Source organism: Cyclopterus lumpus, chromosome 4, assembly GCF_009769545.1.
Source record: "Cyclopterus lumpus isolate fCycLum1 chromosome 4, fCycLum1.pri, whole genome shotgun sequence".
In the NCBI taxonomy this organism is placed as follows: domain Eukaryota; kingdom Metazoa; phylum Chordata; class Actinopteri; order Perciformes; family Cyclopteridae; genus Cyclopterus; species Cyclopterus lumpus.
The window spans coordinates 13,640,754-13,782,463 of record NC_046969.1 but is presented as its reverse complement, the minus strand read 5'-3'; the positions used below and the strand labels follow the sequence as shown (position 1 = coordinate 13,782,463).

Genomic DNA, 141,710 nt, shown 5'->3' with positions numbered 1-141,710 from the left:
AAATAAATACAGTGTTAAGATAATGTCACATCTGCTTAGGTGTAAATTTGAATCTAACTAAATGATGGCCTTTTTCTACACCCTTGAGCTTTATTTTTTTTGGGACTCTTTTCTTTAAAATTATAAAACTGAAAATGTTTTGCATTATACTGAGTAGATATATGGGACTATCATCTGATTACTCTCTATTCAAATGTAAATCATGCCTACGTTCTGGTACTAGGGAATTTCTTGGCTCAACACCTGCAGACAAAGTGCTCATTATCCAAACAGACTATGACGAAGATTCCCAAAGGAGGAATATTCTTTCCTCAGCCAAGTGAGTCTGAAGATCAGCACATATTACTTTCTTTAAAAAGAAAATCTAACATTATCACTAAAGCTCACATACTTGTGCCTAATGCATTGATTTGTTTCAGGTATTCATGCATCAATGAAATAAACAAGTGGGGCACTACTAGCAACACAAAGACATTTGTGTACTTTGTCACCAAACTTCCTCGAATCGCGGGTGGGACCTCCTATGTTGGGTTTCAAGGCGGTTAGTCCTGCAGTTACACACGCACACACAACATGAGTAGCAAATTGGTCTATTTTATGTCAGCAACTCTGTCACAATATGCTTGATTATCACAACAGCAACAACAAAAGTAATGGTATTAATATTCATTTATATAGCACCTGATACACAGAAATGTAGTGAAAAGTGTCACACTTTAAGAGTAACAACAAGAAACAAATCAAACGATAGAGCAGATTATTTAAATATCACTTAAAATGTACATATTCTGTTGTTTTTTTATTAATGAAAAACATTGCAGGTCCTTGGAGGTCTGTTCACATTGATGATCTCAGAAGATCAAAAGAGTTTGTGTCTGATGTTCATTCCCTGAAAAATCGCAGCATAAGTGAACTTTTTGAAGATCATCAGGGTAATTCATAAAAAAATCGTATTCCTCTTTAAGAATTGTATATATTTTAGGTAAATTAGTAAATTCACCTACAATTGTCCTTCTTTCCAAGCCATGGAGACAGAAGACCACACAGGTGTGCCACAGAAAAATGACTCCACTGTAAGTGTAATTTACCACCCATTTTCACAAACTTGGAAGAAGATCCTACTTAAGCAAATACAATGTACAGTACTTAACTCTGATGCATGGTTAAGTACAAACCGTTGTTATCTGATTGGGCATTATTTCTAATTGGTGAGGCATGACATACTGTAGCCAGCATGACAAGTAATTCAACAAACCTAGGTCTGAATCAAACCAAGGACCAATGGCTGATGTAGAAGATAATATACAGTTCAGGGAATGTATCAGTAGTGTAACCAATCCAGGAAGGGATCTGAATGTTGTTAAAAGGTTTTCAAATATTCAGAATTCTGGACGTCATTGGGCCTCATGCAAGAACCACTCGCACGAACAGATGTGTTCTTGAGGGCCTTCATCAAGTCATTTGTATTCCTGTGACAGTGCGACCCTCAGGTGACACAACATTAACAGCACTCATTATCTCCCATTCCATGGCTTAACCAGGTCCCTTAATTCCTCTGATGAAGTAAAGATTTTCCTTTATGGTTCTCTGAAAGCAGACTAAGATCTCAGAACTTCAGAATTGTGACTTTGCCATGATTTCATGAATCAGTTACTTGAGGCCTCTGAACTGAGTTGGAGGATTCATTTGTCGGACATTTTGCCTTTTTCAGATGTTGGGCTGCAGTTGTTCATTGATTTATTTGTTATGTTTTTTTGAGGTTTTGGGAGATTTGTTTGATATATCAGAACTGATAAGGAGCTGTGTGCAGAGTGCAGTGAGCATGCTCAGAGATGCAGCAGACGGTGGAGAACTCATCACTAAGAGAGTTGAGAGCCTGCTCACACTTCTGGATGAAAGTCAGACACAAGGTTAGTAAATTAGTTATTCTGGCAAATATTTTTATGTCAGGCCACATATCTACTCTGTTTGCAGTGGAAATGCATCTTACTGAGTTTTATTTTCAAGGTGTGTTTGCAAACATTGTGAGGAAGCGTCTCCACTCGCTGTTAGAGGACTATGAGGCTAACATCCCCAATCCAAGAAGCTGGGTTCTAACAGAAGCATTAAATGTCAATGCTCTACAAGAGGGGGGGACGTTCCTGTAGGTCTCTCTTTTACATCCCTCTCCATAGCAGTCTGTGATCTTTTTCTTTGCTATATTTGCATAGTCATTTATTCATAACTTATTGAAATCTATTAATGGTGTACAATGTCAAATGCACTACTGCAAATGTTAGCTTAACAAGTTATTTAGCTGTGTATCACTCTCACAACTTCAATGTTTAATACAATGCAGATGTCCAGTTGATTTTAAGAAAATCATGTAAATATTTTCTCACAGACACACACTGTGGAGGAAAATCCAAGCAGTTGTCACTCCACTTCTAGCTAACTTGGTCTCAGTCATTGACCGAGATTGCAATGTGGACCTTCTGCGGTATGAGTGTAATGACATCGGGAACCTTTGGCTTAAGATATTTGAGAGCAAAGAGATGCTCCATGTACCTTATGTAAAGATGGAAAGCGAGTGAGTATCTCTTGGCTGTATGATCCAAATATCTTTTCAGCACAAATACTTACTTTGAGATGGTACATTCAAGTGAATAATAACACCAGTTAAATGCTATTCTGTCTAGAACATCAATAATGTGATTCCTCTGTCAAAATCACATTCATAACATTTGCCTGTGGCCTCTTCAACAGCTCCAGTGTCTTAATGATACAAAGCCATATCACAGGTGGCAACACAATGCATTGCCACATGCCCTTCAGCTGGTGGATCAAAGACTTCCTGGATGGGCTCATGATGCACACATCCAGACATGAAAGTAAATATCATACCATATAGGTGACATATCCAAATGCCTTTTGTCCTCAAGTCGCAGTACATTGAAAGCACTACCTTACCCTAACTTAAACGGTGGCATTCTCAACTTTTTCTTTTTTGCAGCACTTTCACCTCGTCATTTCCAAGAATTGTTCTTGAATACACCACTTGGCAGTTACATGGATAAAAATGTGGATACAAAAATGAGGAAAGAATTTTTCGAAAGGTACCTACAGGATTTTGTTTCCATGACAATGAAAGTGGCATCAAATGAAGAATTGCAGGTAAGGGTACATAAAGTTATGTGTCCACAGTGACCATGTCCAATAGCTGCTATACCATTAATCTCCCTTCCACAAAACTATTTAAACAATCCAATCCAGTGCGGGCAATATTACAATCCAATTTAAGATTTCAGTTCCTCAAAATTTAAATAGATTAAATAAATCCCTTTTTTACAAAGAGTCAGCTAAAACCAAACATTATACAAACTAGAACGATTTTCAAGTTCTTTTATTGCATTACATTCCACAGGGATTTGTATGTTTCAGATCCTTTTCTACAGTAGCTACCCATTGATCAAATATGTAGTAAATAACACTTGTCACTCCGAATGACCAGTGTGGCAAGTATAATCCACAACATTTAACAGGAATAAACAGGAACTCCTTACAGTAACAGGAGCATTATAGACTGCTCAAATGTGTGGTAGCTGTCTGCGTATATTCAGCTTCTGAGTTACTAAGCCAGCAGCTCATTACACTGTCAGCCCCTGGACCTTAATGTCTGAAGAATAGAAATGAAAGTTAAGTTGCAGCCTACAATAGTTTCCCAGTGTATTTATTGTATTACTTTCCACGATTAGTCCAGGAGATGAGGGGAGTAACAATAAAATGAAACAGGGGAAAAACAATTAAGGAAACTTGTGTATATACATTAACAGGGAATGTATTGAGAACCTTTAAACAAACAACTGAACATTGAATTAAAAATACAAAGTCAAACAATAAACTCACAAAGACATTCTCCGTCAAAGAGGGAGTAAGTTTGCAGAAATTAGCATCATGCTAGTAACACTCAGGCCAAAGTGTGCCACTGGCTCTCTCCAGCTCGTTTATACCAGAACCTGGTGAGTGATTGATTGAAATCAGCTGCATACAATCGCTCACTGACGCAAGGCAGAGGAGGCATCCGGAGAGAGAGCAGATATAAAACACAACACAAGTCAGCATGCAAGTCAACAGATGATTAAATTAAAATTCAAGTCTGATGAATACAAACCAAAAATACCCATCCACTATTTGTTTGCATTACAACAATTTGATATTTACGGTCATTAATAATAGTCTAATTGCTGCATTTTTTTTAATCAAGGCTGTTAACTTACCTTAATGTGATTCCTCATTGGCATTGTTGTAGTGAAAAACAAACATTGTATTATTAATTAATTAATCAACTTGTGCATTTACTCCTTAGCTCTTGTGTCACTCCCTGGCCAGCTGTGTTGATGAAGTACAAAAACGAAAAAGAGATGAAGCTGAGCTTTCTCTTCCTCACATCCACATCGCCTACCATTTCTATCAAAGTCGTCTTCAGAACCTCTCACGGATGATGTCTCTTCAGCCTAATGTTGTTTCTCTTTTGGGAAGAAACAAGCACATTAGACATGGTGCAGAGATGGTAAATGCATTTCTGAATTTCAGTCTTCTTAGACTGCACATGGATACCCATCCTACAAACTTGAGGCCTGTAATGCGCATATTTCATTTTAATTTCAAAGCACATTCTGACCATCAACGTTGTCTACCCCTAAACCAAAGTCAATCATGCAAAGTGTTATGATGTCACAGAGATGCTTAGAGATTCAAAATACAAATGTCAATGATTCTCTGATATGGTGTTATGATGCAAAGTCAAATTCCAATATAGATGGTTTCCATATTAGGCTCTTTTCACCGATTTTTTATTTTTTTTTCAAAATTACTGAATCACTTCCAAACTATTTTTCTGTCCTGTAGGTTTTGGATGTCAATGCAGCCAAGGCATGTGTTGAATGCCTGGAGTCTGCTAATTTGGATACTGATTCTTTATGCCAGACCTGGCTAAAGCAGGTGAAGAGGCTGCAAGCCTCTTTGGAGTTGATTTGCTCTCAACATAACACCAAACTCTATGGAGAACGATGCAAAGAAAGACTCAACGATGTCAGGTAAGATGCTCATGCACTGAAATGGGAGTGAAATACTAAATGGCTTGTGTCTGCATGGATTTTGTCTCGATGCTCTGGTTTCCTCTCACATTCACAAGCAGGTTAGAGGACTTGGGAACTCCAGATTGCTCATAAGTGTAAAAAATGTTTTTGGCTCCCATGTTTCTCCTGACAGACTGGTGCTGATCCCCAGGCCTGTCAAGCAGTGTATGCTAGAATAAGCTCTACTCTCTCATCACTAACCCCATGAGCTATTTAGAAACTGGATGGATGCATGTTTTACAGAGTAATAAAATCTAAAATTCAAACAGGTAGAATGTGTGATTTTTATATTGAGGGCAACCCACCATGCCAGAAATAAAGAGTGCTCATGCTCAAGTCGTAAACAATTACAAAAGTTGTATTAAATACATTATTAATCCTATTAAGCTTCAGTGATATTGGGGAGTGGTACTGTTTCACTTTGCAAAGGCAATGTATTTAATGAGTGTAAAATACTGTTATGGAGGATGGTGAATATGTATATCAACACATTAACTGTGGTCTGTAATACTTTAAAGTAATGGCTGGAATCGCATCTACATCCTCTCATTGTTTGTGGAACACATGCTGTTGGATTTCCATAAGGACGAGAATCAGCTCACAACACTGGTCCTGAACCACATTCAAACCTTAAGCAAGGTGAGCAGATTTGTATTGACTAATGTATTGTAAAAGAAAACTTAAGCAGTGTAGCCTGAATTCAATGTGATGGGGGCTCTTTTTTCTAGGTACATTTTTGGTCAATTTTAAAACACCTTCAGCCAACTGAAAAATCCCCATTATGTCTATTGTCTTGTTTTTCACCTATTTCTAAGGTTCTAGAGGAAAATGCTGATGTGAAATCATTGAAGCCTTTTCAAGCTGTGATTAAAGTACTAAAGTCCTGTAAGCAGGGGGCAAGTGACCAGATGTTCAGGTAAGTGCTTGTTCATTTGACAGAAAAGTTATTTGTAATAAAATAGTGAAGAATATTTTTTTCGCTACACACCTGTGAATCTGAGTACTATTGATTTCATTTTCATAAAGGTTTGGACTTCAGTGTGCAGTGTGCATGAGGGAGGCCCAGGACCCTGTGGGGCTCCCATGCCATCACATCTACTGCTTAACATGCATCAGGGCCTGCCTTGATGCAGGACAGGCCTTCTGCCCACATTGCAGACAACAGTTACCAAATGGTTTTCAGCCACATGTCTCTGAAGATATCATGTGAGTTTTTTTTTTAATGTCATGTACCATTTAGCATCCCAAAAAAATCCAAAGGTGACACTGTCTTCTCATGATCCAGAATCAGTTAGAAAATAGCCATTGCAGACCTCGAAGGGTTGGACTGTGAACTTGACGTAAGCTCTTGTGAACTTGATTCTTGGCTTTGACTTACTGCACCTACAAACAGGATAACTGGGAAATGGCCGGCGACAGGGTGTCCTCTAAGAATCTCACCAGAGATGTCTGACTTAACTATCCAGTAATGTTTATTGAGATACCAGATGAATGACAAGTTTAATATGAAGTTGTAGTGGTTCTTAAATACAAGCAAAGAATAATTTTGTATAAATAGATTACAGTATAATTAGACAATTACACAGGCCATTGTATATCTATGTACATTATTAAGTGTACAGGATTTGTTTTTTAACTGTACAGTGCTTACCAGCTCTCTTTAATGAGCCGTTTGGCATAAAATAAGTATGTGCACTCTCAGACACATCAGCTTTTTCTATCGTGAATACACTTTTCTATCGTGAATACACTTCTCCTGTATGGTAGATGAACACAGGAATACCAACTGAGGCGGGAAAGTGACCTGGTAGAGTAATATTTGGGGAAGAGAGTTGGCTAAACTGAGCCACATTTAACATGTTTCTAATAAACAACTGATAGCAATGTATTGATTTTATGTTGCATTGGATTTTTGTCAATCTGCAGGATTTCTATTCAGAAAAATGACGAATTAAGGCGGCGTTGCAATGGTTTCTTCATTGATCTGCTCTCAACTGTGTGCTTCAAGGACAACACGCCACCAGAAACTCATGTCATCATCCACCTGTTGTCCTACCTGATGGTTGAGACAGGTACCACAACATCGACAAATGATCAGTTTCCTCTTTGTTTTCTTCAACTTCTTTTCTAATGAACCTGTATTTGTTTGACTCTGTATGTGACCGCTTCAACCATTTTTTACATAATCCAATATTATTGGGGACCATTAAAGCTAGGGCAAACAATTTATATTAGAAGAGTTTTTGTTATATTTTTGGAAATCTTTATTAGCTCACTAGAAATATCACAGGTTCGAGCAAGTGGGTCAAAAAGTACTAACAATAGCTATGTTCTTTGTTTGCGTTCGTTATGATATTGTTAGGTCATGTTTTCTTTCATGTGAATGAGCCATGGCGTAGTTTACTACAGTTACAGCGATGTATATTAGACAATAATAATTTATCTTTTTAATTTTTAATTTTTTTCTTTTTTCATATGCTGTTACTAATATTTACTCTAAATCAGGTTTCACCCCAGAACATAAACAGATTCACACCAAAGATCTGTCGCCTTTTGACGAGTCTCCCGATAGGAACCCGGTTGTGCGATCTGTGATCCTCAAACTGCTTCTGAAGTTCAGGTAGGTAAACTAATTATGTCACTGTAATGTTAAACTTCAACATCTACATTTAAATGATGAGCTATCTAGCAGATATAAATACCAGCTCTGTCAGCTACACTGCAGAAGGGTTTGACAGCATTGCTGCTCTAACCATATGTAAGGATTTAGTTGAAAATGTCTGAATAGATTTCCTCTGCTTCACTGTGCAAAGCTTTTCCGCATTGTACCAAATCTATGATGAACTCAACTGTGTTTCAGTTTTCATGAAGTCCAGGCATATTTGCAGCAGCATTTGTCATCTATTGAAGAAAGCAGATTTGTGAATGAAGGGGATAAAGCAGAGCTGTATGCCTTGTACATAAACTGCTTGGAGGTAAAACATATTTTAAACAAATATATAACTGTACTGCGTTATTATGTTAAATAGAGTATAAATATACCAATGAAAGATGCAAAGAAGATTTTACTGAAGATCTTATTATTATATATAATGAGATATTTATGAAGCAAAAGGTTTTGCTAGCATGTTTTGCTAGCAGCTAAAAAGCTGCTAGAAAAAGTGTAGTGTAAAGTGTAATGTGTATGTACTTAAAAATCATGCAAAAGATACGGTGTAAGCTATGAAAGTGAAAGATTCTGCTCTCTCAGGGGGGCATATACTTTATCTAGAGTGCTGGATCTAGACCATGGTGCGCTATTTGCCTACCACTACCCTACAATATCTGAATAGGACAGAAAGGGTGATGGAGGAGTTTGGATGGCAGCTGTACCACAAACCTTTGATGTAATTGTTCTGTTCATCGCTGATACATCTCAATTGGAGTGACAGTAAGCTTCAACATCCTTTCTTTGCAGGACTCCATGTGGGAGAAAATACCTCAGGAAGGCAGCCCAGCTGAAGAGCTAAAGCCATTTTACAATGATGAAACACAATTCCTGCACAACCTTTTGGCTGATGTCCCTTCTGTTCCAGCAAAAGTATCTATTCAACATCTGCAGCACATCGCTCGATTGCGTCTGTCCCTCACCATGGCTGCCCAGCTTATAAATGACAATATGTCTGGTAAGAGATCATTTGACTCCTGCTGACAGTTTGCATTGGTTAGCTATTCTTAAAAAATGTAATCTATTGAAATATGTTGCTGTAGCAGACAACAATGTCCCAGATGGAGCAGAAGATTTCCTGAACATGGTGATTAAGTTCTGTGAGGACAGTGGGAATGACTGGTACCGCGTTTACCTGATCCGCAAGCTCAGCGAATTGCAGGGTGTTGAGTCCGTCCAGACGATGGTGAAACAACCAAAGTTCAGCTGGCTTTTCCCAACGGAGATTCATCAGCAGGTACACCACCATTCATTAGCATATCTACTGTTAAAAATGTATGTCAATCAGTGAGGCCAATCAGCAGCAGCACACTGTCATTCGATATCAGCATTTGCAGGTCTGCATTTACTTAAACAATAACACAAACCATGGAGTCACATTTATTCCAATTATTGGACTATCTCTGAACCAGGAAGCCACCTGGACATCTAAAATCCATCTAATATCCATATATTTTGATACATTGCATTATTATTGTTTTTGCTCCTTTCTAACTCCTTTCATGATGTGACCAGAATGAAGATGGAGGCCAAATGGACCAGTATCTTGTGTGTGGAGAAGAATACAAGGCGGTGAGAGATGCAGTTGCCAGGGCAGTTGTGGGCGGTGATGTCGAGCAAATAGAAAACGTCTGTGAGGTATTTACATTTAATTTTACTAAGCTCTTTTATTTTTAACCTGCCATCTATAGGGGTAGTTTATTTTATTGCATGGCATGATTTTGGATTGTTTAGCCTTTTTACAAAAAAATCTAATGTACTTTACATCAAAGGTAATCATCCATCAATGAAGAGAATTTTAATTCCAGTTTGCTCTTAAAATGCATTACCATGCAATTGAGTGACTTGATGTTCACTGTGATAGACTGAAGAAATGTTCACAGTGTATGGTAAAGATTGGAAATCAATGGTTGCTTGTAATGGAGCAAATATATATTTAAAAGTCTAAAACAAAATAGTTTCTATAGTTGTTACTGGGACCAAATGCCCATTCAGTCTGAATAGAAGCTGCTCACTATTCAATCTCAAGGATCAAACAAATACAATATGTACACACCTCCAGGCAGCCGCGCTTCTACCTTAGCAGAACTATAGTTTTGTTAAAGTGTGGGGAACCCGTGACGGATTGTGCCCCGCGGCTGCACGAAGGTCTTCCACTTGTCAATGTGGCTGTTTTTGTGGGGGGAAGCGAGATTAATGGACAAAACGTGAACCTGCAAATCAGGGGAATTTGTCACCCAAAAATGTGACGCAGTTAGAAAGATTTATTTTGTGTTACACAATTATAAAACAGAAAAAAGGTATACCAATGAGCATCAGCATTATTTTGGCCAGACATTTTAAACTCCAGAGACACTTCAGACAAACAACTGTTTTCACAGCCTGAGAAGTACTCGTCGATTTTAATGTATGAAATCAGTAGACTTCCCCTCTAACAAAAAACTATCAAGATGTCACGAACATTTTAATAATATACAAATCTGGAAGTGAAGTAATGACATAACTGTTCACTGGAAACATGTGGTCCATGATGCAGAAAAGTGCATTGTTTGTTTTTCATTGATCTAGAAATGCACCGCGCCACCAAGGAAACAAACAATGTTTATCATCCTGGCGCTTTTCCGAGAGGTTACTACTCTGTACAGATCAGCAAATACAGGTCTTCATCCGACTCCTGAGGTATGACGAGTTATAAGATGCACATGATGTAGAAACTGAATAATACATTACACATCTTAGACCATTGGACACAGCCAAGAGTTGAACCGGGGCGGTTCTCATTCAGGAAAACACGGCCCAGACTTTGATTGTTTACAGGATTAGATTGTTTTGACCAATTTTTTCTTTCTTGGAAATTTGGCAAGTAGTGCTATTCATCAGCAACTGTCAGCTGATATTTTGTTATAAAATGTATTATAATGCTGGTATAAAAGTCTTGCTTATTAACTAATATTATTCTAATATCTCCATGTTAGCGATGCAAAGCATTTGAAGTGCTCATCCAGGGCTCAAGGTATCTACATCAAAGAGAAGTAAGGGATTTTGCCTCAGCCTTGGTTCACAACAGGTTGGGATCCCTGACCATGAGCCCTGATAATACTATCGTGGATTACAATATCATTGGGCTGGCCATCCATCTGGCAGCTGTGTTGCTCACTGGAACTCACCACCTGGTGATGCCGCTCAAGCAACTTGGTCTGTTTCCTGAACATATGCAGGTAAACGTATGTCTGCATTTCTAGATCCTTGCAACAACTCTTCTTAAAGTCAAATGACCGAAGGCTGTCGATTGTACAACTTTATTCCAAGAACAATTGTTCTACCAGAACATTTCTAAGGAAACACCCTTTAAATAATGACTTATAGTTTCAATAATAACTGATTATTACTTTCATGTTATTTCATGTCATTTATTTTATCTGACAGGTGGCATTTATACCCACAATGCCTGATGACATGTTAGCTGTTGCCCAGGCAGCCATACAACAAGACTATGGGAAGCTCACTTGGTATGGTAAGTACTAATCATTCATACATAAACCACAATTTTAATCACATTTTTGCAGCTTAGTGCAAATAATTTCTTTCAGAAGAAATGTCTATAATAGATGTCGGAAAGTCTTCGTATAATCTGTCTTGCTCTGGGTTTGCATCATCATTTTGAAGGCCAAAGGAGTCCCATCAACCCACATACTATTTCCATTGTAGTTTATCTTCTGTCTCAATAATCCAAGTAATTTAAGTGTGTTTTAATTGGTTGATTGTTTTTCACAGTGTGTCTAAATAATCATCCATGCCTTGTTGATGAGGTAAGTTATTTTAATGCAGTTCCAATTAATTAAATTGTATCGTGATTACAAACATGAAGTGATACAATCGTACTGTAAATGATCTGATCTGCTATGTTCTACTGCAGTGTGGCCTGCCCATGCAGAGAGGCCGATGTCTGGAGTGTGGCCAGGAGGTTGGAGGAGACAATCATTCAGCCATATCTGGATTCACACAAATTCAGCTGCAGCAGTGAGTGTCAACAGGATTTTTGAGTGGGACATGATATGGAGGGCCATCATTCAAAGTATTGTTGTGTGCAAAAAAAGCATTGTATAGTTGTTAAGGTAGTGGCAAAGTACATGCAAATCCTAAATTGTAATGTTTTTTTTAAATTCAAATGGAATCTTTTGGGCGAACGCAAGATAAATGAGCACCCCACAAAAATATCTATCAGTATTTTGATATTTATGTTTTTTAAGTAGAAACATATCTAGAATTTGACCAGCTGCCAACCTTTCCTTTATTTAACCTTTTTCGATTTGTGATACCAAATGTCATGTCCAGTTACATTGAAACAACTCCCTGGGACTACTGTCTGACTGATGTTTTATTCTGTTGTTTTAGGGATTGCACAAAGCCTGGCCACATTCTAGGAGACCCTGCGCAGAGAAACAACCTAGACACCAAAAACATGTCTCTCTGTCCCTTCACTCTGGTCAGGCTGGTTACACATTTGGCCATGTTCCTGGGAGCCTCCAAGAAGTCCCAGGTGAGCAGGAAATGTACATCAGCAGTCACTGTGCAGGAGCGCTTTCTGAGCTTTAGCTAACTCTGTTGGGTTGTAAGTGCCAACAGTATTGACATTGTGTGTATCTGAGATAATGATCTCTCTGCAAAATAGATATACAAACTTTGCCCAAGCTTTTTAAATCTGACTAAGACGTTGTGCCACACTTTCTGTTCCTTCAGGTTGTCCAGCAAATCATCCAGCCGCCTGTGGAGGATGTTTGTTTGTTTCTCACTCAGCACATAATAAATGATCTGGATCAGCTGTCACAGGCACTGGGAAGAGGAACTGACGACACCATTACCACTGTGCACTTGGTGCTCAGATCCCTGCCAGAGCTAGTGCAGGCCAGTCTCTGTAAGCCCACCACAGGTCACTGTTTGTCAGCTTTTATTACCACATCTCGTGTCTAAATTATGGAAAGATTAGTCCCACCCAACACTGTGTGCTTGTTGTTGTAGGATGAAGACACACAGTTATTTAATGTTCCTATCTGTTTCAACAAGCTCTATAAACTCTCATTGATAAAGAAATAGTGCTGTTTTCACATTATGTCGATCATATAATAAGCTTCTTATTCATCCTACCAATTCACCATCTGAGGCATTCTTGCTTGTTCGGTAATTGATACTGTCTCCTAAACAACTAGCTGGAATTGATCCTTACCTAACAACCAAAGCATCCAGAAACACCTGGGAGACGACTGTGGCTGCAGATATTATGACGCCTCAGTTGAGGGTATGACTTTTTTATCATTTTATATTGTCATTTTCCTCATATGAGTGACATTGAAGATTTTATATTTAAAAAATGGGCAGTTTGACTCATACATATAACGTATGGCCATGTATCTGCTCTGACATCAATGTCAATATGAGAATAATCGTATTATTAGTTCATTATATTATAATTATCCCATTATGCTTCTCTCATTTAATGATATTGTCATGGGTTTCTTTTGCCCAATACACATTTCTCATTGCTGCATTAAACTCTCCTTCCACTCCTACCAATATGTTGTGTCTAGGATCTTGATCAACTCCTGCAAGAAGCAAAGGGCAGCATCAGGACTGACTCCCGTGTGTCCTCCAACTTCATCATGAGGACAACCTTCGGTGATGATTGTACCTTCCTGACGTCGCTGCCGCAGGGTTCTCAGGTCCACAGCTCAGCGGTGTGGAGCTGCAGGGAGAGGTTATCATTGCTCAGCCTCACACACCTCGTAGAGCAGCAGGACCAAAAGGAGGAGCTGCCGCTTCTCTGGAGGTTCCTGCAGAAGGTGAACGTCGTAAAGCTTTGTGACAAAATTGTATTAAATTGAAAATGGTTTTGAATTCACCTGCATCCAACAGTTTGGTCCAGTGCAAGAAATCTTCAACTACTAGCCAGATTGTTATGAAATTTGTTATAGTACTAATTCCCTAAAGATTCGTAACACCAGTAAAAGTTTCCCCTTTAAAATCATCTTCAGATGATTAATTTTTATGGTAGCTTTAGACCAAATGTCAACCATGCCCACAATATATTTTATCATCTAGAAGTAATAATTTGCCAAAAAACATTTAATAATTCTAAAATTACAGCTAGTAATTGATAAATAAAATAACAAATTAAAAAGAACCAGAGATTTATTATGGTCAAATATCTTAAAAGCTCTATATATGCAGCATTTGGCTATCATCTGTTTCATTTGTGTTTGTATTCTTCAGGAGAGAGACTTTCGTCAGATTAAGCTCCTCCCAGACATCCTAATCCTGCTGAAACACTTGGTGAGAAAGTTCCAGAACGCAACCAACCAGAAAATGGGCTCCATCGGAGAGTTCATTGACGAGCAAACAGGTAGAGCTTCAATATCTCTTAGAAATGACTACACTTAAGCTTTTGCCTTACACTTGGTTCTCAAAATGTTAACATTCAATTGATTGAAATCTAACAGACTCTTAAGGCATGGGTTACGGGACAGAAAACACATGACATTTTACACATTTATTTGATTTTTAGTTATACAAACTATATAAATATTTTAAACATTTCTAATTTCAGAAATGAGGATGTGGTATGAGAAACACATTGACATCTTCTTGAAAACATGGAATCTGCTCAGAGTGTCTGTAACCAGCAGTAAGTAAAGCACTTATCCTCTTTGTCTCCTTAAATGTACAGATGGGGAAGTATACATCTTTCCTTGCACTTTCTATTATTTTCTTATATTTTCATGTTTCACAGGTCAAGTAAACATTTAAGCAGAGTTGTGTTGTTTACATTCACTGTAATTACTGTAACTCCATTGTTAGAGCTTTGATACTCATGAATAACTTAAATTCCTCTAGTCAATAGTTGGCTAACATTCAGTGTTGTGATTTTGCCCATACACCATAAACTTTACTGGTTTCAAAGTGATATCTTTGGAAAAGAGCCGTAATAGTTGTGTAGAAATGGTTTCTTTGGTGTAACAATAACTGAACCAAGAAATTTAAAGAAATACATACTTGCTGTTGTATTGGTCATAAGGAATCATGTATGTGTCCTTTACAACTTACAGGTGAGTTGAAGATCCCAGATGAATTTTGCCGTGAGGATTTGAACTTAAACAGTGACCTGCAGTACCTCCTGCCCCGGCGGCACGGTCCAGGCCTGTGTGCCACAGGGCTGGTCAGCTACTTGGTGGCGCTGCACAATGAGCTGGTGAACACTGTGGAAAGCCACACCGGAGACAACAGCAGGTACAAAACGGCTAGAAAAGAGAAGTTTGTTGTCCTACGAAGGGAAGAAGATAATGTTTCAGTTCGATGCAAAAATACTGTTTAAACAATGCTGTAATCATTACAGCAAGCAAAACCTCTTTCAGTGCTATGAACATCGAGGTTTTGCTTGCTGCAACTATTTCTTCCGTTCATATTCGCCATTTAAAAACTCCCTTTTTATTGCACTTTCAATGCAAGTGATGAAGGCCAAGATCCACAATCCCGGGCCTATCTTTGCAAAGCCTGTCTTTGAAAAGACCTAGAATGTGAATTTGATAAAAGCCCTACAAAGTCAACACCAAGAATGCACATGCAGACTTTTCAAATGAGTGCAGCGAACAAACTCAACATGCACATCATAATGATCCTCAAACTTTGTTGACTGATAAATGGATGCTTTTTATAGTAGCACCAAGAAATATATATTACGGATAACCAATTTAAACATGTTTGCTGAAAACAAAACTTGTTCGCTGCTTCCAGAAGTCTGGAACAACTTCTAAACTTGTTTGGAAAAAGAAATGTCACTCCAGAACTAAAAAGTTTATATTTACATTGTGACGTCTGCATCAGTTACAAGGTGACTGTGGCAGAGCTAACGGAGCAGCACGTCATACACTATGAGCTGGAGAAAGACCTGCTTCCTCTGGTTTTATCCAACTGCCAGTACAGTTTGGAATGTGGCCATGAGACGATATCACAATATGACTTACCCAGGATTCAGCAGCAGATCCTCACCCGCTTCCTGCAGGGAAAACCACTCATCACCCGCACAGTGAGTCCACACAGTCTGGATTGGTTCAAGCAAATGACAACATCATAAATGGACACAAACAAGCTTTACCAGCCATTTACAGTGTTTTGTTGCATGGATTGTGCACCACTGTGGCGAGGAACAGACTCCATCATGCCTTGTGCTACACAGAGTGATACATAAACTCCTGGAATAGTGGTATTATGTCAGGCTACAGCAAATCAAAACAAGAGAGAACAGACACATGTTTGTTTGACTTGGTTTGTTGTGGGCTGTCATGTTTTTCTTCATGTAAGCAAACCTAGATGCTTTTTCTTGTGTTGCTATTTTATCAATCAAGACATTTTCACCAAGCAAATTGTAACTGTATTGTCTATGTTGCATTACTTATTTTAATGTATAACCTTTCTGCTTTACTATTCTCACTTTATTTTATTTTTATTTTAGGGAATTCCTACATTGGTCAAAACACAAGAGTCATATGAAACCATTTTCAAAGCTGTTAAAGGAAAAGTGCATCAGGTAAATTATTGGAATATTACATTATTCAATGAGATTTTTCTGAAATGTACTTCATCTACCTAGTCAAACACACAAATATATAATACATGCATTTAAGAAAATACATCTACTCAGGCTGAAATGTAGGTTATTTTCATTAACATTGAAGCTATTTGGTTATTTATAGTCAATAAAGCATCAGTTACAATCAGGGTCAATCAAGGGGCTTCTGATCAATAATTGGGGGAATTCTGTTTTGAGGGGGGAACCCAGAGGAAGCAGAAGCATTGCTCTCCACACACTATAGAAACAAAACTGTTTGATTTCTTATTCAATGTTGCTATTACATTACATGTCATTTAGCTGACGCTTTTATCCAAAGCGACTTACAACCATATTACATTCATACACTGTAGACACAGCTACAGGGAACAACTCAGGGTGAAGTGTCTTGCTCAAGGACACATCAACTAGGGCGGGGATTGAACCGCAAACCCCCTGATTGAAAGACGGACCTACTAACCACTGACCCACAGTCACCCCCTATGTGTAGGGGCTCACACATGTTCAACATCTGCTGAGATTTGAGAAATGAGGGATCAGCCTTTAAACAAACAGAACAGAGCGGTCAAGAATGACAAACTACCACTGTGGTAGATATACTGTGGAGTTGAAGTGTTGATGGGAGGCGGCTGTGCAGACTGGACAGGTGAGGGCAATGAGCTGTAACCAGGAGGAAGCCGCAAGAGTGCCAGGAAGAAAGCAACGGACACATACACAACCGAAAGAGGGAGACACGGGTACACGCAAGGGAAACGGCAGTGTTCCTGAAATCTCACGTCCAAAACCCACAGATATTCAATTTACAATGGTAGAACCTTTAAGGGCAGGAAATCCTCTCATGTGACAAGCTGAAACCAGAGAATTGTTGTATCTGTATAAGGCTACAGTCTAACATGCCGGATGTTTATTTTTGACATCCATCCATCCATCCATGGATGGATGGATGGATGGATGGATGGTTATAATGAAATAATAGAAAAAACACTTGAATGCTATTATTTTATTCCATAGAAGGTAGTTCATAGATAGTTAAACATTCAGGTATTTTTTGCTATGAAACTTGACAGTGGTGATGTACATATTGTGGCTTGAGGCTTCATTCACACTTTGTTGTTCCTTCAGGACTTTCTGTCCTCCCTGACCCGGAACGCCTTGTCTAGAGAGCTGGACTGCTACAACGAGGTGTGCGAAGCCCTCAAGATCACGGAGCTGCTCCTGGGTTTCCTCTCAATGACTGGCGGTGATCCCATGATGTCGTTGGTCACTTACCTCCAGGACAACATGAGGATGGCCAATCACATCGATCGGGACATATTGCAGGTCAATGCATTTCTGACATCTTTGTCAGGAGTGATTGTTATGGTTTCCTAAAGCTGAAGGACAGTTATTTTATGTCAGTGTAAACTGGCCCCATCACTGACACTGTAAGCACATAAGGAAGGGATCTCTCATTGGCCAATATAAACAGGAGGACTGTTTAACCCGACTATTGTTTTAAGACAGAGATAAAACACTGTTTTTTGATCCGTCATAACTACGTTTGGGTCGTGAGTAAAATAATGAATAACCACCACTTCAGTTGCACACAACTGTTCTAAAAACAAAAGTTAATACATCACTTCACTCTTATACTTGCAGTGTATCACTCCATTAACCTAAACAATGACAACTACAGGCAATGTGCACCATGTTATGTGGTTCCTCATCTACACAAAAATAAGGACATTTTAAACTATAAAGAATGTATTAATTGCCATTATTAGGTTATATCAATCTTCCAAATATACATAAGTAAAATAAGTGTACCCTATAAAGCTTCACAAAAATTAATCTCATCATAATTATATCCTCAAAACTCAAAAAATAAAAATAATTAACTATAGGTGTAAATTAATTATAGTTTTTTGTAATCCCCATTGTTGCTGCTTTCAGTCTGCATGTAACAGACAATTTATTGTCGGTGTTGTCTCCTCAGGCTCTGGGCAGATGCAACCTCAGACACTGTGTTTCTCTGTGGCAACTCCTCTCCTCCCTCAAATCTGAAAACATGCTGCGTCTCAAGATGGTAGGTGTTGCTTTTGCAGAATTCTTGTGGCTGGTTAAATGTAAAACATGAGCGCTGAATCGAAAATCACTCAAAACAACTTTTCTAAGAAATATTTTCAGTTATTTATTAATTCATTCATTCTTTTGGTTCATTTCACTGTAAACTTCAAAACAACATTTCAACACTTCACTTACATTTTAACATACATATAAAATATCTCACTCCATTTTTCTATAAAAAGGAGCCCTTTGCTGGTTATCCCGCTGAGTACCTGATACCGCTGACAGAGGAGGAAAAGATTGAGCTGAAAGGCTTCGTGTCCCGGGGAAACGTGGACCAATGGCTGCTTGAGACGCACGAGTTCGTCCTGTTGAGTCTGGGTCGCCTCAGGCCCACCGACGACTACAACCCCTCCTGGAGGTAAACCTGTTAAAGAAAGTGTTTTCTTGTTGATGTAATTGTTTCCCCCAATAGTCCTAAAAAGAGATGTAGATTTATAAGTGTGGCTCTTTAAGTGTGCACACTTTGTGAAACGTCCATCCACCCATGGCACATTGCTAGGGATAACATCCTGTGAAATATGCATTAATACATTAAAAAAATAAGCCCCTCAAATGTGGTCATCACTTACTCATTAAAGTCAGATAAAGAATTAATGAAGATATTAGGCACTTATAGACTTCTAATAATCGTTTTAACTCGGAAAGGTGTTTTAATGATTCACATTATGTTTGTTTAGTTAATGTCAATAGACTTGGACTACATGGCTATAAACCTTTGAATTTGTTTGTAATATGTTTTATGTGGGTGGCTCCTGTCAATCACAACCAGTCAACAGTAAATGTACAGAAATGAAAAACATAAAAGAATGCAAGTACATTTTAAAACTACTATTGCACTGAGTGAATGCTCGACTGGATGGTCTGAAGGGGCGGATGGTTAAGGCGAGGGTGGCCGATTGGTCAAGGGATCCCTCCGGGCCATCTCCTCTAGCATCAGCCACGGTGCTGAACTTGAAAGTTGATATGTAATTGCTTTAATTTTCAGGTTTTAGCTTTCCTGAATGCATACATGGTTCTTATCATCCACACTTGTTTTTCTTAGTGTGAAAGAGACGGTGTGTGCCTACATGGACCGTAAAGAAGTGGAAGTGCCTTCTTGTGTGGAAGACAAGTTTCCTGAAAACCTTCTACTGTCCCAGATTGTGGAGACCTGGAAATGTGCTGTCACAGCAAAACAGGACTGGATGATGGAGGGATGAACTCGACCACTTCAGAGAGATTTTATTCAATCAGGTTAATTGCTGATAATACATTCTCATTTGAAGGATTACTGTCTGAGTCTTATTTGAAAAGAATGTCAGGGCCTACTCAGGAAAATGTTGTAAGACAAGCATATACTGTGCAACTGTTTTATATTATCAGTTTCAGAATTAAACAAACATCTCCGAGCTCTTTGACATTAAAATGTTTTTCGTGAAACAACTCATTTGCTTTCTTTTTAAATGTCAAATTTGTGTGTTACAAGGTTACCACAATCTGCTTACATAATGGCCAACAGCAAACACCCAGAGGTATCTAATTGTGTGTAAAACTGTGAAAAGCAAATAACCTTTCAAAATTGTAAATCTGAAAGTAGTAAATGTTTATTTTTCAATTGATTCTTACATTTGAAAATGATTACATTGTGTTATCAATCATTACATCAATATATATGTATAGGCTGAGACTAAAAGTATCTTTTGTTTTGAGAGTAAACATGTTTTTTTTGGGTCATATATTAAGGTCACAGAATTAAATGAATGCAACTTTTAATTCTAATGTAATATCTTAGTGTTTTTCAAAATTTTAAAGACAATGATGATAGCAAAATATATATATTAGCTTGGTCTTGGTCCCATTCAAGATATGAACTATTTTATGTGACAAACTGCAAATGTGGCAACATTTTGAACTTTTCCATGAGATTTTGAACTTTAGTCTATATTATACAGCCCATTGACAATGTAAACCAGTACTCATTTCAGTTCTATGGTCTTACTTAAAACCCCATAATTAGCTAATCCTGGCTTTAAATCAAGAATTTTAATCGTGATTTAAAAGCACTTATTAAAGGAAAGTGACGCAGAATCCAGATTGTTTTGACTAACAGAATAAACAGCAGACAAGAGCACGTCTAAATAAATACGACGACTTTAACAAAAGTTATTTTATTCTCATGTTCATAAATTACACCATCTTTTGTTGCAAAAATAAAATGAAACCCAACCAACAAAACCCATTGAACTTTTTCCTTTCAGATTTAAGAATGTGAGAATATTTTTTTCTGGAAATCCTAATGATCATAATGTGTCATCTTAGAAATGCTTTAACAAAAGTGTTCATTTTCAGGGACTGAAATCTCATCCCCATTAACTGCCAGTCTACTGGTCCACCTGTCATGATCAAACCATCCGGCACAGCAGACCAACTACAGAACGTCGCAAACACCACACAAATAAAGAGCTAAAGTTAAAAAAAATATTGATGCAAGATTTGGGGCTGGGCAAATGTCTTTACCTTGAAATATACACCAGAGGAGACAAGTTGACAAAAAAAATAAAAAATAAAAACCTCATTCCAGTGTACCAACTGTTTTTGGATAGTACAATGGGATTTATGACACAAAATGTTCTTGCAAAGTTGTAATAACACATTATCAAAGTATACTAAAGACGGAGTCTGTCAGATGTGGCTGATACACTGGCATGGGGCCATGCTAAAAAAAACCAAAAAAAATGTTAATACCAACTTACTGACGCTAAAAAACAAAATTTGGTGCAAAAGCACAGCTTCTCTTAACGTCTCCCGTTGTGATTTCTGCGATGGTCAGTCCAGACAATCACAGCGGAAGGAGAGTTAATTTTTATCTTTTAAGGAGAAATCGCTCTGAATAACAGGATGTATTCTTCAAGGTGTAATGTTGTCCGTCAGTGCTGGTTTTTCATTCCCTGCGGTTTGCCCGTTTTCTTATCCTGCGGCTGCAGCTGCAGCTGCTGCTGCTGGCCCCGACTGGGACCAGACATTCCTCTGCCACGGCCGCCAAACAGACCTACAGACAGAAATAGGAGAAACGTCAGTTAATTTTGCTGCGTGAGAATTATAGTTCCACCAATTCAGTAAATAAGAAAGTGGCTCTCCAAAAACAAACAATTATTCTTGAGCTCTCTTACAACTGTTTTGAACAAAACTCTTGATGCTCCTGAGAGTGTGGACTTTATAATAGCAGAGAAATTGGGAAACAACCAAAAACAGTCATGCCAATACTTATATTAAGACAGTAGGCACAATCAAACGCATCTGCAGCAGCCTGTCTGATGAGCAGGGAGTGTTTTCATTCACCTCGGCCAGCTCCTCCTCCTCCCTGTCCTCCCTGTCCTCCTCCTCTTCCTTTTCCCTGCTGTTTGTTCTGCTGGGGGCCTCCACGTCCCCGTCCCTTAGACACCACCTCCTCCTTCACCATGTCAATGATTTCATCGGGGATTCGCAGGTACTTGATGGTGCTTCCTCTGATGTAGCACTCGGGCATCCTCCAGAACTTATCTCCATCCTGTTAAGGTGGAGTACAATCATAATGTTATATATTTTTCTATCTTAGACCACAGAGATGTCTACTTTTCCTTCCCTACAGAAAGAAGCACTGTGCGTAGTTTCAGTTACAGCACAGACATGAGTCTAGAGCGCAGCTTTACCCTTGAGGTGCAAATGACTTCTCTCAGGTTGATGTTCATCCAGTTGTCACAGCTAACCAGGTGACCATTGTACGTCTCTCCGTTCTTCAGCTCCACCAGCTGAGGAGAAAGGACACAAAGAAACAGCCGGCTGCTTTAGAGTCTTCACGACACAATACAGGACGGATGGTAGGAACTAAAAAACAAGACTTCAATTATGGGCTACACAGATTGCAACGACAAGCAAAAAACAAACACATTGCACTTCAGCCCATTACATTTGAAAGACTGATTTATGTAGTGGACCTACACAAAATACAAAAGTTCAATAACTGAAAAGTTGTGCATTTGTTTCACCTTCTTTGCTAAAAATACCATAAATAATATCAGGTGCAACCAATTACTTTAGAAGTGCAGGGACAACATTCAGGGTGGGGTTATACATTTAAAAGAAATGTAAATGTTTTTTAAATCAGTGCACGAATAAATCCATTGTTACAAAATGGAAATAATATGGCACCACGACACACCTGCCAAGAGAGGACCAATACTAAGACCAAACATAACCCCGAAGGAGCTGGAAAGCTCCACAGCAGAGAGAAGTAAACATGTCCAGCTGCTGCTCCATCAACAGTGAGCATCAGCTCAGCGTCTCCTCACCATAGGATGGTTTTGGGCCGTTTTCAGCAGAGATAGTGGAAGCTGCAAAATGACAGAAAAAAAACAGGTCAACCGTATGAACTTACCTGCCATGAACAGTCTGTAGTTACCCGAGTAAACGTGACTTTCCTCTTCATACATAACTACTCTCAGTTACAACACATCGTTCACCCCGCTGTGCTTTTAGAGAAAGAGCAGCTGTTATGTGCAGCTTCTAATGGTATGTTTTGAAATGTAGTCAAATCCAGGACGCGTTTATCCTGCAGTTTGTAACGTTATTCACAGCGTCAAGCTAACGTGAGATAACGTTAGCTTCTTTAAATTTAGCCAGCACACCGAGCATTAAGCTAACGTTACCTCGCCTCGCGCCAAGGTGCTGTTAACGCGATTAGATGGCACGTGCTGCTAGAAAAATAACAGCTATCGTCGTTTCATCTGAACACCGCAGTTAAATACTTACCATTGTCAAAGTAACTATTTCGGTGTGTCTCGCGTGCTGTCTTGGCCCCTCACTGACACGATTTAGGATTTTAGCTGGTACTCTTCTTCGTCTTCTGCTCATGAGCTTCCGGCTGCGCGATGAGTAATCACGGCTGTGATATGAGATGCTGCCCTCCACAGGCAGGAAGCAGGCACTGCGAAATATTGGCTTATATTCAGACTTTCCGTTTATTGTTATTATTATTATTATCCTGAAATCACTTAATTGTGTGTTCTAGAAATCAGCACTGGTTCCCCCCAAGGCTGCGTTCTTTCCCCTCTGCTCTTCTCCCTGTACAGATCGACCATCTGGTGACCTGCTGCAGCCAACACAACCTGGAGTTCAACGCTCTAAAGACAGTGGAGATGGTTGTGGGTTTCCAGAAGAACGCAGCCCCACCGCCCCCATCACCCTTTGTGACTCCCCCTTCAACACTGTGGAGTCCTTCTGCTTCCTGGACTCCACCCTAACCCAGGACCTCAAGTGGGAGCCGAACATCAGCTCCATCACCAAGAAGGCTCAGGATGTTCTTCCTGAGGCAGCTGAAGAAGTTAAACCTGCCAAAGACTATGATGGTGCACTTCTACTCTGCCATGGTTGAGTCCATCCTCTGCTCCTCCATCAGCGTCTGGTATGCTGCAGCCACTGGCGAGAACCAGGGCAGACTGCAGCCAATCATCTGCTTTGCTGAGAGGATGATTGGCTGCAATCTGCCTTCCCTCCATGACTTGTTCACTTCAAGGACCCTGAAGCAGGCAAGTAAGATTGTAGCCGTCAGCTCTCACCCTGGACACAAACAGTTAGAGTCCCTTCCCTCTGCAGGAGGCTGCGGTCCATCAGGACCAAGACCTCACCCCACAGGAACAGTTTCTTTCCAGCTGCAGTCGGTTCATCAACGAAGCCTAGGACCACCATTGAGTCTGACTCTCAAATCCCAGGACAACTTCAAACATCCTTGCACATCTTTTCTTCTCTTATTGAAGTACACTTGCCACTTTTATTTTATAACATACTCTTGTTCTTGCTATTATCTGTTTATTTGCCTTATTTATCTATTATTGCATGTTTATTGTTTTTATTATATTTTTATTCTGTCTATTGTTATGCACCTTTCATGTTCAACGTACGATTCTGATTCGGGATATTATTACCCAATACTAATTTTGAGTAGGACTTGTATGAAGTGATTCAGGAAAATATTTGAAAATGTTCTGACAAATTAAAAAAACATAGGTAAAGCCTGGAAAAGTGTTACAACGTATGTTGTGAAGCTAAATCTGAATTGTCAATATGTCTGTTGTTGTGTTTCTGTCATTTTCTTTTTTTTAATGTATTAAATGTATTTCCGTGGCATCTGCAGAAGGCCAGCTGACATTGACAAGTGGTTATGCCTAAATGTTAGCTTAGAAAAAAAATACAAGTCGGATAATATCTCCACTTGTCCTCGTCTTATATGTGTGTCAGTATAGGTGCCACCATGCTGCCAGTGCCAATAGTTGTCATAGGAGTGCCACTAGGTGTCAGATGATTGCCACTAGTCAGAGGAGTGTGCCCCCTGGGCCCCCTCCTTCACCTTTCTTCAGTAATTGAAATCACAACTTTCACTGACATTTTATCAAACCATTTGTTTTTATTGATGTGACTGTGGTTAAAAAAATATCTTCTTAATTTCTTGGGTTTCATTCTGCACTCCTGTGACAACTATTGACAATGACAGCTCGTTGCACCTTCTGATGCCTACATATAAGGAGAGCACAAGTGGAGATATTATTCGACTTGTATTTAAAAACGTTTTGATAAATAGTTTTAAATTATGATAAAAAGGATGATTTATTTTCATTATTTTAGCCGATTGTTGTAAATTACTATAAAAGTAATTATTTTTAAAGAGAATATTTTGTTTCAAAACCAGCGAAATAATACATAAATAAAATGAATGAGAAACAAAACAGTACAACGAGGTTGCTCGAACGATGTATATAGAAAACGGGGGCTCAGTTGACTCAACTAAAATCATAAATATGATTTACGGCAGCTGACCTGTCGTAAATCAACAACAATGGGTGTTCCCAGGAAATGTGGCTCCTCCCACTCAGCGCGGCATCTTCTTGTTGTTTTAATTATTTATACAACAAATGTACAATTTCATAAAGTGCCAATAAGAAACGGTCAAATACATTTATATATATTTAATCTAACTTGCCAGGGGTGCCGAACGAGTTTCGTATCGCTGTCCTGACTCCTGCCACAGACTCGCACTTTAATCGCACTCGCTCTTCTCTCCACGTTAGCGTGCCTTTGCTAACGTGATTACGTCACGTCTCACGCAACCTGCAGCAAGCGGGTCTGGTGGTTGTGTTTGTGTCTGGCAAACGGAGCCTTCAGCGGTGGAGGGTACTGGTTCCCCTTACGGTGCTGGCTCAAAAATAAAGACCGGAAAAGGGCGACGGATCCTGCGCAACCGGACGGGAGATGGACAACAGTAAACGGACTGTGGTCGTTACAGGTTTGTCTGCTCTTTCCAGCCGTTGTTGTCGTCTCTGTCGGCAAACTGAACATTTGGGCGAAGTGGAGGAAAAGTTGTGCTGCTAATGTTAATGGCGCCAGGCTCCGACTGCTTCACTCCGATGAATTTGCACACAGTTGAAACGTGTTGCTCACAGTTGTAATAATAACGTAATATCAGTGGTATTTTTCTATATTCGTATTTGAAGCGCTGCTGACAACCTCGGAGAAATTGTTTTATTGTTGTTTACGGTTTTTCTTCAAAGGCCACAACAAACAAAATAAGCCAGACATGTTCCGCTAAGCATGAATAAATATACAACAACATCATTCAGTCGACATTTACATGTTGGTAGAATCTCCACAGATCTTACAACCGTGTTACTTGTGAAACACGTTAATAATATAAATGTGTCCGCCATTCATAGAGACGATAGTAAAAGCAAAGTTCTCTCAAACAATAGTTTATGGTTAATACCATCACGATATCAGTTACAACTATCACGTTGATATTTGTTCCATACATAATCATCGACAGAAAGCAACCATCAATGAGCATCTTAGAGTATCTTAGGGAGGTGTTTTTTTGTGATAGTGTTTTCCATTTTCAGCGTTTCTGACAAAGAAAGAGGGTCTATGTGTTCCTCCTGCATGGCTTTGTGTTATGAGTTTCACAACAGTTGGACTTTTCCTCAACATCAGGCCTCGCCCCAGACATGATGCCATTGCATAGCTGGACAAAGTAGTTCAAAGTAAATTACATAATAACCAATGATTCTAATCGCACACACTACAGTCTTGAACACTGAATCTGTGCACGATAACAGAAGCGGTGACTTTTCAGACACAAAGGGGTGCAGAAGCTTGCAGTGCGAGCTGATAGGAGATGTGTAGATTGCCTGGGAACAGCGCCTTCACAATGGCAGGCCGGCTGGCAGCTGCCGGCCCCTCACTCTGCTCCTTTTCAGCAGCCTGTCAGACAGACTGATCCCCCTCCACCCAACCCCCAGGGACCCACTGACCCTGGGAAGAGTGGTGGTAGGGGATCAGGTATAGATCCCTACATAAACAAGCCTGAGTGAATATCCGTGGGCTGCTGCTGCTGTGATTTTATAGGTTATATAGAGTGACGCATGGAGGGACTTTTAGTGATAGTGGTTGATTTTAATTTGGCAATTCAAGGAAAGCAGGATGCTGCAATACTGTAGACATTTAAATTTGTTTGTTTTCTGAAAATCTAATATTTTGGAATGTCCATGTCTGTTATCTGTTTCCCCAGAATTAAATATATTTACATTTTTTTACTCGTAGATGTGTCTAAAGGATCCCACCAAAAATATAAATGCACTGTTCATGTAGAAAGAACAAACTCATTCATTTCTGTTTGTGAAAATGCATATTTATGTCATCATGTGTAAAAGCCAAACCGACTCCATAGTCGTTCACATAATGTAAATGCAGTGAAATGCAATCAAAATAATGCATGTGTTTGCAGGTTTTGGGCCATTTGGTGAGCACAGAGTCAACGCCAGCTGGGTAGCAGTACAGGTGGGTTTTACCCCTCTATTGCTATAGGATCTTCAATTTAAACCAGACTGTTTACAACTTACAGGTTGTATGCAAGTGTGACTTTTTTTCTAATTTAATTTCTCATGTTGAGCCTGTTTTTGTAGCTTTTACGTGATGCTCTTATAGTTAGTTGGACACTCTCTGTGTCCTGCTAAGGAAACGGCCTGTGGGGGATGACGCTGGTTGTCAGGGTGTCTAGACAGACTTGATAAGGATATTAAAAGGCAAACAAAAGGCCGCTTTGTGCCGGGGTCACAGACGTGGTCAAATAAGCCTCTTTTCAAATCAAGTGGGGGTCAGTGTCCGGGGGCCACTTGTCCTGCAGGGAACTGGGGGAGGAGTCTGTCCACTGCCTGTGAATTTGACAATTGATCTTACTAATAATATGTACAATTGCATCTTTTATGTCTTGCTTTTCTCATACAGTTTATGAAGACGGTTGAGTTTTGGATTTAAATATTTTTGGTTTTCTTACTAATATTTTTAAAGTGTCAAATAATGTTATTTGGAAAGGACAACCAAAACCGACACCTGTCCTCTAAGAAAAAGCACAAAAAAAGGACTGACATCTACATGCTTAAAGTTTCACAGAAACATTTGGCCATGGATCATTAGCATTGGTTCTGAATAGTTTTTATTTTTTCTACTTTTGTGCATAGCAAAAAACATTACTGCATAACCCAATAACTATTTATCTAAAATAGAAATGTGTAATGAAAATAATATGTGAAATATATATTTTTTAAATGAAATTACAGTATAAAAACAAAGAAAATCCAATGTTTTGCATCAATATAACGGGTTAAGTTTAAAGTGGAGACTTGACGTTAATGCAACATGTCCAAGAGGCTGGATAAGAGTCCGTGTCTGTGAGGGCCTTGTTGAAAAGGCCAGCAGCAGTCGGGGGGAAAAATGCGTACATTCTCAAAGTGTGATTTGAAAGTATTGATTTAAACTGAAGATAATACATATTTTGCTATCGACTCTTAAGCTGACAACAGGCAAATCTTTGGACATATTTTCTGTGAGCAGTGATGAAGGAATAGGCAAAGAGCAATGAGTAGTGTTAAATGATTACACAGTTGGAGAAGTGAAAAAGGATTAATAAATAAAAGGATAACATTTTGTTCATCAAGTTTCTCTACTTCACTTTGATAACTTGTGTGTTCTCTACACTTAAAGGTCCACCTTCTAGCGTGACTTAATGTCACCTTCACCACTGTAACATTTTTGGGATGCAAAAAAGTATTCATAATAATAATAATGTATAATTTATTGATCCCCATGAGTAAATTATTCTCTGCATTTGACCCATCAGTTATTTAGGAGCAGTGGGCTGCAGTGAAGCGCCCGGGGAGCAACTGGGGGTTCAGTGTCTTGCTCAAGGACACTTCGAAATCTTTGGGGAGAGTGTTGGTCGAACCGGGTACCTTGTGGTTACGGGACGACCACTCTCCCCATAAGCTACAGCCACCCTTAATTTTATGTTTTTGTTTGTCTTGACAGGAACTGAAGAAGCTTGGACTGGGTGGTGAGGTGGACTTGCATGTATCCGAGGTTCCTGTGGAGTACCAGACAGTCCAGAGTTTGGTTCCTACATTATTGAAGAAGTATCATCCATTGGTAAGAAGAAAACGTGGTGTGACCTCTCTTTATTCCACATTTACAGGTATAATACAGGAACTCTTGTCTGCCTCAGTTCCAGGTTCGGTCTGATTTTATTATCTAGTGTAAAGGGAAATTTATAATTGTATTAAAAGTTATAATTTAATCTGCTAGGCCTTCACAACAATAAGATGATAACAAATGTTTTCAACACATGCTGCGTTAACTTAAATCACAAACAATTTTCTAGTTATGCGTGTGGCTTTGACGCTAGCTTGTTAAAAATGTGAACATTGATATTTAAAGCTGTGTTTTGTGTCAAATAAAAGAGTTTTTCTGCTCTTTTTTTAGACACTTGAGGTTCGAGTCAGAGAGAGCTGCCACAGATGTGTTTTGGGACAGTAATAATTATATTAATTCTGACCTGTGTTTTTATTGTTTCCTTTGTTTTCCAGTTGGTAGTTCATGTTGGAGTCTCAGGTATGGCCACCACCGTCACATTGGAGAAGTGTGGCAGAAACCATGGCTACAAGGGCCTCGACAACAGCAGCTTCTGTCCTGATTCACAGTGTTGCATTGTGGGAGGCCCGGACTGTATCAACTCAGTTATTGACATGGAATCAGTCTGTAAGAGAGTGACCGCCTCGGGACTGGGAGTAGCTGTGTCCGTGTCCAAAGATGCTGGAAGGTCATTATTAACTTACTTTTTTTTTTTTTTTCTTTTAACTTATGCTGCCTTCAAGAGAACTCGGAACTCAGAGATTTCAACCTAGTAAAAAAAAAAAGGACAGTGAAACGCCACTCAAAGTCAAAGTTTCCACTTGTAACCTCAGGTCAAAAACATCTTCAGAAAGAAGTAGTAGTATGACGTCACACAACAATGGAAGTGCACATTGTAAATAGTAAACCATCAACCAAAAGGCAACGTAGCGTAATTAAAGTAATGCATTTAGTAAACCTACTCTGCTTGTAAACTGATGTAAAAATAGTATGCCACTTTGCTAGCTGGTTACGGTAAAAAATCTCTAAAAAGTTATCTTCTCTGCACAAAAGTTATTCGGGAAAACATAAAAACGCCCCAAAGGTGGAGGCTGCAGCTGAGAGTTAAATTGTATTTACACTTTCAAAGACACATCAGTTTGTGATGGTCAGCCATGTTTTTATTTATTTGAGTTTGGCGTTGTGCACCTTGAACGCTTGGAGGTTTCTAGTTCATCACTGATTTACTGACGTATCTGGATACTGATATATGGCCTTAGCGTGCGTTCATGTGTACAACTAATCTATGTTGTAGGTATGCAACATTGCACTCCTTTGATGATGTGCTTTCCTCCCTAACAGGTATTTATGTGATTTCACCTACTACACGTCTCTGTACCTGAGCCGTGGTCGCTCTGCCTTTGTTCATGTGCCTCCTCTTGGAAAGCCTTATAGTGGGGAAGACCTGGGCCGTGCGCTGCAGGCCATCATCCAAAAGATGCTGGAGCTTCTGGACCAGGCTGAAGAGAAAATCCACTGCCAGCAGCACTTCCACTAAGTGACCTCCGGACGCCAACCAGCCTCTCCAGCCCTCAACACACAAGAGAAATTGCACTTAACCACAAGTAGCTAAACTTTCTTTCTTATTTTATTGTTGTCCACACTTAGACAACAATAAAATGAAAACTACAACATGAAAACTTCATCGTATCACATGTTTCAAGCGTTTGTTTCTCTTTTTATTTTAGGTTTTTGCTTCGTGTTTTTCTATTCCTGACTCAGTTATGTTTTAAAGTCTCCCGATGGCGAGAAGATAAAATGGGAGTCTCAAGCCTAACTGTGCTGTTTCACACTTGATGTTGAATTGTTTCTTTTTCTTTATAAGAAGTTGTAATGTTGCCTTCTTTTACAAAGGTTATTTAAATCTGGGAACGGGTTGGTTCCAGCTCATATTTCCCCCCAATTTTGTTGGCCCAATTCTGACAACAACAAACTCCACGCACTGAGATCTGGCCCCAAGGCTGTGCAATGTTATTTTACAGGTTTATCAGAATTGTATTATGTATGGCTGCACAGTTATTTGAGAAGATACACTTTCTGTTGTTCCCTTCATTAAATCAGATATATCTGCTTAATTTTACCTGAGGATTTGATTTGGTGAAGTTGGACAGTCAGAGTTGGGCCTGAAATTTTATTTCTGTAGCGCTTTCTTCATTTTGTTTTAAAATGTTTACTTAATCTGGAATATAGGCAGCAGTTGCAGCCACATGAAGGCTTGCATTCAGTATTTTAATTGTATTCTTTAGTCGCTTTAACTTGTAGCTTTTCAGACACACCCATACATACATACATACACCCATTTGTATCTTTTTTGCCCCACAAAAATGATAATAATACATGTGAGGTATCCTTCTTTGTGGGTGAGTTTTGGTTTGTTCTGACCTCTTAAACGAACTGCAGCAGATTCAAACATTGTGTTTGTGATGGTTCTTCTCCCAGGTGTAAATGTTCTGTTTTAAGGCGTTTTTATTGGACGGTCCTTGGTTTCACTGTTGGTCCAGTGTTCCCCCGGCTGCTGAGTCGTCACGACAGCCCATGTCCTCCAACACAGCTTCAGCATCCCGTGTTTCCCCAGAAAAACTAGTTGTCTGTTGTAAACTGTCTTAGCTAGTTTTAGGTAACTAACACTGGTCTCATAGCCTTTCTTTAAATTTGTATTCAAATGTTTCATCAGTTATGCAAGTTGCCAGTTAGTTTAAGCAAATTTGTATTATTTTTAGCAGTATGTGTCATTTGAATTGCTATTCAGTACCATGGTGTGTACCACAAAGTAGCACCATGCAGCACTGACCTGAACAAAACTGAACTGCTTCTCAGACCTACATTTTCTATCTTTTGTGATTCAACTTAAATCTGAGTTGAGTGTTTTAGACCTGTTGAAATGTCCGGCAGGTTTTAGTTCTGAGTTTGCAGGTGCTGATATCTTACCGTGTGGCTTTGTGAGTGCAGAGAAATGAAAGGGATGCAGAGGAGCTGCCCCTAAAATATCTACTCACAAAAGTGAAAGCCTCAACTTTACGTATGAGGTGTCCTCTGACCCTGTGCCTTGATGTTTATGTGTTTATGAAAAGGCCTTAAAAATACTCAGCGGGTCAGTTCAAAGATATATTACTGATGCGGTCCAGTCAGATGTGTGGCTACCTCAAAAATACTTTTTTCTTTTTATCTCTGTTTGTGCTCTGTTGTACAATAATGCTATGGCTCTGTGATTTATTGTGAGTTTCTCTGTTTAGGGAGAATCCTCGAAAGGTGTCTTTTTCTGCTTCTGACATTTACAAAGTAGTTACAATAAGTACCCTTGGCTTTTAAAAGGAAATGCTTTGTAATAAAAAGAATTAAAGGATTACAAATAACATGTTTGTGTTTATTATAACTTGTTGTTCCACTCCTAAGTTAAACTTATTTAAAAAAATTAAGTTAGTAGAGTTGGCACAAAAGGCCTTTCAATTGATCACAGATGTTTTTTTGAGGCACCATTGTGTCAATAATTGTCCGGCCATATGCAGTCGTAGATGTAACGTATTGCCTATTTATCAATACTGTGCTGTTTTAGCACTTAGTCTGCAAAAATGAACATACCGTAAGTTAACTGTTCCGGTGTGAGATAAATTAATAAAGGTTATATGTAGCACATCACAGGGGCTATAACAAACGCTTGTTTACACAGTATTCAATGCTTTCTTTCCATTTCCAACCAGAAGTTAGATATTTTGGTATCAATGCCATTGTAAATTAATGTTTACATACTTTGACAGAGGTCCAGTGTAATAATTGTTTGATTCAGCCTTGTGGTGAATACATACAGAACACATGTTTAAATTCCGACACATATGGGCCTAGCAAAAGCAATAGGGTTTTTCCCAGTGATTGCTGTAGAAACACATTTCTAAAAAGCCAATAAAAATACACAATAAACATGGTTGATCTAAAAGGCTATATATCTTGTTTTGTGTGGGGTTTAAAATATGTTGAAGCTGTGGTTTTGTATAAATAAATATCTATTTTCAAGGAGGGGGATACTTTCAGTGGTGCAAATCGTACTCAGATCTGTTACTTAAGTACGAGTGGCAATACAAGAGCATAGAATTTCAAATTACAGAACATAAGTATTATTATTATCTGAGGACAGAGGGTGTTGTATATGCTGTACAGAATGTAAAGCTCCCAGATTTTGTGATTTGTAGTATTGGGCTATATAAATAAAATTGACTTGACATTTAGAATCAAAATATACTAATTACAATAGTAAAAGTAGTCTATAATAGAATACATATTTATGCACTTTAATGTTGCAGCTGGTAAACGTGGGGTTCATTTGACAGATGTATAAACTGCCTGGTTACTTAATCTATAATAATACATCGTCATTTATATGTTGAATTATATTTTGTGTTAATAATCTGAACCTGCAAAGTAACAACAATTTCCAGATCAATGTAGTGGCATGAAGAGTAAAACACATTTGCCTCCAAAATGTAGTGGAGTAGAATTATATAGTAGCATAACAGAGAAATACCTCAAATGTCTACTATGGTTAAGTAGTTGAGTAAATGGTACTTTGTTCCCTTACACTGCTGGGATTTCCCAAATAGTGTATATAAAGTATATCCATATTTGCCCTACAGAGGTTCACGATTGTGTTTTGGTAGCCAGGAAAAAGATCAGAGTGAGTCCTCTTCACCTATCGATGATCGGCCTCACTGGTCCAGCCCATGGCAGCCTAGCCTACAGAGGACGTCACACGTTGAGCGGCGCAGAGAAGTTCGTCACCGTTGCTGTTGGACCTGCTGAAGCTTTCGAGGTTCTGATCGGTTCCATTTTTGTTTTGGTTCATATCCCTCCTCCGAGCGTCGGCCTCTAAACCAGCATTTCGATACACAAACACCGCGGAGGATATTGTTCATCTTCAGCCGAACACCGGAAACCGCTCCGTGAAGCGAAAGTTGAGACTCGAGATGAGTGTGGAGGCGTACGGGCCGAGCTCCCAGACCCTCACCTTCCTAGACACCGAGGAAACGGAGTTGCTCGGAGCGGACACCCAGGGCTCCGAGTACGACTTCACCGATTTCACCCTTCCCAGCCAGACGCAGACCCAAGGCCAGACCCAGAGCCAGCTGGACAGCCAGGTCTGAGGCGTTCACTTGTTCAGGAAGGCACATTAAAGCGCGGTTTACCGACGCTAGCTGGGTTAGCTGTATGCTAGCCCGCTACCATTGGATCTAGCGGGTCCATGCTAGCTCAATGCTAGCTAGCTGGAGCCGCTAACGCGCTGCTAGCTAGCAAGCCCGCTTCTTAAACATCCCAAAGTAATGTGAGGTGTCGGAGAGCGTTTCTTTTTAACTGCTCGGTGCAAACCAGACACACAGGCTTGACTTTAAAGCCCAGAGATGAGAGTTAAGAGCAATGACAGTCTGTCAACTTGTAATTAGTTAACTGCCTTTTTCGCGCTGCGTCTCCTAGCCGCTAGCTGCTAATCGTTGCTGTTCAGTTTGTTTGGTAAAGCTTCTGTTGTGCTACAGGTAAACGGTCCTGATGAGGGTCTTCTCAACGGGGGAGTCGAGGACTCAGTGGCCAAAGCCAGCCAGCTGTTGGCCGAGCTCAACTTTGAGGAAGATGAAGAAGACACGTACTACACCAAAGACCTGCCTCTGCACGCATGCAGGTACACAGACAGGAACCGCACCGTGCCTTGGTGTCGGTAGATCATAGAGGAAGTTATTAAAGTATATTAGTGTCGGGTTTGTCTTGATGATTAGCTAATCACTACTGTATACACGGTGCTTAATTTTAGTGTAGTCCCTGATCTTGCACACCACATGCAGGGCATACAGAACACAACATTCATTATTCTCACTAACAGGTACGACCTTTCTGATACGCACAGTATACTGGCACACTTTACAAGTGGTACTCATTTAAGACTTGCACATATCACTAATGAAACACCAGTTAACTACAGTTACGGTTTTCATATCGTTATTGTAATCGCAATGCAGATGCCAATTCTATTTAACTTTACAGCCGATTATATACAGCTTCCATCATTTACGTTTCTGTAAGCGTTCAAGAATTGTATACAATTATATGCATACATGTGGGAAATGGTGTTAGATATGAAGAAAGGTAATATTATATTACTTTAGTTATAATTTGATTGCATTAAGATGGCATGTTCTGTGTTCCTTAACAGATCTGCTTTATGAGTGGAAAGTTAGAATTTCCAGACACAATTAATTTGTTGATGACAAAAAGTGGCAATCCTTAGATTTAATTCCTGGTTGATGTAGAATTTCTATTTGAGAGAAAATAATTAAATTGTTTCTATAGTTCCTTTTTGTGTGTGTACCATGGAAATTAACATTTCAAGATTACCATTTTTAACTGGGAGTTTTTAAGAGTCCTGTATGTCTAGAGCATGAGCTTTCATGTGAAAACGTAAATTAAATTTAAAAAAATTAACATATTGCATGTTAGATACTATATAGTAACTCCTCTGACACTTACTATCATGTGTGTATTTAAATAATTAATCATTTTGTCTATTAGCATGGCCTTGCTTTTGGCTAGGCAAGATGTGTACTCATGCCCTTTTGACTAAACACTACTGTAATTCAGATGCGGTTTTGATACATTGTTGTTTTTGCAGCTACTGCGGTATTCATGATCCAGCATGTGTGGTGTACTGCAATACCAGCAAAAAGTGGTTCTGTAATGGACGTGGCAACACATCTGGCAGGTGTGTAGTCTCCTCATTTTCACCTGATTACCTCAAATATAGCACCAGAACATGACGTTACTGAACACCCCACATAAACTTGATATAATACAAATAACTAAGTGCAATAAAAGTGAGTTATTCTACTATTAACACAATCTCATAATCTGTATAATGTAGTGACTATTCTGTCAGCTCTTGACATGAGCAAGCAATGCAATAAGGAACATAACATTGTTTGTTTGAAACTGAAGTGGTCTATTATGTCTGTCTGGTTTTTGTGGTCAATATGTGAAATGTCAGAGATCCAAGTGTTCCTGATTATTTTCTCAATCATTTAACCCCTACTCTCTGAATTCCAGTCACATTGTTAACCACTTGGTGAGAGCCAAATGCAAAGAAGTGACGCTGCATAAAGATGGGCCACTGGGGGAGACAGTGCTGGAGTGTTACAACTGTGGCTGTCGCAACGTCTTCCTTCTGGGTTTCATCCCGGCCAAGGCAGATTCTGTGGTGGTACTACTCTGCAGGTAAGTGCGTTCTGGGCAGCGGGCTTGTACATAGACATGCGGTCCTGTAAGCAGTGTTCATACTGAACAAATCTGGTATGATCCGTCAAGAGTGTCCTTCAGGATAGCATTGACAGTCATTATATGCTACTCTGCAGCGCAAGCTAGCTAAATATGCAAATCCTTTCTTTGAAACTGGAAGTTTGTTCAGGTTTCAGCCCTTGTGTCGCATGAGTTGTCATCGGCTTGTCAGGCCACCTGATGCCCAGGAAACAGATGCAATCTTCATGAAATGGCTGAATAGTCAGTCAGATAAGAAAAATAACAAAATTATAAGTTTATGGAAAAAACATAATTCCCATATCTCAAATCTCTCAATTAAGTTTAAACTAATAATAATTCAAAAACACTTCTTTTATGTACTCATCTGTAAATACTATGTAATGGTGACACTGTTTCAACCTCAAACATATCTTTGGTTTGCACTGATTATTTTCAAAAATGTTCAACAATCTGTCTCGTGGTCATTCAGATAGAACTACTTTGAGAAATCAACTTAAGGCAGGAAGACAAAATATATATTTTTCGTTCTCTGCAGTAGTTAAATCACTGTCTAATTCCACACATAAGCTACATTTCTGTCTGTATGAACCTTATATCTCCATGCAGGCAGCCCTGTGCCAGCCAGAGTAGCCTGAAGGACATCAACTGGGATAGTTCACAGTGGCAACCACTTATCCAGGACCGCTGCTTTCTGTCCTGGCTGGTGAAGATCCCATCTGAGCAGGAGCAGCTTCGGGCCCGTCAGATTACCGCCCAGCAGATCAACAAGTTGGAGGAGCTCTGGAAGGTATACAGCTGACAGACTGGAAGGCTTTTTCTCCAGGGATATGTTCAGTGCAATGCTAACCGGATGGTTGTAAACTTTGAGTTCTTTAGCACAGGGTAAAGGTTTGTAAGTGACAGCTGCTTAACACATTGGTATCCACCTGTGGCAGAACAGTTTTAAATCTGCCACCATACAGTGGTATTTGTGTGTGTGTAATAAGACTTTGTGATAGGATGTTGGATGTACTTTGGATTGATGGTTGCCTTGACTTTGTTTCCCCTCAGGACAACCCCACTGCCACCTTGGAAGACCTGGAGAAACCTGGAGTGGATGAGGAACCCCAGCATGTGCTGCTGCGCTATGAGGATGCCTACCAGTACCAAAACATCTTTGGCCCTTTGGTCAAACTGGAGGCTGACTACGACAAGAAGCTTAAGGAGTCCCAGGTACCCGATCTCCACTTCTGATTAGGAAACTTTGTAACTCAGTGACTGGTGTTTTTTGTCCTTGAATGTCCTTTGTTGATGTGTCTCAGTTCAGGGCACAAAAACACGTGCTCAGAATCCCAGTCAGTTAGTTTAAAACTGGTTTTATAATTTTTCTGCGATCACACTGGACGCCTAAATATGAAGCACAACTTGATGTAACCGTTCACCTGTTGTTGATTTTATATTTGTATTTTTCATTCTGCAGACCCAAGACAATATAACAGTCAGGTGGGACCTGGGGCTGAATAAAAAGCGGATTGCCTATTTCACACTGCCCAAGACGGATTCAGGTGGTAATTCTCAGAGCTTGACTTCCTCCCAGTGGTTCTGTGGTACAGATAGAGCCCCTGCCCATTTCCCTTCAGTCCTGAGATTTGCACGCAACCTGCCCAAACCCTGCATCTTTTGGTGGCATTTGTGCTTAGTTTGGTTTTGCCTCTGTTTTTGTAATGGGTTTTTGTGCGTGCACGGTACTGTATCATTTGGTTTATGAAGATAACCCAGCCTTCTTAGTTTATTTGTGGGTTATTTTGAGCATAGAACTGTGTTTAATTTGTGTCTTTATATCAATTCCCAGATATGCGGCTGATGCAAGGGGATGAGATCTGCTTGCGGTACAAGGGAGATCTAGCCCCTCTGTGGAAAGGCATAGGTCATGTCATCAAAGTCCCTGACAGTATCCTTTACACTGTGAGCAGTTGCATAAGTATCATCCATTCGTCATTTTATTGTCAAAGATACAGATACAAAGATTCAATTTCGCATCACATCTCCACCCTTTCTGTGAGCCCCACTTGTCATGCCTCTTAGTGACATACTTTGAGAACTACTGGGTTACGGGGTCTTTAAGTCCATTTCATTATACAGGCACCCATTCATATTTGGCAATGTATACATTTAAAGGGATAGTTCTTGTTTTTTTAAGTGGGGTTGTATCAGGTACTTATCCATAGTCAGTGTATTACTGAAACTGTAAGTGAAACTTCAGTGCACTGTTGAAAAATTAAATTAAATTAAAAAATGTAGCGCACACTTTTACTGATGCAGAATCTTTTTCAACTACACATGAATAATCCCGTTTAACTATAAAACTAGACTGGTATAGATAACATACTGTTTACTTCCTTAACAGCCTGTCTTTAAAGACTATGGGGACGAAATTGCCATCGAGTTGCGTAGCAGTGTTGGAGCACCTGTGGAAATCCCCCACAACTTCCAGGTTGACTTTGTGTGGAAGTCCACGTCCTTTGACAGGTAAGCTCAAATTTGTAGCTCTTCATAGCTCATACTACTTTAATGTAAATATGCCATGTCTATCATTTGTAAAGTAAAGATGTCAGACTAAATTCACCCTCTTGGTCAGGTCAACGGTTCGAAGATAAAGAAGTGACAATGACTCACATTTGTGTTGATGCAGGATGCAGAGCGCCCTGAAGACCTTTGCGGTGGATGAGACCTCTGTGTCTGGTTATATTTACCATAAACTGCTGGGCCACGAGGTAGAGGATGTCACCATCAAGTGCCAGCTGCCAAAGCGCTTTACTGCCCAGGGCCTGCCCGACCTTAATCACTCACAGGTCAGACCTCACAAAACAGAGTCCCTGTGATTAATCTCATGATTTTGTCATTAATTTTCTTCTGAATTTGACAATGGGGAAAAAAGACAGTTAAGTTGTCTTGTTTACTGTGATTTATAATGTACATTTGTGTATCGATGTAGCTAATCTATTTTTAATAGGTTTGAAAAACAACAAAAGCATTTGACTTAGTGGGACAAGCATTATTTTAAGCAAGCAAAAAGCATACTGTTTTGTTACTTGTTTAGGTGTACGCTGTGAAGACAGTGCTGCAGAGGCCTCTCAGCCTGATCCAAGGTCCCCCTGGTACTGGGAAGACTGTCACCTCTGCCACTATTGTCTACCACTTGTCCCGTCAAGGCAATGGGTAAAAACATTTTTGTTTTATAAATACTTACAGAAATCTGATGTGTTATATTTGTTGTTATTCCATCAATGTTGTGTTACACAGTTGTTACTGTTTTAAACTCTCTCTATTGTGTATGTGTGTCGGTTTGCAGACCAGTTCTGGTGTGCGCTCCCAGTAACATTGCCGTGGATCAGTTGACGGAGAAGATTGACAAGACTGGATTGAAGGTCGTCAGGCTTTGTGCTAAGAGCCGGGAGGCCATCGAATCACCAGTATCCTTCCTAGCTCTGCACAACCAGATCAGCAACATGGACAGGTCAGTGGCACGTAGATCGGGACTCAAAAGTTATTAATACCTGAATTCTGCTTTGTACAAACATTAATCACACCAGAGGCTTGTCACTCCATAGCATTTCTTTTTAACATGTCTATATTCATCCTGTTCTGTCACTTTTACGTCAAATTTCAACAAATTCGCTTACTCATACTCACTCTAGTCGAAATACCTTTCGTTGTGTATTGTCTAATTCACTGCCAAATGAAGGAAGGACAGCTGGTAATATATTACCTACTTTATGAATGCATAAATAAACAGTTCTCCCTGGGAGAGACTTTTGTATAATTACATGTGTGTAGACATTAATGTGTGTGCTTGGCTGTATCCTAATGAAGTGTGCGTGTATAACTTTATTTTAGCTGCTAAAATATTGTTACACACTGTAAGAATTATAGTCGGATCTATCGTGCTCTAGATGAGACTGATGCTATAAATCTGTTCATTTACACAGTCAATGGTACATTGCCAGGTGTATCATTAGTCTGAATTATAACTGAACACACAGACATAAATACACGTTCATATTCAGTAAGACTGCCGCTTTGAGAGGGTATGAAATCCATAAAGTTTTCTTCAGTATCGTAGTAATCCAATAGTAATCCTGCGATAAATGCATCTAAATTTATTGACAAGACTGGATTGAATAATAAACTGACTCCATGTCAACATTATTTGTTCCGGGTACATTGAGGACAGGTTTTTTTAACTTTTAAGACTTGTGCCCTTGATCACAGATTAGTTTATTAGTGTACAACTCTACTGTGTTTCTGGAGTAACCCTGATGCGTCTTTGTCTTTCTAGCATGCCGGAGCTTCAGAAACTGCAGCAGCTGAAGGATGAGACCGGTGAGCTGTCATCTGCTGATGAGAAGCGCTACAGGGCTTTGAAACGAACAGCTGAGAGGGAGCTGCTCATGGTGAGGAGCTTCAAAGCGTAACTCAAAATAACTCAAAGTTGAAACTCTGCTTACAAAAAGGGCCGCTACAGCTGTTGAGTCACTGCTAATGCAACAAGTAGTTTTTGCATTGCATTTTCAAACTGATTCTGACTGTTCTTATTATTCCGTATTTACCATATTCTGTGTAGTTGCTGTCCACTGCGCCTCACTAAGATTGGTGAAATGCAAATGCTAAATTTCACTGTGTGCGGCGGTATTTACAATGTGTGACAGTAAAAGTAGATTTACCTTTGTGCCGAATGGTAATAGTAATCGCCATATAGAAACCATTCCATCTGACGGGAGGACAATTTGTCCTCTAAAGACAGTGAAGGACCCTCTTGTCTTTCACCACTCTATCCTGGCTCTCTTCTGTTTAATGGTTGTAAATTGTCATCTTTGTTGTCCAGAATGCTGATGTTATCTGTTGTACCTGCGTCGGGGCTGGAGATCCTCGTCTGGCCAAGATGCAGTTCCGCTCGATCCTGATTGATGAGAGCACCCAGGCCACCGAACCAGAGTGTATGGTGCCTGTGGTGCTTGGTGCCAAGCAGGTAAAAATACACACACAGCTTAATAACAACTAATCTCTGCCTACTACAGCAGGATAACTGTTGAAGGAAGTCAGACCAATGTAACCCTGCAATTAAGTCTTTGCTAAGTCCCGCTCCTTGAATGCAGACCGGCCGAGTCTCTGCTTAGTCAGTTTGACATCTTGGATATATCCTTCAAACGCATATTGTAGAGTCTTCTGCCTGCTGTTTTTAGAAATCACTATTTGTTTAATCATAAAATAATCTTTCTTCAGAGAATGCAGTTGGAGACAGTGTGGGCTTCATCGTAGCTCTGACAGTTTGAGAGACTGGTCTTAGCAAAGGGTCAATTGCCCATGATTTATAATTAAACTTCAACTGTGAATGGAAAACATGTTACTTTAATGTTAACGTACTTAAAGTTCCAACTTTAATGTTTTCTGTTGAAAATCGGGGCATTCAAGCAGCAAGATACAGTTAGATAATGAATAGTATAGTAATTGAAAATAGAGACTGGTGTCATAGGAACATGTGCAACTACCACTGTCAGCATTTACTATAGTTTTTAATCAATATGTCAATTAAATGATATCGCTAACAATATTATTTAAATCTTGTCGAGTTAGAGAAAAATAATTTGCCGTGGACATCCAGGAACAAAAACTTCCTAGTTTATGCTGTTATATTAACCCAACTGCGTGACTCTTTTTCCTCCTCCCAGCTAATTCTGGTGGGTGATCACTGCCAGTTGGGTCCTGTGGTGATGTGTAAGAAAGCAGCCAAGGCAGGTCTGTCCCAGTCCCTGTTTGAACGCTTGGTGGTTCTGGGGATCCGGCCAATCCGCCTGCAGGTCCAGTACCGCATGCACCCGGCTCTCAGTGCCTTCCCCTCCAACATCTTCTATGAGGGCTCCCTGCAGAACGGTGTCACTGCAGGTTTGTAACGATTACGCAGTTCACTGTCTGGTTTGATAGTCGAGCAAATTCATTTAAATTCACACTTTGGCTGGTACATTAGCGGGTAACAAGATCTGCAAAAAATGTTACAGCTAAAAATGTAATGTCATTTGTATTTTCTCCTCAGCTGACCGCATTAAGAAAGGCTTTGACTTCCAGTGGCCGCAACCAGACAAGCCCATGTTCTTCTACGTGACTCAGGGTCAAGAGGAGATTGCCAGCTCTGGAACCTCCTACCTTAACAGGTAACGTCACACATTGTCTTTGGTTACTTTGCCTAATTTACCTCAACGCTCTAAATAATTCATAATAGACGAAGTGCATTGACGACATTGCCTGGGAAAGGGTTAGCTGAAGCCAAAGACTAGGGGGTGCTCTCATACAGCCATCGCATTACAAACAGGCTTAAATGGTTGCAATACCTTAATTGTGGAGAAAGCCCTCCACTTGTCAATCATGATCAACAGGAATGATGAGCTGAACCCCCACAGAACACTGAAAGAGGATTTCCTTTAATCTGGATCACATTTTATTCAAAAATAATCCTTGGATATTCTGAAATGAACCTAGTCGAAGGGAGGCTGTAATTCAAGAGAAGCCAGATTAAACTGGTGCAGTTATGTGTTTTGTTTTTTTGCCTCCCTCTGTAGTATTATATTCAATATAAATAGTGCCATGAAAGTTGCATCAATCTCAACCAAACAAATTGAAGGAAAAATAAGTGGAAAGTTGAGGCGCCATGTAAATGAGCTGCCATCAGTCAACTCTAAATGACTTTCAGAAGGTTGAGCAGTGCCGTATTTATGTGACGCTGATGTTTTTAAGGACGGAGGCTGCAAACGTAGAGAAGATCACCACCAGGCTGCTGAAGGCGGGAGCCAAACCTGATCAGATCGGCATCATCACCCCATACGAGGGTCAGCGCTCCTACCTGGTCCAGTACATGCAGTTCAGCGGCTCCCTGCACACCAAACTCTATCAGGTAGCACACATAGCTGAGACACACTCCTGAATTGAGGTGTATCAAGTTCAAATTGATTGTACACTTTAATTATCTATAGTGAGTTTTCTCTGTGGTGTTGAAGACTATCTTTTCCTGTGTTTTTCTTTACCATCCCCCTCATCCTGCTCTTGTCCTTCTCCCATTATAGCAAGTGGAAATTGCCAGCGTGGACGCCTTTCAGGGCAGAGAGAAGGACTTTATCATCCTGTCTTGTGTTCGTGCCAATGAACACCAGGGAATCGGCTTCCTGAATGACCCACGCCGTCTCAATGTGGCGCTGACCAGAGCCAAGTAAAAACCTTCTTGATGAAAGTTATAGTACAGCACACAGCCAGCACATTAGTTTATTATAAGCTATTTATTTTCCAAGTAGAAGCTAATTAGGAATCATTCAATTCAGATATTTTAGACTGCTTTAGATTGTATTTTACATTGTTGCAATGTGAATACACATAGTATCCACCCTGTAACAATATTGACCATTAGACTTGCCTACTATTAATTGTATGGTTTTCATAATTTCTATGAGCATTGTGCAATACAAAGGTTCTGCCCCCGTCCCTGAGCAGCAGTCTTGTGTGTGTGTGTGATATGAACGAAGGTACGGCGTGATCATCGTGGGAAACCCCAAGGCGCTCTCCAAGCAGCCGCTGTGGAATAACCTGCTGAACAACTACAAGGAGCAGAAGGTCCTCGTGGAGGGTCCCCTGAACAACCTGAGGGAGAGCCTCATGCAGTTCAGCAAGCCCCGCAAACTGGTCAACACCATCAACCCCGTGAGTAGAACAAACTGTTGTATGTGCACCATCATGCTCTGGGGCAAACATAATCACAAGATAAAATAAGCTGTTTAAAGATATTTACTTGAGCACTTTTGTTCTTTATATAATTGTTAGTTAAAGTCCTAAATCTGTGAATTATGCAACTGTACGAAATGTGAACTATCTGTTTCTTTTCCAGGGTGGACGCTTTATGAGCACTGCGATGTACGATGCCCGTGAGGCCCTCATCCCTGGCTCTGCTTACGACCGCAGCAATGCTGGTAATCATTTAATATCTATTCATAGTATCTTATGGTTTGACTCAAAATTACAAATGACAACAGACAAAAAATCAACAGGCTGCAATACAGTCCATCATAATAAGGAACTGACATTGAGTCTTGTTATGCATGCTCTCTTTCAGCCGGACGTCCGTCCAACATGTACTTTCAAACTCACGACCAGATTGGGATGATTGGGGCAGGCCCCGGTCATATGTCCGCTATGAATATTCCCATTCCCTTCAACCTGGTGATGCCACCAATGCCTCCGCCCAGCTACCTGGGTCAGACCAACGGCCCTGCTGCAGGTACAAAACAGCACAGCACTGAGATGGTCCACCAAGCCGTTACATAAACTGACAATAAGAAAACTTAGGTCCAGTTTGTTAGAGTGAAAAAATAATCAAATCTCAGAAGAATACCTCATTACGCCAGGTTTATCAGAGTGTGAAGAGAAATGGTGACATTGTAATAACATATTATGACCTAAATGTTTATGTTTTTAAAAAAAAATGTTTTACTCCAGTGCTGATCTCCTTTTTTCCCATCAAGGTCGTGGAGCTATGAAGGGTAAGCCTGGCCGTGGCGGGCGGCAGAGGGTCCGAGGATCGGCACACCAGGGTGCCAGCCAAGGTAACGGACCAAACAGCCAGGCCAGCCAGGACGGGGCCTCCCAGCCCTTCTCCCAGGGGCCGCTGACACAGGGCTACATCTCCATGAGCCAGCCCTCCCAGATGAGCCAGCCTGGCCTCTCCCAGCCGGAGCTGTCCCAGGTATCATATCACTGTTGGAGGGAAAGAAGATTTATCAAAATATGTTATTTTTATTGCACTATTCTGTGTTTGGATTCTCATTTTGTTTCCTGGGCTTCCTTTTCTTTTTAATACATATTTAATAAGAATTGTTGGTGGGAGCCTGATTTTTAAATACCAACGACTGCTGCATAAGATTAATTAAAGAATTTACACTTAAAAATGGGTCTGCAATGATGTTTCTGTCCTCCTGTTCTACAGGACAGCTACCTGGGCGATGAGTTCAAGTCCCAAATCGATGTGGCTTTGTCCCAGGACTCAACTTACCAGGGTGAACGTGCATACCAGCATGGTGGGGTGACTGGACTGTCACAGTACTAAAGTGTAAGTACATAAAACATAGTAACTGTGTAGTTGCAACATAGCACATCTAAGGTTTAGAAAGTAGTGCAGTTATTGTGTTTCATTACTAAGAGGGATGTGTCCAGTTTTATGGTGGTTTAGTCAAAATGTATTATGCAAATTACATTTTATTGTATTTATTACCTAAACGTCTAACTGAGAGCGTAACTTTATAACTAAAAGGAACTGTATGGCGGTTCCATTGAGTTACACTATGGTGCGTTCAAGCTCCACTCAACTAAAGTAAATTATAACTTCTGTGATAGAAAATTTTGTTTTTGGTGAGAAACTCAAGACATTTTTATGTCTCTGCTGAAGCCAGTATTACGTGTTTCTATTGAACCAAATATAAAGTTCTATTTTGAAATCATGTTGTAGACCAGAGGTTATGAACCTGTTTGTGTTTTGCAGGTCACTTGATGAAGGGAGCTAGGCTTGAACTGAGCTTAGTTCATCAGCTTTTTAATCTGGGAAATAATAAAAACATAAAATGGATACCTGTTTTCCTCTGCTACAACCGAAGCACCACCGAGTGAAAGCGACGGGATAGCGAAACCAAACCAATGACCAGCGAGAGAAATAAGATGGTAGAAGACGGGGAGGGCACGAGCAGACGGGCATGGCGATGGCAAGAGAGGCCGAGTGAACAAGCAAGAGGCAGGGACCGATGCCCGTGCAAAGTGAAGGAAGTCGAGAAGATGGCGGCGTGTGGTCGAGCTGCTGAGGGAAACGGAGGGGAGATCTCAAAGGTCTCTTGTGGGAGTCCTAATGAGGCTCAACTCCCAACAAAATAATTCAGCCAACCCCTTCAACCCACAGCCTCCAGGAAAGGAAGGAAAGCTACCGTATCTTCAGATGGAGGTCAAGGCTTTCTAGCTGAATTTGAAGAACTTGTTCTCCAAAGTTGCAGGGGCATAATGACAGAAAGCCATCGAACAGGAAACACAAAATCCTCATGCTAAAAGTCGGTTGGTTTCTTAACCTGTATCTCTTGAATTTGGTTTATCATGGGAGGAGGCAACAACAATCTTCTCGATGGCTCAAAAACCTCGGCAGCCTCTGAAGGAAGCAGCCGTCGGCACGCCTTCTCGGAGAGGAAATAAAAACACGGTCTCTGTGCTTGAGTCTGAGATTAAAGAGCCTTGAATTGAACCTTTCATTTGCCTTGAGAACCACTGGCTCATTCACGAGGTCTTTAAACGGGGTGGTTTCGACCACACGTCAGTGGTGGAGGGGCACAGGGATTTTGGACTGTTTTTCAAGGCACGATGCGCAAATCCCACCGATAGTGAGATCATCATGGGACAGTTTTTTTTCTTCTCTGAAGTACCTTTCTTAACACGGAGCACAAAATTGCAAATAAGTCATTGAAACTATCAAACACAACCAGCATTGAATATTCAACTCAATGTCATTTGATGTTTCAGCGAAGGCTTATCTTTATTTGAATCTTTAGGAAGCAGACGTCATTGATGTCCTGCTGTGCTTCATGACCAGATGTCTTTTTGAAAACACTCTGTGTGTACGCTTCGATTGGCGAACGCTTGAATGCTTTGCATTGATTGATTACTCAGGGGATTGTGGACGGTCCACACTCATCACACAAATCCCTGCTTGAGGTGAAAGAAACCAAACAAGATGGGAAAAGAAGGATAATGGTAGTCGAGGCTTACAGGCGGTCGTGGCAATCAATCCACCAGAGGTGAGGAGTAGAAAAAGGAAGGTGGCTGAGGAAGAGAAGGACATGAGTGTCCTCTTCTGGAAAAGGACTTCAGTTAAATGTCGGGGTTCAAAATGTTGAGGGAAACGTGGCTTTAGGACTGAAGTCCCAATACGCCAGCACACATTAGATGTTAACCCAGTGTCATTTCACAGAGCATTTTGATTTTGTGAATAATGGTCACATGACGCGCCGCATATTGTCCGGCCACACAACTCTTAAGATACTCAGGGTTGAAGAATTAAGAAAATTGTTGAATCTCAACACAACCAATGTAATCTAAAAGATCTTTGGTTCCTGTGTGGATGAAATATTTAGAAACTACTAAACCCCAGTTTCACACAGGATATACCATCAGTACTGATTAAATGATGGCCAGCAGATACATAAAAGTGAATGAGAAACCTGAATCAGTGCCTATAACCAATCACCTTGAGATAAACAGCTGTAACACAAGCATGAATGTAGTTAAAAATCAAACTACCAGCATAAACAAACCTTCCAGACATCAGAGGGCTCAAGAAATCCACAGAAAAGGACTTGATGTATTTTTATTTTTTTTAAATTATTAAAATCAGGCCAGGTAGAGATAAGGTCAGTGAGTTTGCAGCTGGGTTGTTCCTTATGGGCGGAAGAAGAAGAAAGAGAGAAAAAAAGCCACCTTCCTTCCTTCTATGTGGAGTAAAACATACCGAAAGCTGGTAGAATTATTTTTTTCCTTTTGTGGACTTATCTGATTTGTGAAAAGCTGTTCTGCCTGCATTATGTATTCCTTGTAGAGTTCTTCTCGATGTGTGGATCCTAAACCTTTTTCCTGAACTGTGTGATCCTTGAGTTGATCCAAACTTTGCTTTTGTTGGGGGATTCACTGCTTTGTGTCACATTTTGTTCAGATGGGTGTTATTTAGCCATTTTGTGTAGTTTTATTAAAGATCTGTTATTGTAGCAACTTGCTGACAACAGGAAGGGGGGGGGGGGGCTTCCTGTCTTCATGAGTTTTGTATCTTCTCCTCAAACTCTCCGAGGGATTGTAGTTTTTTAAACTCTTCTAGGAAAGATGCTTTGTGAACAGTAAGAATGTTCTCACCTGCTTCTCATTTCAGCAGACATGTGACAATCATGTTCGAAGTAGACGTTTCCATGTTTAATTGACTTAGAACTAGCGCTATTTTGTTGACATTGTGCAAATCACTCTTTAGTGCAATGAATTAGTTTCACATATAAACCCTAACATGTTATAGCTTTATGAACCTGCTGCCGTAATATTGCTTTGGTGTTTTCCCACTGTGAGCCCCAATGAATCATCTGCAGTGATCATTGAAGTGATTCAGTTGTAAAACATTTGCATCCAAACCTTCATTCTCTCAATGTGCAGAGGTTGAGAGCTCAGCGTGATGTAAATACATATTTGAAACATCTTTGCAGTGAAGTTTCATCATGACATGGTGGATCCTTGTTAAACTGAATCAATAAAGGCTGTCAATTTGAAAAGTTTGGATGGTATGAAATTCAGATTCAAATGTATTTCAAATTTATTTGCAGATGCTCAAATATAACAGGTATTGTACAGTGATAACACTTAATATATATATATATATACACATACACACACACACATGGGTTCCAGCATATTTCAGGCTGTTTTCTGTGCTGCCTTTTTATTTTTCATCTGTTTTCTCTTGGTCAGTTTCTTTTTCAGCTGCACGCGTTGCTGTTGCTGAATGGTCTCCTGGATTCTCTGTTTAAACTTCTTCTTCTGACTCTGGATCTTCTCCAGCTCGGCCTTCCTCTTTGCCTCCAGGTCTGGATCCTGAGACGGCACAATGATCACAAATCAACAGGAAGCTTCAACTCATTGGCTACAAATCAGATCCATATACTTTGTTTGAATGGGTCCGTCTCAAAAGTGAAGAATTAAATCCTGCGTTACAACAAAAAGTTGTAGTGTAGTACATTAACTAACCACTGGCACATACTTTCCAAAAAACCTTAACATTTTTAATTGCATATAAGTTTCTCTTGCAGAAATCACAGTACTAAAATAAACTGATAGCTTCATCTTGGTAGTGTTCATACATCAAACTGGTCTGACAAACAAAAGCAGATGTTTGGCTTTTGAAAGACAAACTTACCTTTCCCTCCAAGATCAGCTGTTTCCTCTTGTTGATCTCCTTTTTCTCATCAAAATCTGTTGACTCGAGTTTCTACGATGCAAAAAAACAACATTATGATGGGCAGGTCCAGTACAAATAGTGTCCAGCCTGAAAACAGTGACAGGACTTTTATGTTAGTAAACATTAAGTTAAAGGAAAATGTGCCATCACGAATTTAGGCCCAAAATCTAGACGGCTTCGGCAAACTGGTGGACTGAATAAGAACAAAAGGGTGTCCTACTATTTCACACTGCCGTCTGGTCACATTGACCTGGGTGAGGATCTTCAGGACTTCTTTCTCCACCACAGGATATTCCTTCAGCTTTGTCTCTGTGGCAAGAAAGGAGGCCATTGGGACCACACAAACACATACTGGAAGCTCACAACACACACACAGGGATCTGGTATTTCCAGCTTCATGGGGTCCTGGTTGCTGGGTAAGGCCAAGGAGCTGTGTTCTTATCAGGACCTTGACACACTGCCTACAGGCATTTTCAGTTGTGTAATAAAAGGCCAACTCTAAAGAATTAAACATTTACGTATGAGGAGCTACTAGCCATATTAATGCCTTGGAAGTGAACGTGTTATCATTGGTGTTGAAAATAACTGATAAATAAAGGAAGAAATAAAGAAAAAGTCACCAAACTGAAGTGCTGGTGATCTATTCTGTGGGACTGAACACGGGGTCTTCTATAAGCTTCATTTCCAGTAGAAATTATGTTCACACTGCAGCCAACAGTAAACAACGAGTTTAGTCGAGTTTTGAAATCGCTCGCAGAAGGAAAGTCTTTCCTGTTTTAATTCAGTCTTTACAACCAGGCAACTTACGAATCAGTTCTTCGATGGACTGGACCAGGTGGATGTCGTACTGCGTCACCAGAGTGATGGACACGCCATGCCTCCCTGCAGAGGAAGAAAACATGAGCTGCGTGTGCTCCAGAGCAAGTACTTGGATGACGTTGGCCTTTCTGATCTCATCACTTGAACGGGACAGTGAAGATTTACGAGGAAGTTGATGGAAGGTTACCGGCTCTTGCTGTTCGCCCAACTCTGTGGATGTAGATCTTGGGAAGGCCGGGCGTGTTGTGGTTGATGACGACCTGGACAGTTGGAATATCCAAACCCCTGTGAGTCAGAAAGAACAGGAGGGGTGTCAAAGCAAGTTGACTGTCGACAGCTGAATCTCAGTCTGAAACGGTGACAGTTTGAGGAATTACAAGGTGTAAAAATGAGACTGCCATCATCCCGAAGACGAGGCTCAGCAGAGCTTCTTACCTGGCAGCCACATCTGTCGCAATCAGGATTTTGAAGACGCTGGCCTTGAACTTGGCGAGGTTTGCAAATCGTTGTTTCTAGTGAAGATAAAGCGCAAACGTTCATTCTGCATACCTGCTTTAGTCTCTATATTATGACAAAGGCTTTGTGCATGGTACATGTTTCTATCTGTCCCTTTAATGAGACAACAGTGATTTCTACATCCAACAAGTTTGTCGAGGAGCTCTGAGGACGGGCAATAAACACATCACCAGGAAATCTCTGCTCACATCATTCTGTCGCAAAGTCAAATTAATTTATTTTTGCATATTCTGATACACTCTCCGATACAGGGTCAATACAAGTCGATTAAAAACGCCCTTCAATAGAACTCCCATTACTCAAATTCACTCATTCTCTGCGTGGTCAGGCAGCTGACCGTTTCACAGTGATGGATTAATAAAGTTAGTAAGTTGTACTAGTCTCACCTGTTTCATCATGGAGTGCAGGGAGATGGTTTGAAAGTTAAATTCCCGCAGCATCATGGTGAGGATTTGGCAGTTCCTGTGCAAGAGACAACTAATTATTTCATGTAATGAACATGGTTTTCATGTGAACCACACCAATTCAACAACAACATTTACATGCACAGAGCCCCCTGGCTACGGATCGCATTCAGTGTCACGTTTTAAAGACATAGAAAAATAAAATATATATATTTTCACTGTGTAAGCTGAATTTCTATCCCCCTGTATGCTACAGGTAACGTATTTTGTTCCACTTTTCCACAACAAATCACAATCAAAAACTGCAGCCTCAACAATCATCATGGAGTTGAATCAACATCATTCTACATTACAAGCTTCATAAAAGCTACCAGGTTTCCTTTATAAACCATGCATCTCATTAGGATAAGACTGTCTTGGCATGTACTAATAGGGATTTAATACATCTGGGCTCCTTACTTGCATGTGTTGGTGAAGATCATGATGGACCAGTCATCATGCTCGTCAGTAAACTTCTGAATCAGGTGGACCAGATAGGCGTCCTTCACCTTCTCTGGAGTGAGGACGTACCTCTGGTCCAGCTCCTCCACTGTTCGTGTCCTGTTAACAACAATATTTCAATGTTCCCGATAGATGGATAGAGGACACGGTACATAACAGAAACCCTATTGATTAAAGTAACGTTTCAGAAGATGCTCGTGCGAGAGGATTTAGCGTAACTTGTTAAAGTGTAATGATCAAATCAGAATGCCTTCATATTCAGCAGCAGGGAACAAGTGGAAATCTTCTCGACTACACACTCAAAAGCCTGTGTGCTGCTGACATGTTAAGCCAGAAGAAACATTAGATGCACCTGTCATTTCTCTTCCCACAAAAAGGTGAGAGCAATAAAATCAAGCATTGATGTTGTTTTGTTCTGCACCCCCTTTAAGTCAGCTGTCACAGTTATTACATTATCTGTTCAAACTGAATACAACTGCATGAGTTTGTAGCCGCTTTCTGCACGTCTGAACCCTCAAATGAGTATTCTGAGTATTCGTGAACCCAGAATTGCCATTATTTGCACAACTCTGCCTTACATTCAAAGGCATTTGTGGGAGAGACACGCTTCAGTGATTAGTTGAACCTCAGATCAGATGGCAGGCCAACTTTCCAGGCCGGTGCTCCCGTTTTATAAATATCACGCAAGATTTCTCACAAAAACTGTAATAAGTAGTATCTCTGCAAACAAAGATTAGAACATAGGCCAAAATGAGACCTGTGATTTTGCTAAATATTTAAAATAACCGCTGTTAAATGGCAGCCGGTTGGTTACTCACTCTGATGTGCTCTCCCAGAAGAAAGGTCTGTTCATGGCGATGTTCTTCAGCTCGTGCAGGGTGTCAGTGAGCGTGGCGCTGAACAGTAGCGTCTGCCGTTTAGCCGGTAAAGTCCCCAGGATCGTCTCCAGGTCTTTGGTGAAGTCAGTACAACCCTGCTCCAACAGACGATCCGCCTCATCCAAAATCTAACAAACACACAACAACGATGTGACAAACTGTATGAAAAAGGATATACAAATTAATCTTTTTTTAAAGAATTTTAAGTACTGACTTGATTGTTTTTTTGTGTTTTAAACTTAAAAATAGCTGCCAACTGAGCAATATTATGTTCATTAGCTGTTTAAAAGACAGCAATTAAAGATATTTATGATAATCTGATCTCTTTTTTTTTTTTTTTAAAGCTCAGTGTTTTATGGCTCATTATCTTGCACACAGACTTCTCTTTTGCGTAATAATGTATTTATATTGTGGTATTCCTAACATAGCCTAACAGATCTTAAGTATATGAGAGCTGTAGCAGAGACAAGACGTTGAAGACGGTGCTCATCCTGAACTCACCAGAAACTGGATCTTGCGCATGCTGAAGGTGTTGGAGCTGCGGATGTGATCAGCCAGCCGTCCAGGCGTCGATACAACCACATGTGGTTGGTTGGACAGCTCTATGGCCTGGCTCACCATGTCTGTCAGAAACACAACGGCAACAACCGCAGCCCAGAGGAGAGGGTCAGATATAATCCAACAGTAACGAGCAGCAGTTTTAAAACTCAAGCAGACTCATAATAAATGATTACCCATTCCACCAACGACGATGCAGTCTCTCAGACCCAGCGGCTTCCCCAGCACTCGGAACTGCTCTGCAATCTGATAGGCGAGCTCCCTGCATGACATCACATATACAACATCAATGCTATTCATCTTAACTTAAGACTTGTTTCAGCCTGACATGCCAAGGACTTGATCATTAATATGGTTCAGTTTAGAGCCATTGTGCATTTATTTTGAAGCTAATCTGTCCTTTACCACTCGTATTTTAGATCACAAAAACATTTAATCTTAATCAACATCTGGAAATGACACAACCTGAAATGACCAGAAGTGAAAAGGAAGAACCATTAAATAAACAATCACATGGAAGATGGAGCTTTCCCAGAACAAGTCAGCAGGGTACTCGACAGGCTTGTTCTCGACAGCACTGACCTGGTAGGAGTGAGCACCAGGCAGAAGATGCCGTATGGGTCCTCGGACAGTTTCTGCACCACTGGAAGCACAAAGGCTGCTGTCTTCCCACTTCCGGTCTTAGCACAGCCCATACAGTCCCGACCTGGTAGGAGAAGCACCGTCACTCATCCGCTCTGAATTCTGGTTTACTGATGTACCTTGTGGTACCTTCATGTGTTGTTGCTTTGCTGATCTACAAACTCACACCAGAGATTGTTCTGATCAATTTAAAAATAAAATGTATAGTTTTAGTTGACTACTGATTATGTTTATTTTGAGGGAGAGTCATTGGAAAACAGTAAATAAACAATAATAATAATTTAAATAAAGCTGACTGTCACATTTCTGATAATTGCAGAACACTATTGTGCTAATTTGGACTATTTATCTTCCTCTAGGTGTCTGCCTTGCCTAACAAAAACGTGACCATTTAAGTAATTTATATATTTTTCAATGGAGATCTGCATTACTTCCAAAAGTAGTCTATAATATATTGAATTGCAGGTAGATGCTGGGGATATGTTTACCGTGATCATTGAACGGAGGCCGTCTTACCTTCGAGGATCGCCGGGATGCAGTTTTCCTGGACAGGAGTGGGTTTGTTGACTCCCAGCTGTTTACACTGTTTAACCAGCCAGTCTGAGAGACCCAGCGACGAGAAGTCCGCCATTTCTAATTAACCACGTTCTCTGGGCCTCGAGGAATAGTTCCGTGTACTTTATTTAACTCAATGTTAGCCGGAATACTCTAATTTAACGTGGATCAAAACATCCTCGTGTGTTACACGGCGCTAAACCGATCGTCGCAATTTGATGACGTAACGGTAGGAGGTTCGTGTTTGTCTTCTTCTCCGAGTTGGATGCAGCGCATGCGCGGTAATGCCCTCTGTCGGATGAAACGAGTATTTTGTTGGCCCTGCAGACATTTTGAACGTGATGTTACTAAACCCAAGTTTGACGTGAATTGCATATTTTGATAGGCTGACCTTACCTTAATTGATAAATCAACTTTAACTTTTAACTGTATTAGGTTAGTAAGGTCACATATTAGTATGTTGGTAAAGGGGACAGGCCTTAGTTTGTCCAGGCCTACATTATTTTACATAAGTAAAAGTAGCAATACCGCAGTGTAGAAATACAGAAAATATATAACATATGGGAGGAAAAGCAATTGACACTTTCTTCAATTCTGTTACACCCGTGTGTATTAGCCTACTAAACTGTTGGTCTTAGTCATTTGATAGCTTGATGATGAAGTAAGCCAGAGTTTCAGATCAAATAAAACCCTCTACTTTCTCCATGAGACAGAGGAATCAGGTGTCACATCATTTATTTCACTGTGTATTTCCCCACGAATAAATAAACCCTGATGATAAGCAGCCCACGGACTGAAGCTACCCTGCCCGGACAAGGGAAACCGGGGCACCCTCCCGGAGCCAGACCCAGGAGGGGAGCTCGTCGGCGAGCGTCTGGTGGCCGGGCTTTCGCCCATGGGGCCCGGTCGGGCTCAGCCCGAAAAAACACCATGGAGCAACAGTCACCCTGTGGACCCACCACCCGCAGGGAGAATTATCGGGGTCGGGTGCTATGTAGACCGGGCGGCGGGCCAGGCGGGAGACCTGGGCGGGCCGATCTGAACCCGAATGGTGTTTTGTTGTTGGACTTCTGTGCTAGCCACAGTTTGTCCATAACGAACACCATGTTCGAACATAAGGTGGCTCATAAGTGTACCTGGTACCAGAACACCTTAGGCCGGAGATCAATGATCGACTTTGTAATCGTATCATCTGATCTGCGGCTGTATGTCTTGGACACTCGGGTGAAGAGAGGAGCAGAGCTGTCAACTGATCACCACCTGGTGGTGAGTTGGATCAGATGGCGGGGGACTCGGCTAGAGAGACCTGGCAAGCCCAAACGTGTAGTGAGGGTGAACTGGGAACGTCTGGCAGAGGATCCTGTCCGGGAGGTCTTCAACTCCCACCTCCGGAAGAACTTCTCACAAATCCCGAGGGAGGCTGGGGACATGGAATCCGAGTGGACCTTGTTCAAAGCCTCTATTGTGGACGCGGCTGCTCGGGGCGGTGGCCGGAAGGTCATCGGTGCCTGTCGTGGCGGCAACCCTAGAACCCGGTCGTGGACACCGGGGGTGAGGGAAGCCGTCAAACTGAAGAAGGAGGCCTTTCGGGCCTGGCTGGCCCAGGGGTCTCCTGAAGCAGCTGACGGGTACCGGCGGGCCAGAAGGGCTGGAGCGGCGATGGTCGCGGAGGCTAAAACTCGGGCATGGGAGGAGTTCGGGGAGGCCATGGAGAAGGACTTTCGGTTGGCCTCAAGGAAGTTCTGGCAAACCATCCGACGGCTCAGGAAGGGAAAGCAGGGTCTACCCCAGGCTGTTCTCAGCAGGGGGGGGGAACTGCTGACCCGGACTGGGGACATCGTCGGGCGGTGGAAAGAGCACTTTGAGGAACTCCTAAACCCGGCCAACATGTCCCCCGGAGAGGGGGCAGCGCCGGAAGACTTTGGGGTGGTTTCACCCATATCCCTGGCAGAGGTCGCTAAGGTAGTCAAAAAGCTCCTTGGTGGCAAGGCGCCAGGGGTGGATGAGATCCGCCCTGAGATGCTGAAAGCGCTGGACATTGTTGGGCTGTCTTGGTTGACACGCCTTTTCAGTGTCGCATGGGGGTCGGGAACAGTGCCCATGGACTGGCAGACCGGGGTGGTGGTTCCCATCTTCAAGAAGGAGTACCGGAGAGTGTGCTCGAACTATCGTGGTATCACACTGCTCAGCCTCCCGGAAAAAGCTTATGCCAGGGTGCTGGGCCATCTGGTCTCTGTACGCCTGCAGTAGGAGCTGTGTTCGTCTCCTCGGTAGTAAGTCAGACACGTTCCCGGTGGGTGTTGGCCTCCGCCAGGGCTGCCCTTTATCACCGGTCCTGTTCGTGACCTTCATGGACAGGATATCTAGGCAGGCAGGGGGCGGAGAGGATCCGGTTTGGGAGTCTCGGGATCGCCTCTCTGCAGTTTGCGGATGATGTGGTCCTGTTTGCCTCCTCGGACCGTGACCTCCAGCATTCACTGGGGCGTTTTGCAGCCGAGTGCGAAGCGGCAGGGATGAGAGTTAGCACCTCCAAATCTGAGGCCATGGTGCTCTGCCGGAAACCGGCGGATTGCTCCCTCCAGGTGGGGGCAAACTGCCTACCCCAAGCGAAGGAGTTCAAGTATCTCGGGGTCTTGTTCACGAGTGAGGGTAAGGTGGAGCGTGACCGAAAGAACGAGATCTCGGATACAAGCGGCCGAAATGAGCTTCCTCCGTAGGGTGGCTGGGCTCAGCCTTAGAGATAGGGTAAGGAGCTCGGACATCAGGGGGGAGCTTGGAGTCGAGTCGCTGCTCCTTCGTGTCGAAAGGAGTCAGCTGAGGTGGTTCGGGCATCTAGTCAGGATGCCTCCTGGACGCCTCCCATTAGAGGTTTTCCGGGCACGTCCAACTGGTAGGAGGCCCCGGGGAAGACCGAGGACACGCTGGAGGGATTATATCTCCCGGCTGGCCTTGGAACGCCTCGTTATCCCCCAGAATGAGCTGGAAAGTGTTGCGGGTGAGAGGGAAGCCTGGGTCGGCCTGCTGAACCTGCTGCCACCGCGACCCGACCCCGGATAAGCGGCTGATAATGGATGGATGGATGGATGGATTTCCCCACGAGAACCACTGATACAGAAAATAACTAGGAAGTCATATGTATTTCTTACCGTTATATCTTATTCATTTCATGCGATGGCCTTTAATTTTACCTTGTAAAATCCCCAAAATGTCAGTGATCTTTATTCAGCAATTATCAGGAGGTAGCCAATGTGTGTTATAGGTTTAAACACTGAACTATCACCATAATTCGTTTTTACAGACCGTCTCTTCTTTCCTGCTGATATCACTGATTTGTCCCTCTGACTGAAATAATAAGGCTTCAAGCCCCTTCTAATTTCCATGAAGCTGATTTGAACACATTGGTCTGACATTCAGGAATTACTATAGGAGGATTACAGTCACAGGCTTTTTTTCCCGGACTAATTGCAAAGCAGTGTCCTTAACTTGTTTTTAACCATTTAAGATTTGATTCTCTGTCCAGACAATATTTCCAGTGCAGACAACGCCATGTTTGCCACTTCATGTAGGTCCTACCCTGCAACTGTGAGCGTTGCGAAGACACTGTGAGTTTGATTCAGCCGCTGCTTGACTTGGAAAAACAGAGAAAAAGATTTCCAACAAGACCAATCTGTGTGTGCACACTGGGGCTGTCGGAGGTGATTATACCCTTTGTGTTAAAGGCAGAGGCCTGGTGGTTCAGCTCTGTCCTGCCCAGACTGTCCGGCTGTGCTGCAAACTGCCTCGGACCGGCTGAGAAGTGTCTCTTTAAATGAGCATGAGGGTTGTTTGCATGTAAGGCAGAGGTCTGGTGTTCCTTCCCTGCAGCAGTCAGCTGCATCGCTGTCACAGGCCACTGAACAGCACCATCAGTGCACAGGAGCTGCCCCCACCGCTCTTCCACTACATTTGATGCTACGCTCTGTCATGTCCGCCCCGCATACATGCAATAAGTAGTTCATTTTAAATCAGGGATGACTTCAAACCAAGGCCTGTATGAATTAATGAGGTGAAGTGCAGCTCTTTCTAAGCGAGATGCTGCAGTGATTTTCAACAGTTTTTAGGGAAAGTTGTGGAGCTTGAACAAGAAGGGGGACATGTTCTCCAGATTTCTCGTCAGTTTTTGCCTATTAGCAGCCTAATCGGAGTTTTACATTCCCAAAATTGCACTTTACTATAACTTGAAGCATAACTGTTATTATACTTTATGGCATTATCATATATTTATTCCACATTTGATGTATTTGGTGTAAATTAATATATTCCATAGGATATATAAAATGTACAGGATTTTGTTTTATATGTGCATGTTTGTCCCTCGATGGACTGGCGGCCTGTCCAGGGTGTCCCCTGCCTTCGACCTATGTCAGCTGGGATAGGCTCCAGCGCCCCCGTGACCCTAATGAGGATAAGCGGTATTGAAAATGGATGGATGGATGGATGGATATGTGCATGTTTGTGTGTTAATGCTTATTTATGTTTCTGATCAACATGTCAGATCGAATCATATTTGTTCAAACTCATTAAAAAAAAAGGGGGAATTAGATTTTGGGAATCTTCAACTGAGAAAAGACAATTTAAGACCTGATTGTGTTTCTGATCCATTATTTTGCAAATCATTTATAAACTATATATACTGCAACAATCAAATTGTCAATGTGCCGTTCTTTGGTTGTGAGTGTATTTTTTTCAAACTTTTTTATTTGGTTTGATGTTCTGTGTGATATTGTAAGGATCATATTTGTGAAGTAATCCGTTTTTCTACAGTTTTGTTTAAATAATTAAATCTGCTATACTTAATATTATGGGATTTTCAGAAAGATGAACACATGACTGCAGTCATTTGGTGACATAATTATTGTCATGAAATATGCTCCCCTGTTCAATGAATACAAGCATTAGACTAATGCATACTATTCCCATAGGGACTTAATGTAAATGTCGCACAGCGAGTTTAATGAGCTTTGTGGTATTTCACAAGCAAATTTCCAGTCATATATATTTTCTCATCCTATCAACAGCAAGATATGTATTTTGCTGTTGATTTATTAGATTATATCCATCATAGTATGTGATAGGATTACAATATAGCTCATGAGATCAACAGTCAGTAAGTGCAGGATTGTCCATCTGACTGATTATTTGCTGAGGCTTTTATTGTAAACAACCATTTGACATGCGTCAAGTTTTTACTACGCTGCATCTCAGAATAATATGCACTGATTGGGGCTTTTAGGACATCCGCAGGCCATTTGCACATGTACTATTTCACATTTAAGTGGGGCTATGGGGGAGGGGGGAGTCGGGTGTGTAGTTCGCTTGTGGCCATCAGATGGCGCTGAAGAGGCTCCACGGGCCCATCCAGAGAGTTGAATGGGATACCAGTGTGATCTGGCACGGAGGCGGGAAGGGAGCACAGCACAAGTCCTAGACGAGGTTTGAGTCTTAAGCTCTCTGCTGCCCGACTTTGGTCGACATTCCTCCGTCAGTCCGGCCCGCAGGACTGAGCCAAACGAGTCACTGTGCGTAATTACGCATCGGGACGACACATCCGCGGCGTTTTTCGGCGTGGAAATCCGCGGACAAAGGGAGGAAGGAAGGCAGGCAGGCTGGAGTACAACTGACTTGAGAAGAGAGGAGTACTGTTGGAGGGGAAACTGGGGAGTCTGGAGTCGGAAGTGATTTGTCTTTTTTTTTCGGAAATGTAAGTTGCGTCCAAGATTTCGGGGAAGAAGCGAATCCGTTTAGAAACCGAGGAGAAAAGGACAAAAAGTGGAGTGCTGGTGAGTGGAATTAGTCCTCAAACAGCATCCAGATCCTCGGAGCATGGGGTAAGTTAGATGTTTGTGTCTGAAATGTTCAGATCGCGCCCCGCTGCTGTCTGGAAGCGATTTGTTCAAATGACGAACTGCTTTTAAAAAGTGAACTTTATGGTGACTTCATCTTTTTATTGTGACGCTTTGGTCTGGTTATTGTCTCTCCTCTAAGTCAATGGATCATAATATTACCATCAGTTCACTTGTGAAAGTACGTTTTATTTATTGGTGTACACCCTGAAAGCCCTTGCGGTTATTTGTGAACCTGTGTGAAGTCTGAGGTTTGTTTATACAAGAATGACATGTGTTACCAGGTGAAATTCATAAGCTGAAAGATCGTAGTTGCATTACATTTAAAACTCAGACACAGACAATTAGTTCCATATGTAATCAATCAGTTTATAGTCATATGATAAAACACACAACCAGTTTACTCATGCATCCTGCAGCTAACAGCATTACTGTGATTTCCTGTTCTCTATTCTTCTATTTGTATCTCTGACACACACACACACACACACACACACACACACACACACACACACACACACACAACACACACTTCCACTGGACCACTTCCAGGTCCATTGTAGTGCAGGGGATCCCGGGTGAGTTTGCTTTGGGTGTCAAAAGTGTGTGTGTGTGTGTGTGTGTGTGTGTTGAATTATACATGCAGGCCTTCAGTTTGGTTCAGACACACCTGAACCCTCCTCACATTACTATCCATGCTGTCGGCCTCCCCCTCTAGTGAACTTTAATTGAGATGCTACTCAAATGAAGGAATGTGAATAATATAAAAATATCCTCAGTGCAAATTTCAAGGCCTACATTACATGTAAAATGTGATATTTTATACTCTTATGGTTTATTTACTAACATGGTGGTGTTGACAAATGTAAGTAGAGTCCATTGGGATTTACAAATTCTTCAGACTATTGAAACTGCACTGATGCAGCATACTGTTGCTACAATTCAGTTCCTCAATTCAGACTGAAGTACTTACATATCAACTGTGTGTTGACAACACAATGCTCATTCACATTTGTGCATTAAAAAAAAAGCTGCATTTCTTTATCCCATTTCAGGAGCCTCTGGAATGAGACCGCCTTGTCAACCCATTATTTCTATAAGAGCTATTTGAATAGTTTGTCAATGAAAGACTGATTCAGGTTTTCTTCTCTTAATGGATTATTTACTATTTATTTACCTACCTTGAATTATATTTTCCAACCCCAGTCTAGTTGAGTTATGAGGTGTAGCTGCAGTTAAAACATTTTTTTATTGGATTAGCACTTGATATCAAAAGCCTCAGGAATTTAATATATATAACTTGGTTCCTCTTTCCCACATTGTGCTGCAGAGGAGTTGTCTGAGCTGTAAAATGTTCCCGGTCCATCGAGAAAGGTAAAACGTGCACGTCGTCTCTGTGTTGTGGCTCTGCATGACGGGGATGGGCGGTAAACTCCAAGTTTAGTTTTTGATCTCCTCCCAAATGATACTGGGCATCAGATGACTGTTATTGATGCCTTCCATCAGCAAAAGCTGCTGAAATGCCAACCCAGAGTATTTATTTATAATGTATGACTTTGTGTTAATATAGACATTATTTGGCAAAAAAAAATGGGCATTTGAAATGCAGTACAATGTCAGTATAAGGTAGCTTTTAATGGAAAAGCCAACATTAAATCATGAAATCTGAGTATAAGCCTCCACAAAAGGCTCTTTAGCTCTGTTTTATATTTTAGCATACAACATCAGTGCTTGTACTGTTAATACTTTGGGGTTCAATCCGCCCATCTCTTCTTCATCAAACATTTTCTTTTGCCACTGAGCAAAAGCCACCCTCATCGCATCCCTAATGTTTCTGGATACTGTGAACTGTAATATCTGACTGGCAGTGGAGGTTTCATGCCTGTCATGATGTGCAGATGTTTTCAGCACGCTCTCCTCTTGCTGTCTGTCTGTTTCATCATATCGTCCTGTCAGCTGCTCCATTACTGCTCCACTGTTGGATTCTGGAAACCCTTTAACAGTGCATTGTTTTTTATAAGGTGTTATGTTTTGCATGTAATTCTATGATTTTCTAAATAAGTACGCTAGTTAAGAGACAATGAGAGGCCAAGGGCTCATGATAATATAATCATAATCGGTTGATCTTCAGCAATAACTCCATAAAAGCTGTTCAGTGTCTGCGCCCTCCCACTAGCCAGGAAGAAACCAGCTGCTCTGTGGGGATAAGAACTTCTTAATTGCCGTTTGGCGACGTCTGCAATTGCTGAATAATCATCTCGGCAAACTCTTTTTCTGTTCACTTCATTTCACCTTGTTTTATTGGCATGAAAGTAATAACAGTGGCTGCGTGATCGAGATGAAAGATCATCTTGTTTTTTCTGTCTCTCCCTGACCTTCATATCTTGAATACAGAAAACACTTCAGCTATGTGTCACCTTCTCAGTGTGAGACCACAATAAGTTATCAGTCAGATGAGTTGACCTTCAGATAATGGAAGTGCTGTGCTGTCTTAAAACACTACCAGAGTTCACATTTATGGCATTTTTCCAAGTGTTTGCCAGGCTCAGGCTGGTGATTGTGCAACGTCAACATAGCTTGGGATGGTGGTCGACGTCTTCTGAAAAACCGACGACCATATTCCTTGTTTTACTTTTTACAAAGCTAACTAGTGTGAAAGCTTTGGCAGCGTATATGTTGTGCTACAGATATGGTTGATACTTGTTGGACAGCTTCAGTTTGAGTTGACGTTTACCCTCGCTGTGCTATTTTGGTGTGTAGTTGTATGTAGCGTGTCATGTTGCCAGACTGGACCAGACACTTTCACTGGCTCAGGAATGTGGACACAAGGGTTTACTCTGAGAGGTCAGAGGAAGCAGACCCATGAAGGAGAAATGCTTTGAAAGGTAACAAAGAGAAACTCCCTCAAAAGAAAGAAGAAAAAGAAATCTCTTTTTTGTCAGTGCAGTCCCCAGAGGATGTAAAACCACAGCAGAGTTCCAGTTGTGTGTCGTCTTAATGCACAGATGGTGAAAAATGATGCTCTGCTGAAGCACTCAGCTGACGCTCTCATTTAGACTGAATTCAATTTTTTCTTTTCAAGGCTTACGGGTCAACACGTGTGTTATTCAACCTGACAGTCTGAATATTTAATATTTCTGTTTTCACCCTCTCATCTATATATTTTCCTCTTCTCACGGAGACAGATACTTGACCCTGAGTGGGACCTTTTTTGTGTGGATAAAACGGTTATGAGATAACTGAAACAAGAAATTAAATCAAATAATGTTACATTACATAAGACCATTTGCAGTCTTCACAATGTTACATGCCCAGTGTAACAGCAATATTGCAAAGCTGGCAGCTCAGGGTCATATTGTAGCCCCTGGCCAGGTCCAGGCCAGGGGCTACAATATGGATGCAGGAAGCAGGGGCAAGAAGTCAGGACCCAGGACCAGCTTCAGACACAGCCAGGTCTAATGGACCCTGTGAGGCAAGAAGGCACAAAGACTCCAGGGAGGAAGTAGAGTTAGTAATGTGCAATGAAGACACGTAAATTCGCCCATAAGGAGAGAGAGAGAAGAGGAGAGAGGAGCTCAGTGTATCCTAAAACGTCCCCCAGCACCCTATAGGCCTATGGCAGCATATCTAAGGGCTGGACCAGAGCAAACCTGATTCAGCCCTAACTATAAGTACTATTAAAGAGGAAAGTCTTAAGTCTATTCTTAAATGAGGTGACTGTCTGCCTCCTGGACTGAAAGTGGAAGCTGGTTCCATAAAAGAGGAGCTTGATAACTGAAGGCTTTGGTTCCCATCCTAATTTTTAGGACTAGGAACCACGAGTAGCCCCGCATTTAGTGAGCGCAGGTCTCTAGTGGGGCAATATGGTACTACAAGCTCCTTAAGATATGATGGTGCATCACCAATCAAGGCTTTGTAGGTGAGGAGAAGAATTTTAAATGTGATTGTGTTGATGTTGATTTTGCAGGGATATGTAATGTGATTTGATGCACACAAATCAGTGCCCACAGCATGAAAGATATCCAGATTTCAAACTTTTTGCTTCTATAATTAATTGATTATCAATTGTTGTTCAATTTTATTGTTAAATTGTCATTTGACTAATTTATGGACAACATATTTAATATCTACATTACTTTCAGGGTTGGTAAAGCAGCAACACTGAACAGTCAGTTATGTTTTCTGTGGTAGTGATTGATACTTTTATTACCACTTCTATGGCATAGGAAATAATATTTATTTTTGTTTCCTCTTTCACTAAACATGCTCTTGGGTATAAACCAAGCCACGAGAAGAGCACCAGGCTTTGAAGCAAATTTTACACAGTGACCAAACAGTGGAATTATAATTTCTGAGTCACATGATGCCAAGAGGCCCAGAAAGACTTCTTTCTAACGACTTGCATTGTGAAAAAGACATCTGTAACTTAGTATAGGTAAATGAATTACCAGTGCGAAAACAAGAATAGCCCTTATTTAAATCCTTGGGCACTAAAAGTGGTACAATGCTCTGATAGCCGAATCAGCATTATTTTCCTTCATATATGTTCATGTGAATGGGCCCAATAATGAGAGATTGAAGGCAGGGTTAAAGGAAAAGCATGTGCACTTTCTCAATGGATGCTGAAAATCACTAGTTGATCCGGGTACTTTCATCTGCATTTTTATACTCTGAAGTCTGACCTTTTTTGTGCTTCATGGGCCACTGAGCAACTTTCATAGGAATGTACAAGGCCTGGCAACAATATCAACTTGCGTATTGCGTAACCCTACAACACAATTATCATCACTAATAATTTCCATGAAAGTAATAACTGTGCTTGCTTTGACCCTGACTTATCTTATGGCCATCTCCCCCTCATCAGATCTCCTGCAGGCTTTCTGATTTGCTGTTTCAAGTGTGAACATTCAGCTTTTATGTACAACCAGTAGGATTTTTGGCAAGCACATTTTGCAGCTACGCCCTCCCCCCAGGCTATTGACAGCTTGCAGAGCTTACAGAGCTCCATTATTGGCAGTTTGAGCAGTATTCTTCAACTACATGAGCGATTGGTTGGGTCTGACTGCAGAGCCAGACAGGAGGGTGCAGCCTCTGTTTCACAGATGAGAGATTCAGGGCGGTGTATGGATGCTGAATTTAAGAGGAGTAATGAGGGCGAGCAGTGACGGAGGATTATAAAGCGAAAATGTTCTTAATTTATGTAAGTTTATCAAAAACCGAGATATCAGTTAAAGTATGAGAGTATTTAAACTTTACATTTTATCTATAAAAAAATTAATGGCTAATGATACTCATAAAGGTTTATTTACATTTGCATCGGCCGAACAGCACTCCTTAGCTGTGATATATTCATAATATACCACAGCTAAGATGTGATATTCATAATATACCACAGCCTGAAGGGAGCTACTGCTTTTATAAAACGGTCAACGTACGCCACCAACTAGCTTATTTATTTATATTTTTAATCACAGGTTAGCTTCATATTGATTACATTATTTGGCTCTTCATTTAGATTATTTGTATCTCACCGTTTATTGTGTAACCACTAAACACATTGATAACCGCTTGCTCTCGGCTTGCCTGTTTATGTTAGGTGGTGTGTCGCGTGTCGATGTGTCTTCACGTTTCCACACTGATGGTCAATATCGGCCAATAGAGATTGTTGTTATTTTTTACCGTTCCCCAGAAGTCTTTTTTGGGCTGAAGATAAAATCAAGAATCTGACAAAGAAGCTTCAGCAGAGAGACAACACAATCCTTGATCTCAAGGAAGAGAAGGACCATCTCTCTGAGAAACTTGAGTCTCAAAGGCAGCTGTTAAGCCAGAGCAACAATGACTGGCAGGACAAGTATGACGCTCTTGAGCAGAAGAGCGTCCTGAACGAAGAAAGCTCTGAGTCCAGCATAAAGGCTTTGCTCTCAGACCGCAAAGCTCTGGAGGAAAAGATCCACAGTCTCTCTGAGAAACTCGAGTCCCAAAGCCAGGTGTTCAGCCAGAGCAACAAGGAGTGGCAGCACAAGTATGAGGCTCTTGAGCAGAAGATCGTCCTTAAAAAAAAGAGCTGGGAGTCCTGCACGAAGGATCAGCTCTCAGAACGCAGAGCTGTGAAGAAAGAGTTGAAGGAGCAGCTCGCCAAGACCAGACGGTTGGAAATGCAGATGGAGATCATGGTTCAGTTACAAAAGAGCCACGTGGCAGAGATCAATCAGGTTAAAGACCAAAGCCTGATCCTGAAGGACGTCTGTCTCCGTCTGAAGAAGAAGACTCTAGTCATCTTTGGGAGAAGGATGCAGGACAGATTCACCGAGGTGGAGCAAATGAAGTGAAGGAGGAGACCCCATCACGGTGTGAATGACGGCGTGAAACAAGCGCTGTTCATTTACTATTCATCCATGTTGTTTTTTTTATCCTGGTGCTCAGGATTTTCCCAAAACTAAAACTAAAATTGAAATAAAAAATCAAATCAATATGCTGTTTGGTTAAATATATTTAGTATTAAAAACAATTGTATGACATGACGGTGACCATACCAAAGAAGTACTGGTACTTGTATTTAAGTTGTGATTTTAACAATAAAATATGTTTATAAATGGTATTTTAGGTTAATAACAGATTATTCTGTAATAAATAATGATATTCTACAATTTAAAAAAAAATGTGATCTTCATCACTGACGGGTTTATGGATATATTTAATATGACCATTATTTACTAGTAATATAACTGTTATGTGTTGAATACCTGAAGCTCACTGCACAGAGGTTGACCAACAGACAGAGTTAATAATATATTCATAATGCTAATATACTATTAATCATTATTATTGAAATATTAGTAGGTGGAGCTTAGGGGTCTGAGGCTTTTTTGTAGAGGACATTCAGGGTGAGGGGCCGCTATATCAGATGGCTATTTCACCAAGCCTGACAAGCTTGCCACATTTGGTGAGTTTTGGAATATGGAAAGTACCCCAAATATGCGCCCAATGTTCCCCTAAGAAAAACTATGTCAGTCGCTTGGACCCTAAAAATATGACAATATAATAGTTGCAGCCCTGATGACGACCTGCAGTACATATCATTTAAATGCTAAAGTTTCATTTAATTTGTTTCTCAATTCGTGTGAATTCCACTCAATGTCTTGACTTGAAGGCACCATAAATTATAACAAACCTTTCTATTGAACAGAAAAGATAATTTCAATAAACACGGTCACCCTTTACATAGCTAGATTCAAACTAATTGTCTTGATTTAGTCTAATTCAGCTGGTGTCTTTACGGATTGTCCAATAATATCTGAGATGTGATTATTATTCTAGAGGAGGTAATAAACTGTTATCGGAGATAACAGTTCATAACAGTCCGCGCATAACAGTCCGCGAAGTAATTTGAAACTGAGCATGCAATGAACGCAGCCTCGTAGCTCAGGAAGTGTATTAGCCTCCTTGTTCTCTGATGGCTGCCTGAAGGTTCAACCATCGTACTGTCTGTTTATCATAGAAGTCCCTCTGTTTATGGTCTGAAATACAGTTGTCATTCTTCCCTGAGAGAAATAATTTCCTCTGTATGGATGTGAAGCTGAGAATGAGCTTGCATGCTCGGCAGACTCGCCAGTATTGCCATTTGTTTAGTTCAGTCCGACATTTCATATCTTCTTTTATGTAACCTCGAAATACCTTTTGAATGCTTCATGCCAATTAATTTATCATGAGGGTGGAGCTGACGGCCCCAGGGCTGTCATCTCCTCTATCTGGTGTCATTGCTGTGTGCTTTAAGGGGATGGATGGTGGATTAAAGCAACTTCAGCCATCAACTCAGACTCAGCTGCTTCACTCAACTTTTGTTCATATTCTGCCAAAGTCTCAGAAGTTTTGAGGTAAATTGTTGTTTTAAATCTTGTCAGCTGGCACCATGGTTGTTCAGGGACTTTGCTATAACCACAGTTATATAACGTTACGCTTTTATAACCCCAAGGATTGTAGAAGCAATACGATATCTATGATGTACTGATTCGTGCATTGTTGCTCAATGAAAACCAGTCTCACCAGACACATTTCTGTGCTTGCGATGTGAAATCTCCACTTGTGCAAGTCAGGTGACTTGTGTGTTTGGTTTTGTGTGTGTGTATAAATCGTGCTACTCACCTGAAGCATTGAGAAGAAGATCAGAGGGAACCGACATTCCAGTCTTGTATTCATAAAAAAAGTACCTTAAATTGTCAGTGTGGGAGCATTTTGGATATAGAAAATGTCCAGGGTATCATGTGAACCACAGATTAATTACCCAGATTAACCATCAGTCATTATCGGCCTAGATTCAGTAAAGCTTTGACATCTGCATTAATGCCTTCTAGTCGGCAATCCATAAACTACATTGTGAACAACACATCCATGTTTAAGTCGGCATGAGAGTATGTAGTTAAAGTTGGCAGTTTATTATGCATAATTAAAATAGTAGAGAATACAATCTTTTATTTCCATGTTAATTGTCTGTTTTTATGCAAATAACCACTATGGATGACTTTTGCAAAGTACAGTAAATATTTTATTTGGCTATATAATTAGCTATATAAATATATATATATATATATATATATATATATATATATATATATATATATATATATATATATATATATATATATATATAGGCCTATTTTAGGGCTGAAGGGATCTGTATCTGCCAATATGGAGCTTCAATGATCAGCAATTAGTTGATGGTTTACACTGACTTCAGAGCGGTTGAAATAATTTATTTTGGACGTGGCAAACAATTAATAATTTGATACCTTGCAGACCAGCTGTATAATCTAACAACAAAGGGATCTGGATCTGCCAATATGGAGCTTCAATGATCAGCAATTAGTATCGGCGGCCAAAAACGAGATCAGGGCTCTCTAAAAGTTATATTTGCCTCCTTTTTTTCCCTTTTGGGCCAATCCGAACCGTGAGTTTTATAATATGTTTCACCACGAGGGGATTCCAGGCAAGGTGCCACAATCCATCAGGACTTGTGAGGCATTCACAGATATTCAAGCACCGATGGCACAGCCCTCGGGAGCAATTTAGGGTCAAGTGCCTTGCCCAAGGACACATCAAACAGCGATTCTCTGATTGAAGTAAGACCCGCTATACCTCCTGAGCCACAGTCACCCATTTGGCATCGCATCTAAAACATCTGATTGCTGCAGACTTGTGAGGCGCATGAATACGATGACGTCCAGAAGTGAAGAGAAATTTCCCACAGAAGCGCTAAAAATGTTTTTGCACATTGAGGTTTGAGCCACACTTGAGGATTCAGGCCCGATTCCCCTCCGGTCTGCCTGCCTGGGCTCAGATCCCAGCAGAGCTTCTCTCCCGTGTGCCCCAGGTATTACCGGCCTGTCTCTCCTGTCTCCTCCACTCTGACCCTGAATATGAATAAAACTAATCCCAAGGAGAACTCTCCTGAGATGGAAAACCACATTGGTTTTAGCACATTATTAGTTTTGGCAGTATTACCGCTAAAATAAAGACAATTATTGTTGTTTTGTCATATGAGCCGGTATTCACACTATAGAGAACGTAGAAATTGGAGAGAAAATTATTTTGAAAGTAAACTAATCATTTGAAAGGATTTATTGCTTTTCTTCTGTTGAGTGTGATATCAACTGAATATCTTTAAGGAAATTGTGAGATTATCAATAGATATTTTGAAGATATTTGACATATAAATAAATATTATTATTCAGCTCTAATTCCAATGTACAATGGTGTACACTGAAAGAGCAAAGAGGAGTCTGTTTGCATAATGTTGATGGGATGGACGGGTCAAACTTTGACCTTTTTTAGTTGTGGGTGTGTTTTTATGACGATGAAATACCTCTCACTTCCCTCGATAAACTGAAAGAAACATTTGTATTAAGTCCTTTCAAACCTTTGAAGAGATTAAGTTAATATGGTGTCCCTGTCTTCATGCTCTTGTTATTGTACACTGCTCAGATATTTCCATTTGGTGTGAAATGCATCAAAGTACAGAAGCTAAAGATGCTGTTTCGTGGGCACTTTAACTTAACATGCTGTTAGCCTCCCCTTAGGACCCCACCATCCACAAGACAAAGACATTTTAAAGGCCCTGGCAGGATTCAACAATAAGGCTTTTGAGTTGCTTTAAGTGGCATTAGAGAGGATGTGGGCCAAACTCTGACTATGTATTGAGCAGTTTGACACAAGTCTGAGAGCATGGCCGATAAAAGATAACGATTAACTTTTAGTTGTTGTTATTTAAATACCCACAAATAAATAAAGCAGTTTGTAAAAAGTAACTCGACAAAGGCAGGTATATTTCTGACCCACGTTCCCGCCTCACCAGGCAAGTTTAAGTAATACTAGTAGATTGTTTTCTATTTTTTGTTGACAATTATGAAAAGGCAATGTGATTTATCCCCTGAAACTGTCTAAACCGTAAACATGTTGTGATGTTTTTGACCTCTTTAATTACTGAGCTGTAATTTGATCTTCCGCCACTCACGCATGGATGTGTAGCAAAGAGTGTGTACAGTATGACGGAGGGGAAGGGGGGGTGGGCCGATGTATATTTGACCTGGAATAGATTGACAATAATTGATCTCCCCTCACTGGTTTTAGGCCTCAGGCTCACAGCAGGAGGTGGGTACCCTCTGACTGATGTATGAAGATGTACTGTAGCCGACATTGACGAGCACTACACTTGAGTACAATTTAGAGATACTCCCACTAGTTTATATATTTATTATTATTATTTTTATATTTACTTTCACTCCATATCAGAGTATTGTAGCAGTTTCTGCTTTGCCACATTTAGTGCTGAAGTAACATGTTACTTTGCAGATTAAGATTTTACAAACAAAAAATATGAAGTAGATATGATGCATTATTTTCTATTAAACCGCCAAACAGCTTACTGTACATTGTGATGTTAAATAATGAGGTCTGAGTAAGATCTTACGGATAGAAACATAGCCTTTTTTATATAGAGGGAAATTGAGCATATTTTCTTGGTGGTATTGCTATTGCACATCTTGCTCTTTTATCATAAACATAAATCTGGTATCTTGTCCTATGGGGTTATGTTGGGCTGCTTCTAGTTTTATTTACTTTAGCTTAACATTTGTCTGACCGCTTCAATGAAAAGCTATCCAGGTTGTCGGATATGAGTAGCTGTCTCCTGCTAGTCATGCAGGGTTTTACTCTCCCCACATCTGATTTGATTAAGGACCACACAGTTTCATGATAATTGGATCAGGTGTGTGTAAAGCACCACATCTGACTACACGCCTCCTGTGGCTGTGAAGCTGCTGGGCAGTGTTTGCTCACCTCAGGAGGAATTTAATCCAGTTTTAATCTGCTCATATCATCAAACCTCGACGTGATGCATCCTGTCTGAGCTGATTACGGTAACGGGCTTTTCACAGAGCAGCGTGAAGACGGGCCAAATGAATGATGGTACATTAATTTCTGTGTGATCCGCTGTGATTGCTGGGAGCTGATGAGTCATTGTTTCCTATTAAAGCTGGAGTGCGGGACTTTTATATATAAACAAACGTCCGTTACATTCAAGCCCTTTGCCAAACGAATTCACTCAGTCAATCATGCTCAGGAACACTAATCATGTACTCAAGTACTACTATCAAGTACTTTCATGGTACTGTTGATTTGCTTGATTTGTGTCTGATGTTTTGTGAGATAAATGTGGAGGTTTGCCACAAACCTCCTCTTTGAAAAGCTTGGTTACAATATCCTTTTCACATGTTTCTCTTTCTTAATCTGAAGAGAACTGTCTGGTTCTATCGCAGTCTACTAGCATATTTTCACGTGACAAATTGCTGCTAAAAAGGACACACTCAAGGACAGTTGCACAGTGGCAGTTAAAGGTGCCAGAGATAATTGACTCTGTACACTGACATGCTCAAGCTGATCAATTTGATGCAGTGTTTGAATGTGTGGAAGCAACAGCCATGTTGCCTCACTAATGCACTGTCTGCATCCTCACAAGTGATGAGTTAAACACCAAAGGGAACCAAATAAAATCTGTTTTTTTTGGACCAATTGATTGACTTCATAACTTCATTGTAACATAAAACTACGCAAACTGCAATTGTGAAGCATGCATTGCGAATTAAACATGCAGTAAAATATCACGTGTAATGTCCTCAAACAGGAAACCTAACTGTATTCTATCTATAATAGCAACAACTGTATCGCAACAGCAGAACTGTCATTAAATTGCAGTAGGGTTGAAACAATTTATCAAGCTTGACCGTTAACATTTAAAATAACCGTTTGGTAAGAGACCGCACTAAACAACCTTCTGTTGATTGTAGTTGCTCTTTTTAAAATGTTATTGGCAGACATTGTGGCTTGTTACACAGGGAAAAGCACAGGCTTCATTCCATTGAATTGTCCTAGTTAGACAGAGAGCCAGTATACCCAGTAGGGTATACACTGGAACTGGAATTTAGCCATTAGTTATGTTATTGATTGCACCTTTCCTGCTAAATATATCAAATATATGCTGTGAAAAATGTAGAACCAGGCTAAATGCAGTCAGAGACATAATGAGTCAAGCTAGTTAGCTCCTAGCTGCTAGCTTTCTAGTCTTTCAAGACTAATAACTCAACAGACAATGAATATATGAAAAATCATTAATACAATAATAAAACCTGTCTTTCATATTTACCCGAGTTTGTTCACTTTCACTTTTTAGATGATATGCACCAAAAATCTTCATTTGTTTGAATATTTTTATTATTGAAGAAATGTTTGTGTGCTCGGATTGAACCCAAAATACCAAAAAACCCACACATTTTGTGAGTCCTTGACTAACTATCATAGACATACTATTGACATGTTACACACTGTGAGGGTAGGTATCAGAATATACAAACTAGAGACTTGCGGTCGTAGTTTGCTCACCATGTCTGTGACCGTTGTTCAGTCCGTTTTTTGTGACATCAATCGGTCATATTTATTGTATCTCTGGCCTCTGTTATCCTGGACCTGACACCAGAATCTGCTTCCTTGGCTTCTGCTGCTATTGTTTATTGTCAATTGTAGCTCCAGTAATGTGTGTGGAAACAATAACGATTGTTTGTATGCAAATGTTCAGTAATTCCAACCAAACCCAGTGGGAACAATGCTTCCTATAGACATTGATGACCTATATAAATGGTTATTTCTCATGCTTACACAAAGAACAGAGCCCCCCCCACCCCACCCCCCCACCCCCACACACACACACACATTATCCTCATTAATGTCAGTATATAATTGACTTGCAATGGGAACAGCCCATTGCATACATTGACATTGTGCAAACTCTATTAGCTGTGTAATGTTGCATGAATTCACCAAAGTGCCCGCGTAGTCCCTCCTCATCCCGTGATCTCTATCCACGGTTAGTCATCACGGCGAGTTTATGGTTCTTTAAAGAGAGCAGATTTGGACCGCTAGCGGTTAGCAAATCTTCAGCTTCATTACACCAGGAGAACATCCATGACCTCAAGGTTCCTGACAATAATATTAGGGAATTGAGGGTATTTTTGTACCTATTTATAGCTTCATCCATCATCATTGTACACTCAGTGGAAGAGTGGGGTCCTCAAAGTGTCAAACAAATCATTGGGTCACACTCAAACAGATGATAATGATTAGATGGGTATCTGTAGGATTTTATCGATACTAGTACTTTTATCGATGCTGCTTATTGGTTCTCTGGTTCTTTTTGATTATATTGTGATTTAAAAAAGACAATTAATTAACAATCAACATTTCAAAAGCTGTTCTCTAGATGAATGGAAGTTTTGGTTCTGAAGCATTGGAAAAAACATTTCAACAATTGTCTGGGAATAGTTTGTAGTTCTTTAATCTTATACCTAAAATACAAAGTAAGGATGCATCAAATTCACTATTTCAGTCCTGATACTATACCTGGGTTTGGCTATCAGCCAATACTGACTAATTTCTTTATGACTGCAAACCACTTTTAAATAAAATGGAAAATTATAGATAAAAAAAAGCACATGACTCAAACCTCATCCTACCTGCCTGGATGTATTCACAAGCCTTTTGTAAATTAATGTGACAATAAATCACCTGAAACACTAAGTTAATACATTCTGTTGAGTTTTTAAATTTTTTTTTTTAAAGGGAGCAGCCCATCTTCAGCGCCAGAGCTCATGTCTTCCAAATCGACCCGGCCACAAAACGGAACTGGCTGCCAGCCAGTAAACATGCGGTCACAGTTTCCTTTTTCTACGATGCCAGCCGCAGCGTCTACCGCATCATCAGTGTTGGTGGGACGAAGGTGGGAGCCCGCACAGATACACATGTATAAATGCTGCTTCATAGGTTCACATCACACGTGTTCTTATTTGGTTTTAGGCCAAGACACAAAAAACAAGTTATTCTGCATATAGATTCTTGAAAGAGAAGAAACGTTAAAAACTAAAATCATTCTTTAAATGACATTTTCCAAAAGTAATTTACAACATTGATTGATTTTAAACAAACTTGATTGCCTTATTAATTATAACATGTAGTGTTGTGGAACTGCTTGAAAAATCAGATCCAGGTTTTGCTGGGCCCGTTACTTCTGCAGTAACGTACGGCAGCTTTTTACTAACAGTGAGTTAACAGTGTTTTACTCCTGTGGTATTCATATTACATTGGTGGAGGGATTCTTCATTTGTGGGGTGTCAAATCCTACTGACTTGCATTTTATTTCGCCCCGCCTCCTAGCCTTTGCTTCTTCAAATATAGGAACATACATCTGTTTTCCATTAGCTTTTGGCTGTTATGGGTGGGGATGCATTAGTCGAAGTTGCACATTGTCAACGGAATATTTATAACACACCCACATCTGTAATAACGTGTCCATAAGAACAGTAAAACACACGGGGCTCTTGTTGGCACCTAAATAAAAACTCTTTATTGTTATCACTCAGTTGTGCCAATGTAGCACCCTGACACTTCAGTATTTTTGAGAGGAGACCAAAGAAATCTACATTTGGTAACAAATCCCCCGAGAATATTTCTGGAACGATAAACGCACACCACAAAAAGCTTTTTAACGAGCTATTTTTCTGGCCTGGCTGTTTGGTATCTTCATGCATGCACAGTCCTCGGGTAGACCGTCACAATGTTTTTTTTAATCTGTAAATTACGCAAAGGCTCCAGATTTAGATGACTACACAATCTAAATGTGACTAGTGGTATTAATGTAGCAGTCTTATTTATTGTTGCTTATGATCTAAAGAAAAACAGAATTCAAACAGCAGCCCGTTTACTGCAATGAGCTGCTCCACAGTGAAATGTTGGCCTCTTGATTATCAGATACAAATCTGCATATGTTCTGGTGAAAAATATTACAATGAGCTGTGATGAATTTGGCATTTAAAGACAACATAAATTATTTATTCTTGATATTGTGAATTCTCTGTCCTTGAAAATGACCTTTTTTGTAAAACAAGCTTTTTAAGCACATAAGCTTGATAATTGCATACAAGCACATGCATGAGCAGAATTATAGTCGATGCACCTTCATCACAACTTCTGTAGTTGTGGATTCATCTAAAAGCTCAAATCCTAAAGAAATTTGTGAAATAAAAACTTGGTTGGAAATAGTGTTTTAAGGAAATATACTATTTGATTTTAAAATACAAACAAACATATTTATATTAAAAGGAAAATGCTAAATATGAATAATAAATGTGCTCCAGTGAACAAATTAGTTAGTTTTTATAGCAAACAAAAATATTCAAATATTTTTCTCTTTTATCTATATCTCATATATATTTTAGGGTTGACCCCCCCCCTCTATATATTTTGTCTGAACCCACTCTAGTGTGCATATTTGATGTTTAATATCCCTCTCGGTTCTTGCTCTACTTCCTACGGGATCATTTACCTACTTTTATGTTATTTATTACTTATTTTATTCTCTGTGGTGTCAGGCCATCATCAACAGCACCATCACTCCCAACATGACCTTCACCAAAACCTCCCAGAAGTTTGGCCAGTGGGCAGACAGCCGGGCCAACACCGTCTACGGCCTGGGCTTCTCCACAGAGCAGCAGCTGCAGCAGGTAAACTGCTGTCACACACACCTCGCCAACATTGAAATAAAAATCCGTAAAGAGTTTTTCATTTATTCAATATTTCCCAGAGAGGGCGAGGGTGGAAAAAGAGTGACTATGGAGAGTACAGTGATGTGATGATGGAGGCCCAATTTCCCCCGTTTCTAATTCATATTAACGCGTCTTGTGTTCTGTCGGTGTTTGATGCAGCTGGATTATTACACAGACACAAAACACCTCCAATATCTTTTCCTCACCATAATGCAGGTTCTCACATACTTCCTCCCATGACATTTATTGGTATTTTTTATTATTATATACAAGTACCAGCTGAAGATTTAAAACAGTGATTTAAGTATGATGTAGACATGGTGCGTTTGCGTTTTGAGGCATACCCTGTGTAACTTCTGTCTTCTGTGTCCACCTGTAGTTTGCAGAGCAGTTTAAGGAGGTGAAGGAGGCGGCCCGTCTGGCCAGAGAGAAATCTCAGGAGAGGTTTGAACTGGCCAACCCTGCGCTTAACATTGCAGCTCCAGAGGTAAAGCACTGCTCGACTTTCTTAAATGTGTTCATAGTTTGGCTCATTATAGCGTTCCCTTGGTAGTAAATGGAAGCTCCGTCTTCTTAAATATACTGGGGGAAAAATCAAAGCTATAAATCATCGTGACAGATCTGACAAAAGACCTAATCAGCCAAAATAAGTGAATAATACGGGAACATTAACATATTAATTAATGTATTTTGCTATATACACAGTATGTGTGTGTGTCTATCTATATATATATATATATATATATATATATATATATATATATATATATATATATATATATATATATTGAGTATTTAGATGCTTTGACAACAACAAATATGGTTATATTGGTGTGGTGGAAGAATTCTGAAATGGCAGAGATATAAAACCAACACTATCTGCATCAAGGATAGTTTAGTTTTTTACAGAATTAGACATGAGTAGTAATCAGCAATAGGATTTAAAATAATAAAAACATGTATTGGTGTAACCATCACAAGAAGCACAAATTGGAACTGGCACTGCTAGTAAGGGTTGAATAACCACTGGTTTTATTATATGAGCAAAGTCTGAAAAGTGTTTGTTGTTCAGACTTTAGAGGAAATACATTTTTAAACATGTTCAGGATCTTGCCCGTGACTCCCAGGCCGATACGACAGAACGGAGCAGTAATATGCCAAAAGATTTAGTGGCTTTGTTTCTATTTTAAACATATACCGAATCACGAGATTACAAACATGTAACTTCATCTGACTGCTCAATTATTCTCCCGTTGGTTAACTCCATAAAAATATTTAATGCATGACAAATGGAGATGAGCGGCAGAAAGAGACGCCGGGCTCAAGGTGTTTGAAGGGGCAGTAATGTCTGGGACTGAAGGAAAGAAGGATGAGGGATCAGGAAAATGGAGTTGGAGGAAGTGAGAAAAGCCAAATCGTTTATAATTGAAGGGAATCTGGCTGCTGCTGAAAGGACAATGGCCAGTTTGTATACTGCCAGCGTCTGTGATTTCTTAGTGGACTTGATAACTCTGAGGTTCAGTTTGACAAGAGAAAGTTTGCCTGCAGTGGAAACTCTTCATCCTTCACTTATTTCTCGCTCACAAAACAAGACGGCTTGTAGCGACAGTACAAGTAGATCAGAAGACAGAGTTATTCTTTTCTTTCAACACCAAAACACACTCAATTTCAGAGGCAGTTATTTAATTGTACAAACATGGCTTCACAGCTGCTATGCTAGGAGTGGTGTGAGTGGTGTGAGTGGTGTGAGTGGCGTGAGTGGTGTGAGTGAGTGTGTGTGTGTGTGTGTGTGTGTGTGTGTCCTAGCAAAGAGCCACTCAGCAGGTCTCAGAGACTGCAGTCACGCTGCCAACCGCGACCTCAGCTCTGACACTCGGATGTGAGCTGATTCAAAAGTCCTTTTGTTGCCTGCAAATTTGCTTCTAATCTGTCATATTCAGTTTAATATTAACCTTTTATATCAGATTAAGGCTCAGTTTACTATTCCCTCAGTGTATTTGACATTGATCAGTTACTTTCTTTTTGATCACTCTAATATCTTATCTTTAATTTCTTAGACTCGGAGTCAATGACAAAAGCTTAGTTTGAGATCTCTTTGTAAATTAGGGAAAAGTAAAAAAGGGGGACTTGGACATGGAAAGCGTCTTTACCACCAGAAAGCTTCTCTAAACACGTTATGTTACAATTCTTTTAATTAACATTGTTACAAATGGTAATGTAACAGAATAAAAGCAAAGTGGAGAACACATCAAACTGCACACATATAGATCAAGGTCAGCAAGCAGAGGGGTTACATACTGTTACCGTGACAACCAAGTAACACTCACAGAGCACAGTGACACATGTTCATCCACACAGACAAACACACACACACACACACACACACACACACACGGACGGACGGACAATAACAGCACCTGGATAAAGCTGCAAGGTCAGACGCAAGCAGACGAGTAGCCTGATTTCTAAAAAACAGCAGTCATTGATTTTTGTGTTGGGCAGTAAACGCAGAGGTGTCGTTGTCCTTATTATCAAACCCTCCGACTCACCGCTGCACATTGTAAAACGTTGCTGACTCTCTGAACCTGTGTAATATGGATATAATAGCCAGTCAAAGTTGTTATGAAGTGTAAGTACATGAGGTTATTTTATGTATGAGCTCCATTTAGGATGATATGGCTTTCATTTACCAACATTATAAATAGTTTTAAAGCTCTCCACCAACACAGAACTATTTTGTGTAGATCGAGGTCAAAGTTTACCAAAGGAAGTGCTTGAGTTAGATGTGAGTGAATGTCTCTTGCTACGAAATGTTAATCAAAACATCAGCAGGTAGAGGAAGAAAATGTAATAATACACAGCTAAATATTCAAACCGTACATCATAATAAACTACAACATAATGTGTACATGCTGGAAAGGAGCTGCAGTATTTTGTCTCATTTTATTTTCCTCTGCTGTATCTGTATGTTTTGCATCCCATTTAGCTGGTCAGTAACAGTCCTTGTCAGTAGCCATCTACCGTATTGCGGAGGTGTGTTTGTGCAGCCTCGAGCGGTACAGAGCACATTTCTGCCTCTGATATGCGGATGGCAGCAGGGAATCTCATGCAGTAGAGCTTCAGCTTTCAGGCTTGTTTGCAGAGCTCAAAACTGAGATGGAGGAGGAGATGGCGAAGTTTAGTGAGATAAAGAAGAAGAATACAAAATCAATATAAAGCCCATTATAGAACTGACGGGTAACTTGTTTATGCTATGAAATAACATTTAGGGAATATACTTATTATTTATTAGATTCTTCATTTAAGTGTTGTAGTATTGGCCGTTGACATTGCCCTGTTTATATTTGTGGTGGTCAGTATAAAATAGCTTAAATAAGAATGTGCAAGAGTAAAGATCAAGCTAGTCATATGCAAACGGTTTATTGAAATATAAGATAAGCTGGTCTTATTATTATGGGATAGGAATCACCAGAAGTCCCATGATATGATATGATCATGATACGATATTATTGCGTCCTCTAGCAGTGAGGAGGCACAACGTGCCAAATGTGGAGGAGAACTATGGTAGTCGACTCAAAAACATGAAAACGGAAAGATGTAGAGCCAGAGGTCGGTGCTCCGGATGTAGATTAAAACGGCTCATTCTCAGGTAACGGAAACATTTCAGGTGATTGTACACAAAAGAAAACCTACTTAAAGAAGCAAAAAAGTGTGAGTGTGACATCTGGTTAGCTCACGGCTGCCGCTTTGCTCTGATCTCATGTCAAAAAGAGTGCAGAAGAGATGACATCTCTGCCCATAAATCCTCTGAACAGCAGTGTAAACACAGCAGGACACAGAAGCTGTTTCAGGTAACAGCTGTCATTTGTTTGTGCCTGCTGAATGGAGCTTTTTAGCTCGGCTTTCTCCATCCGTACATGGTATCCATGCAGAAATGCCAGTTATCAATATTTTAAACCACAGACTTGGTCTTAAAACCAGCTAAAAGTGTGTGTGTGTGTGTGTGTGTGTGTGTGTGTGTGTGTGTGTGTGTGTGTGTGTGTGTGTGTGTGTGTGTGTGTGTGTGTGTGTGTGTGTGTGTGTGTGTGTGTGTGTGTGTGTGTGTGTGTGTGTGTGTGTGTGTGTGTGTGTGTGTGTGTGTGTGTGTGTGTGTGTGTGTGTGTGTGTGTGTGTGTGTGTGTGTGTGTGTGTGTGTGTGTGTGTGTGTGTGTGTGTGTGTGTGTGTGTGTGTGTGTGTGCGTGCGTGCGTGTGTGTGTGCGCACACGGACACATGAATAAATAAATTAGGTTTGTGTCTCAGTAAAACGGGAAAAAGAGGCTTTATAAAGCTATGGGAGCAAACGCGCTGATGCTCGGATAAATAAGTAAACGCCATAGATGTACTTAGGATGAACAGTGGCGCAGAGACATCAGCTTTCAGCCTTTGAATATTAAATTATCTGGGTATCCATCGATTTCAAAGCAAGCCTCTCGAAACTCCAAAAAGTAGACCTGTTTTTTTAATCCGATATTTATTTGTATTCCACTTTGTTGATTAAATAAAAAAACGGTAAAACTAAATATTATTTGATCGGCATCTCGTTTCGATGATACTGAGCTCACTTACTGTGCTCCTCCCAGAGATCGCGTGTCACTCAAACAACATGGGCGGTACCAGGATCCCTTTTTTTAGCCTTCAGTTGCAGTCGCTGCTCCTCCTCATGACTCTTCTTCTTTAATTCTCTCCAAACAAACTATAAATAAAAATTAATCGATACCTGTGCAGAAACAAAGATCAAACAAACTAAGTTGAAAACTTGGTGAATGGTAAAGCTTTCATGAACTAGACATCACTGTATGTATGGTCAAAATAATGGCATGGGTTTATTTATCTATGATCTGCTTTTTTTCCTTATTTCTCCTCATCTGACACTTCCCTCTGCCTTCCACGGATGCATCATGGGACATATGCAAAACCCTCAGCTCTCCCAGGTGCGTAAAAACACACACCCCACAATCCAAAGACAACCATCTTCTTTTATCTAAGGGACTGCGGTGTTCGTAGTCATGCGTCTCAGTGTTGCATAGACTATCATGCTCAATAATTCATCTGGAGTCTGATCAAAGTTGACTTCAGAGCAAATTTAGCTTCAGAGCACAGCTGGTGTTTGCTACAAAAGAGTAAAAAGTTAACGACTGCAACAACGGCACAACATGTAATTTAGTCTGTACAATCTATTGAAAATGTACACAATATGGCAACAAATTCATGTGAATTTACTTCATCAAAATTGAGAAGATCCAGAAGGCAGACTTCAATGATAGCCTGGAATATTCCCTGAGAACAGACGGCACACAGAATTGTCCTTTTTTTAAAAGTTGAAATTCCTTTGAACTTTTGCTAATTGGTTGTTGGTCACAGACTTGTGCTCTTGTGTGTCTGCCTGGTTTCCACTCAGCCTGTTAGCAAACATCATACGGAAAAACTGCTGTAAATTTGTAATCCTATTTATGACTTAAACATGATCCACAGAATGAATTATTCAGAGATACGCACAGCCGATCCTTTGGCTTTGGGGCCGGACTGGAGTTGTCTTGACTTTGATTTTTCCCGTTCTTGGGTTCCTTCCTCTGGACACTTTGCTTGGCTGTGTGTTTTATTTCCATATTCATCCATGAGGTCAGACAGAGAGCTGCTCAGCTATAGATGATATACTATCGTCCTCAGAGAAATACACTCAGGCTTGCTCCAATTATTAATACAATCTTTTTCTATAACTAGTGAGGGGTTGTAATGCTTCAGTGAGGCACTCGGTGGTCGACAAGTTCAGGTTTAGGTTACCACTCGGAAAGAAGAACGACGCTGGGTAAAGAAATGTGCTCAAGTTAATTCATCTGCATGCTTTAAAAAAAAGGAGACTTTCTTTCTCAAACTGAGGAAAATGGTTCACAAAACTGTGAAAGGAAGCATGATCCCATTTCTGGGCAGCAGAGAAGGAAAATATCAAAGCAGATTGGTTAAACTTGAATGTGCCAGGCTGGAGTTAAGCCACCCGCATGTATATGTCATGTTCAAAGTCTCTTTGACATGAGAGGAACCTAAATGACTCTTCTTGTACCGTATCACCATTCAGTTTATTTAACTTTCATGTTCTACATGTATATTAGGCTACTCCTAATGAAGTAACAAAAAGGAAAAGCAAACACTGCTGTCAGATGTATTACGGTTTACTTGATTTATAAATCTCCCAGGGACCAAATATGTTCCCAAATAACTTGATGTCCAAATGTAACAACCAGGCTGCAAACAAGGAATGAGTTGAACCTTCTTAATGTTTCATGGCTGCAGATCCAGTCAGTGTCGGACTAAAGGTCACAGGTGCCATATGTGATATGTTACTCTGAGGCGCCAACTTTCTTAATCTCCTCTCCAAAACTAGCTTTCAAGTTAACTGCATGAGTTAATATTAACTGGTAAGTACTAGTCACTACTTATCGTATCATTATTGGTGATATTATTAAGGGTTTAGTTCATTCTAGAGGTATCTAAAGAACAACTACAAAACAACGGTCAGATGAAACACTATTCAATTATTTTGTTCCCAGCAAAATGAATTTCCATTCTTATCTATGTAAATGATTGGATTATTATTAAAATTATTAATGCTGTCTTTTTTTTATTTGCACAGGAGCAAACTAAAGCTACAGTTTCTGGGTGCTTATCTCATGGTCTTGGTAAATATTTCATACAAAGCACAACTTGGAGAAGAAAACCTCATTTTAAAATCAAAAAGGGGTGAATTAAAATGTATCTGATTTGTTCCTCGCAACGAAAGAGGAAGTTCACAAAACGTCACTATGAAGGGTGACATACATCTACAATCTACAACGGATGAAGCGCGACAAAGTCCTTAAAGTGGTCAGATAAAAATAAAAATGTGAACAACTCGATTCTTCGTCTGCTGAAGAAGATCATGTGATTTGAATAAAAGCTGCAATCAAGCCTCTGAATGGACCTTTAGCTGAGATTGTTAAGATATTATTTTTGATGATGATCTTAATTATCTTTCTTTTTTTTCTTCTTGTTTATAAATTGAGTAAAGATGACTAAAATCGAACTAAAACTAATACGTTTCAAAGGATAAAGACTCAAAATGTAAAGTGAGATGCACAAATCAAGATTTAACGGGCACTTTCTCTGAACGGACTCTGCAGTTTTACTTTTGGGAGGCCAGAGGAGTCGATGAGGATTTAATCCCAAACATAATGAAACATAATCTTTTCCTTAATGTTTAACACTGATAACACAAAATGTTCTCGTACAGAATGAAACTTAATGACGTATGAACGGAGCTGCTGCTGCTCTAACTTTGAACTCGACAGCAGAGCTCACGTCCTGATTGTTTTGTGTCCCTGTTGGTCCAGGACTTGTCCGAGGAGCGCCATTCTCCCCCGCTGCTCACAGTCAACGGGCCCGGCGAGGAAAAGCTGTTCCGCAGCAAGAGTGCTGAAGTGGAGCTGACGGCAGAGAAGGAGAGGGTCAAAAAGATGTTGTCTGAAGGGTAATAACAATGTTTTTAGTGTGTTTCACTTCAGCAGATGAATGTAAAGACCAGACCAGTCTTACAATGTTCAGTTTAGTCTTGAGTTTGGGTTTGTTAGTCTTTTGTATTTTTATTAACCCAGTATGTTGTTGTTTTTAGCAGTGGTGTAAGAAGTAATCAAATCCTTTACTTAAGTAAAAGTACATTTATTATAGTAAGAAAATACATCAAGTAAATATCCTGAATTTGAAAACAGGTTATATTAGATTGTATCTGTCGAACATTCTACACAGGCAGAAAGACAAGAACAAGAGAAACAGAAAAGAGGGGCATCATTTAGCTGGACCTTCTGATGTTTATGGAAGAATATTTAGGCTTTCAGCAAAACATACAGCATAGTAATATTAACAAAAGAACAAACAAAAGACAGAGACATAACAAAAACCAGGGCAGCAGATGTGAGTGAGTGGGAGTACTGGAATGGAAATGTATCTGTTGGAGTTTAGAAAGTTTAATGCTAAGGTTGTGATCCTGTGAGCAGCCCAGAACACTTTGTAGCTCTGTACGGTAAATGAAATGTACCCCGACTGCTAAAAGCCTGTCCTCAACAATTACAAGGCATTAAACTGTAAAGCATTTAAAGAGTGCACATTTAGATCATATTTAAACAAAATGTTAATCTGCCTCATTTCTTTTTCAGAAGTGATTTTAGTAGTTGAGAAAACAAAAACTTTTTTTCTCTGCCCCATGGCTCAACTGTTCACCAAAATTTGGTGAAAGCTGTTGACAAGTTTCTGTGATATCCTTTTTATGAACAAAGACATGGCCTCATTGGCAAAGGGAACACGTTTTGTAGAGACGGCACTTTCTTCTACATCAAAACATACTATTATCCACACGGAGAGACAAGCTTGCACCCACACGACAACGGAGGGCTTTCTGTCTGACATGAGAGCTGCTATTTGAAAACAAGTGACAGAAAATGAAAAGTATTTTGTAAACTGGAAATATTTGTTTCTCAGGTAATGGGAATGTGATGCTCCTCGCTGCAACTAACTGAGACTGTAGTTTCTGTGCAATACAGCGGTTATGATTGTTGTTTTTATAGTAGCAATGTAAAAATAACTATGTGAAAATGCTACGATGAACCTACAGAGAATTAACACCTGAATCTGCAGCTCCCCTCGGCTTAACATAGCTTTATACCAAATTGAACTTAAAGCTGCCCAGCCACAACCTTTGGTTCACTCTCGTCGCTCTCATAGCGGCGCTATCATAGAAACGCCATCACAGCGATGCCATCACAGCGATGCCATCACAGCGACTCTCTCATAGCGACGCCCTCATAGCGATGCTCTCATATCGATGCCATCATAGCGATGCCATCATAGCGACGCTCTCATATCGATGCCATCATAGCGATGCCATCATAGCGACGCTCTCATAGCGATGCCATCATAGCGACGCCATCATAGCGACGCTCTCATAGCGATGCCATCATAGCGACGCCATCATAGCGACGCTCTCATAGCGATGCCATCATAGCGACGCTCTCATAGCGATGCCATCATAGCGACGCCATCATAGCGATGCCATCATAGCGACGCTCTCATAGCGATGCCATCATAGCGACGCTCTCATAGCGATGCCATCATAGCGATGCCATCATAGCGACGCTCTCATAGCGATGCCATCATAGCGACGCCATCATAGCGACGCTCTCATAGCGATGCCATCATAGCGACGCTCTCATAGCGATGCCATCATAGCGACGCCATCATAGCGATGCCATCATAGCGACGCTCTTATAGCGATGCCATCATAGCGATGCCATCATAGCAATGCCATCATAGCGACGCTCTCATAGCGATGCCATCATAGCGACGCTCTTATAGCGATGCCATCATAGCAATGCCATCATAGCGACGCTCTCATAGCGATGCCATCATAGCGACGCTCTCATAGCGATGCCATCATAGCGACGTTTTCATAGCGATGCCATCATAGCGATGTCATCATAGCGATGCCATCATAGTGATGCCATCATAGCGACGCTCTCATAGCGATGCTCTCATTGCGGCACCACACTCACTGTACTCAACCTGCTCGTCACCAAAAAGCAGACAGACACAGTTGAGCTACAACAGGTAGCAGCTAAAGTGACTGAGACCAAAAACAGAGCTAGATATTGGACTTGCATTCATCAGGTGATGCAACCATATCATTTTACAATGTGCTGCTATGTCAATGTTGTGTTCATAACTTGTTTCTGCTGCCCCCAAGTGGCTAAATAAAATCACCTATTGCAGGCTGAAAGGGTACCCGCAGCAGTCTGGTAGCGCACCTCGACAGATAAGGAAGGACTAAGATAAATTAAAAGTGCTCTACTCACTCAAATTACGCCCCTTTTTCCTCAGTTTTTCTTTCATAGCATCACAGCCCGGTGTGTAAGGACAGCTCACTTTAAGCTCTGGAGAAAAATAACAGCGTTGATAAACTAGAAGATCAGCAGTGAGTCGATCTGAAAACGCTTTTCCAGCAAAGCAAAAAGTGTCTTCTGCCTGGTTCTGCATTAGTGTTGGTGTGTAATTGTGTGTCCATGTCTTAAGACCAGCCAGGTCTAACTAGCACAGAATTTCGCTGATTCTTATTATCGTCATCATGGAGCTCATTATTGATTACTCAACCTTCCATCTGAGACCAGGAAGCAAAACATTCCTACCCAGCTGCTTTACAACCTCTTATCCCAACGGTTTTATTTGAGGATTGTCATAAGCCTACGCAGGATTTTTTTCTCCTGTTGCTATGGTGAGTAGATTTATGGATGCCAAGCTGTTAGTTTGGTCGTCATGGTGTGAAATCTCTCTGGTTTATTGAATACTGAATCCTGACCTTTACTGGCACACAGGACCCGATCCGTCTGTCCAACATGTTGATAATGGATAACACGTCACTTGAGTTGGTTTATTTCTTCTGTATCCCAGTTAGCCTTGTGCAGGGTTGCTCTCAAAGACATGAATGACAAGGAGAAATATCTGAGTAATAATATTCAAATTAATTTTTCATTTTATGTTTGTAATTTTGTAAAATGTTAAATATTATATAGGTGGAGGCTTCAAATAAGCCCAGTTGGCTTTTTGTCTCTTCCTGCACTGTGATATTCATTTATCTCTGTTGTGCAAATAAATAAAAAAGACAGAGAGACTTCTCTGAACACATTAAAATACTTGACTTAATGGTTCCTTAAAATATAATAATTCCTCCAAACAGCTGGTGCAGCATGATATCATAACCTCATTATCTTCTGCATCTTCCTCACCAGCAGTGCTTCTCTCTCAGTCAACCAGCAACATGTCTTTAAAGCTGCACTAATCAATAGTTTATATTTTAACAACAATTCAAATGACTGTGAAATGCTAATGGGGTGTTTTCAGATAAGAAGCTCTGATAAACCAACCGCAGCACCACATGGAAATGAATAATGGCGACATTAAGTTAAGTCGGTGTGTTTTCATGACTTCCCCTCAGGTCCATGTGTGAGATAAACCTGGAGGCTGAGCTTTTCACCCTGCAGGACAGTAACTCCAAGTTGGTGGAAGCACTGCAAGAAGCCAACGGCAGCGTGGAGCAGTGGAAGAAGCAGTTGGCTGAATACCAGGAGGAGACCGATCGCCTCAGAGAGCAGGTGACGAATTCATTGGTCAGGAAGGACAGTGTTGAGGTGCTGCTGATCCACTCAGTGGGCCTTTCTGAGGCTATGTTGTGCCTATTCTATAGCATTTATTCTTGCACCATCCCATCATTTGTGGTTGCAACTGACACACCACTAGCAGCTCAGTTTGCAATAAGCCATCTAAATTATAATGCTGTCCCAGTTATGAGGAGACTTGTTTTTTTAATTGGGGACACTTCAAAGTGTAGCATCAAACCTAGTCAAAGGCCATAATTCAATTGTTTATAATCAGTTTGACCCATTTAAACTTACTTTCACCAGAGAGAATAGCATTGAGCATCAGTGTTGTGGCTGAACCTGCAGTTCAAAATAAACTACATTAATAATGAGGTCACCTTTTTTCCTTTCATGGCTTTTTTAATTTTTGCAATTGGAATCGAAGATCCACATTTATGTTGGTATTTGTAGATATTTATAGCCTTCTTTTTTTTTACTATTATTCATGTAAATGGACTTGAGTAGCGTATTAATCAATATTTGACTAGAACTGGAACTATGGTTTTACCTGAAAATGAATCAGAAACGAGTATTTTCTGTTGTATTGTTTTGACTGTGTAGCAGGAGGTGGTCCAACAGTCAGCGCTTTAGTTTCCAAAGCATCATAAGGTAATTCACTGAAATACAAAGATGGCAACTTGCATAAAACAGGATAAACCTGCATAGACTTCTTATTTCATTTCACTGTGCTGAGTTGAGCGTTCTCATATCAGCGCTGCGTTATGTGATGCTCTGCTTTCTATCAATCCACTTCACATCCAACGGATAAAATATAAGGCCAAACTCTCCAAAACAAGTCGCACTGTAAACTTATTTGTCACATTCCCATCTTGTATTGAGGGCATTTACAGCCACTGCACCAGTGATGTGCGGTGACTTTGTGACTTCTGAGGCACTGACTCTTCCAGTCATATTTACAAATATATGAACCCAATGGAGGAGCTTAAATCACCATTCAATTGGCAGCTTGCACAATGACTACTGGTTGTTTTTCATATTTCATATCAGCATTCTTTATACACACACACACACACACACACACACACAGGTAAGGAATACCAATGTATAGTGACTCAGAGAAAAGTAAGAGCGTATTTCCTCTGCACCCTCTGTCTGCTATTAATTTGCCATCGCAATTCCACAATTCATACTAATTTTAATAAAAAAAATAAAATAGGCCATATAGCCTACTGCAGGGTATGCATGGTCTTACTTTTACTTGTAAATTAAGTCCATTTGTCTATCCTTCTGGACAAAGTCCTCCTTATCTTTTAGTTATAAAAGTGTAGGAGAAGAGCAACGGCAGAACAAGCCTAAAGCCGAGGCTCTGCCTCACCTGACCGCACGTCCCTGCACTCAATGTAGTTTGGATATTATAAACCTGATATATAGTATATAAGTAAACTGGTAATTATCATTTACAGTATGCATTACTGAGGGAATTATAAACTAGATATGCAGTAGATGGCAGTAAATTCACTTTAATTTGTATTGCCGTTTATTAAACATTGCGTATTATCAGGGTAAATATTTTGACCAAACTATCACACCTGAATGTGTATGCATATGGTTTACAATGACATATGGTGTCTATTAAAATCAAAGCAGAAATACTGCATATGTTTTTGTTCTACGAAACATTTTCTCACTACGTGACCACTCTGATAGAAACTAGATAGATATTATGCAGATTCTTTTATTCAGACATCTATAACTATCGCACTGAAATCCCCACACAGACTTGGTCTCTTCCAAACTGCAGATGCATTTTTCATCCAGCCCCCTTCTTAGGATATTTCTGTTGACGGGCTCCCGTGATAATCGCAGGGCCAGAACGCATGCATTTCATCTTTAATTTAGAGGGACAAAATCATGCCCTTGGTCAAGCTTAACAAGCCGCCTTCAACGCGACAGAATTAAGTGCCGCCGCAACCGGTCTGCAATGAAACTATAACCGCCAGTGACAGAAAACTGGCCCTTTTTTATTTTTAGCCAACGTTGTGGTTTCATCTATCTCTACGAGTCCAGGTGAAGGTTACCCCCCCAAACACACACTCACTCTGCAGCAAAGTCAACCAGGTGGCAGGAAGTAGAGCAGGCCCCCAGGGTTTGGCAACAGTGTGATGAGGGGAACAGGGATGTTTTTTTCTTTTCAGAGGAGGGGGAGGGGGAGCGTTACAGGACACCATATACTGCCCGCCCTCTTTTTGCCCCATTTAGAGAAAGAAAATAAATGTATGTGTGTGGCACACGTCATAGGGTGTTCTCTGGATTTATAAAATGACACCATACATTAGGTTAATACACGCCTTTCATTAGATAACTGCTATAATGAGATGCTAGTACATCATTCTCCTCATTATAATGGATTTCTGTTGACCCTTTTTCTTTGTACCCGCAACAAGCACTTTCTCATTTTTCTCCTGTTCGTCCATTAGCAAATGAGTGAAATCCTGATTACATATTCTCATGAAATCTGGACAGACCAGCTTCAGACTAAAATAATTATTAAGATAATTCTAATAGATTTTCTAACTCCAGAAGTGATTTTTGTATCATTTTTTTTAGGATCAGAATTAATTTTAAACTAATGTAATGTGAAAGAACCTCTGTGCTTCACTATAACAGCAAGATGAACAGTTTTTTAACATCTTGTTTAACAATTCATGCTTTGGATACGTCCAGTCTACTGCTGACTGTCATTAATCAGGAGAACTATGTTGTTTACAAAGAATACTTTATTTTATATCAATTTTGTTATATTTAATATGACCTGTGTACTTGTTCAAATGCACCTCATCCACAGACCATAATTCCCCAGTTCTCCATGACTTCTGAGGGCTGAATATTGTACTCTTACCAACTCCCAGGCCCTTAATAATGTAGCTCGCCCTGCCTCCATGATCTCTTTCTCCAGTCCACCCTCCCTTGTGGTTGATAGTTGTGGTTTTGAGGACAATGTTTTAATAACTATTTGATGGATTGAAGTGCAGCCTCACAGCGCTGCTAGCATGACTGTCAACTCTTGTTATCTTGTAAAATGTGTTTTTGTTATGTTAATAAGTATATATTAATGGTGTGTTTGTGTGTTCCAGGTGGCAGAGCTAGAGGCCCAGCTGGGGCCTCCTGCTGCTGGTCAGGCGGTTGGAGAGGAGCTGAGTCGATCAATGGAGGAGCTGGAAGCCCTGCTGAGTGCCAAAGATCAGGCAAGACACCAGTTCAGTCCACCCATTACACACTGTCCAAATCCATCTAGCATCCTAAAGGTGTGCACATGCAGCCGACTCATACACCAGCTCACATGATATATTGCCAGTATTTAACTGGATTATGATTGTTTTTTCGGTTTGTGAATATAGAGCCTCAATCTCCATCTGATGTTCATTTATACTAGGAAAAAAGAAGAAGAAAAAAATTCAGTAAAACTGTTAGTGAATGTATTAAGCCAGGTCAGCTGGAAAAGTGCCAATGCTAGTTGGAGTATTTATTCTCTAATTCATCTTTAAAGGGCCAGTGAGTAGGATCTGGTGGCATCTAGCGGTGAGGTTGCTGATTGCAGCAAACAGAAACTTCTCCAGTGTGCCAACGTGTTGGCAGACCGCGACGCAAATGGCTCTTTCTAGAGCCGGGGGTTTACAAATCCTGCTATGGGGAAGGCAGGATCCGCCCGACTCTGCCTCTGATTGACTTACTCTAACCATTCTCACTCATGCCTAACCTAATCAATCAAACCAATTAAGGCAAGAAGTACTAGCCAATCAGAGGCAGAGTGGAGCGGGTCATGTCTTCGCCACAGCAGGATCGGTAATTTAGCCGCCTGTTCGAGGCTACTGTAGAAACATGGCGATGCAACATAGCGGACCCAATCTAAGGTAACAAAAAACACAACAATTCGTATTTTCAGGTGACTATATATGAAAGAAAACACACTTTTTTAATATGATATTCCATTTCAGCCAATAGATCCCCCTTAATGCTACACACCGGCCCTTTAAGGCTTTGAATTAGATCTTTCTGGTTCAGTAATCTTGTTTTTATCTCCACCAAGAGGCAAATACTCAGCAGAATGTTGAGAAGAGAATGTGCTTTTTTGTGTGTTACTTATACCCTTCTAGTGTTTATTGTTATTAAATCCTTAATTTATCTTCACAGCGCTGTAATAGTTTTTGTGGATCATTTAGTTTGGTCAGACAAAGAGAGCTTTTATAAAATACCACAGCATCACAGGATTAATACGAGATAAGAAAAGATGCGGATGTCCAGAGCTGCCAACTACATGTTAAGTGAAATCAGGATTCTGACTCGTCTTCATAACTGATTCCAAGCTGGGCTTTAATATGATGCCAAGAGTATCATCTTGTGAATATTTTGTCTCCGTTTGAGCTAAATCAAATGCATGCTGGGCACGCTCAGCCAAAGCCCATTTTCTCTGGATAAATGAAACGCATATCAAAGTCGCTGCGGTCTTCCAGCCTTATTAACATAATCAAACAAGTTCAAGTTCTGGCAACAGGATTCGTGCAAGGTCACAGTGGTTTTCACAGTGGCTGAATCCCCCCTCCCTGGAAACATCAGGGTGTCACACAGCTTATCACCAGCCTGATAAAGGCCTCTTTTAGAACCACATGAAGTATTTGGGTGACAAATGTCCCGTGATCTGATAAACGAGGATGGTGTATGTGTGGTAAAGCGGCGTGAACGTGTTGTTGTGATAGTTTGGAATTACTGTTTTTTTTTTTTATAGGAAATTTGCAATCTACAGAGCAAAAAAACAGATGTGGGTGAGCTGGAGAAAGAGAGAGAGGAGGCCATGCAGAGACTTCAGGTAAGATGACAACTGTGTTGTTGCCTTCCGTCCAACATCATGTTGCAGTCAACCTGTTACTGGGAATTGGCACATACTTTATTAGAAAATTAGCTAATTAGTTTCTTTATATCATCTTTGAGAAGAAACTTAGCTGCTGTATGTCAAGGTCTTAAGAAGTCCTCACACTTGAAAGAGGAAGGTAGATAAAAGCATTTCATCTTCACTTTGAGCGGAGACATTCTTTTTTATTTTGCCATTGATGCTTGAATTATTTTTATTATATTTTGAGATGATTTTTTTTCCCTCTACTAGTACAATCTGTTTTCTACTCCGCAGATATTCATAGCAGAAATATTCACGGTGTATTTTGTCTTCGCCATGTTACTTTTTTTTTTTTACATTTCCCCATCATGTTGAGGTCTCAGTCCGTTTGATATCTGTTGTCTTGAAGCTTCCTTCTAGTAAGAAACACAGAAATACTGCAGAGTGCTGACCGGCTTACAAACGGTTTCTGATGTTCTCCAATCAGAGACCGCTCAGTTCAAGAGAACTGAGAAAACACCGTATTGGGCCGACATGCTAATGCAGGAGATTGTACTTGATGCATATTGCATAGCCTTAATTAGGTCCTTTATTATTTTAAGAAGTGGTGTCAGTTTTGAATTATGTATATTCATATTTGACCTGTTCTGTCCTTGTGTTCATTTCATAATATATTCATGGGTGCATTTGGCATACATAATGGTCTCATAAAGCACACAATTGCACATTTAAACTTGTGGTATAAACAATTTTAAAGCAAATAAGCCTGTTATAACACTCTCATTTAACTTTATTTTAAAAAAGGCATGTGCCTGGCTATGAAACAAAGAAAGGTGGAGCTTGGATTACAATACATATTTAAATTTAAATTAACAGAAATACACAAATACTGTACAGACAGAGTAAAGGCATGCACTTGGATACATCTTACTCATTATTTTTGCAGATATAAACATTTGTGTAAAATGTCCTGATTTCAAAGTACTTTTTGTCCATCTTGTTTGCCCAACTTTAGACAGAGAAATGTTAAGCAAATCTGTATTATTGTTAGCCCTCTGTCCCACTTAATAATCAGGGAATATTTATGGACAGATGTAGCAAAAAGAACAGAAGGAAACAGTCAACTTAAGGCGTAGTGAATAACAGTACTACTCGGCAAGGTGTATTCCACAAACAAATGTATTATAAACATTTAGGAGCAAAGGTTGCTCATGCTAATGTCACAAAAGGAGAAAGGATACAATTTGGCCAACAGTATTTACAGTTAATGTGTCTGTAGGATCTGGAGAGACAAAACAGCGACTTGGAGGAACGGGTCCAGAGTGCTGAAAAGACGCTGGCGTCTAACCGGGAGGAGCAGAACCAGGCGGAGGTCGAGGTCCGACGCGTCATCGACGTCCTTGACGTCAAAATCTGCGACCTGAACGACTTGAGACAGAGCTTGGCAAAACTCATCGACAAATAGCCACAGCAGCAGTTGGGCTGCATCTCCACAGTCGGCTCTGGTTCCACCCGTGTGGCCTTGATTTGTGTTTTACTGGTTTATCGGCAGAGCAACAATCAAAGCAATGTGTAAGAAAATATACCGGTGTTTACCTTCATGGATCTGTGTTTTTAAGATCAGTGCAGGTAAACGACAGCTATCACAAACCTCTTTTCGGTGTTATGTGCAAAATAAAAAGTCACATTAACACTGCGATCTTGGTATGCTTATCATAAACAGTTGACCGTGTGATCTAACTGGCCACGACTTGTTTTCCCATAGCCGAGTTCCCAGCAGCTGCATGTCCTTCAGCCCCTGAAGAGGATGATATGATATTTACAACAGGTTTTTACTTCGTTCACCATCACCAATTAACACTCTGAAAGCTTTTGATGAATCTGCTCTGGAAGAACAACGTCCTCTTCCTCTTTTTGAGACCATAGCAATCCAGTGTTTTTACCAGGTGGTTTACGATGTAAAATGCTGAGTAGTGTCTGCTAGAAGCTGACGGTCTTTTCAGTGATGGACTCAATTATTTATGATCGTATTACTGATGTTTCAAAAGGATTGAATGATTTATTGGTAGCAAATCATACTCAAATTACCATTTTAAAGATTTAAACTAGCTATTTCGTCATTTTCAACAAGTATCAAAGAAATTTCTATTTTGTGTAAAGTATCTTTTTTTTGTTTTCATACAAAGTGGGCACTCCCCTTGTATTATGTTTTTGTTCCTGAATTAAGAGGCAAGAGTAGCTGTAAAACAAGGAAGTAATCAAAAGAAAATGGCCTGGCGGTGTTTAATATAAGCTCAAGTTCTGTTTTCCTGCAGAGCACAGCAGGACACACCTCAGGACTCGAGATGGTTGTAAAATAACGTTTTATGGACACTTACTTTTTTACTCCTATATTAAACATAAATATTTGACCATAATTCTGGACATATGGTTCATAGAAAAAACAAAGTGACAGTTTTGTTCACTGCAAGTTTGGCAGAAGACTTTTGACACATTACACAGCCGGAGGCCCACACATAATAATAGTCCTGTGTGAATACACCTTTTAGATATGTATTTTCTCATTCTGCGAGAAAGACAACTGGGAACAATCGAGACTCGCTATACGTGCAAAATGTCTGCTTTTACACAATAACACCCTTCCTTTAACACTGTGGAGATGCACCCAGTAGGAGTCTGGTCGGACACACTGAGGCAAAGACCCTGAATAAAGGCAGCTCCAGTTCACCATCAGCAGCCGGGGCCCGTCTAGCCAGAACATCAGCAACCTGCTCCCATTCTTCCTCTTCAGCGTACCACGGTTTTTTTTCTATGAGGACTGCTCTTTTCTCACCACTTTATTCTATTATTCATGTACATTGATGCGTTACTCTGTCAGGATGGGAAATCAGAGATGGCTACCAGCAGAATTTCTGCTATATTCAAGCCGCGTGTGGTAGGTTTGGCCACTTTGACAAGAAGATCAGTGTTTGAAGATCCCGATGCGTCACTGGTCTGTGGACAGTCGCTGCTTTCTCACCCGGCAGAGTTGAACCTGAGATTGCACTCGATTATGTTTGTGCCAAGTTTTGAGTTTGTTTACATGTGTCAGTGTTCACAAAATGATCCAGTCCTGCTTCATGTAATGTTTCTGTGTTGCTCAACACTATCATTTACCAGAATAGTAAATAATAACCCTAGAGAGGCACAACTCATGAGCTCTGCGGAAGCCCTGCTGAGGAAGGTGGAGCTGTGTGCATGCACAATATTATGCAGGGAGACTGCAAGAGTTCAAAAGCACAACTGCAGTAGTTTAGTAAATAGGTACTTAATTCACTTGGCTGTGAGCTTTATATGTAACCTTCTGATGCACAGTATCTTGGTCTTTGCTTCTCGCCCCCTGATGAGTTGATTTCTTCAGTAATATAGGTTAAAATAAGGTGCAATCTTTAGCCGATGATGCAGTATACTGCAAAATCTAAAAGGCTCAAAATGTAATTTAAATCTGTTGTGAAACTACCAGATAATGTACACCAAAACCGTTTACCTGCAGTTATTACTTTGAATGGTATTGTACCATTTTCAACTGATGGTGTATTTCTAACTACAATTTATATTATAGCTTAAGAACATTTTAAAAATATCAAATGGTCAAAAACCTCTACAGTCCAACAAGTCTAATACAGTAATGGCTTAGTGCATGATGTTGCTATTGATCACATTAAGAGTTTATATTGTACCTCCAGTAAATTAAGATTGATGTTTCATCATTTTGACAAGTTACTACACTAACAGTTCTGACCAGCTGCTACAAGCAAGCGTCACTGAATTAGCAATAGATGAGTAGTTTGGAGGTAATGAGAGCTCTGCAAACAAAGCCTGTTCCCATCCATTTCAACAGAGGGGTTTTCTTACCTTTTTTTTTTGTTCGGCTTTACACACTACCAGCCTTTTATCAAGCATGAAGGAAATGGAGGCCATCGGCTCCTCAGCATGAGCTCCTCACAGTTGATGTCAAACACTTTGTCACAACAGCCTTATTCCAGTGTATCATTAATGCCCCAAACCACTTAATACAGAGTGGTGCCCGTATACACAAGAGACCAACTGTTCAACCCAAGAAATTAAGTATTAAACCTCTCTGGATCAATTAAGTCTCGAGTTATTGTACTTAAGGGTGTAATACCAGATCCAAGTGTTTAAAGTACACAATACAATCAGTTGTGTAGACATTTCAATGTTAGTTTTTATCAATATTGTGCATTTACAGATTTGAGGAGATCTCCACCGTATCTTTGAGACTATTTAGGAACCTGTTGGCGATGTACGTATTCTGTGAATTGCTGTGAATTAAAACCGAATAGTTACATCAGCAACAGGTCCCTAACTAGTCTCAGATACAGAGGATTCCTCCTTAAATACACTGGAATAAGGCTTTTTGAAAAAGTTATGGGAGAATGCAGTACCAAAGATGCATCAGTCAGGCAAAAGCCACAACTGGAATAAACAACCTTTGCATGATGCAGAAGTTCATCTCGATTAAGATTTTTTTTTAATTTGTTTCGTCTAACAACCTTTCAATCAAGACTCAATACCTCATTTAGTAGTGGATAGTTTCATTGAAGTATTGGGTCATTGGACTGTAAAACTGGTGTTGTCATTTTACAAGAACTGAATTTGAGGACGTTTGTATGGTATTTGACAGTGAGAAGTTCCTTATATTTGTATAGAACTGTTCAACATTAAAACTGAGGGAGGGCAAGAATCTCACGATTGTGTAATCTTATTCAGTCTTCTCACAGTTTACATCTTACACACACCCTTAAATTATATATTTCAGTTGCCAGGTGGCTCAATCAGCTGATAAAGGGCAGGTGTTGGCACAGACAATCCCGTTCTCATTTGGATTTGACTACTACCAGCTATTTGAAGTGTTGGGCTGTATCGTTAATGCAGTTCAGACGGGCAATATTTTGTAGTCACCAATTTAGGCTGAAACCAGAGAGAGTGAAACAATGTACTAGCCGTTTTTTGAAGAGCACAGACTGTCAACCAGCACAAGTCTTAGGAAGCAGGTTTTTACTGAATTACCCAGATAACTCTGTAAACAGGCTTCAGATGAATAACTTGCCAAATTCTTCTCATTCTAATCTTTTATCTTTGGCAAAACAGTAACTTGAGTTTATTTGGTCTGGTTACTTTTCCCTAGCACTTAAAATTGCCTGCATATCCTCAATCACATATTGCACACATCAATTCAAATTCACCAATTCCTCCCTCCACTGAATAATACAAGACAGGCAGTATCATTTTCTTACATTTATTTTAACAAAATGGCAGCGAACCCATTTAGTCAATGTCTACTTCAGCTTCTTCTTGGGGCGAAGATTGTTGGTGTGTCCACACTTCTTCTTGCGGCAGTTGACGGCACGCGGGTGCAGACGGGCATAGCACCTGCAAAAACAAGTGGTCAGGGGACGGCTTAAAGAATGATTCTCCTGAACCAAATTGAAACGCCAGATTTGTTCTGGTTCACAATTTAAGAATAGGTGTGCCAAGAACAATTCCATAAGAATTATTGATAGAGCCTATACTGACCTACATATGCTGTGTTCTGCCATTTCAGTTAATGTTTTCACAATTTAACCAAAACACCATACTATCAAATTACAATACACTTCCATTTTACTTTAAAATCGGTCAGGGCAATTACTTTAAATACTTGGGAGTAACTGCTTGTGGTGTCATTACTTCCCAGAAAATCACAGCAGCATTGTACAAAACGAAAGTAAAAACAAAAAAAACGGTGGTGGTTTTGAAGACTTACTTGCGGCAGATCATCTTGTCACAGTTGTATTTCTGGGCCAGTTGTCTGAGAGAGGGCTCAATGATGCCACCACGCAGACGCAGAACCAGATGCAGAGTAGATTCTGGTGGGCAAATAAAACATGATGTCAAGTTCAGTCACATCCACAAACCCCATTTGACAACAACCAGGTGCATTGTAAAGACTTAGTTCTGGAGATTCAGGTTTCGAACAACGTATTAATGCAGTCTATGGTTCACTGACACATTAAGCACAGCTGGCCTTGATTGAAATGAACTTACCTTTCTGGATGTTGTAGTCAGACAGTGTGCGTCCATCCTCAAGCTGTTTGCCAGCGAAGATCAGACGCTGCTGATCAGGGGGAATTCCTGGAAACAGAACACTTATCAACTAAGCTGTATTTAACATTGATCCATTCAAGCACTAAAGGCAGAGATGCCAACATGTCGAAGATATTTGCATTAATGAGTAAATACTAAGTTATTAGTAAAGTAGCATGACGGCCAGTAACGTTATATCGTAACTGACTTGCTCTACCTTAACTCTCAATACTTCCATTTACACACATTGTTTGACCACACTTGGGAAAAATAGTACGCCTGAAGATAAGAGTTGGTATCAAAGTGTCTCGTGAAACTAGACGAAGTTTAATGTGACCGCTTACCTTCCTTGTCCTGGATCTTTGCCTTGACATTTTCGATAGTGTCGCTGGGTTCGACCTCAAGGGTGATGGTCTTCCCCGTCAACGTCTTCACGAAGATCTGCATGTTTGCAGGCTATGGTGGAGGAAACACTGCCGTTAGCTCCGAGTCGAGGCGGCGACACAACGTCAGCAAGCTCGTTGACAACACCGCCAGCATCGCTTACGCCAAGTCAGCCACACACACAGACCGGTCATTCACATTCATTAGGACCAAAATGCTCACGCAGTCACGTTTAACTGTTCTAATGATCGTGCGCAACTAATTTGGATGGGCAGCTCCCGCTGTTTTAGCTAACGTTAGCATCCGAGTGGAGCTGGCGCGAGGCCTCGCCACATGCGGACCGCTGGCGTGGCGCTCAGTCAGTTTTCTATAATTTTCTGCCTTCGAAGCGAGCTCACAATACTCTACACGTTCGCTGTCGATATAGGACGGACGACATATTGTCTTAATCGCATTTAACCACTCGACGTTCGCCATAGATCGACAAATAGGTGCTGGACAAAACGTGTACCCACCCGGCCGCTAGCTGAACCTCGACGAAAAGAGAGCGGAAGCCGGTGTGACGCTGAAACGTCACTTCCTCCTTATAGTTGACGCGAGTGCATTTTCAATTTTTATTAGATTATTATTTAGAAACATTACAACTTATTTAGCCACATTTCATGTCAAAATCTATTAACAGGGACATCCGCTATTAGGTCAATTTGGGCAAGAAAAGCAAGTAAATAGTCTAATTTCATTACATTTTTTAATAAAACATTACATTAAATTTGGACAGTCTACTTTATTTTCTATACATATATTTCCATAATCTGTGTGTTATATCTAACCAACGCTAGCTGCTAGTCCATTACTTAAGGGTGAGGATTTATTTGTGTGAACTTGTTGTGTAATAAAATGCTAATTCTGTGTGTCCAGTTCACTGATTGCATGTGGTCAGTTAATAGGACACCATGGCATTCATTTGTGTCTCTGCAGGAGCAGCAACAGTATCAACATCATCATGTTCCACAGCACAGTGGTTTCCATGGTGAGACATTGTAGCATGTTCACCTGCTGCAAATTACAATGGCTAGCTTAACCAATGAGTTACAGTAAAAAACCTGATTCCAGCTCGTCCTATCGGCAAAGACTTCCTCCTATCTACCAACATCCCATTTCTGGACAGGAACAATGCAGATTAATGTTCACATTTCCAGGAGTACTTCCAGCCCTTGTCTTCCAACAAGGCAGAGCCTTTTTTCGAGCATCCAACCCAACTCTGGTGGACCACAAGGACTTGAGGTTATATCAAGGAGTACCTCACAGAGACGATGGTGTCCTACACATTGCCACAGATCACCTGTACCCCACGCTGGCCTGCACTTCACACCAACTTCAAGAGGCAAACAGACCATGAAGAGGTGGCTTTCCTCACCACACAGTCCCAGAAACTACGGCCCCAGTCCTTCCAGCCCCCTCCGACTCCCATCCGACACACAAAGGCCATCAAGAAGATCCCGCATGTGGAAAGACTCCCAGAAAGCACCATCAAAGCCTCCTTCACCCCGCACCATTGCTTTCCTGTTGTAAAAGCCAGGACTAAACATCTAGGTCAGTGACAATTTCATTTAATTCAGATTTATTTCTGCATTATATATTTTGTTTTATTAATTCAGTGCTAATTCATAAATGATGAAGTGATCCCAGAAAGGTGTCAGCCTCAGAACACCATTGACTGTAACAAAGAGAGAATCTGTGTTGCGGTTCTGCAGAATGTAATTTTAAATGTTCTCTGTAGTGGAGGATTTTCCCACAATCAAAGGGGACAGGCGCTGTCACAGTTTTGTCTCCCACTACAACAACACCTTCCAGGGAGCCTGGAGGAGAGCGGATAAACCTATTGAAACGGTAACACAGCAGCAGATGTTGGGCATGAGCTATCATGATTAAAGAAGGTGTTTTATATCTAACCAGACACTCCATAGCTTGAATGAAAACCAGAAGACTCTCGAGGGAAACTGTTGCCATAAGACTTACATGTTAATTTTAGGTCACAATGAAAAAAAAAATATTCTCACAATAGTGTCTACTCACTGAGCACTGGAAGCCATTTCAACCTCTGCTTGAGCTCAGATAAATGCACAATCCACCCTGGCTGCTTACCTTATTAGCACATCTTTAATTAAAACTGCATTAGCTTTGAGGCTAAAAACTGTACCAAAAACGTCTAGAGTTACTAGACTAAGTTGTGTATGTATTTGAGATCCTTTCTACTGTAGACCTCCATTCCTTTGCATTTCAGGGGAGAAGTTGAACTTTTACTTTTACTTTGAAGATTATGTTTTTATTTTCAAAACCTATAGAGAGAAGACATTTTCTCTGACTTCAGAGACAGACTGAGGATAAACGAGAAGGCAGACTCTCAGCTGTGTGCATGCTAAGCGAACATACACTATGACCTGGAGAACCAGCACTGGCCGCTTGGAGTAGACACAAGAGTGACAATGGAATTTACCTTATGTTGAAGCTTTCCATGAAATGGGTGTTATTTGCTTAAACCGTGACAGTTGTTCACATTGTCTTTCTTCAGCACTGCTCAGTGGCTCTGGGTGATCCTGTGAAGATTGTAGAGAGAGAGACAACCCACGCTGTGTCATTCAGCTGGCCCGATGCCTGCAGGTCTGCATCAGTTCTGCCTCGCTGGAAAAACTCCTGTCACGTCTCTCAGTTCACATGCTATACAAACTCAGTCGTAAAACTGTAGAAGAAACAATGGCTATAGGGCCTGCTGTCATCCTTCAGATCTCTGTTCAGACCTCTCTTGGTTTGGCTTTGATGAGGGATGCCAGAGGTTTGAGGCGTCTTGCATGCTAAAATTGATATTTGATTAAATCAAAAGCCTAAAAAACAGCTTTTTCCGAATTAGTTCTATCACATTCACTGGTGTTAAGTTTATCCCCTGATATGTTTTTTGATACAGGACACCTGTGACAAAGAAGCATTTGAAGATCAACCTTGAACATTTCTCGAAAAACTTATGGTTGTCCACATCCAGAGAAGACTTTTGCCACCACAAGCTGGGTTAGTATTTTCTGTGTTAATGTCCAGACAGGTTCTAGCAAAAACTTTTCATCTTTGTAAACTGACAATTCAGATCTATCCTTCTAAAGTGAAGACATCTTGATTGCTTTAAGATAACGACACACGCTGTAAGGAAACTTAGCAGCTGCCTAAATGCTAAAGAGGTCCACAAATGGGCAAAGAACAAATGTAAAATCCTTTTTTTTAATACATTTGAACTCATGTTTGTACTGTTTACTATATGTGAGGAAACTGTTGAAAGCAGATATTGTTTTGTGCTAACTCTAATGAACAGCCACAGATAAGATGACACAATATTGAGACACAAATGCTACTTCATTAATCTCACTCAGTTATTCTGCCTGGATTTGGTTCATATCCCGGCAGATCCAGTCATTCTGATAAAGAGGGACGCACATTTCAGTTCCTTACCCAAAGGGGACACCGATACAAGGCGCAACAAAGAGAGGACGTCTGTCACCACCAATAGAATCTCCTTCTCTGATGTGAGATAACAGATCTACCGCATAGTTATTTGTTTCTGTATTTACAAGAGTATTGGTACATGTAGTGCTTCAAACATAAAAGTGAACAGTTTTCCCTTTATTTTAATTTCTGATCCTCCATTTAGCTGAACCACTCAGAGGTTTCAGTGTATGTGCACGGGGCTGACCTGATGACCAAGAGCCATGTCCAGTTCAGCCCACCGCGTCTGTCGGACCTGTACTACACAACCACGGCCAAAGAACAGTACAGCAAACAGCATGGACAGCGGGCCAGAGCATCTGTCCAGCTGTCAAGCAACCTACTGACTAGACCAGGTGATGGATTGGTTGTGTTTGTGTGTTTAAAGGGAGGTGTGTGTCGACATTAACTGTGTTTAATGTGTTTGGCAAAACACAAGTTGAACCCCAGCATCACCAAGACTGATTACCTCCCTTTGAAGACCCGCAGACAGACACCTTGTCCGTCACAGCAGAGGGTGAGAGATCCTAAAATTAAGTCAAAAATGCCCCTACTCACCTGTGTAATTGTAATAGTCACAGTAGCAGCAGTGGTAGTTATTAATCATAGTAGTAAAATAGGAGTTGAAAATAATAATATGGAGAGTATAAAGTGCTGCAGGAATGAGTCCTAAAATACGGAAATGAGTTAGCATTTTTTTTAACTTCTATTTCCCTCATTTTGAGGTCAATGGGTTTTTTGAAAATATTTTTTGGGTTCAATGCCAGAAATATTGTCTGTGAATAACACAAGCTTATTTAAAGTTTTTGTTTTACAATATAAAAAGACGTCAATAATGTTCCCACACCACTAAAACATGTTTACATGTCACCTAATGTTGGCTTTAATTGCTTTTACGCTTAAAAAAATCAGTTTTGATCAGTGGTGTTCATTTATAAAGATTATCTTGTAAGTATCATAAACTTTTGTTTGCAATATAACTTATTTTTACGATGCTTTTGCCAAAAAAAGACATGAACCCTGCAGCACTAAACTAGTATGTAAAAACAAATATACTTGTTAGGTAGGATCAGTAGTGACAGGTCTCACATTTATTGATGCTCCTTACTCTTATGTCTTACATGGGTTCCTATATTTCTCCTCACTTAGCAATAATTGTATTTAATAATATGATTCTGTCTGCCTCTTTTTCTGTATATCATAGAGCAACATCAGGTTTCCTCTGGCTCATCAGCACTGCAGCACCACCCACAGTGAAGACTACACAACCGACCCTTAGACCTTGCAGCGTCCTGGCAACATCCCTCAGTGTTGTATTTTTCAATGAATTGCATAAGAATGATAATCCTATTGAGCTCAAAATGAATCACTATTTACCAAGAACAGTACGGGGGCCATCAGAGTGTGAAATATAGAAGCAATTTGCAAGTTCAGCTTTAGCAGTTAGGTGGCTTAAACATAAACCTCAGCCTCGCCTGTCATATTTAGGCTAGGAAGGGAAGTAGCCTCGGACTTGATTGTCCTACTTCCATCCTGTTTACACTGTCAATGCAAACTGCTACGAAGGTTACGAAGTAATATTCTCACCCCCTCCTTCAAGCATGATTGACCACACAACTCTTTAAAAACAATATACTGTATGCTGTTGTAGGAATAACAAAGCCTTGACCTAAGATGCAGGCTCAGCTGATAAAAAAGTTGGCATGCAGGCACACTGAATCTGAAGTTCATCAACCTGGTGAAAGGCAGCAGTCCAGGTATGGGCTGGAATGTCAGTTGGCCAGCAAGCTCAGGTCCAAGGTGTATAGCTGCAAGGACATTTAACTTCAGAATAGACTGGACAACTCTTGTTTGATTTTGCCTCTCTGTTCTTACATAGACACCATGGGTTTTCAGCTTTCATCCTTTACAATGTAAATTGTAATGTGTAAATGTGGATTAGGTCACATTTTTATTTTTTACAAAACGTGTACAAGCCTACTACTTTTTTCTACATTTTCGTGAAATGTTATTTAGGTATCACAGGCTACTTATATTCTGTACTTTGTTCAGTATTTGTTTTACAATAGAGAAGGAGAACATATAGGATTGAACCGTTTTCAATTGAGAAAGACACACTGCCTTCAAAATAAAAGCCTAAAACAACAACAACGTAAAACGTCTTTACATCGGTACTTTCGGGAACCTATTTCTTAAATGTTTAAATATTCTGCTCACAGACAGATCTACACGTACACGATATAAAAAAAGGAGGGGTGAAATCATAGATTGTATATCAGAGCGAAATCCCCCCCCCCCCCCAGAGAGCTCTGTCTCCTCAGTGTTAAAGTGGGCGGACGTGACTCGCGCGTGCTCTTGGTCGCTGGTGTGAAACAGAGCTGCTTGCTGTGTTTCTGGGCGTTGAAACTTGTCTCGTTTTTAAAAGCTGGGCGTTGATTGCGCTCCCAGTCCCGGCTGCTCGTCTTTGTTGGACCGCTACGTTGCTCCAGACCTGCCGGTGAGTTTTTAAAGACATTTATTAAACGTCAACTCGACGTTCACGACTGTATTCATAAAACGTAGTCACGGCTCTCAACCCTGATTGGCTGACACACGTTAAAAAAAGTCATGATAAACCACAAAACACACACCAGCCGCTTAACGGAACATGTAAACACTATTAGACTTAATAGTAATCATGATGTCAGTTTTTATTACAATATTATTACATATTGTTGACTGAAAGCAGATGTTCAGTTATTTGCTCTTGTTTGGCCTTATATGCTCTCATACTGAATGTGTTAACATTTTTGGAAAATTTTCTTTTTTTAAACTGAAATACTCGAGTAAACATTTTGTTTAATTAGTTAAGACCTTATTTTTTCCAAGTGTTTCTTTTTAGCTACTGTTTTTTAGCTACTACAAACTAGCTATTGAAGGGCCTGGCTCTGGCATGGATCTAATTAGAACCAACCAACTCCACCAAAACTATGATATAAGAAGAAGAAGAATAGCAACAATTATCAATATGTTCCAATTCTGTTCACTATGAGTATTTGTTAGTGTCTCAGCCTTGTCAAACTGCTGAACTATCTTCACTTTTAGGAATGATGTTGAACTCCATCAAGTATTTCAAGCTGGAGCTGGATGGTCCAGCTGATGCAGCGTTCACCGGAGGAGAGGTGGTGTCCGGCCAGGTGGTCCTGGAGCTCCGGAGGGACACCAGGGTGCAGTCAATGAAGGTGCAGGGCAGAGGGGTGGCCACAGCCCACTGGCTGGAGAACCGTGGCATGAACTCTGTCTATAACGACTACACCTCCAAGATCACATACTTCAGGAAGCGACAGCATCTGATCCGAGGTCAGTAAGCTTGCGTATGGTGTTAATCCCCTGTATGGTTAATATTCTGTGGGTTGATCTATATTTATTTAAGCATTTGAAAGTGCTTGTTCAGAGAAGAGAGGCAATTCAAAATTGACTAGAAATAAACGGCTATGATTATTTGAAAATGGAGAACAGTACCTTCTTTTCTATACATTTGGGGCATTTTATTTATAATTTGTGCTGACCTTGTTGTAGTTTTGTATTTTCTTTTGTCTGCTACTGTATCAGTGTGACATTATGGTAAGATATCATCCATCACTATAGCTTTGCTATGATATACATAGTAACTGTACATCAGCATGTATTGCGGCTGTCTGAATAATGTGGTATAAAACTGCTGGTTTTCTCTTTAATGTGCAAGCTGGGAGCCACTGCGTCTTGTAGTCGCTGCAGTTTGCAAAATAAAGCCACCTGGACCAAATGTGTTGCATTGAAACCAGGAAGAGAAGTCAACACTGGCTCGTCCAGATACATCTGCTCGATAACCTGATCCTAACATTAAACACAAATTAGCGCTGAGTCCAAATAAACACAACCAGTTTACTGATCGCTGTGTTGTTCAGGACATAATGCTGTAAAGTGTAACTTTCCCCCAGTGTGGAAGGCACTGAGCAGACAGGCAGAGAATATAGACCATAATAGCGGAGTAAATAAACTGTAGAGAGCGGTTAATGTTTCATTAGATGCTTTGTAAACAGGATAGCTGGTTTGACTTTACCTGGTCTGGTTGGACAGGTAAATACTGTATGAATGGACGCTGGACGAATGGATCATGCAGTCTCAGATAAGAGCAGCATCTGTGTTGTTGTTGTTGACCTTTCTCAGACCAGCATTACAAAAACAAAAAAACATTAACATGATAATGTAGGAAAATCTGGACCAATCTGTGCATACAAATCCTTCTCATTCATCTGCAGACTCCCTTTGAGTAAATTTTGAGCCACAATCATACAGTTTTGCCTAATGTAGCTGTTTAACAAGTACTATAACAAATACAATATGATATAATTAAATAAAGCCACTGAAAATACCCCAAATAATATGTATTAAAGACATACACATACAAATAATAATATGTATATAAAACGTAACTAAACTATGTATAAATTCAAATATAACCACATAAAAATCTAAACAAAATGGTATAGATATGTTGAAATCACCAGTATTCTTTGTGCTTCTTCACCCCTCACCCAGAATATCTGCCAAATCCATGCAAATGATTCATAAATGCACCTTACTCTTCATGCCAATTAACAAACACTTTTGTTTTCTGGATTGTGGACAACTACTACCAGTGAAAGGCTATGAGCTGTCAGTACGTGGGTGGTTTCACCTGCAAACGTCTCTCAGACTGACATTCTGTGGAGACCAATGTTCTCTGAACAATCAGTCAAAGAAACAACAGTGCTGTTTTCGCAAAGGCTTCAACCTTCTCGTATACAATCTAAATCCTTTCAGGAACAGAATCCGTTGTATCGACTGTGGTGTGTTTGCATGTGCAAGCCATTCGGCGATGCAGTAAATATAAATGTTGAAAAGTAGAAAAAAAGGATGTTGTGTTGAATTTTGTTTACTTGGGGCAAGAAGCGAGGAGAACGCGAAAGACGGAGTCGAGAAGGAGGAAGGGGTAGGAGCTGTTTCAAATTAGCAGGACGCATTGTCAGGGCAACCATGAAAACAACACATGGCTCCCCTTGACCCCGTCCTCCTGCAACACACAGCCTGCTGCTGCTGTCAAACATTCACGATTACGTCATTTTCAGCTCATTTATCTTTTTAGCTGTTCAGAAACAATCATTTTAAAGCTGATTGTTTTTCTCCTTTGAAGTCGGGAATGTATCAGAGACTCGGCCCAGTTTCAGCAGAAAGTTTGATTGTGTTTTTAGGAGTTATTTCAGTTTTTTAGGAGTTGGAAGTAAACAAAACTTGTATCTCATGCAAACATTATTGAAGAATGAAATGTCCCCAAGCCCCTCTTTGCTCTCTAGTATATAGGGCTTCAATGTTAATATTTGATCAACAATGTTGTGCACTCAGCGGCCCTTTGAGTAAATAAAGTGGGGATGAATATGTTTACTTTAGCCTGCAACAGTGGTAACCTGCTTCCAGTATGATTGGGGTGATCATTTTGAGCGGCAGCGTTTATCAAACTCACCATTCTGCTTAGACGCCCACATGTTAACCTAATCAGGATCAGGGCAGAGAGACCTGGTAGAGCTAGGCTGCTGCTCCTGGTCTCCAGCAGGTGGCGTGCTGGGCTACATTTCCATAACCTCCTGCATGTACTTGAAGCACAAACTGACATATTGATGCAAACTGGACCTTTGACCTCCCAAATATGACAGAGTATGATAATATGAGTTCTGCTGCTGATTTCACTTTTGTTGGGGGCCAAATAAACTGATTATACCCAAGGAAAGATGCAGGAAATCTCTTTGTAATTTCTACTTTTATACTAACAGGCAAGAAGTAAATTAACAGTGAGGGAATACTCGGTTGGAAAACCTCCCAGAGGCCTAACTTTATTATTCTGTGAGCACCATCTACAACTTTTCCCAGATTCACACACACATCTCCAGTCCTGTTCAGGCGGTGTAAAAACATCCTGGTAGTCCTGCAGCTGTGCACTCTGCCTCCACATTGCCAGTTGGTGGCACTGAAGAGCTGACTTCTTACTACCAGGGACTAAAGGAGTAAACAACTTTGTTTTTCTCAGATCAGACTTGATTTTTGTCCTGTTTTAGAATGGACTAAACATGAAAAGAATAACCCAGTTGTTGTTTAATTGACTGCAGCAGAGTTTGGAAGAAAATATCCATTCTGCTCCATTTTGCTTTTGTTTGCAAATGTTGGAAGTTAATTTGATGTGTTAAGAAAAAGCAGCGTATGTGCTCTATGATTCATGCAAGTGGCCTACTTGTCCACACGTTTTCGTTTCAGGGGGACTTCTCTGTGTGGTATCCCTTTTTATTATTGGAGCTAGTATAACTGCAGTTGTTTTTCATAAGTGGATTTGGTGGCATATGTTGCATGCTTTTATGGCTGTGTGGTTTCCACGAATGCGCGGGCTCGGAAACGGTATTATAAAAGCAACATGAAAGAAGTAGAGTAAACAGCTTTGGTACAGAGTGAAACTATTTCCCTCTGAGCTGTGCAGGACAGATCTCTGCCAGACGAAGGCATGTTCAGTAAGTCTGTTTTCTTCTAAGAACCTGTAACCATCAATCATCAGCAGGCCTTGTTTTCCTCTCTGCTGCCTCCACACCCAGTCTGCATGTTTATTATGCTGCCTTCAGGCTCGGTCCGGAAATATGAAGATGTGTTTTTATGAGAGTTGCACACAAGTTACCTAACTAAGTTGTAAGTTGAACTGAGGAAGTACGACTTTTTCTTGACACCAAAGTTGTCAAGATGTGATTCTCAAGTGTTTTGTGTGCGTTTGTTTTGTCATTATAGTTGTCATTTTGGTAATGTTGACGTCACAACGTTGTTTTGTTCTTAGCCTTTGTCCGGATTTGTTCTAATGCTTTACTTCTGTTGTCTCGCCTACACCAAGAGGACAGCCTGTTGATATATTCTTATATAGTCCATACAGTCTATGTATGATACACAGGAAAAAAGGTGAAGGTTGATCGGTAAAGGCCCTGATGAGGTCGTTGTTATGATACAAAAAACAACCCACCAAAAATATAATTTGTAACAGTAGTGGTCTTGAACCTGGATGCAAGGTCTGGTTTTCAGCTGCAGCAGTTGATTTCATCCCCCCCCCCCCCCCCCTCCCTACACACACACACACACACACACACACACACACACACACACACACACACACACACACACACACACACACACACACACACACACACACACTTATACACCGAAACCCTCTCCAACCCAGTTTCTGAAAGTGTGTTTTATTATTCCTGCAGTGTTTGTTCAAAAGTTTTGACAAGTTGTGTTGTTTTGACCGAATAAAGTAACCACATGCAGCCAGAAGTCTTACGTCACAAGTGTAGCACTGAGAAGTCGGTGCCACGGAGGATCACCTGAAGGCAGCATCAGCCTTCAACCCTCTTTCTCTCGCCTTACATAATGCATTTGGAAAACCCGCCCACTTTCTCAGACTGCAAATAAGGCCGCAGACAGAAGGTGCTGCACAGTTTGAGCTTCAACCAAGTGAATGAAAGTCATCTGCAGTTTGAAAACCCACTTCAGGACACTTTAATATACTGCGGAACAAGAATAAAGGAGTCAATAGAGGACTTGCACAACCTGGAAAAATGATTTTCGATAAGTTGAAAAAGTTTGACATCATCTTCGACTCTCCGGAGGAGGACTGTCCTCCGGTGTTCAGCAGCGGGGACGTGGTGTCCGGCCGGGTGGTGGTGGACCTGTCCGGGGAGAGTCGGGTGGACTCCCTGAAGCTCCACGCTGAGGGATTCGCTAAAGTGCACTGGACTGAGTCCCGGTCCGCCGGCTCCAGCACCGCATACACCCAGAACTACAGCGACGAGGTGGAATACCTGAACCGGAAAGAGGTGCTGCTGCAGGCAGGTCAGTCCGCTCTGCAGGCGCCGTGAAGGGGGGATCACAGACGGTGTTTACGGTCTGTAAACTGGTTGTCAGCAAGAGGATCAAAACAGCACAACTAGCATATGCCAAATGATTGGAACAATAGTGAAAGTGGTTTATTTGTATGGGGACACTATGCGTTTGTTTGTCTGCAAATTGGGAATAGTGGTGTTTCATAATTAAGTATGAGAGTTAAACGAATCATGAGTAGAGTACTTGTTTTTTCTGGTTGTATTAATGTCTGGCGTAGTTAACTTGTAACTTGTTTTGGAAGTGAGTTATTTTTTATTCTGACTTGATTCATAAAATAACTCGATCACCTAATACTCTTTAAATCAAACTTAACTTGAAAAACACTACTTTATTAGGAGCATTTTGAGAGAGGATTTCTTTGTTGTTTGCTACTTCTCTAAAGAAGTAAAACAGAAACTGCACTAAACAAGCACTTGGAGATCTGGTGATTCATCGACAAAGGGATTGTTAGGACTGTTTGTTCTTTATTCTGCCATCTGAGAAGTTACGTTGTTATTCATAACTCAATATACAAGTCTAAAAAATCTGCTCCGACTATATAGGAAGAGGGCACAATATGTTTCAACAGCTGTCTTTGCACTCATTGTGAAAACATCTGTTGAAAAAAGTCTTGACAAGACTTTTTCTCATTCGAAGAAACTCCAGGGTTGTTTTGCTGGTGCGCACATAAACTAACGAGAGAAAGTAGCCCACTTGACCTATTAAGAGGATTACACAGTGGCAGTATTGTTGTTTTAATTAAGAAGGAGCTTGCAGCTAACAAAGGGAAACTAAACACAGAGTCAGTTAAACGCAAACACGTGTTCATGGACCTGTGCAAGAGAAAAAACAGTGCAGTTGAGACGGGCTATATAATACAGCTTGAGGAAAACATGTTCTTAGTCAGCACAATAGAGGAGGAACCGCCCCTCTGAGAAGCACAGAAACCATGTGATTGCAGAGAAAAACAGAGAGATTTCTATTTAATAAAGAGTCATGCTTTAAAGATCTGTTTCTACTCACTCTTGAAGTCAACTCTATTTCAGTGGATTTCTAAAGAAACAGAATGTTTTTTTTGTTTTTTTTTACTAGTTGTATCGGCAGTACTTTTCCTTCATCAGATGAATTACTTTGCTGCCATGCATACGTGTAGAAGATAACTTAACCTCACGCAGAAGCAGATAATCGATTAAAAAAATAATAAAAATAAGCTTTGTTATTTAATTGCGCTGTATTGTTTAATCAGTGTCGTAATACTGTATGTACACTTTATGACACAAACCGGGAGAAACTGCTCTTTTAGGAACATAAACTCTTGAAATCAAATGACAAACCAACGCCATCGCCAAAACAAGTGACTGACCTGTAATTTTAATTTTCATCTCTTTCTTCTCTTTCTCAGATAATGGTGAAGTATCCGTCCTCCCTGCAGGCAGACATGAATTTCCATTTAGCTTCCAGCTGCCTGAGGAGACGCTGGTCACCTCCTTTGAGGGGAAACACGGCAGCATCCGCTACTGGGTCAAAGTTAAGCTACACAGGCCGTGGGCCACCGTCAGGAAGATCAAAAAGGAGTTCACAGTTATCGAGCCCATTGACATCAACACACCGGCCTTCTTGGTGAGCATCTCAGCCCTCACATTTCATGATTGTGTCATTACACTCTTCATGACTTATTGGGGGTTCAGAGGCACTTACCTCATTTAGTTTCATCATTCTCAGGCGCCACAGGCTGGAACGAAAGACAAGATGGCACGGACATGGTACCGCAACTTTGGACAGGTGTCTGTAACTGCAAAGATCGACCGCAAAGGCTACACACCAGGTGAGAGGCTCGCACCTAGAACAACTCCCTCTTAAAAACGCAGACTTTTCAGGCTAGATTAGAAGTGTCTGCAATTTCTAACATACTTTCCTTTTCCCCAGGTGAGGTGATACCTGTCTTTGCGGAGTTCGACAACTCGACCTCCAGATCAGTTGAGCCCAAAGCCTACATCACTCAGACACAGACGTTCATCGCCCGCGGCACCATGAAGCAGAAGCGTGCGGTGGTGGGCACACTGTCTGGTGATATTGTGGGGGCCAGATGCAGGGAGACGTGGCACGGTCGCGCCATTAAGATCCCACCTGTGGGTCCCTCCATCCTGCAGTGCCGCATCATCAAAGTGGAGTACATGCTCAAGGTGAGCGTAAAGAGCTGCTTTATTTCTTTGGAATTCAAATGCTATATTCCCTCTTTTCATGCACACTGCTGCTGCACTTTACACAGATTCCACTAAATTGTTTTTATTTTTTCCTTCCACCAGATTTGTGTTGACGTTCCTGGAACGTCCAAGCTGTGTCTGGAGTTGCCACTGGTCATAGGAACCATCCCTCTCCATCCCTTCGGCAGCCGGACCTCCAGCGTCAGCAGCCAATACAGCGTCAACCTGGAGTGGCTGCGCATGGCCATCCCTGAGCAGCCTGAACGTAAGTCCTTTTAATACCACAGTGACTGACAAACAGCGATGTGTAGGTCTAGATGTGCATACGGACTGAGTTACCAAACATAGACATTTAATGAAACAAGCAAATCGGGAGCAAATGTGACAATCTTTTTCTTGATTGCCCTTGTTTATTACAAACATAGTATTGTGGAAGGTCTTTTTCAGACTGGGCAGATACACACATGACCCTCAGAGTGAGCAAAGCAGTACAGACTCATTATTGTCTTTTTCAACATTTATATAATCTGTAGCTATTAATGTTCAAGGGTATTTTTCACCTAAGGACCTGCAAAACAAATGAATGAAGAAAACAGTCTGCATACAGAGGCTCACTTTAACTCTTATGACCACTGCCTGCCAAAATAGCACTCTCAGATACCAGCATGTATTAACAAAGGTTTTGATTCAGCAAAGATTAATGTTTGGTCAAATCAGTGTTTGTTAGTGCAAAAGGCAGCAAATGCTTCGTTGTTTTTTAAGAGTTTTAACTACAGTGACGACTCAGCATCTTAATGTTTGGACCTGTACTGTTCTGTTGAGTCAGACCAGAGGACTTATCCTGCCTCTTTCCCTGCAGCTCCTCCAGATTACAGCTCTGTGGTGACCGAGGAGGAGGCCGAGCAGTGCAACAATGCGGTGGTCCTGCAGCCCGCCGAAGATCTGAGTGGGATCCTGGAGCGCCCCCTCATGGCATTTCTTCAAGAGTTTCGCTTCCGACCGCCGCCCGTGTACAGCGAGGTGAGTCACGAGATGCTGTAAACCACTCCTCGCTATTTGTTGTTTTTATTGGCATACAAGTAATGTGTCACTGAATAGAACATCCCCACATTTCTTCCTGACAAAGACACTCTTGAGATCACAGCTGAATTGTATAACTGTAACTACGTGAAAACCAATCTGTGGGTGTAGGCTGAATGATGTTTTGCTCAGACAAAGGCTGAATAATCTGCTTACTTAACTGTCATCTAACGTGTCTTTTTTTCCCTTTGTTGCCTACAGGTCGACCCCAACCCTCAGCCCTTAAACATGAGACCTCGCTGCATGACGTGTTGAACCATGAGTCCCGCCTGTGCGTCAATCAACTTAACTTAAAGAAACAAATCAAGAGATTTGTCTTCTCTTGGATTACTTCTCTCCAATAAATGGCACCTGGTTCCACGGAGTGTCACGGATAGGGACTGGAGCGCCACGGAGAGTTCAGGAGACGGAGCTCACAGGAACTCGATGTCAGTGGAGAAGCCGCCACTTTGTTTCCAATCCATGAAAAAAAGTGGACTCTTTCCTGTTCTGTTACGAGGAAAGTAGCATCTCCACATCAGTTCCTGTCCACCACAAGTGACTTTTTTTGGCTCCTTTTTATGAAGTGAGTTACAAATATCTCACAATCAACAATTCCCTCATATGAAGTGAATTTTGAGATTTAAGGAGTTTAGGACATATTGGGGGTGAAAGATCACTTGATATGTGTTAGGTGGAGAGTTGAAGTTGCACCTAGTGTATAAAAAAGCACTCTGGAGAAGCTGACATATATTTAGAAGTACGTTGTCATGATTGACTAGCGTAAAACGGTGTAATCTTAACTTTACAACTCTTCTTGTCCTGGCAACACAGTAGATTTTAACAACCTACATTGCATCGTGTGACCAAGGAGCAGTGTGCCTGCGATGATTTCTACTATTAGTTAAGCAAATACTGTATCATGTGATGGTGGAGCAGACAAGTCAAGTAAGCAGATGTACTTTATGCATGCAGGTCACAATATGAAAAAGGGAAAAATACACATGACGTAATTATCTGCAGTTGAAGATTGCATGAGTTTCATGGAGTCCTCTCATAGAGCTGAATGTATTCTGCGAAAACTCAAAAATGGTTTGCTTGTATGTGGATGGATTCCGTGAGGTGTGTCGAGGCTTAAGGCACTGAAGATAGACGGCAGATTGTTAGCTGTCAGATAGCTGTGGTGGTTGATTCTAGCACAGCGTTGAAATAGAATGAGCATTTTGTGTATAAAGTTGCACGAGGCTCTTAGATTAGCTGGCCCAGCTGCTAAACAAAAGGCGGAGGAGGAGATGGAGACCTCTGAGCCACGTGTTCTGAAGCTTTTGATGGGAGCCAGATGCCTCTGTGCTGTGGGGCGCTTTGTGACGCTCCACCAGAACACAGAGCTCAGCAGTCAAGTCGAGCCTTAAACTGGAGATGCCACTGAAATGTATGGACAAAGAACATTCCAAAAACTCAAGGATTATTTGTTCTCCTCTACTTCCAAAAAGACTGTAGGAGTCTGAAAGAAGACTTCCTGGTTAGCTGTGTAACTTAAGTGCCATGCACTGAAAAAACAAATCTATTTTTTTATACAATTGTAGATTCACAATCTTCTCAAAGTTTTGTAATCTTTTTTTTCTAATAAAAAAATTGTCTTCGGTGTTTCCTTCGAGCTCTGACTTATTATGCTAGCAGAAGAATGTGTAAGGCAAATAGCCGGGGCCTCTGTGTATCGTGTTGCGTGCCAGTGAGTTGGTACATTATGTTCAACAGTGAGTCAAAACAATATCATTGCCAAGGGCAGGGTTAGCAAGAGAAACGAGATACAATTAAAAAAACAATAATTACTGACTGAAGTTTTGCATATGACATCTCTAATATTAAGCACTTGCGCAATCCCTTTTTTCTGTCTTCATCTCACCACTCAACCTGTAGCATTAAACTAAATGTGGATCTCAGAGAGTGTCCTCTTGTACAAATTGTACTTTGTTCCCATGAATATTCAACAGGGAGTACAGATATTTTTGCCCCTGTAAACACATAAAACAAGATAAAACATGCAGCTCAGTTACACAAAGCTATTAACGCGGCAAAAGGTCAAGCTGAAGAAATCCTCTTGGGTTTGTTCAGTGAATTGTCCAAAAGTAGACGGACAGACAAGTTCAGTACAGTGCGGAGGAAGGATTAAAGTTTCAGTCAAACGCTTTTAAATTTTGTGTTCTTTGTTGAGAATGTCAAACCAACTTACTTTTAAATGAAAGTAAATAACAATGCTGGTAATGGAATCTCCAAAACACCAGAGATTATGGCGCTTTCAGCTGCTTCAATGTGTGCCATTGTAGACATCTTGAATTGTGAACTGTGAATCAGACAAAACAGCACTGACACCTCACAGGAGTTGTTCACTAGGAGTTGCAGTAGTGTGGCGTCATCTCACTGCTGCCGTGATCAAAGCAATGACCGGACACGGAAGAAGAGAAGATAAAATCTTAGTTTTGCTTCAAGGACAGACGCCACAGAAGGGAGGGAGGGTTGAACTGGAGCACTCTCGGGGGGCGGGGGTTCTTGTTATGTTTCTAGGACTGCAGCTAGAGATCTTCACCTGCTAAAGTCACAGCTTTAAAACTCTCCGTAAAACCTGTAACAAGTGCAGAATCTCATCTTTTAAATGAGTTCTTATTTTAAGTTCATCAAAACTTATTCTTTGTACATTGTTTGTTACTAGATACATGCAGAGAATGTATACAGCAATCAACTTCTAACTATGTAAATAATTAGTGGAGTCTACCTGAGCAGAGAATAAAGTCGCTCTCCCTGTTCTCATCCAAGCTTCTCGGTGCTGCTGGCTACCTAGTTCAGAGAGCATTGTGTCATCGTGGAGGAAGACAATGGATACTGTAGAGACACATTCAGCAGACAGTATCTGTTGCACCTACAGCACGTCTGGACAAGGGATTCCTTGTGGTGTTTTTGAGGATCTAATGAGAGAGGGTATAGAAAACTAGAAAAGTGGTATCTTGGGGCTTAAAATATAAACCTTACTTGTATTTACTCGCTGTGCATTCAGATTATTTTTGTAATTCTTGTGCACAGTGTGCTTGCGAGGGTTTGTGTGAGTCATTATGAGCTTCTGTACAGGCATTGTTGACAAGTTGCTGAACGCCCTGGTTGATCACACCACCAGACACACAAATAACTCATGGTCATTTCTAACCCCGCCCTCTCAGTCACAACCAATCGGTGCACCAGCCGACCATTTTGCTCAGACTACCTCACCTCACCTTGGCGGGCCAATTGTCAGTCAGGATCCGACCTACTTTACATATAATTGTAGAGTACATTAAATGTGAGGAAGTTGAGTTTCACTGCAAAACACACAATACGAGGCTGACAGCTGCAACACGTCAGACAATGTTGAAGTGACAGCCTCATAAATCAGTTTCTGTTGAAGATGAATGTTATATTTCATGACTTATTTTTTAAATCAGTGATATTCTTATTAGTGCCATAGATATGGCACTTGGGACACAATCAGGTGACTCCTACAAACACACGAGCAGCATTGTGTGTGTGTGTGTGTGTGTGTGTGTGTATTTTATTCAGGATCTGGTCAGGGTTTTTTGCTGACATTCCACAATCGGCTGACGTTGGATGTGCGTTTCATGCAGATGTATCCTTGATGTGGCCATCCCTGAAATGTCGAGACCATCGACAACTTGGTCAGACTAAACTATCTTTTTCAGTAAATTAAAAATACGCACATTTAGTTTAGAAAATTATAATCAAGAACACAAAAAAAAGAGGGGGTTCAATCCCCGATCCCGGGCTGAACCTTCTGTGTGCACGTTCTCCCTGTGGCAGCGTGGGCTCCCTCCAGGTTCCTCCCATGCACAGTCCGAAGGCATGCAGTTCAGGTTAAATGGACTCCGTAGGTGTGAATGTGAGCGTGGATGGTTGTCTGTCTGCCTTCGCCCAATGTCAGCTGGTATCGGCTGCAGCGACCCCGTGACCCTAAATGGAATGGAATACGAAATGTATGTAGTCAATGATTTGTTATTATGCCATGAAGATGCAAACTAGGTATATGAATGTTACTTTATATATTTAGATATATGATATCTGCACGCCATCAAGTCGCTTGATATCGTATGCTGATTTGCTAACACTATAAGTGCTATGAAACAGCTCATAAGAACAGACATACTGTAACGGATCCCCGTATATGAAGTGGCATGAAACTTACTGCTGGTGAAATTACTCTTTTATTTTCTTCTTCTGGGTCACAATACATTCATTAAACGTGTAAACTATCACCACCGTAAGAGCTTTAGCCTCATACGGGTCCATTAAACTATTACACTTTCTTGGTCCGTAAGAAGTTCCGTAGTCGTACCGTCAAGTTCGCATTCGAACGTAAAACAAAACTGCGTTTCCTTTGAACCTTTTCAAAATAAAAGTCTTATTTACCTATTAGAGAGGAAGTAGCATAAAGCCTCTATAAATTCTTCAAACAATACAATAACTATGCATACGTCAAAAGGCAATAAGGCAAATGCAATGCAGGCAATAAAAACAAAACAATAAACCTTCCATGGGGTTATTTACACATACACTTAACATATAACAATATAGCCTAGTGGACAGGTACTTCAATGTCTTCAAAGTTTGTAGATTTGACATAAATTATATTGCTATAGCAGTCTTTGGAAATACATTAATGTTTTTTAAAGTGATTCAAATATGAATACAAAATTTCACTTTGTATTCAGCAGTTCTCATTCTGAGAAATCCCGTTTTTAAATACAAAATCAGTAAAGTCAGACACGAGGCCTCATTCAGATGGTCATATGCTTCATGCCATTATGCAACTCTTGTTGTTGCTGAGCTGTCTGCAGATATGAAGGTTTACACAGTTAATGTGTTACTAGCATCAGTCTTATAAGGATACATTTGGCACCATTGTTACACATTTATTTTGAAGATATAACTGAATAGAAAATATACCCAATCAGGACACTTCTGTGCAAAGAAAACCCGTCAAGGTTGCCATGAGGAAGTCAGTTGTTCTGATGTTTTTTTTACCTTTCTTACTTAAAATCATTATCGGCTCACATTCTGAACAGATCCCAACAAGACCACAGGAAACGGTGGCAGACAAACCAAAACAAGCCGAAGCTGCTTTTCCCTCCAGTGACAAGGCATCTGAAAGGAAGGACATATCACCGGGTTGTCTTGGGGGACAACACAAGGCTTTGTTATGGAGGGGAATGCAGGGAGTTTTGTTGGGTGTTTAGGTGTGCAGATTTGTCCGTGGTCAAATCCAGTTATGTTTTGTCTTGAGGGCCAAAGAGTTGCCTTCAGTCTCTGCTCTGTCTCTGTATGTCTTGGAGTTGTTCGACTGCATAGCACTTTGAAAACAAAGCAGTTGTTGCTGTCAAAATGTAGCATATTACATTTTTTATGCAATGTACAACATCAATGTTTTCATGATGGCTTGTCAACACCAATCGACTGGACTAAGCGTCTCTTCTGGCCATGTGACACCCACAGGCCGCTCAGTCCTGCTTGTACGTACAGGGGCTTTGACATCAAGACGTCAGTGCGAGTTCAGGTCCACGCCTTGTTGATGCGGGGGGCGGGGGGATCGGCTTGCAGGCCCCCCCTTTTCAAGGCTTCATGGAAATCAGTGTAACTTCAGAGGGGTCACACAGCAGACAGCAGGGAACTGCACGCCACGCTGCTCCCTCAAAATATCCCCAAATAACATGCAAAAAGAGCAGCTTTGTTTATATCTGCTCCTCCCACGCTTGTAATTCAGGGTTCCACAAAATCTACTTGTTGCTTTGTGTTGTTATGATCTGTCTCTCTTTGTTTCTGGGCTCTGAGGCGTTCTTTGTTTCTAAATCTTCCTCTGTACAATGGAGGCTCCACACAGAGCCCAAAATGCATGATGTGATGGATTCTTACTAATAAATCAATATTCAGTATCTTTAGGTACCATCACCACAAGCCACAACTTGATTTAATTAAACATAAAAGCAAAAGGACGATCTCAAAGTCTAAAATATTTGAAATCAGCACCTGCAAAGAACCAAACACTGAAATTTAGTGTATGTATCGTTTCTTAGTTTAACACCTATTGAGCCGGACAGTTAATCTTTTTGTTGACAGTGTTTTTGACTGCAGTGAATTAATGTAGACTTGCTGCTCCCTCTACGACGGGAACATTTTAATTTAGTTCTGGTTTACAGTTGTCAAAGGGCAGGATGAATTTATTTGAAATTGGACTGAGATTCAATACTATGCCTTTTTAGTTTGAATTTACAGACATCCCATGACAAATGAGAACTGTAGTGCACTATAGCTCATCAGAATCAATGTGATGGATATTGTAGTAGTATGTGTCACTATATAGTCAATTATTTCTGTCCTGTTAAAAACCAAGTGTCTCCAACACAACTTTTAATGAGATCTGAAAAACTGCCCTTGTTTTCAGCTTTGTGAAAAAATGATTTTGCCTCCCATGCAAAGATGCACGTGGCTGGGCTGTTTTGTTGGGAGAGCTGGCCGCCTGCCAGCAGTAGAGAGAGAAACGTTCTCCTCCATAATGTGACAAACATGAAAGCAGCGTTCAGGAATGTATTTGTCTTGGAAAGAACGCAAGATTAACACATAGTTCTCTCAGAGCTGCAGAGCAGAAAAAACAATGGTAGGGTAAGCTGATGAGACAAGTGCGTTTTCACTTGAATGACTTGAACGTATTGCCCAATAGCCTTGCTGTTCCAGGGCCAAGAACACCATGTCCCGTGAACGCAAAACAAGTCAGTAGTAAATACGCTTAGAGCAGAAATAGGGGTGTGGCAGATCTTGGTGTTGTTAAAATGTATCTAAGAAGAAGGAGACTTTTGATAAACAGCAGGAACTTCTTTGCAGTTTTTTCTCTGCCAGTAAAGTGGAGCTGTCCGTATTCCTTTCACCAAATGTTTCAGTTACTTTCACATTTTGTTTAAGATTCAAGAGGTTGATAGTTAAACACTATTAGCTCAACAGTATTTATAATCCCATCAGAATCGACTAATACTAAACAGCAGCTGAAACTCTTCACAAATAATCACGTTTACACTTTTGTATCAAGCTGGCTTCCCTCGTCTGGGAAGGGAGCAGTTTGTTCATACGCACCATGTGTCATCTCAGTCATGTGAAAGAAGGGAATTCACTGAAATCAGCCCAACTATTTTAATGTCGTCCTCTATGATGCTGTGCCAGCTGCTATTCCGGGTTGTTGAGACTGGTCTGATTCTTTTGAATGTGGCCTTCAACTGGTAGACACGCTTTTCCCAGATGTAGATACCAATTCATATCAGGAAAGACAACACAATGGAGCGATAATGTTGGAGCTTTATTTGATAAATACTTTGGCTTTGACCGTGTTGGTTAGATATATCTATAGATAGGTACAGGGCTCTGTAAATAGCAGCCAATCAGAGATCTTTCATATACAGGACCGTGGCACTGGTGGTTTAAAGGATAGCATCACACATGTTCCCAATTCAAGCAGGGGTCGCTTCCTGTAGTCATGGCTCCTGCTCATACCGGCTATTAGGAGATATGCACATATTTGTGCAAAAAATGCATTCATAAGTGTTCATGAAGATAATGAGGCAGTTAGAAATACCAAGTGATTACCTTGCACAGTTACTGACATAACTTATGGATAAATTCAGCCTGTATTCCCAGGGTATCAGATACCAACATTTGGCACGCCCCTCTGCGTCTGATACAAAGCACTCTTTAGAGTGTGTATGAGATGCACTTGGTTAACAATTAACTAAGTTGTAAACCCATCACGTCAATATTAGACACTCTGAGAAACTGATCCGGGAGTGTAGCGACGTAATATATAGGCACAAAGTGCAGGTGGGAGTGAAGAATGGATAAGACAAACCATCACAGGACTTTTCCCCCGTAGACGTTTGTGTGCAAAACCAGCAGCTCGTTAGTGTTTTCACAACGCTTAATTTCACTTGACAACGTTTGTTGATGAAACTTAATTTAGTATTTTTGTTTAATTTCAAAACTTGTTCAGTGCGACCGTGGTGGAGCGTCATTGTTTGATGCACTGGGCTACCCAATGACGGCAAGGGGGCTCACCCAGCATCAGTATTACATAATCAAACTTTTATTTCAGACTAGATAGTACACAACATTAAATATAATAAAATACATACAAAATCACAAGTAAAATACATAGACCTACGAATGCCTTATAAACAGCTGTGCCAATGTCTCCACAGCTGGGACTGGCAGCGCGTAGAACTAAACTTTATGTTTGATAACATGAAGGTTATTTAAGTCATTAATACATATTCACATCAGCTTGAAAAGTATTAACTCCTGCATCTACAAACATTTCACTGGCACTACTCCGTCTCGGTCTCTTCAGTAATATTCTCATGGCGTCATTATTAATCTTGGAGTCTCTGTAGTATGTGACGAAAGGGTTGTTTTTGAGGACTGTGGATTTTAACCCCACATACATTGAAAGCCTGTCTTGGAAATGATCTCTTAATGGAGAAGGAATGCTTACAGCAAGCAAACACTGTTTTGATGTCAAGACGGCCTTGAACAATTGTGCACCGATCCTTTAAATATTCTTTAGCTAAGATGGTCATTGGAATGTCTGTGAAAAAAATCCATGTGAAATCATTGGAAAATAGGAGGAGGAGCAATATGATGACAGAATTGTGAAAATTGTCATCCTGCTTGAACTTACCCTAAAAGCTTAATTCTTGTGTGAAGCGACAGCAGTGATATTAGTGGTGTGTTGCTTGACATTGTTGCATTTACTTTAATGTGTTTCAGACATTCTGGAGAAAGATGGTTGATGTTTGACACCCAAACAAATACCCCCCTCCAGCTTTACCTCTCGCTCCAACTGCCTCTCTTTATAAATCCATGGCCCGGCTGAATTAGTGTTGTGTGGCTTAGTCTGAGACACTTTTTTGTTTCTCATTTACAGAGCCAGGGACATGTAGAACACAGGATCTATTCTCAAAGGACCATGAAGAGAAATTCGCCGAAATTGACAAAAAGTGTGTATTGGATTGGAATCACTGCTCGTCTTATTTTGGAAGGAAACTCTCCCTGTGTATTCAAACAATGTGAGCTGCATACCTCCAGTCTTGCCTCAGAGTGCTTTGTGTCCCAGATGTTGAAGGGAACATGTTCAACAGGTCTTTAAGATAAGATAAGATATACTTTATTGTCCCACAAGGAAATTTGTCTTGGGAAACTTAAGAATAACTATCTACGTTGTCTTTCTCGTCTATTCACTTTAATTACCATTAAACCCTGTTATGTATTTCTCTCCCCTCTGCTCTTTTTCAAATCTTTCCCTGAACTTTCTCACATCTGTGTTGCCAGGCCTCCCTCCCTCTCTCTCTCTCTCTCTCTCTCGCTCTGAACTTTGACCTCCATACTTCTGGTTTCCTGTTGTGCTGATTTACTGTAGTAACTGAGGCTTACGGTACGCGTTGCAAAAGGCCTGTGAGTAGGGTGTCAGCTAAAAGCCTAAAATGTAAATGTACATGTGAGTGTAATTTAATTCGACCTGTCTAGGGCTTGTTGTTGCCCCACCACGAGAGGCTCCTTGTTTGGAGTGATATGATCTGCTGAGGGGAGCTTTAACTCACTGCAGGGAACGACCATGGGCTGTGGTTGGTTGAGACATTAGGGGTTGATGTTAAACTAACCTGTGGGAAGAACAAGAAGCTGATAGAAAGAAAATGTAACCACTTTTAAGTGTGCAAGTGGAAAAAGACAGACTTGCTTTTATTTATTGTTTACTGGCTCAAATGTATAATGTGCAGCTAACGCATCTATTGTGGTATATGTGTTAATAGGTCAGCAAGGTGAATTATTTTAAAGAGATTCAAAGAGTTCAGTGGCTAGTCACTCCTATTCATTCATTGAAGTTGTAACAATACCTTTTTTGATACATGTTTATTAAATGACCAAAGAGACATTGAACCATCATCCAGACTGTCATGCTGAATTAAATAATAACTGCACTCCTGGATTGGACAAGTTTAAATACTTTACAGAAAGACATCTGAACCCCATTGTCGTTGGGACAAAACCAGACTTTTCTTAATTTGCGGTATATCTTCTGATGTTGCATCATGTAAACAGTCCCACGCAGTATGGTGCAGATCGGGAAATATACTGTAGTGTAGTTGAAAAGCACTACACAATAATCATGTACTTTTGACATTGCCCTTACAGTCAGAGCATGACTTAATACACTCACTTGCTATGTGTGGCTGTCTCTATCTCAGTGGACTTTCCTCTGAGGAATTAAAGGTTAAGAATATAAACTTGTCTCCAATTTAAGTTGAAAGGTTGTTGCCTCTGTAATTTATAGATTGAAGAAAGTTTGTTTTGTTTTGTTTGGTCTGTGCATGACACAATCATTGAAACAGCAATGTTATTTTTGTTATTTATTTTACAGTTTGGTGGTTTGATTTACTTTATGTGTTACAAACACATGTGAAAAGTGGCACGAGCGTAGTCATGCTTGTTGAGGTTGTTGTTGGCACACATGTTCATACAATAGCCTGTTTCCACATATCCTTTCTATTTCCCCCATATAGAGAAGTCACTGTGGTAAGGCTCATGCAAACACCCAACACCAGAGGGGAAGCAACAGCAACAATCCCAACTGCAAGTGCAACACTTCGGCTACAGGTGAGGCGACCTCTCCCCAGGTTTCCCCCTCAACATTTGTCTCATTGCTCCCCAACATACTCCCCAACAGGTGCATACCAAATCTCACATCTTTAGAGCATGTTAACATGTTCTAATATAAACCCAAAATATATATATATATATATATATATATATATATATATATATATATATATATATATATGTCCCCTTTAAGTCCCCCTCTTTAGTAGTCTTACATAGTATAAACATGTAATAAACGATTTATAAGCCACAATAATGTTGTTGTTAGCAAATATGTGTATTTGTCAACAACTATAACTCTTCCTGTGGGAACCCATATGTGCAGCTTGGTGTATAAACAGATAATGAATGACAATATAGTAAAACACAAATTTCCTTATATAAAATGTCCTACTAAGAGTTGTTATAATTATTGACACATATGGCATATTAACAAATGCTTAACATGTTCTGGTATCATGCCTACAGTTATACAGTGGTATAAACTATTTATTAAATGTTTCTGCTATATGGGGGGACTATTAGTCTCACTCTCAGTATTTACTTTAGATCATCCTGTTCGACATGGTATCCCAATCAGTCCCTTTGTGGTCAACTGTATGTTGTTATTAAAGGTTATATAACACAACAACAAAGTGAACACAGACCTGTCTCACTGCTCAGCCTCTTATGGTCATCCCTCGGGAGGAAGGGCTATCCTTGAGTCAGAGTTTATGGGTAAGTAAAACAAAGACTGAGCAAGGGAAGAGCCTCCATGTAAACAGAGTTGTTGTCGCAGTCAATAAGATTCAAATAATGAGAGACACACATGGGCTAAGGTCACGTTTGGAGATTTAAAAAGCGTCTGATTCCGTTTTGCCTTTCTTCGTTTTGCCTTTCTTCGCTTTCTTCGTTATTTCAAATGAATCTATAAAGCGATGTTTAAATACATTTGTCATGATATGATGAGATTAGTGATGTGCATTTGAAGCAATTCTTTGTGTGACCCATTTTAGCTCCTGAATCAACTAAACTAAACTCTTAAAAGCAGGTCCTGACCTGCATTAAGCTTATTGCACACTGCTTTGCTCAAGAGCACTCATACTCATGTAAAAGACTAAAGAATGCTAGTTAATAGATCAGTAAGGTGAATTGACTTTAAAAGAGGGTCAAAGAGGTAATTGTCATGCAGGCCCAGTCACACTTAGCCATTCATTGCAGATTACATAGGCACATTATATAACCTAAAGGATTTTGTAACAGAACCACACACTGGAAATGTAAAACAGAACAAATTAGTCGAAACACAATTTCTTGGAGACATGGCTGAAGTTGCATTATTGAATAAGACGATAAGAAACATTGGTCCCAGTATTGACCCATGAGGCATTCCACAATTCACTGTGAAGGAAGGGGAGACGTGGTCACCAATGAAAACACAACATCCTAAATAAACCACTTTTAGTGCTGCAGCGTATTTTTCAGAATGCTTTGATCAAATAAAAGAACCCCATGTTCATTAATGACTGTAATGCAGCTAAGGAGGATCCAAAGGAACCAACAAACCACCACATCTGGTAAAGAGTGTGACGGATCATAACCCAAACATTTCCAGGGTATAGCTCAGGTCTGTTACCTCGGACTCCCTGATACATTATTTAATTTTAATATGGCTGATTGCACAGAACAATTGAAGATGCTTTAATCATTCCTCCAGTTTTCATAGCTGTGTCTGCATAATTTATGGACTGAAGTTTGATAATAAAGTAATAAAATACCTTTTATGGTGTCCTGCCCTTTGCACTGATTTAATGTTAGCTAGATGTAACGGTTGCGTAACTGTATTACTGTACACACCTGGAATCCATTAAGCCATTTTCACATTGTTTTTTATGTGTATCTCAGGTGCTTTCCACCTTGTAGAAGGCATTCAGGTTATAAACTCCGCTTTGCAGAGCAATAAAGTTGACTCGTGTGAAATTTAAAGAGCCTGTGGAGGGAGGAGAACACATAGACTGAGATAAAGAAAGAGAAGACAAAGGATTTAAATGGTCCCTGTATCACTGTCCATGCCCTGAAGTCAAATATATATATTTTCTTTTATTCCAGACTCATGAGTCCATAAAGCAATAAACACAAATACAACAACAATATATAAATGTTACAATGTTTAAATGTTAAATGGACCTGTACTTGTACAGCGCTTTTCTCATTCACACCTTGATGGGAGGAGCTAAGGTTCCACCTGCACATCAGCAGTAACTAACATTCACACGCATTCATACACCGTAGGCTTAGCTATGGGAGCAATTTTTTAGAAAATATTAGCCTGCCAAAACATTCAACAATGATGGTCAATATTAAACTTGCTTAACACCAGTATGTTAACACACATGCAATTGTAAGAACGTTAGTGCCACCATCCACTGTACTGCAGCCGTACAGAGCTGGTATCATGGCTATAGGCTCGTATACTTGTTCTATTAACAATGAATCAAATGACCACATGTAATCTGAAATGAGTTGCTCATATGAACCAACAGAAATCTTGCTTTTGCGTTATTCAGCTCAATGATTTTGATTTGTGTTGACCTCACCACTCTCACAAGCCTTGTTTCCACCAGCATAAAGCAGCTATTGTTTTAAGCCAAACACTCTGTTAAACCAGATGTATGCTATCTGTCCCACACCAAACAGAAGACAATGTTAGAAACTAGCGGGTGAACATGACACTACATTTAGTAGCTAAAGAGGCAGATATTTCCATCAGGAGTTGGTGGACACCAAAACTGAGATAAAAGGGAATAAATATTGTCTTATGTAAACCGGCTGTTTCCACGTTTGTTGTCTTTTACACTTATATTCAGTAAATTACAATAAACTAAACTAAAATGTTTAACAGTCCATTATCAGCAATCAACAATCAAAATAGGTAAATAAAAATCGGCTTATAAAAGTTTTTTAATGCCGTCTCTGACAAACATCCCTGCTGACATTAAAGCAAAACTTGATATTGAAGCAAATTGCCTTCAGTATTCTTCCGGCATTGTGATATAGAGTTCTTTATTCAGATTCTGATTAATCACAGCGTGTCGTCCTTGTGAAAACTGAAACTAAATAAATGAATATATATATATCCGCAAGTTCATGCAGTGCTGCAGAGGAAAAAAGCAGATGAGTGTTATTTAAAGCATCTTGAACTAAACTGTAGGCAGACTTTGTGTTGATGAGATTGCAAAGCTCCAGCCCGAACAGAAAGTAGCCACAGATCTACTCCGGGTCTCAATCTAAAGTATCATTGTATCATCACGTTTACACAGGTTATCATCTCGGTGCTGACTGAGACTAGTTTCGATTAAGTTGGCATTAGTGAGTGTAATCCCTACAGCACTTATTCACCTGCATAGTTCAACATCAAAAGCATCTCAAGCAGTCGCAGGCTGTGTCACTATTAGTGCAATATCAAAATGACAGCCTAAATACAGCCTCTCAGAGCATCTAGCATGACTGTAACTACCATGTTACACATTCTACTGATGTTACTGCTGCCCTGCCTTCTATGTCTACTCCCACATGAAGCCTCAGTGCTGAGAGAGGAACAACAACTGGCTCTTATGTGTGAGTTGTTTTTGTTCAGCACACCCCCCTAGGGAGGATACAGTGTCAGAGGTTCGTGCAGGCGGGCTGGGTTGTTTTTGAAGAACCAGTGCAACAACCTCAGACTGGGAACATGAGGTTGTTTTGATCTCAGACACAGAGTCTTGTCTGTGTCTGTTTCAAATCTCTTTGTGGAGAGCTGCATTTGATAGACAAAAACAAGCTGATATAAAAATCAATCAAAAAGAAATGAAAGAACAGGAAAGGAACAAGAGCAACATTGTGGATTACATACGTGCAGTGGTCATATTTGAGAATTTGACCTATTATGCAAAACCTGTCTTCTTTCACACTAGTAGAAAACATTGAAAAAACACATTTAGGTGTTTATTTTACTAGACTTAGTATATTTTTGTCTGTATATTTCTATTAAATTCACCAAAAGTTAGCATCAGATAATGCCTCATTTGTATATTTAAACATAACAATTTAGAAAAGTTGTAATACAAAGAATACTTGTTTTAGAATCTATCAGTAAATACTTGTACCCCCATTCCCCTAAGTTAAATAATCTATTATATTAATATAATTATTATTATATAATTAATTAAATATTTACAATAAAACAATGTGATAATGAATAATTAACTCTTCACTTAACTGAAAGTGAAAAGATTTTATTTCATTATTCTTTTATTAGTTCTTTGTTGATTTGATAATATCTTCTATAACTGATAAAGTCCTAATATTTGTACATGTTCCCTCAAGGTTATTTGTTATCTTTGTGGTTTTTTTCTTTTCTTTTGGCACGTGCTGATTTTCTCGAGCAACACACACTCAGACTTTTGGCGAGTGGAAATGACTTTGTGGAATTAAAGCCTGTTTGCCACCGACTGAGGGGGGTTAAAGAGAGAACAGCCTGCCTCCTCCCCTCCTCATGACCACAACCTGGTGGACCTCCACCACCACTCTCTTCCCCTCTCCAACCCTCCACCTCCTCCCCACCCACTCTCAGCAAACTGCTACTTCAGAGGAAGTCCTGCTGGTCCTGTGTCGAAGGGCAACAACACAGGCTCTTCTCTCAGCTGGTGAGATGCTCACCTCTCTGTCTCCCTTTTTCTTTTGTATTCCTCCCTCCCTCTCAACTCTCTCCCTGTTTGTTTTTCATTGAAGGGAAAGCCGAAACCTGTCGGGCTTGTTTTCTCCCTCTCTTGGCCAAGTGCCTGCTTTTAAAGCCCAGGTGTTGGTGACAAAGGGAGTCATCTTTCAGAAAAACACTAGTTGGATCTCTGGGTTGGGCTGTAGGAGTGGAGGGGAGGAGAGGAGAGGAGAGGAGAGGAGAGGAGAGGAGAGGAGAGGAGAGGAGAGGAGAGGAGAGGAGAGGAGAGGAGAGGAGAGGAGAGGAGAGGAGAGGAGAGGGGGAGAGGGGAGTAGACGGCTGGATTTTTTCATCTTTGGATGTTTTCGTCTTTTAAACTGGTTGGACAGTCTTTCAGCTGCCAGTCAAATAAACGTTGTTTTTCGATGATGTATTCTTGGCAGCTTGTTTTTCACAATCTTCTCACGAGACTCAACATTTTAAATAATAAGACAGGAACATTTCTCACCTAGTGAGTCATCTGAAATAAACTTGAACCTTAAAGTTCACTTTCTGCCATAGGGCATTTGAGAAAGCAAGATGGAAAACACTTTGGCGTGGCAGTGGCTCAAACGTGTTGTCTTCAAGATCGGTGGTCCGATCCCCGGCTCCTCCTGTCAAAGTGTCCTTGGGCAAGACACTGAACCCCAAGTTGGTCCTGAAGGCTGTACCATTAGTGTATGAATGTGTGTCATAGTTAATTAATTTAGGATCCTACCTTGCATGCAAGCCTCTGCCATCAGTTTTTGAATGGGTGAATGATGACATGTAGTGTGCAGTGCTGGGAGTGGTGGGAAGACCAGACGTCCATTTACTAATTACCAAAACTGACTCCACTTCTTCTTGTTCTACATTGACAATTTACAGTAAAATAACTAACTTAACTAAGTTGTTGTTGTATTGCTACCAGGGCTGAAACTAATGATCATTTTTATTATCAATTAATCAATAGTTTCTTTTCTTGATGAATCATTCGGTCTGTAACATGTCAGAAAACTGTCATGCAAAATGTGACCATTACAAATATATTTTCCAAAACCCAAAGAAATATAATTTACAGTGAAATAAAACATCATCAAATCCTCACAACAAAATATTCTTTTTTATTTTTGCTTTGAAAGATTACTATATTTGATTATCAGAAATAGTTTGCGCCTCAGTCTCTCATCGATTAATCAACTCATCATGCTCTGAATATGACAGGGTTATTTAAAAAAAAAATTGTAACTTAACATCATTCATGTCTTGGTGACATTTACAGGTGATCGAAGGTGCCAGGGACCAACTTCACTGTTGCCACTGACATACCAGTGACAACTGTTTATGCACATAAACACTGTTTTAAGAAAGATTGTGTTAATATTGGTTTGTGACACCTCACACACATCGGGTCGGGACATTATTGGATTAATATTGTGTAGCCTGATCTCACATTAAGACATTTCTGGTTCCAATTTAACATCTAAACAATGTGTACGTGGGAGTTTCCCTTTAATTTCAGCCAGACAAGTGATATTACTGTTCTGCCCTGTGCTAATAGCAATAATCTCTAAAATGTTACAGAAAAAAAACCTTTTTCAAAGTTATTGTTTTAAATTCTTGCACTCAGTAAAAAACTGTTACATATGCAGAAACTGCAAAAACACTGGTGCTGGTCTTTCAGTTGAGGACTCACACTGCGACAACTGTCACAGCACATCTGTGTCCTTGGCAGTCTGGATCTTCTCCTCTGGAAAGAAGAAACTCAGTGGGGAATATTTTGGGGAAATGGAACTGGGAAAACAGATTCAACCCCTGATGTAGCCCTCTGACACCCATCCGCCAGAGACCCATGGGAAACCTCAGAGCCCCCGCCTCCTCTTTGCTCCTGCAGCCAAAGACCCAGCTGGAGAGTGATAAGGTCGCTCAGCTTATTTAATCCCCGGTCCAGGTCACATAAACACACAACACTGGGAAAATAACCACGTTGACATAGATGTTATGATGGTTTTACTACAGAGCTGCTGGATAGGAACTTTATTTTGCTGTGTATGAACTTAATTTCGAGGAAACAGGATTGTCTATTTAAGTGGGAAGGTTTTGTTAAGAGTTAGTTGTCTATGTTTTTTCTCAACATGACTGGCTGTACGTTTCCTTTCCAGCACCATTCATCCCAAAGCAGTTTCATAGAGTTGCAGCATTGCATCTGTCCTGCATTACTCTGTGACGCACCTCGCCTTGTTATCTTTCCCGTCAAACGTACAGCATCACATACCATGCACAGACCTCTGCAAAACAACTGCGAGGTATTATGTAAGAAGTCTCTGCTCACGCAACACTATAGGACAGAATAATAATGTACTGATGGTGGTCGGAAAAGTAGGGCCAGAGAAGAAGGAAGGGATGGAAAAAGTGGTGAAATGAAAATAAATAGATTGTGAAAGCAAAGACCACAGAGAGAGAGTGTGTCTATAAAACTAATTACCTCATTTATAGTTCAGTCTCTGGGAAGAGATAACAATTTTATATTATGAGCTATACCTTTAGTTTGGCTTTCTTGAAGAAACGTTACTTTCTTGATTCTTGTTGTTCTGAGTTTGTACTCATGGTTTAATGCACTTATTGTAAGTCGCTTTGGATAAAAGCGTCAGCTAAATGACATGTAATGTAATGTAATGTACCTAATAAGGTATAATAATAAGTATGAATGAAGATACTTTTTTTTTTAATTAGAAGAAACAACAATGGCACGCTTGTTTTATACAACTCTTTCTTTCTTCTTTTTTTCTTGTCACATGTTCTGTACGTTTGAGTATGTGTGTTGTGATGAAAGCAGGAATGGGTGATGCCATCCATGGGGCTGAAACTCGATGAGGACTCCCTGTACCTGCAACCAGTGAAGTGCAGGAATGCCTCTGAGACAGAAGGCCTATTGTCCATCATATCTGATCTGAAATCAGCATAAAATGTAAACTGGATGAAAATAACAGACTGACCCCTGAAAGGATGGAGGTATAAAGACAAACATGGTGAACTGCAATGAGCCCACAAAGTGCCCGACTGTTGAGCGCTGACAGGTGGACTATCTGGAAGAACTTCCTGTAAACAAAACCACTCAGTGGGAGTGCTGCACGTTCAAATCCTGCAGAGCAAGATAACATTAAAAAGAAACAGCAAATTATAAAGTATGATAATCAACGCATGATGTCTAAGAAAACACACATGTAGAGCAGCAGAAATCTGATCAGCCACCACAGTGACCAGGGAAGCATTTGGCCCTATTAACACTAATTATGAAATGAAGAACATGTACCTCTATACCCCATCCCTTACTAAAGTGAAGCTGAACTTGTATTGATTGACATGACATCTGATCATCAAAAATATTTTGGTGGGAATTCTTACACAAACATGGTTATACCGCCTGATTGGTTTAGATCCATTTTATTTTTTATTTTTTCACTTTTGCACAGTGGTGTAGTGGCTAGCACTGTCACCTCACAGCAAGAGGGGGCCTGGTTTCGATCCTGGGCGGTCCTTCTGTGTAGAGTTTACATGTTCTCCCCGTGGCACGTCGGTTCCCTCCGGGTTCTTTGGCTTCCTCCCACAGTCCCAAGACAAGCAGCTTAGGTTAATTGGACTCTAAATTGCCCTTAGGTGTGAATGTGAATGGTTGTCTGTCTCTATATGCGCCCTGCGATAAACTGGTGACCTCTCAACGGTGAACTCTGCCTTCGCCCAATGTCAGCTGGGATCGGCTCCAGTGGCCTGCGACCCTGAATAGGAGAAGTGGTTCGGATAATGGAGTGGAATTTTATTTTTCCCATATTATTGAATCAATAACCTCTAAAACGGAAGTGGCAACAATAAAAAAATATTCCACTGGAAATATGATGAGCATGAAGCATTTATGGCACACATTAGAATATTGGTTCTCACCCCTTTCTTTCACTTTTCACACCACTTTAAAATCTCAGTTGTAATTCCACCAATTTCAATATGCACAGTTTGTTCAAATTCACAAGAAAGTCACACGCAAAGATATCACATTGAAGTCTGATGTGACGTGATGGTGATTACACTATTATGCAAATACTTTAGGTGACACAGACACTGGTGACTTCTCCTGAAACCGATGTAAGACAATTTGTCACACAATGATGCACACGCACACAACAATGCGTTTTGTAATGTGCAAACGTTTCAATGCAATCATGTATGCATGAACAGGCACCAAATGAAGTAATACACCAGCATGTGTACAGTAGAACACAAAGAAATACAGCAGACGGAGTACCAACTGCTCTTTAAAAAACAGGCATAATAGATCTACACACACCCACCGGCTTCCCCTGTGCAGCACCAGCTGTGTTGAGGCTCCAAACGTTAAGTGTAATAACATGTGGAGGTTCTGTTTGTCTAGATGTGTGCATGCGTGTTGTTTGTGTGGGCAGACTTTCTGCAAGTTTTGCTTGTTTGGACTGGCGTGTGTCTGTGTTCGGCTGGTATACACATAAACTATTACTGTAGTTCTGCTTGTCGGTGTGTGTGAAAAGCTGCCAGTTTGAATCCCAGATATGAGCAGTACACAAGGATTAGTTGTTAACGTGAGTGAAAAAGGAATGATTTAAATATATATATCAATACATTTATATATTGGTAGCCGCACAAGTAAACTGTTTAAAAGTAGCTAAATCAATCCTAAAGGTGTGTATCCATGTTTGAATGTGTTGAGAGTGCTGAGCTTCATAAATTATTCTTAAAAACCTTAAACAACAAACCAAAGTTGCTTTCAAATGACACTTTCCTGTTCCAGTTAGCAACTTAAAACATCTCTGACCTTTGACCTCGCAGTCACTGCAGACTGCCTCTAATATTTGTGATCAAGAAGTGATTCTACTTTTGACCTCATTAAAAAACAGTCAAAAAAGCCACAAGTGGCTGAAATGTACAACATAATTTTGTGCCTGTTCAAGAGACTTTCTGTCTAAATTGAATGCCTGTTTCTGATCTATATTTGCATCATTTAAAAAGCAGCAATTTCACACACAGTGACATACAGTCCATGTTTTCTCTTAGACTCTCATACCCTCACTTTCACTCTTCGCCACAGCTCACATTACTGGCAAAACGTTCTTATTTGGCATATTGTCTATTTTCTTAGTTTTATTTTGTTTATTGTATTATCATATATTAGTTATATTACACAGAAATCATTAAAACATATGATAAAAGAAAAATGGACGCGTGTTTTCAGAAGACTAACATGTTCAAACAAAACACGGAGTTGCAAAACTTTGCAAAGCACTGGGCAAACTCGCTTTCAGCACCAGACTCAATAACAAAGGGGAAGTGAAACTAAAAACGGTGTGTGTGTGTGTGTTCATGTGTGTTTCTGAGGACAGCTGGGAACATCAGGCCTCGCCCACCGCTCTCCTCTCATTGGCTGTGCTGTTGTCGAGCACATTTAATAAGAAAACAAGTTGCTGTTCAGCCAATCAAGGCACAGCTAGAATTTCCTGTGACATGCCACAGCGTCTTATCTGTGGTGACATCACATGGCCCTTTAAACAGTAGACCACAGAGTCAGTTCACACCTAGAAACACACAAAGGTTTCAGACCTGCATGTGTTTAGAGGTTTGTTTAATGCTTGTCCTACTTACAGGTTATTTGAAAAGAAGAATGGAAACCTTGTTTCACCACAATGTATTGTGTATTCCATATATCTTTTCAGACATACAATCGTCAAAGGTGCTTGGCGTGTGTGCTTATTGGTTGTGAAAGACATTCAATGATTTGTGGGACTCACAGCTGGAGAGGGCAAATTAAAGTTAATTTGGGTTATTATGAAAAAGTGGAAAAGAACCAGCGTTTGGACTCCCATAAAAACAGCCTAGCACTAGCTCTGAAGCAATGACTATATAATACCGTATGTCCACCATAAGCGTACGGTTTGCTGGGTACAACATGCCCGCCCATTATCTTTTGAGTTAACTATGAAGTTATGCTAGCTCTCATTAGTTTTATTTTTCATATTTGTTGTGTATTATATATCATATATTCAAGAGAATAGTGGTAGTGGAATCTATTGTAACTTCCATTTAATCATCTTTAGAGGAGTCGGTCTTGTTTTAATTCATAATCGGAGCACAGTGACGAAGGCTTGAAGTTAAAATGTTTGGATCAGTTTATTGAGTATGGACACTTTCTCCCATCTTTTGTGTTCAGTCAAAATAAGAAAACAAGTTTGCTCTTTTGTTCACCATAAAAATGAAAATTACTTGAAAATTGCTTTTTTGTGAGAGTAATGCCCAAGCTGGAAACCATGCTCTGCATCAAAACAACCCTAATTATTTAGTAGCAGTTAGCAGCCATTGTGCAGTTTCTCAGGGACAATTTGAGGTCAGTTACTTGGACAAGGACAATGGCAGGAGAGTCCCAAATACCCAACATGCTTTTAGTAAATATGCAGTCAGAGAACATGCAATCTCTACACAGAAAAGAGAAGGACTGAGAATTGAGTTATGCGATACTGCTAAACCCTAAGCCACTGTCGAAAAATATTTAAAATCCCTGTGATTAAGTACTATAAACAGGTCATGCAATGGTTGGCAGCCTCTGTCTCATACCAGTGGAACCACATTTCCTATAAACAGTGTTTTTGAGAGGTGGACACCAGGTGAGAGGGCATAGAGTTTGTTTCGGGCCTTACCCAGAGGACACCCTGGGACGTCCAGCCACTGGCTGAGAGGTTACAGTCAAGTGGGTGACTGAGCTCTAACTCTGCAGCCCCTATTTGTTTGTATCTATTCTGGAAAAAGCTGCTCCCGGGAATTAATTACTATAACAGTAACATTCTGATCATTATGTCAAATATTTATTTTATTTATTTCTTTTAAGTTGTATTAATTCAACCTTGCGTTCAAGCCAATAATTAGGCCAATTGTAACATCTGCTGGCACATACAGTATCTTTTTCCATAGTGTCACTGTGATATCAGGATTTGTGTATTTTGTTATCCTAACCAAATGCCTTCTGAATGGTTGTTTTCAGCAATAATCCAGTCTGCTTGACAACAATTATCAAGATGGGAGAAAAACACTTTATCGAGTAACGTTTTTAGTGTTGATACATCAGTGTTAATCAGAAGTGATATGGCTCTGGGGCGATTGTTTAAATCTGAAACGGTTAATCAAACTAAATGAGCGTGCACCTGGACAAATACGTACAATGTGACCTTTTGAACTTTTGAGTGTTGCGAGTTCTCGCGACCAACTAGGCACCCCATGCTGCTGGCAGACGCACACTGAACTACTGTGTTGTGATGCACGTTGTGCTCGGTGAGAGGAGTAAAGTGTTTCCTGTTTCCTGTGCTCCTCGGAGCATGTGAATTATCACCTACCACCGCCTCTACACTGTCGACTTCTTTACTGTACCTAAAGAAAATGCAGCCATGCTCTTTGTTTTAATCTGTTACTTTGCTCTTTACTGATCCTTGAGAGGAAAGTTTGCTCTAGTGTTGTCTGTCTGTCATTTGTATGTGTGCTTGTGTGGCTGTGTTACAGCATGATACAAATTAATGTGATTTGTTGTGTGTGTGAAATATCAAATTACTTTTGTAGGTACCTTGTACAATACATACTGTCATACAGGTGTCATTGATATAACAATGTATACAAAGATCTGTACCAAACCGTTAAATCCAGCGTTAATGTACGGCAAAGAAAGAACTAAATATCCTCCTGAGTTAATTTTTTTAGTAAGTCTCAATATCATGTGCTGAAAATATGGTCAAACTTGACCTCCTGCATACTCACTTACAGTAAAAGCTGCTTTAACAAACAGTAAACTACTAGTTGAAGGACACACACACATGTGAAAACATGTTAATTCACAGCATTGGTTAGGCTTGTGCAGATACCTTTAAAGTCCAGGGAATGCTGTATGTATTTTTACAGTGTGACAGCATCTGTGCTAATTTGAGGAAGTTTCTCACATTTTCCCTTTTAATCTCCAGAAAAGGAGTCAAGCTAAAAGAGTGTCCTTGAACGAGTGGGAACTTACGAGGAAGTTGGCAAACCAAAATACCTCACAGCTCCCCAACAACAGGAAAAGGCCTTGTAAACCTGGACCACTTGGGCAACACGTTGCTCTCAGAGGAACACATTCTGTCAATGTGGCTTGAATCCTTTTACTGTGATTAACAGATGGAGTTGCATTCAGCCATCTATTCAGCCATCTAAAAAACACAAGTTTAGCCCACAAGTAAACAAACAACCCCCTAAAGATGGTTAATTAACAGGAGAGAAAAGATAATACTATTTCTGCGGTAATGTTTAATTATTTCCTAGGAATCTGAATACTTAGTTTCAAAAGCTTGGTTACAAACAGTTATACATCTATAGCACAAATAGCGTGTCTGTCAGACAAAGGAGGAAGTAAGTGTGTGTGTGTGTGTGTGTGTGTGTGTGTGTGTGTGTGTGTGTGTGTGTGTGCGTGTGCGTGTGCGTGCATGTGTGTGTGTGTATATGGGAGGAACAAGGTCTCCTAAAAATTAGTTTAGAAATGGTGGTTATGTTGGAACTATTTTGAAATGCTGTTAAGCGTCATTAAAAATACAAATGAAGATCATCAATCGAAGCATCTGCAATTAATTAATCAAACTTCTAATTAAAACCTTGAAAGCAAACATGCACTGTAGTCAATCCGAGGTTTGGGAATGATGTGAAGTTCAAGGTCAGGCGTCAGAGGAAAAACGGACAATAGCTGGCCATCCTTACTAACTAATCAGTGTGTGTGAGTGCGTGTGTGTGTGTGTGTGTGTGTGGAGGAAGAAGTCAAAGGAAGGAGGAGGCGGGGGTCGATGAAGCTCTCAGCACTGGCTCGCTCCGGTTTGCGCTGCTTCTCTCTGGCCCAGCCCCACAGCGAGGTTAGTGGAGAGGCGGGTGGCTTTAGGGTGGGGAAGTGGTGTAGAGAGAGGGGGGGGGCTGACATGCCCAGCATCACACTATAGACACACTCGTGTGTACACAGACACACATCCACATGTGCAAACATATACAGCAGAGGCATATAAAGACAGCTCTCAAGTACACAAACACACACATGCCCTGCACAATTATTGTCACCATGTCGTCCTTTTTTATGGATTTCCTCTTTTTTGTTTCGATTTCAACAACAAGAAGCGGAAGCAAAAGTTAAATGACTTCTGATGAGTCAAAATAAGTAACAGCAAACATGTTCACAATATAAAGTAACACATTCTGCTTAAGAATAAGACAAACACCTCTATGTTGTTCACTTTTTGGGACTTCTTTCAGGCAATGAAAGTGTCCAAATTACCCAACTTACTCCGTTACAGACCATTTCACATGGTATGTGCAGCAGATGTATGTAATCGATAAACAATGGAATGAGACAGTGATTATTTACGCCAGCTTCCCTAAGAACCTCAACACATAGCATCTTTATCTTTCATGCACGCTTGTTGCAATGAGCTGCACCGACCGACGGAGTCCTTTGCACAGCTGTTCAACTCAAACACAGCAGCAGCAGAGTTACTGCTGTGTTTGGAGGAAAGAAGCACATATAAGCTCTCTGAGTGCCCTGCAGACAGTTGACTGTGTTTGTTCATACTGTTCTTTGGGACTGCAGTCCAATATTGTATATATCCAATAGTCTGGAGCGTTTACTTCTTCAGTTGATTCGTCTGTCCGAGTGAGAAGAAGGATATTTGAAATCTGGTGGCACCACATAACAGCCCTGTGATGCCTTGATATTTCAGTGAATGTAAAGAACTCATGCTTATATTAAGCTGTATCCTCATCTCAACCCAACCAGTCGAGGCAGCTGGTGGCCCACCTAAAGCCTGGTTCTGCTGCAGGTGTCTGCCTTGTGAAATGGAGTTTTTCCAAGTGCTTGGTCATGGTGGGAATTTTTAGTGTACAATCTAGACCTGCTCTATATGAAAAGTACACTGAGATAACGTCCATTATGATTTGGCACTATAACAAAAACATTTATTAAATTGAATTCCAAGCTGTGAGAACCTCGGGCTTTAAGTTTAAGTTACAGCTTTTGTTCTGACTCCCTTTTTATGTGTATCATGTGTTTTGGTTTCTGTCTTGGCAGGATGGCTGGATTTTTGTATTACAAACAGACTACTTGTACATTCTTTAGGATTTAGTTTACAAGCTCTGTTTCACTTGTAATTCTGCAGCAAATGCAGAATGAAACAAATATATAATTGCACACAAGTTTTGGCCAATAAAAAACATCAGGAGTTGTGGAGCCTTGAAACTTCATTTAAATGCAAACAGAACATGTATAATGTGATTGTAAATGGTCCTCTTGGGCTTTAGTAACCGAGGTTCAACTTTAAAGTTCATTGACTCTTTCTGTACAATTTATTTTTAAATTAAACAGAACGCTTTGCTCGGACCTCTGCGAGGAAAACATGTGTTTTTCTCTTCCTGTTAAAAAAGTATTTTAAAATTCTCTAGGCCTTCTTCCTGTAGCTTTACTTGAAAAACAAAGTCCACCAAATGAAACGCTGTGTTTCGACCAACAAGATTTCTTTCAATGTCAGGGCAGCTGAAAATAGAGTAAAACAGGATTTTTCCAAAGATTTTCACTGACATAATACAGCATGCAATGAATTTGCTTTCAATAGATCTGTATATATATTTACTGTAAAGGGAACAGCCATGTCTTCGGCAAGATGTTCTACTCTCTAGAGGAACAAATAAAATGCACCTGGAGAGTTATGTGATGGAAAAACTAAGTAGTAGCCGCCTCGCCTCTGTCCAGGTGGAGTTGATTTTCAACTGTGGCAGATGGAGGCATTTTGCCCAACTATGCTTTACTTTGAACATAATTCATGTTTTTCTAAAACAATTAGATTGTGTTTAGATTTAGAGAGAAGGCAGTCTTTCAGGAATACTGCCCTTGTGCTTTTTAAACACAACTACTAAACCTTACTTGATTTTTCTACTGTTTGCAAATGAGCTTCATTACAATAAATTTCATTGTATTCATCAAGGGCACCTTGGAGGAATGTGAGAGCGTCTTCATTCAATTTTTCACCATTATACTTTAAGCCTCATGGTAAGTTTGGAGTTTTGAACTACTAATTTACACAAACTTGCTTCTGACTGAGTTTGGTCATTATTAAAGGAGCCATGTGCCACATTTTAAATCTAATGAATCTTAATCACATACATTTTGAAAAAATTGCAGTATTACCTTGAACAAACATGACCATCACTGACAAACCTGGCCGCCTCAAGAGGCCTCAACCCTCCAAGGAAATTCGAATGAATTGCTTAACAGAACAAAACAGAAGCACACAAACTCCCAGAGCGTCTCAAACTCTCTGAGATTATCCTTTGTATGATCACAATTTGATCAATTAGATTCAATAAAAAATAATATGTCTCGAAGACCAAACACCTGTAAATTGTTTCCATGCCATTCATATGTGTGGTAAGTCAGCTAGCTCAGCCAGAAAATGACCTTAATATGCATGCTTGATATGGGCTCAAAAATGCAGAAACATAAAAACATCCTTTTCTATATGTGAGAACATTTTGCTGGAACTATTTGGGTGCCATTTTTAAACATGGTATTCAGTTCTCTTTACACATCCATGGAGAAAGAGTGCTTTAGGTGATTGTAAATAGTGGAAGTACTTTATGATCAATACCAAATGTACCCCCAGTGTGGGAAATGTGGTTTTGATCTTGCAAAATATTAGAGCTAGCAATACTGCTGGTGAGTGGTAGAGGTGAACAGGGGTGTGCACCATGGTATTGTTTCTTCATACAATGTATAGCAAGGTATCACTAAGAATCTGATAGGAATTATTGATGTTTTAAATGCTGCAAATAGTAACTTTATGCTTTCGTCAGAGTGCTATGAATTCAACCATGCAGGACTGTACACAGCAGCTCTGGGCTGCAGCAGTACAGCTGCCTTTGGTTAAACATTATAAGACCTTTGAGTCAGCACAGAGCAGTTCCTATCTCACAGAGCAGTGGATTGATGACTGCTCTGCATGTAGTGAGGCTCCTGGTAGAGTTATGGGGTGAGGTCAGAGGTCAGGAGTCTGACCTCCGGCACCGCCTCCTTGAGAGCTTCCACCCCACTGGGATGGAGATCCACTAATTGGGCCCCCTTGTCACGCTCAGGACCCAACGGGGTCAAATGTTAAGATCATTTTAAGGATATGAGCAAAGAAAAACAAATGTGTGTATTTTTTCATCTTTCTTTAAATTCTGTGTTTTTCATGGTAGAAAGGCCTCTGAAGCATCACAAGACACTTTAACTTTAATTTTTTCAGCCTTTCATTACAGAATTTCCTTACATAACAGATTGAAGACTGACAAGAAAAGTAAATAATACAATGTTAAATACCACTATATCTGAAATGGGCAGCACTAGCTCGGTTTGTGAAGTATAATCACAAACTGCAACCTATTGGTTTTGTGCTGAGCCGCACAAATTGTTTCTTTTGTGTCGCTCACAACTTCTTTCTCTGTTAGTCAAAACAACATTATGCTCCAAAATGAAAGTTAGGCTTAGGCAACAAAACCACTTTGTTAGGTTTAGAACAACCTTCATAAATGCCTCAGAACAACACAGAAGGACA

The 141,710-nt window shown here is 40.4% G+C and overlaps 8 protein-coding genes and 1 long non-coding RNA gene across 17 annotated transcripts in view; 5 read left to right on the top strand and 4 right to left on the bottom strand.

Annotated features, from left to right (window-relative positions):
- Nucleotides 1-19,887, top strand: part of LOC117729382 (E3 ubiquitin-protein ligase rnf213-alpha-like) — a 33,326-nt gene extending 13,439 nt beyond the window's left edge. The window contains 38 exon segments of the mRNA XM_034530392.1: nt 224-319; nt 420-541; nt 822-932; nt 1,024-1,073; nt 1,760-1,910; nt 2,008-2,143; nt 2,384-2,569; nt 2,746-2,870; nt 2,993-3,153; nt 4,346-4,549; nt 4,888-5,075; nt 5,636-5,756; nt 5,933-6,033; nt 6,144-6,323; nt 7,044-7,189; nt 7,635-7,737; nt 7,978-8,092; nt 8,575-8,782; nt 8,871-9,061; nt 9,340-9,462; nt 10,393-10,503; nt 10,800-11,042; nt 11,251-11,338; nt 11,599-11,633; nt 11,741-11,844; nt 12,220-12,364; nt 12,565-12,739; nt 13,032-13,120; nt 13,410-13,661; nt 14,092-14,221; nt 14,426-14,503; nt 14,925-15,105; nt 15,700-15,901; nt 16,328-16,402; nt 17,567-17,764; nt 18,420-18,509; nt 18,733-18,911; nt 19,596-19,887. Coding sequence (XP_034386283.1) covers nt 224-319; nt 420-541; nt 822-932; nt 1,024-1,073; nt 1,760-1,910; nt 2,008-2,143; nt 2,384-2,569; nt 2,746-2,870; nt 2,993-3,153; nt 4,346-4,549; nt 4,888-5,075; nt 5,636-5,756; nt 5,933-6,033; nt 6,144-6,323; nt 7,044-7,189; nt 7,635-7,737; nt 7,978-8,092; nt 8,575-8,782; nt 8,871-9,061; nt 9,340-9,462; nt 10,393-10,503; nt 10,800-11,042; nt 11,251-11,338; nt 11,599-11,633; nt 11,741-11,844; nt 12,220-12,364; nt 12,565-12,739; nt 13,032-13,120; nt 13,410-13,661; nt 14,092-14,221; nt 14,426-14,503; nt 14,925-15,105; nt 15,700-15,901; nt 16,328-16,402; nt 17,567-17,764; nt 18,420-18,509; nt 18,733-18,911; nt 19,596-19,752 — 5,350 coding nt within the window. The 3' untranslated portion in view covers nt 19,753-19,887.
- A 797-nt stretch (nt 19,888-20,684) lies between these two features.
- On the bottom strand, nt 20,685-25,651 carry lsm4 (LSM4 homolog, U6 small nuclear RNA and mRNA degradation associated). 2 transcript variants are annotated; one of them, XM_034530568.1, is made up of 6 exons: nt 25,545-25,651; nt 23,321-23,495; nt 22,861-22,902; nt 22,222-22,320; nt 21,872-22,079; nt 20,685-21,581 (listed from the first exon to the last, which is right to left on the bottom strand). In XM_034530568.1, exons 2-6 carry the CDS (start codon nt 23,420-23,422, stop codon nt 21,460-21,462), a joined length of 573 nt encoding a protein of 190 aa, XP_034386459.1. In that variant the 5' UTR covers nt 23,423-23,495; nt 25,545-25,651; the 3' UTR covers nt 20,685-21,459. The 2 variants fall into 2 exon arrangements, with proteins under 2 accessions (XP_034386459.1, XP_034386460.1); XM_034530569.1 differs by lacking the exons at nt 22,861-22,902; nt 23,321-23,495; nt 25,545-25,651 and adding an exon at nt 22,731-22,854.
- LOC117729469 (pyroglutamyl-peptidase 1-like) lies at nt 25,482-30,704 on the top strand. Of its 2 annotated transcripts, none has more exons than XM_034530567.1 (5): nt 25,482-25,847; nt 27,342-27,394; nt 28,922-29,038; nt 29,476-29,708; nt 30,447-30,704. In XM_034530567.1, exons 1-5 carry the CDS (start codon nt 25,814-25,816, stop codon nt 30,559-30,561), a joined length of 552 nt encoding a protein of 183 aa, XP_034386458.1. In that variant the 5' UTR covers nt 25,482-25,813; the 3' UTR covers nt 30,562-30,704. The 2 variants fall into 2 exon arrangements, with proteins under 2 accessions (XP_034386458.1, XP_034386457.1); XM_034530566.1 differs by having other exon boundaries at nt 25,485-25,847; nt 30,362-30,704.
- Nucleotides 30,705-33,766: 3,062 nt separating this feature from the next.
- LOC117729136 (regulator of nonsense transcripts 1) lies at nt 33,767-47,848 on the top strand. 4 transcript variants are annotated; one of them, XM_034529880.1, is made up of 24 exons: nt 33,767-34,185; nt 34,579-34,721; nt 35,706-35,795; nt 36,137-36,304; nt 36,953-37,133; nt 37,397-37,558; nt 37,806-37,890; nt 38,178-38,290; nt 38,733-38,854; nt 39,018-39,177; nt 39,426-39,544; nt 39,678-39,842; nt 40,665-40,779; nt 41,211-41,354; nt 42,055-42,268; nt 42,417-42,534; nt 43,115-43,271; nt 43,441-43,583; nt 43,894-44,068; nt 44,253-44,334; nt 44,478-44,642; nt 44,887-45,107; nt 45,348-45,470; nt 45,900-47,848. In XM_034529880.1, the coding sequence occupies exons 1-23, from the start codon at nt 34,015-34,017 to the stop codon at nt 45,465-45,467; spliced, it is 3,333 nt and encodes a 1,110-aa protein (XP_034385771.1). In that variant the 5' UTR covers nt 33,767-34,014; the 3' UTR covers nt 45,468-45,470; nt 45,900-47,848. The 4 variants fall into 4 exon arrangements, with proteins under 4 accessions (XP_034385771.1, XP_034385770.1, XP_034385773.1 ...); XM_034529879.1 differs by having other exon boundaries at nt 37,806-37,893; XM_034529882.1 differs by having other exon boundaries at nt 33,783-34,185; nt 37,806-37,893; nt 38,178-38,276; nt 38,746-38,854.
- A 987-nt stretch (nt 47,849-48,835) lies between these two features.
- ddx49 (DEAD (Asp-Glu-Ala-Asp) box polypeptide 49) lies at nt 48,836-54,481 on the bottom strand. The gene is made up of 13 exons (XM_034529884.1): nt 54,217-54,481; nt 53,641-53,764; nt 53,235-53,320; nt 53,002-53,123; nt 52,441-52,628; nt 51,581-51,721; nt 51,104-51,179; nt 50,637-50,713; nt 50,389-50,486; nt 50,190-50,264; nt 49,603-49,691; nt 49,341-49,412; nt 48,836-49,018 (listed from the first exon to the last, which is right to left on the bottom strand). Exons 1-13 carry the CDS (start codon nt 54,329-54,331, stop codon nt 48,842-48,844), a joined length of 1,440 nt encoding a protein of 479 aa, XP_034385775.1. The 5' UTR covers nt 54,332-54,481; the 3' UTR covers nt 48,836-48,841.
- A 5,196-nt stretch (nt 54,482-59,677) lies between these two features.
- Nucleotides 59,678-97,131, top strand: LOC117729359 (homer protein homolog 3-like). Of its 3 annotated transcripts, XM_034530360.1 has the most exons (11): nt 59,678-60,122; nt 61,468-61,511; nt 74,301-74,457; nt 76,106-76,237; nt 76,659-76,766; nt 81,243-81,251; nt 83,685-83,821; nt 87,332-87,488; nt 90,629-90,739; nt 92,278-92,358; nt 93,662-97,131. In XM_034530360.1, exons 2-11 carry the CDS (start codon nt 61,489-61,491, stop codon nt 93,845-93,847), a joined length of 1,101 nt encoding a protein of 366 aa, XP_034386251.1. In that variant the 5' UTR covers nt 59,678-60,122; nt 61,468-61,488; the 3' UTR covers nt 93,848-97,131. The 3 variants fall into 3 exon arrangements, with proteins under 3 accessions (XP_034386251.1, XP_034386252.1, XP_034386254.1); XM_034530361.1 differs by lacking the exon at nt 61,468-61,511 and having other exon boundaries at nt 59,692-60,122; XM_034530363.1 differs by lacking the exons at nt 61,468-61,511; nt 74,301-74,457 and having other exon boundaries at nt 59,692-60,122.
- A 534-nt stretch (nt 97,132-97,665) lies between these two features.
- Nucleotides 97,666-99,462, bottom strand: LOC117729360 (ubiquitin-60S ribosomal protein L40). The gene is made up of 5 exons (XM_034530364.1): nt 99,408-99,462; nt 98,853-98,964; nt 98,470-98,556; nt 98,189-98,291; nt 97,666-97,815 (listed from the first exon to the last, which is right to left on the bottom strand). Exons 2-5 carry the CDS (start codon nt 98,953-98,955, stop codon nt 97,722-97,724), a joined length of 387 nt encoding a protein of 128 aa, XP_034386255.1. The 5' UTR covers nt 98,956-98,964; nt 99,408-99,462; the 3' UTR covers nt 97,666-97,721.
- A 5,259-nt stretch (nt 99,463-104,721) lies between these two features.
- arrdc2 (arrestin domain containing 2) lies at nt 104,722-115,280 on the top strand. Of its 2 annotated transcripts, XM_034530227.1 has the most exons (8): nt 104,722-104,917; nt 105,505-105,759; nt 111,773-111,990; nt 112,093-112,195; nt 112,297-112,553; nt 112,677-112,839; nt 113,434-113,594; nt 113,856-115,280. In XM_034530227.1, the coding sequence occupies exons 2-8, from the start codon at nt 105,507-105,509 to the stop codon at nt 113,907-113,909; spliced, it is 1,209 nt and encodes a 402-aa protein (XP_034386118.1). In that variant the 5' UTR covers nt 104,722-104,917; nt 105,505-105,506; the 3' UTR covers nt 113,910-115,280. The 2 variants fall into 2 exon arrangements, with proteins under 2 accessions (XP_034386118.1, XP_034386117.1); XM_034530226.1 differs by lacking the exons at nt 104,722-104,917; nt 105,505-105,759 and adding an exon at nt 109,638-110,340.
- LOC117729284 lies at nt 114,210-118,012 on the bottom strand. Its single transcript, XR_004609353.1, has 3 exons — nt 117,862-118,012; nt 117,451-117,629; nt 114,210-117,309 (listed from the first exon to the last, which is right to left on the bottom strand). It is a non-coding gene; the product is annotated as an uncharacterized LOC117729284 (long non-coding RNA).
- Nucleotides 118,013-141,710: the final 23,698 nt, after the last annotated feature.

What these genes read in the sequence shown, in the direction of transcription:
- LOC117729469 (XM_034530566.1), top strand. Translation starts at nt 25,814, where the DNA reads ATGGACAACAGTAAACGGACTGTGGTCGTTACAG. An exon ending in ACGGACTGTGGTCGTTACAG is followed by an intron (nt 25,848 to 27,341) that starts GTTTGTCTGCTC and finishes ATGTGTTTGCAG; the next exon opens with GTTTTGGGCCATTTGGTGAG. An exon ending in GTGTCCAAAGATGCTGGAAG is followed by an intron (nt 29,709 to 30,361) that starts GTCATTATTAAC and finishes CCTCCCTAACAG; the next exon opens with GTATTTATGTGATTTCACCT.
- arrdc2 (XM_034530226.1), top strand. Translation starts at nt 110,067, where the DNA reads ATGATTTTCGATAAGTTGAAAAAGTTTGACATCATCTTCGACTCTCCG. An exon ending in CCGCAAAGGCTACACACCAG is followed by an intron (nt 112,196 to 112,296) that starts GTGAGAGGCTCG and finishes CCTTTTCCCCAG; the next exon opens with GTGAGGTGATACCTGTCTTT. An exon ending in AAGTGGAGTACATGCTCAAG is followed by an intron (nt 112,554 to 112,676) that starts GTGAGCGTAAAG and finishes TCCTTCCACCAG; the next exon opens with ATTTGTGTTGACGTTCCTGG.
- LOC117729136 (XM_034529879.1), top strand. Translation starts at nt 34,015, where the DNA reads ATGAGTGTGGAGGCGTACGGGCCGAGCTCCCAGACCCTCACCTTCCTA. An exon ending in GTGGTGGTACTACTCTGCAG is followed by an intron (nt 36,305 to 36,952) that starts GTAAGTGCGTTC and finishes ATCTCCATGCAG; the next exon opens with GCAGCCCTGTGCCAGCCAGA. An exon ending in CTGACAGTATCCTTTACACT is followed by an intron (nt 38,291 to 38,732) that starts GTGAGCAGTTGC and finishes CTTCCTTAACAG; the next exon opens with CCTGTCTTTAAAGACTATGG.
- lsm4 (XM_034530568.1), bottom strand. Translation starts at nt 23,422, where the DNA reads ATGAGCAGAAGACGAAGAAGAGTACCAGCTAAAATCCTAAATCGTGTC. An exon ending in AAATAGTTACTTTGACAATG is followed by an intron (nt 22,903 to 23,320) that starts GTAAGTATTTAA and finishes GTCATTTTGCAG; the next exon opens with CTTCCACTATCTCTGCTGAA. An exon ending in AGGAGGAGGAGCTGGCCGAG is followed by an intron (nt 21,582 to 21,871) that starts GTGAATGAAAAC and finishes TTCTGTCTGTAG; the next exon opens with GTCTGTTTGGCGGCCGTGGC.
- LOC117729359 (XM_034530360.1), top strand. Translation starts at nt 61,489, where the DNA reads ATGTTCCCGGTCCATCGAGAAAG. An exon ending in TCAGTGTTGGTGGGACGAAG is followed by an intron (nt 74,458 to 76,105) that starts GTGGGAGCCCGC and finishes CTGTGGTGTCAG; the next exon opens with GCCATCATCAACAGCACCAT. An exon ending in CCGATCGCCTCAGAGAGCAG is followed by an intron (nt 87,489 to 90,628) that starts GTGACGAATTCA and finishes TGTGTGTTCCAG; the next exon opens with GTGGCAGAGCTAGAGGCCCA.
- LOC117729360 (XM_034530364.1), bottom strand. Translation starts at nt 98,955, where the DNA reads ATGCAGATCTTCGTGAAGACGTTGACGGGGAAGACCATCACCCTTGAG. An exon ending in AAAGATCCAGGACAAGGAAG is followed by an intron (nt 98,557 to 98,852) that starts GTAAGCGGTCAC and finishes TTCTGTTTCCAG; the next exon opens with GAATTCCCCCTGATCAGCAG. An exon ending in GACAAGATGATCTGCCGCAA is followed by an intron (nt 97,816 to 98,188) that starts GTAAGTCTTCAA and finishes TTGTTTTTGCAG; the next exon opens with GTGCTATGCCCGTCTGCACC.
- ddx49 (XM_034529884.1), bottom strand. Translation starts at nt 54,331, where the DNA reads ATGGCGGACTTCTCGTCGCTGGGTCTCTCAGACTGGCTGGTTAAACAG. An exon ending in TGCGCAAGATCCAGTTTCTG is followed by an intron (nt 52,629 to 53,001) that starts GTGAGTTCAGGA and finishes TGTGTTTGTTAG; the next exon opens with ATTTTGGATGAGGCGGATCG. An exon ending in TTCTGGGAGAGCACATCAGA is followed by an intron (nt 51,722 to 52,440) that starts GTGAGTAACCAA and finishes TGTTGTTAACAG; the next exon opens with GACACGAACAGTGGAGGAGC.